Raw genomic sequence first — 144,179 nt, forward strand, 5'->3', positions numbered from 1 at the left:
CTATGCTGTCCATCTGCTCAGCTGTTGGGCTATAATTCATGAATGACAGCACAAAGAGTCACTTAAAAGAAGCACATTTTCTGTATTTACCCATTTTTAAGAATAAATACAGACAGAAAACACACTGTTTTCTGTCTGTATTTATCTGTAATAATCAGTGAAAACGGAAAGCAGGGAGCCTTAATTACAAGCAACCAGAATATAATCTGGAATCTCAAACAGCAAAAGAGGGGCCAGACCTGGTGTGTACTGGTCAGAGACAGCCAGACAAATGACTATTTGGTCTGCCCAGGACTGAGAGGAGCAGTACATTTTGTGCATTGTTTACAATCAGCAACAAAAAAGCCCATGGGGCCGCCTATGAGTGACAGATAAACTAGTTAATATATATACCCAGAAATACATCGCTCAAAAGCTAGAACTTTCTGGTGGCGGCAGATCCTCCAGAAGCTCTAACACCTCACTGCTGAAACCACAGAGAGTCCTGAAAAAAAGAAAACCTACAACTGAGCTTTCTCTTGGATTGCCCGAGAATTTGGAATGCCTTCCCCCTGAAATCAGACTGAATCTCTCAACTGCATCTTTCAAAAAAGAAGTCAAAGTACTACTTATAAACACATTTCTGCCCCAGATCCTAGGATCTCCTCCCTTCATATCTCTCATGACATGTCAATGACACCTGTTCTCCTGCTAGGTTATTGTTTTTGATCTATAGTGTGTTGTACCCTCCCTTATCTGCGTGCTGCCTTATCCTGTATTTTTCTCAATGATTATATTATTGATTTATTTTGCCTTTGCTCTCCGAACAATTGTAAAGCACTATGATACCCGCAAGGGTAATGTTCACGCTATATAAAACTTTCAAAATAAATAAATATGTGACACAGAAAAGTTTATTGTTACAAAAGTTGTATGATTGACATTACAATGCTCTTTATGGTGACACTTGAAGATTGCTTTTTGTAGGTCTTGAAAATGGTAGTTCCTTCAGTTGTTGCTGGGAATGATGTGACCTGCTGTTGCAGGAGCAAGGGTTCTGATCCAAGTTTCTTCCAGGCCCAAACAGGCGAGTTGCACCACAGAGTTGCTATTTACCTTAAACGCCCTTAAACAAAGTATGCCCGGGGAAATAGAACCCCTTGGTAAATGTGAAGAAAAAGGTTACAATACTGCCTCATGACAAACTCGGATGGGTCAGGCTAGCCAATGATAGGCTAGCCCACTGGCCATTTCAGTAAACAGCAATGCTCAGGATACCAAATGGGTGTCATCTTTGAAGAAGCAAGTTCAAAACCAAGTACATTATAGGAAGAGGTTTTTTGCAGCAGCAGAATACTTTTATAACACCACATTTGTCAACATTTAAACCCCCAAAATATCAACGTTCACACAACACACTTAGAAAAATTCATGCCCAAAATGAACTTGAGTACAAAAAAAAACTTTTTGAAGGCAAATCTGCAAATTTGATACAGATAATCGAATTTCACAATTAAAGGAAAGGATGTCTACTTTTTGGGAAGTGAATAGAGGAGGTAGGCATGGAACAGAAAAGAAAAATCTCAGCAAACGTTTGAAAGTGGAGCAGCGCAATTTAGGCTCCACCCTCATTTGTCACCATTTTGCAATTATATACTAATAACTGACATTATATTCACTTTGTACCTTAACTTTATTAATGTGTGTGAAACATTTAAACATATTAATGAACTGTGACCATTCCAGGGATTAGAGATTTATATACATGTACACTTATGTACAGTTGAAATACTTAATCATGTAATTTTATTCACGTTTTGCATTTATTTTTGAAACTATACATGTGTATGTATAACCATGTATTCGCAGTTCAAAAATAACTGTTGAATACAGGCCTCAAGTGAAGTGCATTTAGCTTTGCCGTACAAAAGGGGGTGGTGATGGACGGAGCATCTGAACCAATCAAACACTCACACCCAGTCAACAGATCTGGGTTTATTCCATCACTGTTCTTTAGCCCACTCTGCCACCCCAGTTCAGACATTGCCATATGCAAATCAGTCTGACCCTGTGCCTCATGGGAACAGTCCAGCCCGAACTGCCAAACCATGCCTTCTCTGGACCGGAAAAAAGCTTCCTAGGACCGGTTTCTGGAATTCCAGCCGTCTTCAGCCAGGCTTGCTTGAATTCAGTGGCAAAGTGAGCAAGGGACTCACGTCTGAGCCTACCCTGCCAACTTATGGCAAACAAAGCGGTACAAAAGGGGGTGGTGATGGACGGAGCATCTGAACCAATCAAACACTCACACCCAGTCAACAGATCTGGGTTTAATCCATCAACGTTCTTTAGCCCACTCTGCCACCCCAGTTCAGACATGGCTATATGCAAATCAGTCTGACCCTGTGCCTCATGGGAACAGTCCAGCCCGAACTGCCAAGCCATGCCTTTCCTGGACCAGAAACAAGCTTCCTAGGACCGGTTTCTGGCATTCCAGCCGTCTTCAGCCAGGCTTGAGTCCCTTGCTCACTTTGCCACTGGATTCAATCAAGCCTGGCTGAAGACGGCTGTAATGCCAGAAACCGGTCCTAGGAAGCTTGCCGGTCCTGGCCATGTCTGAACTGGGGTGGCAGAGTGGGCTAAAGAACGGTGATGGATTAAACCCAGATCTGTTGACTGGGTGTGAGTGTTTTTATTGGTTCAGATGCTCCGTCCATCACCATCCCCCTTTGTACCGCTATTTTCTAAAAGTGGCATTTTCAACACACAATTTAAAAAACATCTTTACTAAAAGATGTGTTATTAAATTCTGAGTTCAGAGAGCCTAAACGTTATTTCTCTATCTTGTCCCAATGGGAAGTTATACTTGTAAGATGTTACAAAGCATTTCCTATTCTATCCTATGGGGCAAGATAGCCTTTCAATAGTGAAAAACTATATTGGCAGTGTTTCACTATCAGGACATGTCACACACACCAGTACATGTCCTACCTTTCACATATGCTGCCCCCTGCGATACCTTGGGCCTACCATAGGGGTGCCTTACATGTAGGAAAAGGTAAGGTTAGGGCCTGGTAAGTGGTTGCTCTTGCCAAGTCGACATAGCAGTTAATAACTGTGCACAGACACTGCAGTGGCAGGTCTAAGTCACCTTTTCAGAGCTACTCATGTGGGTGGCACAATCAGTGCTGCAGGCCCACTAGTAGCATTTGATTTACAGGCCCTGACACACTCAGTGCACTTTACTAGGGGCTTATCAGTAAATAAAATATGCCAACCATGGAGCGTATGCACTTTAGCACTAACCAACAGTGCTAAACAACACCAGGTCAGGAAAATATAGGAGGAAGAAGTAAAACATTTGGGGATAACCCAGCAAATAGGGCCAAGTGCAACTATATATATATATATATATATATATATATATATATATATATATATATATATATATATATATATATATATATATATATATTCACTGAAAAAAACATAGGTTTCACACACGTTATAGTTCAAAATTAGCATTTAAAAAACCTTAGAAATTCACTGAAAAAAACATAGGTTTCACACATGTTATAGTTAGCTGGACGTTTCACTCATACAAAACCATTGAAATTCCCCCGTTATAGTTAGTTTAGTTAACTATAACTTGCGCGCCCGCAATGCACTGGTGATGACGTCACATATTACATCACTCATGACATGGTCAGTGACATCACTCATGACATCACTGATGACATCTCAAAGGACATCACTGATGACATCATCCAGTGAATGTGTGTCTTTCTGAAAAATATTTTTTTTTATATATGTATATCTAAAGGTTGATGGAACAATAAATGGGTAAATAAATGTCTAAATGGATTTTTTTTGTAAAATTGATTCTATAACTGACTTATTAAGTGTATCTTAGTGAATACATGTATTAACGAGTAATGTTTAAATATGTAAATATCTGTATCAGTGTCTCACTTTGTGTATAAGTGGCAGCATGGGTTGGTGAATAGCTACATGAATGTGTATATGGCTTATTAGTTGGTTTTTTGAGTATCAGTATGAGTGTCTGTATGGTTCGGTGGGGGATATTACTTAGCGTATAGATGCATGAACGACTGACTCACTGTTTGTATGTGTTTTGAAGACAGCATGTGTGCAAGACTGTATGGGTGGATTTGTTTGTGTATGGGTGTGTTAGTGAGTGAATGACTGTCCCAATAGTGTCTTTATGAGTAAGTACATATGTTTTAAACTAGTATATGTGAGTATTGATGTATATAAGTGAGTATATAAGAGAGTGAGAGATTGGAAAAGTTCCTTTATAAATAAGTATTTGTTTCTATAAGTGATTGTTTAAGAGAGTGCGTATGTGTATGTTTCTGTAGAAGTAAGTGTAGTGGTGTGTATAGCTGAATATGCAAGTAAATGGATGTTTGATAGTTTATTTGCATGTGTGGGTATGTGTGTGAATAACTCTATGTATGAGTGTCGGTGTGTAACAGGATGTATAGATGTATGAGTACATGTGATGAGTGAGTACATGTATGAGGGACTGTATAGAAATGTTGGTGAATGAGTGGATGTGTATGTAGGTGTTGGAATTACTGAATAGGTTGTTGAAACTGGTATTGGTATCCATTTTTTTTAAATTTTATTTTCTATTTTCGAATGTGTGTATCAAAGGTTATATTAGGGTGAGAGGAGGTCTGCCACTCTTTCACAAGGATGATATCATCAATGATGTCATCAGTGATGCCATTTGAGATGTCATCAGTGATGTCATGAGTGATGTCACTGACCATGTCATGAGTGATATAATATGTGACGTCATCAGCAGTGCATTGCGGGCGCGCAAGTTATAGTTAATTAAACTAACTATAACGGGGGAATTTCAATGGTTTTGTATGAGTGAAATGTCCAGCTAACTATAACATGTGTGAAACCTATGTTTTTTCAGTGAATTGCTAAGGTTTTTTAAATGCTAATTTTTAACTATAATGTGTGTGAAACCTATGGTTTTGTCAGTGAATTTCTAAGGTTTTTTAAATGCTAATTCCTAACTATAACGTGTGTGAAACCTATGGTTTTTTCAGTGAATTTGTAAGGTTTTTTAAATGCTAATTTTTAACTATAAAATGACTGAAGCTTATGGTTTTTTCAGTGAATTTCAAAGGTTTTGTAAATGATAATTTTTAAATATATTAATTGTTATATTTTTTTATACTAATTTACTACATTGTTTTAAAGTATTTATTTTTAGATATTTTATTTTTTAAATTACAGTACATATTTTTAATATAAATTGGAAAAAAATGTTTTTTAAAATATTGAAATTGTAATATAATCTTTTTATTTAATATTTTTTTAATATATATATATTTTATATAGCAGGCAATGATATCCTATGGAAGGAAATTCAAGTTACTGGTAAGTGCAGTTAAATTTACTTTTCAGGAATAGTAGTGAGCTGAAAGATGCAGCACTGCGGTATCTCCTCTGATAACAGGTGAGTAAATTGGAATTCGTAGTTCGACTGATTTTGAGGATTTTTTTTAGGTTCCAAAACTCCACACTTGGAAGCATTTCCAAGTGTATCCAGTCAATGTTAGCCTATGGAAGGAAATTCAAGTTACTGTAACTTTGATTAGAATTATTTTTCATGATCAGTTGTGGGCTGAAAGATGCAGCACTGAGGTCTCTCCTGATAACAGGTGAGTAAATCGGAATTCGTAGTTCGGCTGATTTTTGAGGACATTTTTAAATTTCCAAAACTCCACACAGATAAATTTCCATGTGAAACCAGTCAATGTTAGCCTATGGAAGGAAATTCAAGTTACTGTAAGTATGGTTAGAATTACTTCTCATGATCAGTAGTGGGCTGAAAGATGCAGCACTGAGGTCTCTCCTGATAACCTGTGAGTAAATCGGAATTCGTAGTTCTGCTGATTTTAGAGGAATTTTTTAAAGTTCCAAAATTCCACACTTAGAAGAATTTCCACATGAAACCAGTCAATGTTAGCCTATGGAAGGAAATTCAAGTTACTGTAACTACAATTAGAATTACTTTTCAGGATTAGTAGTGGGCTGAAAGATGCAGCACTGAGGTCTTTCTTGATAACCGGTGAGTAAATCGGAATTCGTAGTTTGGCTGATTTTAGAGGAATATTTGTACGTTTCAAAAATAGACAGAATTTTTTTTGGTGAAAACCACACAATAGATTCCTATGGAAGGAAATACAAGTTACTGGTAAGTACACTTAGATTTACTTTTCAGGGTCCGTACCGGGCTCAAAGATACAGCACTGACGTCTCTTGTGATAACAAGTGAGTACATCGGAATTCGTAGTTCCGCTGATTTTAGAGGAATATTGTCCTCAATAGTGAAGGAAGGGGGTGGGGCCTGAGGTGACATGTGTGCAAACACGCCCTGTGGCGCATTTTAGATTGGGTAATTAATTCCTCTTCAATCCTGAGGTCCCCTGTGAGCCAACTAGTACCTCCAGTATGCGCCAGGGGGCTGCGTTGCACAGAGGTGTAATGAGGCCCGCCCCTTTTTACACCTCTCTGCAACTCAGCCCCCTGGCGCGTTTACAGAGGGGGTACTAATTCCCCTTGCATATTGGGGGTCCCTGGGGGCCAACTAGCCCACCAGGAACCTCCAGTATGCACCAAGAAGCTGCATTGCAGAGAGGTGTAATGAGGCCCGCCCCTTTTTACACCTCTCTGCAACGCAGCCCCCTGGCGCGTTTACATAGGGGGAACTAATTCCCCTTGCATATTGGGGGTCCCTGGGGGCCAACTAGCCCACTAGGAACCTCCAGTATGCGCCATGGGGCTGCGTTGCAGAGAGGTGTAAAAAGGGACATGGCCTCTTTACACGCCTCTGCAAGGCAGCCCCCTGGCGCATACTGTAGGTTATTGGTGGGCTACTTGACCCCCAGGGACCCTCAGTATTCAAGGGGAATTAGTTCCCCCTCTGCAAACGCGCCAAGGGGCGCGTTTGCAGAGTGGTGCCTTAATTTCTTGGGGGGGATTGGCAGTGTACGCGTACCTCGCGATTTTTCAACAAAAAAAAATTATTTTGGCCTTGGGGTCCTTGTGGGACCACCTGAGCAGGCCTAGGGGGTCAGGGTGTTTCTACCCTGCCTCCTTTTCTTTGTTTTTACCTTTGTTTCCCTGTTTTCTTGTGACTCAGTTCTACCGAGGCACAAGATGGCTGCCAACACTTCCTGGTTTTGAGTGTTGACAGACAGTTGACAGCCAATCAGCATGCAGCTTGTGCTCGGAAAGGTACGCTTACTGTACTCCGTCTCTAGATATCGCTATGATTTTACTTTTGATTTTCTCAGGAACTACTGAACGGATTTGCAACATTTAACAAAAAGCCCAATCTGCGAAACGAAATCCACCTCTCTGCCAAATTTGGTGTAATTCCGTTCAGCCGTTCGGGCTGTAGCCCTGGCTAAAGGTCCCTATGGAAAATTGCATGGGGAAAACATGTTTTGGGACCCCACTTTTTTCTCGGCTCCCACTTGACGAATCACCCCCAAACTTTCAGGGAAGGAGCGGAGCGGAGCAGGCCATTTTCTTGGAGAAATTCGCGAAGATTTGTCCACCGGCGCCAAAGTTATTCCAAATAGAATGTTGTGGATTTCCTATGGAAGCTAGGTTTTAACTATAGCTACCTACTGGCGACCGCCAGTAGGTAATATATATATATATATATATATATATATATATATATATATATATATATATATGTAAATTCGAAAGGAGAAGCCCAATATGGAAGAGCCTCACAGCAGGTTTTGTAGCATAAGTTTCTTTAATGGAAGTTTGCCGTGCACAGGAAAACAAATCTTGCTGCTTTACAATAATCATCCGTTACATCCGACGCGTTTCATGCTCGTTCTGGCATTTCATCAGGGACTCTGGATTCAGCGCTTTGCTGATGGCAGTTCGTTTTAAATAACACCTGTGTAAAATTGAAGGTCCGCCTCATGGGCGTCGCCACCCCAGTGGCATTATGGTCCTTGTGGTGCTGCTTTTTTCCAAAGTGGGCCCGGTGCCATCAACAATTATTTTCAAGCATAGTATTACCACCGTGGGCTGCAGTTAAAGTCACTTCCCTGTGCCGGCGTCTTATATCTATATATATATCTATATATATATATCTATATATATATATCTATATATATATATATATATATGCAAAGCAAAACGGCGTCCCAAGCGCGCACTCAGGCACAGCAATAACCACACCAACAAATCGGGTCTGCCAACAAGTAGGGTTTATTCACGCCATAAGCCCTACGTAGGGCTTATGGCGTGAATAAACCCTACTTGTTGGCAGACCCGATTTGTTGGTGTGGTTATTGCTGTGCCTGAGTGCGCGCTTGGGACGCCGTTTTGCTTTGCATATTAAACTACCGGATACCTCACCGGCAGCGCGCCACCCCCACGAGACGATGGATGCCCCATTGAGGTAATCTTTGGACATATATATATATATATATATATATATATATATATATATATATATATATATATATATATATATATATATATATATATATATATATATATATATATATATATATATATATATATATTAGAACAGTTTTTTCTCCAAGGGAAGAAAGTTGGTCACACCTTGTAAAACTCTTTAAGAAGGCTGCTTTATTTATGGAACAACAAGCGACTGAAGGCTGAGTCCTGACATGTTTCGTTCCTCCTGGAACTTTCTCAAAGGGTAAGCCTCGCTCTTTGACCTGTTTCACGCAACTCCACAGCTCGATGTTGCAGCATCCATTTCGTTTGCCTCCAGTGGCCTTTATTCAGGAATCACTTCCGTTTCGAAATGCATTGTGGTACTTGTGGTTGCGCATCAGTTCTAGACCTTTTAAATGTGCAGTCCGGTATTGTTTCAATGTCTTCTTTCTTTAGTTACGTGTCCAACTCGGTGTTATTTAAAGGCTGTTACTGATTTCGGACACCCATCCGGAAATGCAATTTAAAAGGGCTGTTTAATTTAAAGACCCTCCAGTGGGTAGAGCGCTTTGCCGCTTTGTGTAGTGTGGGCGCTTGTTTGTTAAAAGTGCTCCTCCGTTGTGGCAGCGAGTTTCCGTGGGTCAGTTTACATTTGAAACTGACATCCTCACCAATGCCGAGATTCAGTCCTCGGTGGCGCCAATCTCCCTATGCGGTTTCCCGTTCAGCAGGCTGGTTCAGGGCGGGAGACTCACGGCGCTCTTGTGGCGGTGCTTGACCTTCGGCAGAACCACGCCGATATGTATTAGAACAGTTTTTTCTCCAAGGGAAGAAAGTTGGTCACACCTTGTAAAACTCTTTAAGAAGGCTGCTTTATTTATGGAACAACAAGCGACTGAAGGCTGAGTCCTGACATGTTTCGTTCCTCCTGGAACTTTCTCAAAGGGTAAGCCTCGCTCTTTGACCTGTTTCACGCAACTCCACAGCTCGATGTTGCAGCATCCATTTCGTTTGCCTATATATATATATATATATATATTTCCTCGAGTCCTCTAGCCCTCTGGTTTCCTCCTGGCAGAAGTCACGGCACAGCAGCAGGTACGTTTTTCAAAAAGTTTTCTTTATTTTAACACACCATGTGCAAAATTACGTGCAATAATAGGACGGCCTACGTGTTTCGGCTACTGCTAGCCTTCCACTGGATATATATATATATATATATAGAGAGAGAGAGAGATATAGAGATATATACCTACTGCCGGTTGCTAGTAGGTAGTTATAGTTAGGACCTCGTTTCTATTACAAAAGCGGTCTTTCTTTTGTCAATACCTTTGGTGTTGTTTGACGAATCTTTGTGAACTGTTCACCACTAATGGTCCATACACTTCATCTGTTGTGTTGAAAGTTTCAGGGCGATTCGTCAAGCGGGGGCCGAGAAAAAGGGAGTGTCCCAAAATGCATTTTCTCTATGTTAATTTCAAGAAGAAATTTTAGAGACGGCTACAACCCGAACTGCTGAACGGAATTACACCAAATTTGGCAAAAAGGTAGATCTTGGTTCAGAAAGCACTCTTTTTGTTAAATGGTGAAAATCCATTCAGTAGTTCCTGGCATATTAATATTTTTCTAAGATATACAACTGGTGACGTGAAGAATCCGTAAACCCTCCAGATTTCCTGCCTGCAATCTGATTGGCTGCCAACACTTCAAACCAGAAAGTATTGGCACTTTGCTCTTGCTTGTTCACAGCGAGTACACTTTGCTTTTTACCTCCTGGGAGCTGCATATCAGCAGCGCCCTGGGGGTAAAAAGCCATGTCGGCTCCCGGAGCCATCCGGGACCGCGGGGCCTTCAGGCTCCCCCCGCGGTCCCCAACCAGCTGGCCATGCCCCGGTGGATGGGGTGCCTAAGGCCGCAAATGGCCCAGGAGGGGGGCCATTCAGCCCCCTCCATTTTTTTATTTAAAAAAAATGCCTGTGTCCTTGGGAGGGGAGCCGCGCGGCCCGCCTTTAAAAATGTATATGTCAAATGAAATGGCCTGACCCTGGGGGATGGGTTATCCGGGGCTGAAAATAGCCCAGGAGGGAGGTTGCTCCCACCTGTTACCTCCATTAAGCCCCACACAGTGGTATTGCTGAGAGGTGGCCGGAGGCTAAGGCCTTTTCCCCACCACTCTGCAAACGCAACTCTCAGCGCAGTGCTGGTGGGGCGATGAGGTCCCTTTGCTTCCTGAGGGCCTCAGGACTAAAGTAGACTTCATATCCCAAACAGGAGGCGCGTTTGCTGAGTGGTGGAGATAGGGGGCAGACCACCTCTCAGCAATTCAGCTGGGTGGGGCTTAATAGAGGTAACAGTAGGGCTAGTTGGCCCCCAGGGACCTTCAAGAGGCAAGGGGATTCATGTCCCAACCATGAGAGCGCCAGGAGGCACATTTGCAGAGTGGTGGAGAAAGGAAGCGTAGCCTGTGACCACCTCACAGCAATCCCACTGTGTTGGGCTTACTGGAGGTAAAAGGTAGGTTAGTTGGCTCCTAAGGACCCCAAGCAGCTAAGGGGACGTTAATCCCCCAAACAAAGGCGCAGCAGGAGGCGCGTTTGCAGAGTGGTAAAGAAAGGGGGTGTGGCATGCATCCACTTTCAGAAAACCCACTGTTTGGGGCTTTCTGGAGGTAACAGGTATGCTAGTTGGCCCCTAAGAACCCCCAGCAGCTACGTGGACTTCATCCCCAACCAAGAGCGCACCAGGAGGTGGGTCTGCAGACTGGTGGAGAAAGGGGACATGACCTTCTATTAGAACTCAGCAATCGTGCTGGGTGGGACTTACTAGAGGTAACAGGAGGGGTAGTTGGCCCACAAGGATATCCTAAGGGCCAACTACCCCTCTTGTTACCGCCAGTAAGTCCCACACAGTGGGATTGCTAAGAGGTCTTCAGGGGCCACGGCCCCTTTCTCCACCACTCTGCAAACGCACCTCCTGGCGCACTACTGGTTGGGGGGTGAAGTTCAGTTTGCTCCTGAGGTACATTGGGTCCAAGAAGCCCTCCTGGTAGCTCTTGTGAGTCCTACGCAACAGAATTCCTCAGAGCTGGTTGGAGGCCAAGCCTATTTTCTCCATAACTCTGCAACCGTGACTGCTTGTTAAAAAACCTTCGAAATTCATTGGAAAACCCAAAGGTTATAAGGACATTATAGTTAGGAATTGGCATTTATAAAACCTTAGAAATGTACTAAAAAAAAACACAGCTTTCAGGGACGGCATAGTTAGAAATTAACATTGAAAAAAACCTTAGGAATTCCCCCCAAAAAACAGGTTACAGAAACATTATAGTTAGGCTAACATTTCACTTATACAAAACCTATGAAATTCAGCTGTTATAGTTAGCTGAGCTAACTATAATTCGCGCCCCACAATACACTGCTGATGACATCACATATTACATCACTCTTGACAAGGTCAGTGACATCACTGATGAGATAATATATATATATATATATATATATATATATATATATATATATATATATATATATATATATAGATATATAGATAGATATATATATATATATATATATATATATATATATATATATATATATATAGATATATAGATAGATATAATCTACCAACGGTCACCAGTAGGTAGTTATAGTTAGGACCATGTCTCAAAAAAAAGCATTTTTTGACTTGCCTATATCTTTGGCGCCGTTTGACGAATCTTCACAAACTTTTCCCCAAAAAGTTCCCCGGTGATTCTTGTTGTGCAGGGAAAGTTCCGGGGTGATCCATTAAGCAGGGCCTGAAAAAAAGGTGGGGTCTAATAAAGGTGCATTTCCCATGTTAACTCCTATAGGACCTTTATTCGAAGCTGCATCAAAAGCATTGGATGGAATACACCAAATGTGGCAGTAAGGCAGATTTGGTTACACCGACCGCGCTTTCAGTTATTTAGCATAAATTTGTTCAGTAAATGTTGAAGAAAAAACAAATTAATGATATCTGTGGCTGCAAAGACTTAGCGAATAAAGACAAGCTTGTGCAGGGAAATGCCGAGCTTTGATTAGCTACCAACAGTCTCCCTGGGGCTCACTTGTATGTTGGAGGGAGGCTGCATGGCCCCCCTCGCGGAGCCATGGATGGCCCTGGGGATGCGCCAGCCCCTAGGGCCGGCTTCTGCTACCTCCTGAGGTGCCCACCCTCAGGAGGTAGCTGTTTACTTTTGCTTGGTGAGAGCTGCCAGCTACCACCAAGCAAAAACAAACACAACCCAGCTTTCTGCAAGCCAGATCTGTCAAACAGCTCCGACTTGCAGAACGCGGATATTTCATCTGTTTATCTGCACGCAAATATGTGTGCAGAGAAACAGATTAAAACATTGCTCTGACAGACAGGGTGCTGCCTTTCAGCAGCCCCCTATCTGTCACAGTAATGCCAGCTCCCGCAAGAGGCAGGGACCATTAGGCCTTGAGGCTCCACCCACGGTCCCCAACATAGGTAAGGGCACCCAGAATAGAGACACAGGGCCCCTTTATTAGGGGAAGGACACCCTTCCTCTAATAAATAAAATATTTTTTAAAAGGCCAGGTCCCGGGTGATGAGGTTCCTGGGTCTGAAATTGGCCTGGGTAGGGGGCCGAACGCCCCCTCCCCTTATAAATCTATATATACTTTATAAAAAAAGGCCAGGTCCTTTGGGATGGGGTCCCTAGGGCCAAAATTGGCCTGGAGAGGGGGGGCCATGCAGCCCCCTCACCATTGCAAAAATATTTGTTTTTAAATGTAAACACTGTCCTGGGGAAGTCGCCTTAGGCCCCGTCCGCTTTCTCAACCACTCTGCAAAGGAACATCCTAGAGCACAACTTGCTGGGGATGAAGTCCCCCTGGCTGGTGAGGTTCCTTGGGGGCCAACAACCTCTCCTGTTACCTGCAGTAAGTCCCACACACCAGGATTACTGAGTGCTTGTGGGAGGCCCGACCCTTTCTCCACCATTCTGCATACGCGCCTCCTGGCGCACTACTGGTTGGGGGGATGAAGTCCCCTTAGATGCTGAGAATCCTTGGTGGCTGACAACCCCTCCTGTTATCTCCAGTAAGTCCAACACAGCTGAATTGCTGAGAGCTTGTGGGAGGCCCTGTCCCCTTTATCCACGACTATGCAAACGTATCTCCTGGCACACTATGTGTGTAAATGTATTGGCATTTATATAGCGCACTACTTACCCGTAGGGTCCCAAGGCGCTTCGACCGCTGCGAAACCCTTCCTGGCTTCCCTGAGAGATGGTCCCTTAATGGGTATCTCCAGGTGAGACCAGGCATCCCCGGCGGTCTGGTGGGGCCGTTAGTGAAGATGAGGCAAGCTAATGCCCAGAGTTGCCGAGTGTGATCGCTGATCAGAGTGGGCACCGAGGCGAGAGAATTATCGAGTCCGCTGACCCTGGTCCAGAAACCTGCCGCGCCGGGAATCAAACCCTGGTCCCGGGCTGTCCTCTGCTCTCGGGTCTGCCGCCTCTAACCAGTGAGCCACACTACTTCACTACTTATTGGGGGATAAAACCCTCTTGTATGCTGAGGGTGCTCGGGGGCCAAAAACCCCTCATATTACCTCTTGTAAGTCCCACATAGTAGGATTGATGAGAGTTTGTGGGAAGTCCCGTCCTCTTTCTCCACCACTCTGCAAACGGGCCCTACTTGTTTGGGGATGAAGTCCCCTTGGATGCTGAGGGTCCATGGGGGCTAAGAACACCTCCTGCTACCTCTAGTAATTTCACCCAGTGAGATTGCTGAGAGCTTGTGGGAGGCCCATCCCCTTTCTCCAATCATTGGGAAAAGATTTAAAAAAAACCTTAGAAACTCACTGAAAAAAACAAAGAATAGAGGGACTCTATAGTTAGGAAATACAATTAAAAACAAATTTGAAATTCACTGAAAAAAACAAAGGTTACAGGAATGCTATAGTTACGCTTACATTTCACTCATACAAAACCAGAGAAATTCAGCAGTTATAGTTAACTGAGCTAACTATGGCTTACGCACCAACAATGCACTGCTTATCACTTCACATATTACATCACTCATGACATGGTCAGTGATATATCTCATGACATTACTGAAGACATCTGAAATGACATCACTGATGATCTCATCCACAGAACCAGTTACACCCCCATACAACATGTCATAAACCCTCTCCAAAACAAACACTGACATTCCCATTTGCAGACCCATACAAAATGTGGCACACCTACTCACTGATCCATAGAGCTACTAACACATCAATTCACCCATACAGGTACTAACATAACCATTAACTCACATATACAGCCACTCATGCACCTACTCACTGACCAATACAAGCTACTTGCACATCCACTCCTACAAACACTTAGACACACATACACCCATTCAGACATTCCCATACTGAAACAGTCACCCATACAGATACTCACAGACCTACACTCATCCATCCAGTCACTCACACATCCACTCACTCACCCATACAGTTACTTACACATCCACTCACTTACTCATAGGTATACTAACACAGGGGTCTCCAACCTTTTCTGTAGTGAGATCTACTTCTGCTCAAGGAAAGTCCACCCGAGCTACTAGCAAATGGTATCCCTATAAAGTAGTGACCACATATATTAAATTGACAATCTGACTACCCTAAGTAGGATTATCACTAGTGACCATCCAAGCATTTCAGGTGAGGTTCCAAGCTGTAAAGCCTGTGAAAAGCTTATAAATATTAAATGCCTCCACTTGGCTAATGAAATCCCAGCCAAGGCACTGCCTGCTGTCTGGCACAAAGGACATAACCACAGCAATAAGTCTCCCCTACTCAGCTTCAGTTATCACTCAACTATCAACTTTAAATGTATTTTGGAACTGCAACATTTCATCTTCATCAGCATGTTAGTTTTTGAAAGTAAATTGTTTTAATCATATACCGCTTTCCACTTGAGCAAACAAGTTAAATTTTAAAGACAAAATCCCTGTTTGAAAAAAATGTTTGCCTGACATGGACCTATTCTGCTTCAAATGCCCAGGTATCACCATCATTGGTCATGCATGTTTACCACAATAACACCAAAGATGCCTGTTACATGCCAATAATGCCCACACATATATCAGGGGACCCATTGCACCAAGGTTGAACACCATCATGGCCAGCATATCCACTATATATGAGTCACTTCCATTATTATGTAATGTAAGGGGTAACCACCATCAAGTCATACTCTTAATATGTTAATGGCACTAAGTATATAAAGAATGTCTAAAATGGTTATTAATATGCCATTGCCATGACTATGCAATCAACGGATACCACTGTGTCAGAGATAAACACCATATGATGGGGGGTAGCATATCCGTTTGGTGGTCTTTGTCACCAGGCATAGTTTCCAGGGAGTGACACATTTAATTAGGGAGGAATACAATGTCACACACACACACACACACACACACACACACACACACACACACACACACACATAAATATGCACACATGCATACATGCACACAGATGAATACATATAAGGCTCTTACTTACCTGGGCTTTGGACCCATATTCTGCTCTCCTCAGTTCTTGGGTTGATTATGCACCCAACTAGTACATTTTCACTCCGTCTTCTGTGGTCCCACATTTTGTGGGTAGGAGGGGCAGTACTGGGTATTGCTCAGGCTACTGCTGCATCTCTTCTTTCATGGCCCGCTGTACACACACACATGATGTGACTGATAGGACAGGACCTACAACATGGCCAAGCTCCTTGTGATTCAGTTATATTGAGAGTGGTGATAGACGGTCATTTGCAGACCATGTAGGCTAAAACAGTGTGTGATTGAGTGTTTTCATGAGGCCCTGCCATTGATTTGGCTGGTTGCCACACTAACGAATGTGAGGTGAGAAATCCTGCCTTTATTAATATGCACAGACTCTCTAATTGAGATACTGGGCTTGGCTTCACACCTGAGTGCTACTTCGACAGTGCTGGTGACCTAACAGTAGCTCCCTAGCTACTCGTTAGAGACCCCTGTACTAACACATGTACTCACTCACCTATAGTCACTGAGACAAGCACATACTCTCCTTTACAACCTCTCTCACAGTCACTTATTCACCCATACAGTCTCTCACATACCCACTCAGTCACCCATAGAGTAACTCACTCATTCACCCATAAAGACACTTACACACCCATTTATGCACACATACAGTCACTCATGAACCCTGTTACTGACTCATACAGACACTTGTGTATCTGCTCAGTCACCCATTCAGCTACTCATGCACCCTCTCATTCACCATTTACAGCCACTGACACACCCACTCGCTCACCAATACAGAAACTCACCCAACCACTAGCTCATGTAGACATTCTCTCACCTACCCACTCACTCTTATATACACCAATTACACACCTACTCATTCACCCATACAGGCACTCCCTCAGCCACTTACCTTAGTATATATGTTTACCACTCAGTAACTTTTAAAAAACATTCAGAATTACTGGATGATGTCATTAGTAATGTAATTTGAGATGTCATGAGGATGTGATTTGAGATGTCATGAGTGATGACATGAGAGATGTGACTGACCATTTCATGAGTGATGTAATATGAGAGGTCATAAGCAATGCATTGTTGGTGCTTAAGCCATAGTTAGCTCAGTTAACTATAACTGCTGAATTTCTCTGGTTTTGTGTGAGTAAAATGTGAGCCTAACTATAACGTTTGTGTAACCTTTGAGTGTTTTTGCAGTGGGTATGTATATATACATGATGTTTGGTAAAGTTTTGTTTGCTTGATTAAACTCCCCAATATAAATATCCATATGTACATTGTAGAAGCAATATTTACATGTTCTGCTGTCCACATTTATCTTAGTATTGTTCCCTGATGAAGGGCAGTGAATTATGCCCGAAATGCATTGGATTTCACGCAAATAATGCCGCATATATAACAGTGAAATAAGGAAATGAATGAATTGAGATAAATATGAAGGAAAATATGAAAAAGACTTGAAAATACACTATGTGAATAAAAACAAGAAAAAAAACTTTTGAAACAAAAATTGTGTTTAGAACCCTCATTTCGCGCTGAGGGGCGACTGAGTGCCTACAGGGATGCAACTAATGTCTCATTAGGAGCATGTTTTTCAGTCACATTTATCTTGAGGCACATTTTTTATGGGTTAAAATAACTAATTAATTTATATATACAGAAATATGCACATGCCACTTATTGTAGATATTAGTAGCACGCATAACCATCAATATATAAATAAGTACATAGAAGCAGCAATTGTGATATCGTCTGGTACACACATGTATCTTGCGATGTAATGTATAAGTTTTCCCTTATATTAATGTATCTTGTTATAACCAGAGGCATATTTAAAAGTACAGTAGCATGCACTTGTATAACAACAGCTCTTTTCCATACTTTGAGCAGTACAGTTTGTCATGTCTGATTATACTGCTGTGGTACATGGTACATTCATATAGTGTGAGTAGGTGGGGGTTCTGGTTGGTATGCCTCAGCTACTGAATTTTACTCTGTTGATTAACATTGTTGCAGATTACCCTATCATTGTTGCTATATAGGTATTCCTGATTTAGTAATTGAATGATATTCCGCATACTAAAATTGTATACCCTGGAATGTATGGGGCCTTAATATTCCAAAAACGAACGTTTGGCACTAGCATATCTAGACAGACTGAAAATCGAGATTGCACTCTTGCAAGTAAACATCTCGACCCCAAAATGTCCGAGACCTTTGCTTCAAATTAAAGGCTTTGTAGGTATTGTACCTCCTTCAGTTATGTTGCTATCCATGTCAAGAAAACAGCAGCTTTACTTTGATAGATATAAACACTGCCCCGATAGGAGAGTACCTATGTTCATCAGCCTACTATAGGACCAACTTTGTTCTGTAGTTAATGTATATGCACCAAATGTGGAGACACCCAAGTTCTTTGATGATCTATATCACCTTCTACATCGATATCGCTCTTCCGAAGTTCTATGTGTTGGAGATTTTAATGTTACAATAGCTGTAACGTTGGATAAGACAGGCCATAGAAATCCACATCACTCTAGAACAGCCCCCCAAGCAGGTATTGGAGGATTTTTATAGACAGCCGCAGCCGGCACAGGTAAGCTTGGTGGGGTGGGGCATGGATGGGGAAGGGTGGGAGTGTGGGGAAGTCGACATAAGACGAAATAGGTATAATTAAATAAATAAAGAATACCTTTTTTGTCATCTGTCAGCTTCCTTTCCTGCTGTGCCCTGCCCCGCCCCACCACGCTTACCTGTGGCAGCCGCGGCTGGTCATAGATTGCCTCTTCATTTCACTCCTCAGTACACAATTGCTATTCAAGAATTGATTATTGGTTTCTAACCCTAACAATCATACACCGGCTATCCAGGGTCAAATATGCTCCAGGTACCTGGTCAGATATTTCCCCTGTCTTTTTGGAATTGCAGGTCCCAGGTAACTCACCTTTAAAGAAGTCAAAAAGAGGGTACGCAAGATGAATTTATTATGCTTCTGATAAAGAGCACAGTACAAGAGAACATTAGTTAAATAAAAACAATGGAACACAGTACACCTCAAAACAAACAGAGGTGCAAGGTGCAATTACAAGGGAAGAAAAACTGGTGAGGACTTCAGTTATGAAAGATAAACAAATGAACATAAATCCCCCTATTTTGTCAATCAATGCCTTACAAGGTCAACTTTTTAGAGATGAGCTATGAGAAGTAATCACTGAATATTTTGACAGCTACAATGGTCTGCGCCCCCCTTTCCTAAACAACCTGCCATAACTGCCTATATGGCAATAAAATTAACTTTTCTCAATGAAAAATCAAGACTAGTAGTTTAGCCTTGGCTGGTCACCATAACTTGCTCAGGCCGGCTTTATGTTTTTGAACAAGGCAAACGTTGGCATAGAGTTCCAAAATTACAAATATGTATGCAGTTACAGTAGGCCAAACAATGCACACCCCATTCTAAGTGGAAACAACAGGGATTCTCACAGTGTAAATCTTCTTTCCCAAAGGGAATGACAGAGCGGGTGAGCAACAGCAAAACCACTGCTTGCTATGGTAATCTGCGAGATTCTGTGTAACAAAATACCTGTGTAGAGGCTTTACCACAGTGTACTAAAAATGTGCCCTTAAAGATCATTGACATTTTTTTTGTAAAAGTTGTTTTTATTGACATTTTGAAAAAAGAAAACCACAGAAAGCGACAATCCCGCTCAACTTCCCTCGCAGGGGGTACGATATCGGGCATACAGACAGCAGTGAACCCGGCCACCTAGAAACCCGGGCCCTAGGCCCACAAGCTACACATCGAGTATAGGAGTATAGTCCAGGTTAGCCGCAGGGTGCCAAGGCCTTCAGAGGACTTCAATTTTCACCTCGAAAAATGTCTGCCATCCGTTCCATACTCAGCAGTGTCCACAGCCTTGCATGCCACAGAGAGAGCGCCGGGGCCTCCTTTTTCTTCCAGGCTGCAGCTAATGTCAGCTTGGCCGCCCCCGTACATAGCCAAAGAATACTTCTTGTCAGCTCGTGTCTGGTGTTCAAGGTCAGGGTCTCGAAGGCCCAGCAGATCATGGTCCAGTGTGTCCTTGATAGGGTAGCCCAAGATTTCTTTGATGTGGGACAGGATCTCCGCCCAATAAGGACGGATGATCGGGCAGTCCCACCATATATGGCGAAAATCGCCCAGCAGTCCACAGCCCCTCCAGCACCTATCCGAATCGTTCGGGAAAATCCTCTTCAATTTAGATGGGTACATGTACCAATCCATCGTGGTTTTAAGATGGGCCTCCCTAAGGTCCAGCGAGTGGTTGTGTTTCGCAATGTCGTGCCAGAGATGGGACCATTCCTCGTCCGATACGGAGCGGCCAAGGAGATCTTCCCAAAGGCCCATATATCGTGGTCTAGGAGAAATAGAGGTAGAGTGCAGGAGGTCGTACAAAAAAGAGATGGTTCCTCGCATGGTGGAAGTTTTGGCAAGAAATGCCTCAAAGAGAGTGGGCGGTCTGGTAGCTGCGTCTCGAACCGACGGCGATAGCGCCCAGTGAAGCAGCTGGGCGTGGTGGAAGTGCTCCAGTTGCGAGGCCGAGTAATCCTGCATACAATTGGCAAACGTGAGTGGCGCGTCCCCATGGAATAGATGTGTAAGGGCAAAACAGCCCCCAGCCCTCCAGGTGTCGAAAGGACCCTCTCACTCTGCAGGAGGAAATGCGGGGTTAAAATGACTCGGTGTATATGGGGACGGAAGGACATCCATCGTTCATCATGGGAGACCGAGTCCAACACTTTCAGGGTGGTACTCGTGGGGGTACTGATGTATGTATTTTTGAGTCTATCCCCTTTAGGCTTCCATGCTAAGTCCCAAATCGTCCTCCCCGCCACCGAATGGTCCATATGCAGCCAGTGTTTCTCGGACATAGGCTGTGACCATTCTACAAGGACACGAAGCTGTGCCGCCTTGTAATACAAGTGCATATCCGGGAGGCCCACCCCCCCTTCCTCTGCGGGCGCCGGAGGGTGACGAAGGAGAATCGAGCGCAGCCACCCTGCCATATGAAGCGGAGCATCAGGGCTTATAGGTAGGGCCTGGAAGAGGTACAACAGTTTAGGTAAGAGGGACATTTTAATCGCGTGGACCCGTCCCTGCCACGAGAGAAACATAGTTTTCCAGCGGGCTAGGTCACCCTGAATCCTCGACAGGAGTGGGGGGAAGTTGGCAGCAAATAGCTTTCCAATAGTGGGGGTCAGTTGGACCCCTAAGTACACTATGGAGGTGAGGGACCACGGGAGCGGCGACAACGGCCGCAGGCGGTCTACCTCAGCTGAGGGGAGCGTAAGGTTGAGAATATAGGATTTATTTAAGTTGATCTTAAAGCCCACTACTTTCTCGAAACCCTCCAGGACCTCCTGGACATAGGGAAGGGAGTGGGTGGGATCCGCCAGAGACAGCAGAACATCGTCCGCGAAGAGAGAGATTTTATGTTGCTCCCCCGTGAAGGGTAGTCCCCGAATGTCTGGGTTCTCCCTCACTGCCACCGCCAGAGGTTCGATACTCAGGGCGAAGAGCAGGGGCGAAAGGGGACAGCCCTGTTGCGTGCCGCGGTAGTGTGGGAAGAAGGCGGAACAGTGGCCGTTTACTGTGACTCTCGAGCGGGGGCTGCTGTAGTTTGCCCTGAGCATCGTGAGAAACTTAGCCGAAAAACCAAAATCCTCCAGGGTCCGGAACATGAAGTTCCAATCTATACGATCAAAGGCCTTCTCGGCATCGAGGCCTACTAGGACCGCCGGGATCCTAAAGCGGTTGGCTTTCTCAATAAGGTGGACCGCTCTCCTGGTATTATCATGCGTCTGACGACCCTTAATGAAGCCGGACTGATCCGGGTGAATCAGGGCCGGCATTAAATCCTGCAGTCTATGTGCTAGATAGGATGGTTACAGCTTGGCGTCCACATTGAGTAGTGCAATGGGCCTATATGAGGAGCAAGTGGCAGGATCTTTCCCTGGTTTCGGGATGATTGATATGGCCGCCTCCACCATGGAGGTTGTAGTCAAGACCCCGTCTCACCCATGGTATTGAACAACCGCACCAAGAATCCACTAATGTCCGAGGCAAAGGTTTGATAGAACAGCGCAGTGAATCCATCCGGGCCCGGTGCCTTATGTGGTTTCAGCGCTTTTATAGCCACTCTAACCTCTTCTTCTGTAATGGGGGCCGCAAGAAGATCGTTCCACTCCGCGGAGACCTGGGGGAGCGGGTGCACCCGCAGGTATTTCACTTGATCGTCCGCGGGTAGAGCCTCCTCCGAGTAGAGGACGGCATAGTAGTCCCCAAAGAGGTTCGCCTTAGCCCCGTCTTGGTGTGTCAGGGCGCCCGTCGGATCCTGGATACCTCCTATGTACTCCTTCTCCCTCTTGTCTCTGAGTTGGCGGGCCAGATGCTTCCCAACCTTGTTACCCTGGGAGTAGGAGAGACGCCTTAGTCATAACAAGGTAAACTCCGCCCGATTGTTATAATGGGCTCTAAGTTTACTCATGACGGCCGTCAGGGGGCGAAGTGTTACCCTAGAGGGATTTTGTTTGTGTGCTTGTTCATGTGACGTTAATTCCCATTCTAGGTCCTCCCTTTCAGTCCGTCGCAATTTGTTGTGCAGAGTTGAGTGCTATGCACTTACCCTGTATGGTGGCATTGAAGGCGTCCCATAAAGTGAAGATGGAAGTGTCTCCCTCCCGATTGAGTTCAAAGAAATCGCGAATGCTCTTCCACAATTCCTTACAGTATGTGTCGTCCCGGGTTAAGGATGGTAGGAAGTACCACTTGCGATGGGCCGTCGTCCTGGGGGACCATGCCAGACAGAGCGCCAGTAGGCTGTGGTCCGATACCGATAGAGGAAATATGCTGCCCTCTCGGAGATTGCCCCGTAAGGATTGACTCAGAAAGATATGATCTAATCGAGAGTAAGAGTGGTGGACATGGGAAAAAAAGGTGTAGTCCCTAGTCTGAGGGTGGAGGGCACGCCACCCGTCCAGAAGGCCTAGGTCCCCAAACATGTCCTGAGTGTCTGTGGCAAAGAGGCCGGCGTCGGACCTCAGGCGGTGGGAGCTGTCCAGGTCTCTGTCCCAGACCAGGTTAAAGTCCCCCAGGACCACGAGGTCACCCTCCACAAAATCTTCCACCTCCCGCAGAAGGTCACGCAGGAACCCGTTTTGACCAACATTTGGGGCGTAGAGAACTAGGAACGTGCACGCCCTACCAAGGAGCACCCCCCTGACCATCAGCCAATGTCCCTTCCTGTCATTCCGGACTCCCATGGGTTGAAAATGGAGGGTGGAGCGAAACATTAGGGCCACCCCTCTGTGCTTCGTAGCAGCAGAGGATCAATAAATTAGGGGGAATTGTTTATGCTTCAGCCGAGTTTCATCTTTGCGGGCAAGGTGTGTCTCCTGGAGCCCCACCACATCTAAGTGATGGTCAACTATGTACTTCCAGACCTTTTGACGTTTCTGCAGGGAATTCAGGCCTTTCGCTTTCCACGTGCCTATAATCAGAGGCATTACAGATCCGTTCTCCCCCCGCTCAACCATATGGCTCACAGTAATCCATACATGACCCTTCAAATCAGGACGGACAAGCCGCGGGTCCCCCCAAACCAAACCATGACCATCACCGCCAAGTACTACATAGGTGGCTGCAGAGGGTAGCGAACGCGCCAGATCCCGAACCTTCCCCCCCCCGCCCCGCCCCTCAGCCCTCCCTCGCCAGCCTCGAGCAGCCAGTGAAGCCCCTCGCCACCCCCACTCTCACCCTGCCCTAGAACAGCCTCCGCCATCAGCATGAGGTTCACCCCGCTGTAGCCCATAATACATCCAAGAGGCCACCTCGCGGATAGCCACATCCACAATTTGAAACGCACGCAGTCACACCAACCCCGGTTACCACCACTCCCCCCCCACCCCCCTGGCCCTCTCCCCTCCCCCCTACCCTCAAGAACCAAACTACCCCAACCAGAAATAGAAAAGGTACCAAAGGACCCAGGAAGCGTGCCACGCTAGGTTCTTCCGAAACACATGGGACAAGTCCATAGTCAACGTTCCTCCAGGACCCCTTACCGTGGTGCCCTCTCACAGAGAACATAGTGTCCCACCGTACCTGAAGGGGGAGGGGTGTCCCCCCGGCGCCAAGTCGATGCCCCTCTCAGGATCAGGCCGCCGAAGAGCTGTGTGGCGAGGGAGTCACTGTCGCCGACGCCACCGCGGCGACCGCTGCTCCGCGCTCCTGTAGGCCTGCTGTAGGGTCTAATCTCGCCATCGCCGTCGATCCCCCCACTCTCTGCCAGGACGGAGAGCGCCGCCGTGACTGAGGGCTTCTGCCTCTCGAGGAGGGAGCGGCGTCATCTAGGCCGAGGAGATCCTTGGCAGCCTGTAAGGACCTGACCTGGACCAGCCTATTTTGCCACCTGAAGATGAGCCGGAATGGGTGGCCCCAGGAGTAGGAGACATTTTGCCCACGGAGGAAGGTCGTCACCGGCCGGAATTCATGCCGCCTCTGGAGCGTAGAGGCTGCCAAATCCTGGTAATGCTGGGGACGATGATCCCGAAATTGTAGAGTGGCGATCCCTCATGCCTTCCGCAGTATTCTCTCCTTGAGTTGAAAGTCATGGATGCACACTAGGATGTCCGGGGTGGAGCCCCTGTTCCTCTCAGTAGGCCCACCCTGTGGACCCTGTCCATGCGGATTTCTCGCAGATCATCTTCCCCCAGAATTTGTAGAAATAGGGCCTCCACATAGCCCCGCAGGTCTCTGGCCTCTCCCTCGCATGGCACTGCCCGGACGCGGATGTTATTCCGGCGGGAGCGGTTCTCCAAGTCCTCAGCGTGAGCTTGGAGGTCTAGGTTCTGTTCTGTAAGCCTGAGTACATCTTGCTGCAGCTGATGCACATCGCCAGCTAGGCCCAAGTCATGCTCCCCAAGCGTCGCCACCCTTTCACCTATGCCATCCAAGTCTCTCCACACCTCGCGGAGGTCCGAGGCAAGCTGGGTGTGTAGCTCCGAGATATCCTCTTTTATTGCTGCAAAAAGTTCCATCATAAAGGCCTTGGTGGCCGGGGCATCGTCGTCCTTCTGTTTAGGCGAGGTACCAGGACCTGGTGGGGTTGACGACGAGCTCCCCCCCGACTGGCCATCCCTGCCCGGCTTGTCCTTCTCCTTTCGGACTCTGCCTGCCATTACGCAGCCTCCGGCAGGTCACCCCAGATTGTACGTGCCCCTCACCTCACAGGCTGCTCCTCCCAGGGAAGGACACCGTGGACAGGGAACTCCACAGACCTCAGTGCCGGAAGGTCAGAGCTCCGCGGAGGCCGCAACAGCCACAGGCAGCGGGAGGGGGCCCAAGGAGAGGCAGACCCCAATGGCGCAGTTAACCTCCTGTACCTCGGCGGAGCTCCACAGGCCCCTGGGGGGAGGGGGGGACCGTAGGTCGGGAGACCTCATTCTAGAGTCTTTGTCTGCAAATGTTTGGAATGGTAGGTGCCCCGCCGAAGTCCCACACCTCTTTGCCAACTCACCCCCATCTAGGCCTCCTCTCACTCTGGGTAGCTCACCCCTGGGGTCCCAGGGCCGCACACGGCTCACGCTGCGCCCGGAGGCCCGCCACAAACAGGCCGTCGCTCCCGGCTGGGGAAGCGAGGCCGCGGCACTCCAGGAGGCGGCAAATGCTCCCACTATCCGCCTCCGCGCCAGCGGCTGTACTCGGCTGTACTCGGCTGGGGGGCCAGGAGTTCCCAGCTTGGTTTCCCCTGCGCCGATCAGGCCTCACATCCCCGGCCTCAGGTGGTTCGGGCTGCCGGTCCCCACCTCTCGTCGTCGGCCGCAGGGCTCAGGGCGCCTAGGTCACGGTAGTCCCGGCTCCAGCTCTGCTCCTCAGCCACTCGTCGCCCCGGTGCAGCAACTCCACAGTCGACCCACGGGTCAAGGCTTGCGGGCGAGGGAGGCGGTACTGCGGCCTCCACTCCGCTCTCCCCACTCCGGGGCCGCCGCGCTCAGAGGCCAGCAGTAGGCCGCCTCCGCCAACTCCTCACTCCGGGCACCGAGAGGCACCGGAAAGGTGTCAATCGATTCCGCACTGCTGTGCGAGGCTCCCTCAATAGGTCCGACGGCGATTAAGGGCCCCGAGAGGACGCCAAGCAAAGCTTTAGGTGTCGTGGCGCCGGAGGGACCTGGAGGAACGTCCTACTCCGTCGCCATCTTGGACACGCCCCAAGATCATTGACTTTAACATACTTTTCTCACAATAAATAAATCAAGCTTACTGCCTTTGTTGTAACTTTTCATATTAACCCCTTGCCTGCTTCTGTCGGCCAACGGCCGTCGTGTGCACTACCTTCGTAGTGCTCTGCACGTCCGTTGGCCGACGCGGCCCGCCCTCTCCACTAAACCGCCGCACTGCCGTGGAATTGCCGTCGCGGTAAAGCGGGTAAAGATCAGACCTATGCCATCTGACAAATGGCAGTATTGGCTTGTCGCCATACCCAATTGAGGCTTACTGAATTCATGAATTCAACATATGCTTTCCAAAAAGTTAATGTGTATTTATTAGAAGCACTCTTTTTCAGCGCGACAACACAACTTCAGCCCAATCAAATGCTGTAATTAAGAAAATTATTGTGTAGCAGCCAAAGCCCTTCTCCAGGAGTGCTACTTAACCCCTTCCATGCTGATGACGAACCCCAGCCATCATGCACTACGGTGCTCGTGTGCTGATGACGGCTGGGGTTCGTCACGGCCCGCCCCTGTTCGTGTTGTTTACAGCACACCAGGGGAATCGCGGCCGCATGGAAGGGGTTAAAGCTCTTTTTCTGTTGATCACGTAAGCTTGGTGACGCCCGTTCTGTCAACCCAGATCCAAAGAGTAGGGTTGAGAGAAGAGTTCACAAGAATGGCAGACAAGAGAGTTGGAGGAAGAGCAGAAGGTAGCATGATGGACAGCTTGTGTTCTAGCAAACAGAAAACAGGAGTTCAAAGTTAAAGATTAATAGTGGATACTAACTTTCTGAAGGCTAGGGATCAACATGTTGTGAGACACAGCGTTGAAGGGTGCATTAGCAGGAAGCAGTATTTGAGCAGGCTTGCTGTTTTCTGCTTCATACCACTGACAAAGCCTCAAGTGTTTTTGGAGGGGAGTATAGGTTACTATATCTTTTCATTGTGCTTGGTTGGTAGAGTGTGTTTGTAACTTAGCTATATAGTAAGGGGCAGATTTACAAGCCCATTGCACCATAGTGCATCACTTTTCCTGATGCACCAGTGGTGCATTTCACTACCCCATATTTACAAGAACAGGAAAAGCCACCCTGTGTGACTTTTCATGTCCTTGCAAATACGACTCCTTAACACGCAACACTTTGAGTCAAGCGGGCGATCCATGGGTGTTGCTGTGGGTGTTCCCACACAACATCCATGGAACCAGACACATTTCCATACTTATGAGGAATCGTAAACCTGGAAATGCCTCAGAATGCTATGCCACCCTATGGGTGGCGTAGCCAGGCGCAACGAGGAGAAATTTTTTCATTTCTCCTCGTTTTTTTCCACTTTCAATGCATGCGGCATTCTACAGCACGCATTGAAAGAGGAAAATGCCTGTAGTGATTGTTTTTGTTGAGGAAGGTGCCCCTTCCTGCAGAAAAACAATCTCCCCATGACGCAGGCATCCTTGCACCAAGGTACAAGGGTGCCTGCGCTGGCGCATGGCAGCTGTTTGTACGCCAGCGCAGGGGAGAGCACAGGAAGGCAACATATTATTGTAAATATGTTGCATTCCTGTGCTTTGAAAGTGCTGCAGCGTGGCGCAGCCAAAGGGAATGCATAGCAACGCTGCTGCACTTTCTTGTAAATCTGGCCCTGAGAGTTTTGGTGGGTGCCACAGTCAAGAACCTCTCCGGAAGGATTTCTAGCCAGAAGAAAATGTAACTGAGAAAAATAATGGCCATCGAATCTCCTATGACAGTGGTCCCCAAATTAAAGTCCTGGCAAAATGATGACTTTTTTATACAGTTCTTCACCTGATCAATAATATACCCCCGAAGCCCCTCCCACTTATACTTGTAAAGCAATATTTGATTAATTGAGTTCAGTTCAAGGCTAGAGCAAATCCTACACCTGTAACCTCCATCACCCTTCTGCTATTTCTTGGAACCTACCAGAAACGAAAGGGAGTACAGTCACACAACGGAATTCATAACCTGCATATATAGGTCTTAGCAGGTTTTTTGTGGCAAACTATTACAAATAAGTGTTGTAACCCAATTTGACGGTATTCAATTTAACAACCTCAGAAGGATTGAAGGATGAGTCAGCCTTGCTGAGATTTGAGCTTGTGATTCACACATCTCTGCATGACTTGGCATCAAAAGTTTAACTCACTGAGCGATCCTGTTATTACAAGCCACGAAGGATGAAAGGTTAAGTTATCCTTTCCAAGTTTAGAACTCATGACCAGCAGATCACACATAGATGTCAGCAGCAAGCAGTTAACTCACTGAGCCATTTTGCTGGGAGTGTAGGGTGATCCCATTCTGACAACTCTCAATTATGTGGAGGGCCTATTATTATTATTATTATTATTATTATTATTATTATTATTATTTTTTAGACTTGTATGGCGCACAGCTACCCAAAAAGGGTTTCCCGGCCTATGTGTCCTATTTCCACAGTGAAGTAATAGTCTTTATGGTGGGTATGCCGAAAATGATCGAAATTTACATTTTGAAGATCTTTCAATACACAGCCCAAAGTATGTGCTTTAAAGTATCTGGACGTGTAGGACTGCTTGCTCCTCGCAGTGTCCACAGGTAGGTGAGGAGGGTTGGTTCAATGTCAAACTTTCTGAATAACCACAAGCTATGCAAAAGAGTTCTATTTAAAATGATTATATATAAATGTGTCATCTACACGTTATGAAAATCTGCCATGGTCCAGGATCTCATAGAGAGAAATTGGACCTCTTTGGATTACACTGCCGTGGCGCTATGAAGGAATGTTCTTTGTGTGCTCACTTTGCCACTGGAACCAAGCTACACCTGACTGATGGGCCCTAATCAGGGCTAACCTAGTCCAGGGTTGCTTGTGTCCGGGTCATTGAGGATCTGGCCTGGCAGTTCGGGCTGCACTGTTCCCAATTGAGCAGAGTCTAGACTGACTTGTATATGGCTGGGTCCAGACTGAGTTGGCATGGTGGGCAAAAGAACGATGGGTTGGAATGCTACCCCAAGTGATTGCCAGCGCTTAAACTTATTGCAAGCATCCTCCCGTCACCTTTTGTGTGCCATGCATGACAACCAGAGCGAAGCGACAGTTCTACCGGCTGGGATGTCTTGCTAAGCATCTCTGTTTCATTTTCAGGAGAGGGCTCTAAGGATCACCGATTAGCAATCACAGACACACCGGGGAAGAGGCACTTAGGCCAAAGTCCCCAAGAACCAGGGCTGCTGCACCAGTCCCTGGAGGACACAGAGGCAGACAAACATGTGCCACTCCTCTCTCCTCTGGGATCAGAGGTAACGAATCGCAATTTAAAATCTGTCTGGAGTCTGGTGTGAAGTCTCCGGAGAGTAAAGGGAAAGCCTGTTTGTATCTGAAGGTTGGTAGGTCTACCCTAACTATCGCAATCCTTCAACGCAGATATTTCAAAGACAGGCTCCTCCCTGTTTACCTCACACTGCCAGCTGGAATCTTTTTTGGTGATACAAGTGGTAGGACGGTTAAAGGCTTTTCCTGTTCTTTATCTGTAGGGTGTGCACAGCACCTGTAATATTCCCAGAATCATAAAATCTCCAAATGACAACGTGGTGTTGACACTGCAGTGGTGAATTGAGATGAGGAGATGAAGTTTTGAACTATCTGGCAAATTTAACAGAGGTTTGCGCCGGTGCAAAGTCAAAAAAAATTCTGCAAACCAGTGCCACATTTTGATAAACTATTTACATTCAAGCTTGGAAGAGTTTTATACTAGCATAGTATCTTGCTCTGAAAGGGTACAGAATGGTGCAGGGGAGTGTGTCCGGCACATGGTGCTCCAGCGCACGGAGAGAGAGGAACAACACTATATCTTAGTACATGTGGACCTGTCCTGTTTTCTCACTTTCACACAATGCAGCGCAGCAACTCTGGTTGATGTGCTGCATACGTTTTTAGTAAATGTGCCCCTATGGACCTCATTAACATGAAACTGACGAATCCCTGCGCCTGCTCCAAATGTCCTTGCGACACCATGGATGTGCTGTATTTACAATATAGGGCTCCATGGCACAATGATTTAACAGATGCGTCAGAAATTCGGACACGTCTGTTGGTGCAAATATGACGTATTGCTGGAGTTATCCGTAAAACTGCTGCAACTCCAGCAATGCGTCTGAACACATAGACGAATCCCATTGTAAAAGCCCGGCGTCATTCCTTAACCTGACCTGAGCAGACGTAAGGATTTTGATGTAGTAAAGTCACAGAGTGAGGAAGTGAAATGTAAATTTCTCTGCGCCACTTCTACATGTTTGTTTGCGTGGGAACGTCTACCCTGTGTACATTATACCTGGCAGAGGTATAATGTGACGTGGGGCTCTACAAACTGATGCATTGGATCCAATGTGTCAGTTGCAGATATGGAGCAGTGTGGCGCACTGATTGTGCTCCACTGTGTCAAACAAAATTATGCAGAGCCGACGTAAGGCCTTGTATATAAGCCCCTATATTTATAGGGTATAGCAAAATGCACTCATCTTTGATTCCGTCAATGGGGAGCCATTTGAAAAAACTTCCTTGCCTGATATTTGGGACCCGCTTTTTATCCGGGACTGCTACGTTGCCATCTGGAGTTGCGCTGTGAGCGCCTGCTGCCTGGGTTGTTGCTCCCCCCCGCCGCCGCTGTCAGTCCATCGAGCGGCCGCCGAGTGGGGGGACCTCAACCCCCAGAATCCCCGGCTTGTTTCCCGCCCCCACACACGCCCACTTCCGCGCCCGAGGGCGCTAAATACAACGAGGCTTCCTCTGTGGAGCGGGAGCCATTTGAAAAAACTTCCTTGCCTGATATTTGGGACCCGCTTTTTATCCGGGACTGCTACTTTGCCATCTGGAGTTGCGCTATGAGCGCCTGCTGCCTGGGTTGTTGCTCCCCCCGCCGCCGCTGTCAGTCCATCGAGCGGCCGCCGAGTGGGGGGACCACAACCCCCAGAATCCCTGGCTTGTTTCCCGCCCCCACACACGCCCACTTCCGCACCTGGAGGCGCTAAATACAATGAGGCTTCCTCCGCGTTGCGGGACGAGCGCGGGCGGCGCCGGGCCAAGCCCGGGCAAAGGGCGGACCGTCTGTGGCCGTCCGGGGCAGGAGGAGGCAGGGCAGGGCCACCCCCCTGACATCTGATATTGGACTCGTGGGATACATGAAGTATGTATGTATGTATGTATGTATAAATTATTTTATAGCGCGCTCCGTTACTGGAGAGTATCCTGGCGCGGGAAGTGAGACATTACTGTTCCAACTCTGACTATCCATTATTGTACAGGGTAGGACGGGACGGGTTATCCCTCCTTTCCGAGTATTAGGTGCATAGTCCTTTTTGGGTATTGGCATTGCTGATAGAAACGAAACCGTAGGTCTGGTACGGTCAGTAGTTAGTAATTAAAATATGGGTAAAAGTACACCAATACATACCCGGTCTAAATCGAGGCAGAAAGCACAAACTACTACACCACTTCCCACCCTGACCGCATTAGACAGAATGCTTCAGAGAACGATAGGGGTTGTTGTGACAGCAATTGAGAACACTGAGAGACGTCTCTCATTGCCACCAAATATGTGCCTTATCACTCAACAAATAAATACATCCATAACCACAGCATGTGACTCCATGCTTATGGACTCATATGCTGATTTTCCAGGGATAGACAGAGGATGTGACGTGGGGTTACAGCAAAAGGCTACCTCAGAGCATTCACTCCCAGCTACCAGGCTATCACTGACACCAAATTTGCAACCGCTATCGCCAAATGAGGACCCCCCCGCCCATTATCAATGTTTCGGATACTGTGGAGGGGTTGTATTCCCAGTCTAATCCTAACACTGATGCTGAATCAACAAGTAAAGGGGAAAATGAGAGTCCCCCCCAAAAAACTAGAAGCAAGCTTTAAATAGGAGAAATGCTTTCATTTCTCCAAACAACCCACAACTTGCATGAGTGCGGAAGTGCACAGCACACATTCAATGTGCAGGATGCTTCGGAGCATTTCACTGCGTGCTTGTCTAGGCATTGAAAATTGTACTGAAGGGTATGCTTAGAATCTTATGCTAGAGAGTGCATATTCACCTCTGCACAGTGTTGTAAGGCTGTGCGTCGTGTGAGGCAGCCTGTTTAGAGTGCCAGCGCAGGGAATGGTTACAGCAGCAGCAGTTCATGTTTTTAAATAAATATGGCCTTGCACTATGTTCTCACCCTTATGCAATGCAGCAACTTTGGCACCAATATCTCTTGTGTAATCACTCAGTGCAGTAAACTCGATGGACCCAGGAGCTGTGACCCCTGGACTTGTGTCATCACTGTTGAGGGGTCGTTGCACTAATACCCACTAGTCTTGAAGTCTGTGGGACTCTGGGCAGTCTGAGGCAGAGGGTGCCCATTAGCATTCTCATACTCTGATGGTGATGCAGGGAAGAGAGATACCCACAGAAAGAGGGCTCATAGTGGGGCCAGGCAGGTGCATCTTTAGCTGTGGAGACAAAAGAAAATATATATTTTTAAAACAGTAAAAAAAATCCAGCTGCACACAAGATACAACAAACCTTACAAACAAGCTGTAAACAACTCATGGTGAATGTTGGTAACTAAGAAGGGGCGTCTCTTTACACCAGCATTCCCTATAAGACGTTTGCGCTTGGAATAGCAAGATGGACCACCAGACAATTACCCAAATGTGTACTAATTATACACCAAAAAAGCTGTAAAGGGGTAGGAATCATAGTATCCCTCTCCCCTTAACAATTATCTCCAGAAGGCCAGAACTGGAAAAATACAGGAAACCTGAACTGGAGTCCAAAACTTTGGTCAGGTTATTTAGATGTGGTGTCCTACATCATAAGACACTGCACTTTCACCTACTCTAGGGTGGGCTGCTTCATCTTAGGGCCTGCTCCTCCTCACCATGTAAAATACATGGGGCATATTATCAAGGGCTGGCGATAAAATTATTGTTGCTTTAGCGTCCATTTTTGGGGGTAAAGCAGCGATAATTTTATCGCTTTATTAACCCTTTCGATGCTGATGACGAGCTGAGCTCGTCATCACCCACGGGTGTCGTGTGCTGATGACGAGCTGAGCTCGTCATGAAAAATGGCATCAAGAATTTCCCAGCACAGGGGGGCAAAACGCCCAGCAGCCATGTGGTTAACAAGGACAAGCCAGCAAGTGTTTCCTTGCCTTGGCGCCCGGTTTCCTGTCACCTTGTATTGCTAATGAGTTGCAAGGTAGACGTACCCCTTAAAACTACATTATAAAATATAGCTAACTGTGCTTCGCTGTATTCACAACGAAGCCCCGTCCGGTTTAGCCCTGATTTTTTTCGCGCTAACTGGGCCTTAACGCTGGAATTTAACGTCTGTTAAATTCCAGACTAAGGCATACCTTACATGGGTGGTGGATTGTGTGGCTAAGACCACAGGCCCTATCATCAAGGATATCGTCATTTTCCATGGAACATCGCTGGAAAAACAGCGATATCCCCGCTATCACTGGAATAATTATCGCCATAGCGCTAATCGTTGTTAATACAGCGCTGACATGGCGATAAGTTCCAGCCATAGCCAGCGATAGGAAAATGCGCGCTAAGCATGGTCAGCGATCATTATCGCTGCCACTTGATAATATGCCCTTTGTTTGGGTTGAACCCTCAGAATGAGGGAGTATTTTTAACGGGTTATCTCTTCCTGTATCCAAAGGCACACACCTACTTGTAACCTGAGGTCTACTTGCCTGAATCTTCTCACTATTCCCGTCTTTAAGAAGAAGAGTATCAGTGGCCCCACGCTTCTGGAACTCCATTCCACTTGGCATTAAAATGACCTCCTGCTAATCCAGATTTAGACAACTCCTGAAACGTTGGCTCTTCATACAAGCATATGAGCGAAATAACAAGCAGTAGGTTGTGTTCCTATACTCATCGCCAAGAAAATGGTTGGTGTTTGTGTGCTTTATAAATAGTTTTTAACATAATACGTAAGACAGTATAGTCATTACCACTAGGCTAACCCTGAAATAGTAAAGGTGCGAAGAAATATGAAAAATAAATTAAATCATCTATGGGCAGGCCTAAAGAAGTTATTGCAGCCTCCTCTTGGTAAGATTAAGATTAAACGGAGAGAAAACAGGTTTTTAATCCCTCTCTATCAGGCCAGCATTTTTCAGCCCACATTAAATGCCCTAAAAAGCAAGTCAGGTGCTTCTGTTAGAAACAATGCAATCCATCTGAATTCTGCCTGGTGGACAGGGATATTGATGCCTATAAAAATACCTATTTGACTATTTTGTCAATGATGTTACAGTTCCCCTGCCTCGTCTCTTGTACCAATTGCAGAACTACCCCTTTCCTGTTCCCCTCACATGGTTTCGACAGATCAATGCAGTACTGGGTCAGTTCTTATGAAGGGGGTGCCTCTCGGTTGGACTTACATACTTCCATACTTCCAATTCACGTATTACAGGGGCATTGCAGCTGCAGATGTTCAATCCTATCATGCGGCCACACATCTACAGGTAATTAATGAATGGTGGTATTGCCTTGGGGATGACCCAGCATACGCGATGGAGAGATGGGCGATGGGAGTTCCATCTATGATCAAGTGCCTCTTTAGCAGGTCAGACGTGGGTTCCCTTCCCCCAACAATGAGGGTGGTGATCCTGGTGTGCAGGCAGACCCTCCAACGACTGGGCTGGTGGGGGGGTCTTACGCGGTAGACTCTGCTGTGGCGGATCATGCTCCTTCCTCAGGTGGCGGAGCTGCAGGGCTTTCAGGGTTGGAATCGGATCGGCTTATCCACTCTGAGGGATGTGATGCAGGGCCTTGTTATTAAATTGTTTCAGGAGCTTCAATGTGTACTTTCCATGCCCCTTATCCAATTCTATAACTATTTACGGCTGTGCCATGCTTTGACCCAATACACATGTAACCTCTCGGCTCCGCTGGACTTTAGCCCACTGGAAGGGAAATTCCTTATGGGAGACTTGGGCGACCATAAAATATCGAAGATTTAAGAAACCCTGGTCAACGAATAGCACCACTACCTTAGAGGCTCTCAGGGTGGCATGGCAGAGACACCTAGGCAATGATGACAATTGGATGGAAGCCTTGGGGTCCCCTCACAGGGCAGTGATATCCTTGTACCTATCTTTAATCCAGTTTAAATTTCTTCATTGCATCTACTTTACTAGACATTGACTATGGCATATGGGTCTTATAACTTCCCCCAGATGCCTGCAATGCAAATCCGAAGATGCCATATTCCTCCACACAGTCTGGGAATGTAGAGCCCTTGCCCGGTTTTAGAGGGAAGTGGTGGGGAGCCTGGCTGAGGTGCTCGCTTTGGACGTCTCTCAAACCACGAAATTACTCTTGTTACATAGAACTGAAGGGACTGGCGGTAATCGCTCCAAACAGCACTTGCCATTCCTTGGCCTTTCTCTTTCTAAATGGGGCGTTGCCGCTAATGATAAATCCACCTTTGTTGGGTGTCTGGAAGAACGGCATGGACTTCTGTATGGGTCTTGAAATCGCTGTGTTCTCAGGCGAGGGGTTGACCACAAAAGCATCCCAAAATCTGGCAGCGATTGGCCGATTACTGGAACCTGGCCCTAGAGCCTGTACACACCGTAAACATGCAACTGGATGCAGAAACTCGACAATACGAACAGGATGCTTATGAAGACCCTCATGCTCCCTAATGTATTTAAGTGTCGGGCTATGGGCGGTGGGTCACCAAAAGGTTATTGTCCACACATTTACGTTTCATTATTGTATTTCTTTATTATTGTTTTTATTACTCCTTGGCATTCACAAATGTGGATGAGGCCATGCCATGTATCCGGCGATCCACTGTAATGGTACTTGGTCCTCCGGGCCATTGTCAGGCAAAAACTCCGCCGGAAATTGGTTGTGAAATAAAATGATGTTACAGTTCCCTATTTCTGCTATGACATGTAATGTAATGTAATGTATAGGCATTTATATAGCGCACTACTTACCCGGAGGGTCCCAAGGCGCTTCGACCGCTGCGAAACCCTTCCTGGCTTCCCTGAGAGATGGTCCCTTAATGGGTATCTCCAGGGTGAGACCAGGCATCCCCGGCGGTCTGGTGGGGCCGTTAGTGAAGATGAGGCAAGCTAATGCCTAGAGTTGCCGAGTGTGATCGCTGATCAGAGTGGGCACCGAGGCGAGAGAATTATCAAGTCCGCTGACCCTGGTCCAGAAATCTGCCGCGCCGGGAATCGAACCCTGGTCCCGGGCCGTCCTCTGCTCTCGGGTCTGCCGCCTCTAACCAGTGAGCCACACTACTGTGATATACCTTTCAGCAACATCTTTATAATACACTCTCAGCCATAGCTGAAAATACAATTACTTCCCTGAAAGATAGAAGCAGCCAATGTAAACAATGTATGGAATTACCTGAACTGTAATACAAATGATTTTATCTATAACTGTCTTCAATCAATTAGAAATCAAGTTTATGATCTGAATATTATGAATACACATAGCTTATCAGCTGTAAAATACTGAATACTCATTAATTATTTGGTTCCAAAAGCACTTTCTCAATGAGAAATAAATTATTACTCCTTTTATTGTGCATGGACAGAAAAAGAGGATTGATTGGGGTTTTATCTCTGAGTAAGGTGTTTATATGTTTGTGTGTGAGGCTTAGAGGTGTGAGACCAACTTGTCATGGTTGCTTGTACCAGCTTATGCCGGGAGTGTCATGCAAAGGGTGTGTGCCAGGGGTAGCTTTGTGGCAATGTATATAAATTAGTCTGTTTTAACAATCTGCAAGTTAGTTGAGTCCTGACTTTGGGAGCAGCCACATGTTCATTGTTTTTCTGAATTCTAGATGCCTCTTCTCTTTGAAGTGTGTTCCAGAGCTTGCATGTCTGAAAGAGAAAAAGTTTCAGCCAAATGCAGGTTTTACGTAAGGGCGAATGTTCAGCATCTCTAAAGGGCTAAAGTGTCTTCTTAAACGTGCAACCTGACTTTAGATTGAATACATTTTGGGCCCCTCCCTTGGATTGCTCAGTGAGCAATGCAGAGGGCTTTGAAAACGATTTTACTTGCAACATTTAACCAGTGTAGAGCCTCAATGACAGTGATAACATGGTCCTGTCTGCTTAGGTTTAGCACTTGCCTGGACACGGTACTCTGGACTGTTGTAGCCTGTAGATTAGATGTGTTGATAGTTTGCTGTAGAGCCCTTTGGCATGATCAAGATGTGACCATGCTGGAGTTGTTGGTGCCTGAATCCGGTGCAAAAGGCCTTATTAAGGTATTATGTCACCTAGTTAATGTTGGCCATACCTGGGAGATTTCCATTATCCCTCAGGACTTACAGGTATATCAACTTACCCTTTGGAGCAGGGAAAACATACAGGTGTCCTATGACCCTGTCCAAAACTTTCTAGCAAGAGATCTTTGTTAGAGACAGACAAACTTGCCAGGTACAACAGACATATTTACTGGGCTCCACTCACTCCTTTCCCAGAGAAAGCACACACGCAAGCCAACTGGACTCATATTACTAGAGGTTTTTATGAGAAGCTAAAGTAGTGCCGAACATGTGCAGAATTACAGTAGCAATGTCACGTTTACAGTTGCAATAAGGAAAGAACAGCTTTTAAGTAATATGAAAAGTGTGATTTATGACTGTAGGAAATCTAATCTGCCTTTTCTGCAGAGCAACCCTGAATTTTTTGCATTTGCTGGATCCTATTTTTGTTGCTAGTTTTCGAATTCTGTGTTCTTTACCCCTGCAAATCAGTAGTAAAGTGCCTGTGATCTCCCTTTCAACATAGTTGAATTGGCGTATTTAACTTGCTTATAAATTCCTAGTATGTGGTGCAAAGTGTACCCAAGGCCTGAAAGTTAAATGCTACTAGTGGACTGCAGAACCTATTGTCCCATCTCTACAGTGGCAGTACAAACTTTAGGCTTGCCATTGTGGCTTAAAAGTAGCAGAGTATACACTGCAATTCGGCCTGTCAAAATAAACCCGTTTGACAGGTCAAAACCTCCCTTTTAAATATCAGTGTCAGCCCTATGTTGGCCTTGTAGCCCTCAAAGAAGGATGCATGGAATTTGAAAGTACGACATGTAGAAATTCAATGTTAACATGTCCTTACCTTTTGTAGGACCCAAAAGCTATTTTCACAGTAGGAAGACAGGCTGGCCCATTGAGAAACACAGGGAAGCAACATTAAATGCTAATACTGAATCTTGGGAATGGGATAAGCTGTACAAATAATTACACTACTATTTTTATTAGTTATTATAATCCGATTCCATGGTGAAGTCAGATTTTGATAACTATTAAAGAAGGGTTATTTTTAGAAAGTTACAGTTTCCCTGCCTGAAGTTCCTGGAACCTAATTTGCATTGGTTTTCCAGCTTCTCGCATTCAGTGATTAGCTTTGAATAAATGTGAAAAATGTGTGAAATGCCGCAAAAAGCAAACAATAGGCTGACCAGAATGGGCAGAGATACCTCCTCTGAACTCCACAGAATATGCAGGGTCAGGGCTGTGGACATCCTTTTTGATAGCACAGCATCAAATCCTGCATGACAAGTCTGCTGAGCCACATGCAACGTTTGGGGCGTGTTTGGAAGGGAGAGAATAGGATGCCATAGAGTTCTTGTGTATTGTTTGGTTGCTGAAGGACCCTGATTTGTCCTACTAGACTTCTGTCTCTGGGTTTGATCTGAATGATGTATCTGCTCCAAACTGGATTTTAGTGTTAGATTGTGTGGACACAAGGATTACCTAGGTACCCTCCCCACTCTCATGCCCAGCCTCAGAGCCCAATTTGAGTGTGGCTGAAGACTTTCGCCATCTTGAAAATGCCCTGACTCATAGCATTTTGGGCCAGTTTGCAGTAACGGAAACAGGAACCACTGAAATAGGAAAACATTTTACCCCATTGGCTGGGGTGTGCCGAGGAGTTAACCCACCTCCCTAGCTGGTTCCAGGTATAAACGTGGCACCTCCAGGATGCCACTTCAGAACACTTTCTGGACCTGCAGAACACAAGAAGAGGACTAAACGTGCTGTCTGTGAACTGAGAGGAGCCCTAAAGGGCTGGACCTGCTTCCTCTTTTACCGGATTCAGTTAGGTGGCCTCCTTTGTGGCTACAGGGATTCAACAAGCTGCAAGATGCCTTTTCCTGGGATGGTGCAGTGAGCTAAAAAACGGTGTTGGATCTAGCCCTGATCTCTTGACTGGGTGAGAGCTTTCTGCTTAATTCAGAGACTCTGTCCCTCACCACCCCTTGTTGTAAATATTTTCCCGGAAGTACCCAACAGACCAGTAGCAACCAGACCTGAACTGAACTATGCTGTTGGCCTCTGCCTGATACCAGCTGAGTTTCTCAGCACTTCTCCTGAGATCCCGAGTCATTTGGAAGTATACTACTCTGGTTGATTGAGACTTACAAAACTGCATTAGAATGTATAATTTTGACCATGACGAACCAGGTTGGCATATCCGGCCCATGCTACATTGTGGTCAGGCTCAAATTGTGCCTACGTCCCGATCTATAATGTCCATTCACACTTTGTGCTTTCTGGCGCTATTTCTACTTAAAATTATAAATATTCATATCTCCCATTCCTCTTATTGGATTTTTCCTGTGTCAGTGTCATTTTGCTTGTTAACTTTTACTTTATTTTTTTTATTCAGTTTGGGATTTTTTACTGATTTGCATTCTTAATTTATCACTGTTTCTGTACTGCATAAATACTTTGCACATTGCAAGTTAAGCCTGTCTGCTCTGTGCCATAGCTATCAGGGAGTTGAGCTCAGGTTAATTTAATGGCTTTGAGGCTTCACCCTGACATGTGTTGTGATTATTCATTGAGGTGGGTAGTCACCCACCATTCACAATAATCCAATTTCTTACAATCACTATTCTACTTCTGACTGAGTTTCTGAAAATTAGGATTTACCCCATCTAGCCTACCAATTGGAGAGGCGCAGTACATCATCACATACCTGTTTGATAAGGGCAGGCTCCCCTCTGGTGGCAATGCCAGGCTCTGTCCATGAGAGCCCTGTTGGTAATGAACCAGTGCCCTTGGATGAACAAGCTCCCTGGTTGCAAGCATTTACTGCTCTTTGACTCAGAGCAGTGAAGACAACATACTTGGTACTGTTTTACAGGACAAGCACGAGGTGTCCCCGTCATTTCCGATGCAGGGTGTGAAGAATCTCGTTTGTGAATTCTTAAAGTTCTACATGTGGAAATCCTTGAAGGGAGACATTAGGCCTAAGCTACACCTGGTGCCAGATAAGAAAATATTAAAGAAAAGCACATCTCTGTAGCATGTAAATCAGAAGCAATGCATTGCTATACAACTAACAACATAATGCACACATTAGCAATGACTAATTGGTGGCTTTAAATCACAGGTGTATGGTGAGCAGAAATGCAAAATTCGTTTAAACACACAACAAAGAGAAGATGTGGCATTGCATTCTCATTACATAGAAAGAATATCTGGTCACTTATTTAACTTGTGTTTGTGGGTGAAATGTTGGTGTCCAAGATCACACTGAGGTTCTTCACTGCCTTCCATGGGGTTGGTGATCTTTTTATCCCTGGAGGCCAATCGACTATAGGGCCATTAATGTACCATGATCTTCAGGTGAATGCTTTTGGGTGACTTAAGTTTAAGATGGCTCATTAAAGGACAACCTTTTTTAGCATTTCAAGAAGATCTGGGTCTCTTAAACATAGTAAGTACGTTAAATAAGTTGACAAGATCACTAAGTGGGCGCAGCGTACATTAAACAGGCGAGGTGAAATGTTGAGCCTTGCGGACACCTATTTAGAAGTGAATGGTGCGGAGCAGAACATTGGAAATTTGTCAGTTTGGACCAATTGAAAACTGCGCTTTCAATTCTTGAGACTTAAAGTGCCTTATTTAAAGTTTGGCGGTTGGAATACTCTAGCAAAACATGGCAAATATCCTGTTCACCATATTTCGAGACCTGTAATTGTAATATACTTGTAATACGTCAGGAGAGATATTGGCCATGTTTGTGATGCAATATCCTGTCCACCAAGCTCTAAACTGAGGCCCTTAGTCTTAAGCCTATTAGATGTTGACCTTCAGTGTCAAATGTTGATGATAGATTGAGTTGAGTAGTGAGGTGTCCCTCTGAAATATATTTTGTCCCTGGGGTCATCCCAGGTGGAAATCTACAAAAGGCTGTCAGCCCAATGACTTTAACCAAGAACGACCTGTTGCTAATTGGTCCATAATTTGCCAGCACGTGCTGACCAAGTCCCTGTTCTTTAGGATGGCTTCAACATAAGATGTTTTAGGTCACTGGGGAACTTTCTAGGTGATAGAAATGAATGATCACTTTGGCAGATGTAGCAAGAGAGTTGCTAGGAGAAAGCTGTTGTATGGATGGATGTCGTTACATCGCAAACTTTTACCACGCACACCGTTACAACGCATTTTTTACAACGCAGATGCATTTACAACGAATGCCTTTACAACGCATGACATTACATAGCAGATGCTATTACGACGCATGCCATTACAACGTAAGTATAGGTAAGTATATTATTTTATTAAAAAATGTAATTAATTAAAATGTAATTAATTTAATAAATTAAATTATTTTTAAATAATTATTTTGTACGTATATATATATATATATTGTAAAGAATAGTTCCCCAAAACACAAAAAATACCCCTGTACCCCAAAATCCAAACCCAACACTGAAACCTAAAAATACCCCTGTACCCCAGAACCCAAACCCAGCCCTGAAACCTAAAAATACCCCTGTACCCCAAAACCCAAACCCAACCCTGAACCCTAAAAATACCCCTGTACCCCAAAACCCAAACTATATATATAAAATTACTTTAATTAATTTATTTTAATTATTTTTAATATGTTTAAAATTTAAAAAAAGGTTAAATAAAATGATATACTTACCTATACTTACGTTGTAATGCCATGCGTTGTAATAGCATCTGCTATGTAATATCATGCGTTGTAAAGACATGCGTTGTAAAGGATCCTGCGTTGTAATGGTGTGCGTTGTAATAGTGTGCGTTGTAATAGTTGCGTTGTAACGGTTGTTTCCAGCTGTTGTATATATTTGGAGGGCCAGGGTCTGCTTGTGAAACTGCTATGTTTGTAGGTTTGATGTGCCATTTTCAATGAGCTCAGTTTAGATTGTGTTGCGATGGTTGCAAGATTCTGTGATGTTGGCAGTGGGGGGCTATTACTGTGTTATTTTATGGGAGAGGGCGATTCCCAATGATCAGCTTTTTGATTCAGTAAACTGCCAAGGAGTTGCAGGTGAGACGTATCCTGTGTAACTAAGTTCAAAGATTATTTTCAGTAACTCTTTAGTTGACCAGGGCATCTGAAATACGATCAAAGTTGTAAGATCTCTTTGCTTTCTTGATGAATGTTTTGTATGTTCTGGCCCGTCACTGGAGCCTGTTTGTATAGTTGTGGCTGCATGTTCTTCATTCTCTTTCGAAGGTTCTGGCTTCAGTTTTCCATAGTTTTATGTCTGAGTTGAACCACCACACCTTCTGAAAAATAAATCATTTATGTTGTTTTGAGGGGAACCCAAATTTTGCTTTGAGGGGAGCCACTATGTGAAGAGATGTGTATTTATTGTGGAGGCGTTCAGGTTGCCAGAATGAGAAATGACTCCTCTTGGATAGTTACCCTTTTGCCTTAGCATATACTCATTGAAGGATAAGGGCTATTTACCAGTATGTATGGAGTCTCGTTGAATCCCACCTAGGACTGCACCGACAGCACTCCAGTACAAGGTGGTATTTGTTTGCTGGGGTGCCTGGCATGCACTCTAGTAGGTGGTATTGGATGTCATGGAGCAGTTCTCTAGCTTACGTCCCCTAATGGGTGAATGTTAAATGTCGTATACTTGTAAAGCACACAGCTGCCCCAGCAAAGGGGCGTCCCGGCGCTGTATACCGCTGGGGAACCCATCCTGGCTTTCCCTGTGAGATGGTCCCTCCTGGGCATTTCCAAGGTGAAGACAAGCATCCCCGGCGCTGAAGGGGCCGTTAGTAGAGATTAAGCAAGCTATTGCCCAGAGTTGCTGAGTGGGACCCATGGTTGGAGTAGGCACCGAGGTGAGAATTATCAAGTCTGCTGACCATGGCTCAAGACCCTGCCGTGTCGGGAATCAAACCCTGGTCCCGGGCCGACCTCTACTTCCGGGTCTGCCGCCTCTAACCAGTGAGACACACCATCCACTGAATTGCAGATGTTTCCCTTTTAGAGTGTAGTATTAGCTCTCTAGCAAGGGTAGCTCAACTACCAGAGTCGCCTGGCTCCTCAGGCATATGTAGTTCATGATGGGCTCTGAAAGTGTTTGTTACATGATGATCTGGTCTGCAGCAGCAGACGCCCAGCTGCTAGATATTGATACATTACATAGTGTACACTCCGTGGACGCTATAGTATTGCAATGATTTCGGTAATCTATGGGTGACTTTCCAAACGGTTCTGTGGATTCTATTGCTGTCCGGAGAGTGATGCAGCTTGAGAAGATGAACCTTCAGTAGGGTGAATGAGTATGTTCCCATGTTAGTTAAATGTGTCCGCTCCAAAGAGGTGTGAGTGAATCTTCTTGCTGTTTGATGGGTGCGACAGAACCTACATTGAACTGCAGGTGCATCTTCTTGGATGGCATTGGAATGCAGCGGTATATAAGTATTGGTTGTAATGATTACTATTGGGTGCTGTATTAGCCCGTTAATGGTACTTTTGGGCTATGTGGATTCAGTGGCAGGAGTGGCTTTTTAAGTCTTTTTTGTTGTATGTGATTGTTATGCAGTTTACCAAGGCTTGTGTGAAGAACTGGATACATGTTTTTTTTTGTTATTGCAGCATTAGAGTGGATGGCCATCTTTGTAGAGTTCAGTGCTTTCCATGTCTTAATCCCTACGGGTTCTTCTGTCCCAGGTCCTTTCTTAGTATTGGCTGGCCAAAGTAGATGTGGCACTTAGTGATTTGGGCTCTCTGCAAGAATGTTAAAACAGGATGCCCTGGAACGGAGGCCATATTTGAGTCATTCAACTGGGAACAGGCTTCCCAAAGTATGGCTGCCACCTTAATGAGGGAGGACAATACATCTGATGGGCAGTTTGACCAAAGTATGGAGGCCGAATCTCAGTTGTAAAGCTAGACCCATGGGCCTCATTTATGCGGCTATGCATCAGTTTTACGCCGCTGGTGCGTCACTTTTTGTGACGCACAAGTGGAGTAAAAAAATTCACCTTGTTGCGCCATATTTACAAACTGACGCATCTAGGTAGATGAGTCACTTTGTAAACCCCTGCGCAACATTATACCTGCGCCAAGTATAATGTATGCAAGGGGGGGCGTTTTGACGCAAGAAAGGGTCATGGAAGTGACGCAGTGAAATCTATAAGATTTCATGGCAGGCGTAAGACTGACGCAGGCAGTAACAACATGGGACATGCCCATGTGAAAGTACACATTGCTGGAGTTGCGTCACTTTTGTGACACACTCCAGCAATGCGTCACTTTTGCGCCTACAGATACGTCAGAAATACTGACGTATCTGTAACTCCTTGCGACATGATGAGTCATAATATAAATATGACGTATCAATCATGACGCAAGGAGTGCGCACTGAGAAGTGACGCATCGCTGCTTTCACGCAGCGATGCATCCTTTCTCATGAATGAGGCGTATAGTGTTCCATTTTCCTTTGTGCCGTCACAGGGTGGAAAGTGAGTCCCTCTTTGGCTCACAAACTATCAAGTTTGCGTTGAGGGTCCTCTGACCGTGAACACTGGTTTACGTGGAGTTTCCGTCAAATGCATTTCATGGATATACATTCAGGTGGGTCACAGTAGGGGCATGCATTTGTCTGTCACGCGGAGGCAGTGCACACATATCCATAGGTGCAACGGAGTCACCTATAGATACGGCACGAGCCTTCGACCGGCAAACACGCCCTCAGGCAGTCTTGACGCCCCCATTTACTCTACTGCATGTGCGAGTTCCCACCGACTTCAACTAATTCCCCAACACCAGGAGCGCCGCATAAATTAAACAGTTGCACGTTTTTTGCATATAACATGCCATCTCGGCTGGATCCCCAGGGACCCCTTCAACCCAGCTAACAGCTCGGAGATCACATTTTCTTTTACATTGCGTCACCACCCTCTCGTACAACCTAGTCTGGTGATTTCAGGCGTTCAGCGGTAATTTCCTGGGGGGAAAAAAATCTTTTCTTTCCGTGGCTGAGGTAAGTGACACAGGTTGAATATTTTTCCACAGCATGTTTTTAGTAGGCCATGTGGCCTGCTGGAGGTTAATGTCAGGTTAAAACCCACGCAAAACTAGGATAATTACGATAATTAGTTTGCACAATTCCACGTTTTGAAAAAATGTCAAAGTAAAGTGCAAAAAGATGTCCTGAGACCAGGATGTTTTTTGAGCCCTCATTTCGAAAGAGGAAGGTTGCCTAACTGCTAGAGCTGTCGACGTTGAAGCTGAGAAACGAGGTTCGAGTCTCGGCAGGGACGCTCAACATCCTGTGATTCTGGGCAAGTCACTTAATCTCCCCGTGCCTAACAAAAAATGAGAGTGTCCATCTGTAACCCAACAGTGGTGCTCATGTAAAACTCCCTGACCTCTTCGGGTCTAGTTCCGCTATATAAAGCTCCCCAAAATAGAAACTAGACTATGGGGCAGATTTACAAGCCCGTGCATCGTTTTTGTACCGCTGTTGCGTCACTTTTTGCGACGCAGAGGGTTGTGTCACTTTTTGTGACGCAGCGGGTTGTGTCACTTTTGGTGATGCAGCGACGACGTAAAAATGCGGCCCGTTTGCAATGTGGCGCATCTAGGGAGATGTGTCACTTTGTACATGCCTGCGTATAATGTATGCAGGGTGGGCGTTCCCACTTGAAAAAGCCTCGTAGAAGTGGCACAGTGAAATCTACAAGATTTCACTGCGCCACTTCTAGGAAGCTACTGTGTCAAATCCTTACTCCAGCTGGAAGCAAGCGTAAGGAGTGATGCAGTGTAGTGAGAATAGGCCTCCCCATGCATTGCTGGAGTTGCGTTGTGCTTGCGACACGACTCCAGCAATGCGTGAATTTTGGGTTAACAGATGCATCAGAATTTCTGATGCATCTCCTTGCGCCATGGTTCTCCGTATTGTAAATACGACGCATCCATGGTAGCGCAAGAGTTTCTCAGGGTGGCGCAGGGAAAGTGACACATCTCTACAAATGTGTAACTTTCTTGCAAATCGGCCCCTTTATGCGCAAGTGCTTCACGACGCGCTTCCGCTTTTCCACAAATTATTGCCCCCACCCCATCTGTGGGTCCATTGCAACACCAATTTGGACCTGCACACATTTTCCGCAGTGAGTGAATGTTGCTATTCCGTGACTTAACTCCAGGTGACTCCTCTTCTGCAGTTTATTTTCCAGCAGTTCCGGTTGTGATCTAGGCCTCCACTGGCCATTGGCTGTAATCCTGTTTAGTAGCAGAAGCTTGATGCCGCCTTTCATCTTCACGGTTTATTTTTGGGCAGCACTGCTGTTTCTAGTTATTACTTTGGCCTCTAAATCTTAGTGGCATGGTGTTTTTTCACGCACCTTGTTGGTGACTGTCTTTGTCACAGGGACGAAATTGCTCCAGGCATTTTTTCCTATCTATTTCGTGCATGAGTTGGTTGGTTGCCGTTGGGAGTGGAAAGGGTGAATGTCTCTCTCTCTCTCTCTCTCTCTCTCTGTCCGCTTCAATATGTTCAGGCCAATGTGCGCTCCGTTTGAAGAAGGACTTTCATCCGCAGATGAATGGGCCACAGAAACCCCTGGATCTTTCTTTTGGTCCCAGGGAGACACGGAGTTCACGATCCTCTCATTAGGTTCACGCCTTGATGTATTGCTGGTCGCCAAGGACACTGAAAATCAGGGCCCTACTACGGAACCAAAGCAATCCAGGCAAAAATGCTCAAACCAGCCTGCTGCCCTTGACTGCACTATTCTGCCCTCCCTTTCCTTCTCTCCTCCCTTCTCCTCTCCTCTCCACCCACCCCACCCCTCACCTACCTCCCCATCCCCTCCTCTCTTCTCTCTTCTTCTCTTCTCTCCTTTCCACCCCTCCCCTGCCCCCCATCGCCTCCCTTCCCCTCCTCACCTTCCACTCCACTCCCCTCCCCTCCCTTGCCCTTCCCTCCTGTTAGAAATGGGGATTTCCGGTTGGCTGAGTCTTGCGCCAAAGCCAGGCAGAAACCACCATTCTAAGTCAGGGCAAGGAAGTCACCCGCCAAGATAACCCTTGCTTACCCTCTTGGTAGCTTGGCACGAGCAGTCAGGCTTATCTCAGAGGCGATGTGTAAAGCATTTGCGCACGCACCCACCAGCAACAACATCCCAGGCCCCCCACAAAAGGAACTCCACACCAGGTTATATAAAAATAGCCTTTGTATTATCAGAACACATCAGAATCAGAATCACAGGATGTACATTGAGCCAACTGGCACGGGCAATATTTACGAGGGATTATGTACATGGGACAGGGCCACATGGACCACTGTCAGGAATAAGCACTTGGTAGAACTAGCACTTTGTAGAAATAGCACTTTGCACATATAATAACTGTAGCACCAAATAACAAATGTAGCACACAACCAGTAACCACTGGTAAAAGGTAAGTACCACCTACGCAACCCTAACCACCTTAGGAAAATATCACGCAGGGAACCATGAACTCACTAGCATAACTATACTAGGAAAAACAACCACCTAAGCATAAAATTAAATTTAGGGGTATAGGCCAGAAACTTTACACATGATGCATAAAAACACATTCAGAGGTGTCAGAACACAGAGTGCGCAAAACGTACTACACCCAGTACATTTTCTAACACCCAAAGCATTAGCGCATATATCATAATAGCACATAAATCACATTTAGCGCAGAAATCACATTTAGCGCAGAAATCATGTTTAGCACATAACTCACATCAAAGTCCAGGTTGCACCACTACGCCAATACCTAAACGTAGCAGCTGCCCACTACTTGCTGGGAAGCTGAGGGACAAGAACAGGGCCTAAAAGCTACAGCTGGCACTGAGTGCTGCGCAGCTGGGGGAGGCCAAAGTAAGGGCAAAGGAGTGCGCCTCACTCCTGAGTCCAGAGAACACATGTCCCAAGAGAGAAAACCTAAACGGAGCAGCTGCCCACTACTTGCTGGGCATCTGGGAATCAGCATAACTGCGACAGGGCCCTCACTGGCCCTTTAGAACACATCTGGGCCAAAACGTTGGAGCCATCTGGCTCTAGGAATGCATTTTTGCGCCTTTTGGAGCCCTCTAGGCTCTGAAACAATACATGGGCCCTCTGGAGCACTCTGGCTCCTCCAAGAAAGAAATGCCCCCAACGGTGGAGCCCTCTGGCCCTGAAACAACACAAGCCCATCGTTGGACCCCTTAGGCTCTGGGCACTGGTGGGGCCTGGATCTGCCCCTGGGCCACTCTGGCCCTACAAATCACTGGTCTAACGTTGGGGTGGCCCACTGTCATCCGGGGCCGCCCTCGATGCACCCCTGCCTACTGGGTAGTGCCCTGGTGCCAACACATGCCCCTACCGAGCTCCCCAGCCCGTTTACTCACTGGGCTGCTTCTTCTTTGGCAGGGCTCCTCCGGGCAGGCAGCAGGACACCTTCTGTGTTCACGGTGGGGGCAGGCACAGCAATGTGCCTCACGCCCCCTCCGCTCTTCACCTCTGCTGGCTGGTGCCCGCGGGGCTCTCCCTCAGCATTGGGGGCCCCGCACGGGCCGGCGCCATCAGCGCTCGCTCTTCACCCGGGCTCTCCTTGCAGTGCGGCACAAGGGGGCGGGATTCTCTGTTGGCGGCCCAGGGGCTCTCTCCACTTCACGGGAGCCCCGGGCCATGGGAGGACGTTCCTCTCTTCTTCCGGGGACCCGAGGAGGCAGAGTGGGCTCTCGACCTCCTCTCTCTTCTTCCGGTCGCTCGAGGAGGCGGGGTGGGCTCCCGACCTCCTCTCTCTCGGGAATGATCACTTCCGGGCCACACGTGTGACTTCCGTCCCGCAGCCCCGCCCACAGTCAGGTGGGCTGCGGCGGCAGCATCTCAGGGGCAGCACCGAGGGGTGGGCATCCTCGGTGCGAAAAAGAAACACAGAAGCGGGGTGGGCACCTGCTAAGGATGCCATAAACGGGGTGGCACACGTAATACTAATAAAATAAGCGCGGCATAACGCAGGGTAGGTTCCTGCGACTTGAGGATATACGAGTAGCGGCCATGATGCAGGGTGGGCACCTGCGAGGAGCACAAGGCCGGGGGGATCCCCAGGCAGGGGGAATCCTTCCACACACTGCAGGATTACAGTAAGGCGCTCCCAGGGCGCTAAAAGGAAAAGCAAGGTCCTGTAGTACAGCAGACATGGTTTCAGGGCAAGGAAAGGGAGCAGGCAGCTCCCAGCAAAGCAAGTCCCCAAGTCATTCAGCATTTAGGGCAACCAGGGGTTGGGCAGGGCCCAGGGAGGCAAGCCTTCCCCTGGGCCCCAGCAGCAGCACCCCCCTGGTAGATTCCAGTCAGAAATAAGAACATTTTACAAGAGGTCACAGCCTCTTTTTTATACACAAAATTCCTTTGTCTACATAGGTGCGGGCAAGATACAACTGGTTCCTGAGCACTTTGTTTTGCTCAGCCCCTCTGCCTATTCACAGGATGGGTAGGGTAATCAGTCACACCAAAGGGGGCGGAGCCAATATTGTGTGGGGGAAAGCCCAGCCCTATTCAGGTCCAAGGATCACTCCTCACCAGCCATCAACATGCAGATCTCCCATTCACCACCGGGGCAGACCCATCCTGACTCCTGGAGCCAGGCTCACCAGCCAGCTCCAGCCAATCACAAGCCAGCACATTCACTGCACAGGCACACCAACTTCTAGAAGTGGCACTTCCACACTATACACAATCATGCTGCACACATCATCATGCAGCATTTAAACACACAAGTCCACACATACCAAACTCAACATTGCACTTCACACGCATCAGGAACTACCAGGGACACACACATTCCCCATGCATCCTATGGGAGGGCAGGCCAATCTCACACACGCACTCAGAGAGCGCACGCACTTTACACTGCATCACAGTGCTAAAGTGCGCAAAGACCAGAAATCATTATAATTATGTAACACTAAAAGGCAAAAAGTTCAGGGGTGAACCTGCCAGAAGGGCCAAGTCCAACACCTCCCCTCCCCTCTCCATCCCTCCCCTCCCTTTCCCTCATCAGCTCTCCCATCGACTCCACTCCCCTCTCCTCCCTTCCCCTCCCCTCTACTCTCCTCTCTGGTCGCTTTCTCTCTATCTTCCCCTTCCTCCTTTGTTTTCTCTCTCTTGAAGCTTTCCCTGCCTGCTGTAGTTTGTCTCGGAGAGCTGTTGAAAGTGGTACAGGCCCCAGGAGTGGTCTTGGGCCTTAGAAACATGGCTCCAAGGGCCCCAGCCCAGCCAGTAAATGCCTGGTAGACTAACAGGCATGCCCAGCCCTTATCCCGATATCCCTGAGAAAGAGGTCGGTGATAATGTCCTCCTTATAGAGCAGTGGTCTTCAAACTTCTTAATGCTGCGACCCACTGTAAAAAAAAAAAAAATCCTCAGGACCCCCCACTCAATTTTGAAATATCTCTAAACATATTTAAGCATTGCAGTTAAGCTCTGTTACCCCTTTTACACATACTCCCAGTCACACATAAATGACAAAAGTTATTAGTGATGGGTCATTACAAGGTGGCTTACTGGCGCTCATGTTTTTAACACTTAAAACAAAGCACAATGCTTCTCTTGGTCAGAGACTAGCACCCCCCCTCACCCTCCAAGATCACCTAAAGCCCTCTCAGGGGGACCACCCCCAGTTCGGAGACCTCTGTTTTAGAGCAATTTTACCCAGCCCACTTCCATTAGGTCTAGAATTCAGGTCCCACATTCGCTAAAGCTTTGTGCCGGTGTCAACAGCCTTTTCCTCCAACGGATGGATAAAAAGAGTTGTGTCTGGGGTTTGTATACCCTGGGTTGGTTTGCGCTCAGCAAGCACATTATGGTGCATCACTGGATGATTGCTTCTCTAACAAAATCATTTGGGGGGCTACTGTCATTAAGGTGATTTCATTTTGTTTTTTCGCCATCATGGGTTCCTTCACCCAGTGGCATTGCTGTCCCTTTTGATAGCCCTGTGTTGGCCAGCATCCAAGAAATCAAGGCTGATTATTATAGCTCATTAAAGCTGCATATCCATCTCAAGTAGTGCCATCACATCCATTGTGGTTTTTATCTTTTTCTCTAATTACGTCATTAAGGAGCAGATTTGTGATGAAATTATTTATAGTTGGAGATGGTCATATGCTTTGTTTTGACTTTTTAGATGAATCTTTGAGAAGATTTTCTCTCCATCTTGAGTTAGTAAATCAGACTCCATTTTGTTCTTTTACAGATGTTTTGTCAATAATAATAGTTATTGGAAACCTGCACCCATAGTATCATATTGAGTGTGTGTAAGTAAAACAGACACTCCATGACAAAACAAAAGCAGGGGTATTAAACCCAATCCTAATTCAGGATGTTCGGGATGTGAGATCTTTGAGAAACTTTTTGAGTAGCAGTGTAACTGCTACTACACTCCATTTAGGGGGTCAGAACCTTTGCTTCTGAATCTCTATGCAAAAGCAACAAACGGTAGAAGGAATTCTGAACAGTGTCAACATTCACCCCTAGTCACAAAGATCTGGGATTAATCACCCTAAGTGGGAAATGTATGCCCAGGCGTGGGTCTCTTTGCTCTCCATGCCATTGGACTCAAGCTAGCCTGGCTATTGAGGGGTGATGCCCCGAAACCGGTCCCAGTGTGGTTGTTTCCAGTCCAGGGAGGACCTGGCTTGGCAGTTCGGGCTGGACTGTTCCCATGAGGAACAGGGTCAAGACTGATTTTCATATGGCTGGGTCCAAAATGGGGTGAAATGGTGAGCAAAAGAACAATAGAGTAAACCCAGATCTGACTGAGGTGAATGTTTGCATTGTTCAGCATTCCTTCCTTCATTTGTTCCTTTTGCCTGAATCTCTATGAGCACTGTCCAATGACTGTCTGTATATCATTGATGAAAGAATTTGAAAGCAAGTGACCGCCGTGTAAGAAATAGGATATGGTGAAGGAAGAAGGGGCTCATAGGTTTTGGGGACAACAGTAAATATCCCCTCGAATATAGGTAATCTCTGAGAAAATTGAGAATGATATTTGCTAAAACAAACATATTTAAGAACAAAGCCGTTCCAAGGTAGCTGGCAGTATATAGTTGTGTCCACCTAAACTCTGCTTTAAGTCTATGCCAATGAGATAGCATGTCTGGTTCTCAAAATGGAAAAACAGAAATCTGACATATGTTTTTTAGCGGAAAGGGGGGTTGAATAGAGTGTGAGTTGAATGATGAGTGAACTGGGGAGAATGAATCTAAGAGATGAGATGTCCATATAATACATTTTACATGCAAGATCTTTTGTAATACATTTTTTACATAAAGGAACAAGTCTGTTTTTACAATGTATATGCGAGTATTGGAGTTAATGGAAATGCGGCTAAAGAAGGCGTCATAGTGACCCACTTGAATACATAGGTATTGGTGAAAGTTTGGGGACTTCATTTGTTTTAACCATTTGAGGAAAGAGGGTATTTCGAACATCGGGCAATTGTAATGCCTGCCGGATAAACAGATATGTTGTACTATTTAACCTGCTATAGGGATCTCTAACCACCCTTGTTCCAATTTCGACAACTCTTTGTGTCATATTACAAGTAAGCTGTTTTCCATTTCTTTTCAGTTACACACTCTGGAAAATAAGGGTGTTCCAGATATATAGGACTTTGCTCAAACTAGACAGAATTCCTTTTGTATTGTGTGTGATTCCCTTGTTTATGTTTGTGAGAAGCTTCTGGTAATGGTGAGTTGCATCTTGCATGAATTTTGAGAAACTCTCAATTTGTCTCTGGGATATCCCCTTGAAAATCCCATAACAGAGTCTAATAAATTGATCATTCCTTGTCGATGCCCGTGTTAAACAGGAGTTCACACCTCAGACATGGTCTTTGCCGTTGACATCAAGCCAACCTGTGCTAAATGCATGGGTATTTTTTCCAGAAATGCTGAGACTTGTACGTCTTGGCTGCTACATATGCTCGGATTTTCTAGCGTCTGGGGGGAAAGTGGGTCCAGTTGGATGATGCCTTTAAGTAATGCTGTGTGTGTCCATGGCAGTGAACTGAATGGAATATGCTTATAATTATTACCAGTGGTGCTAAAGGATTCAAGCACTTCCATACATCACTTTTTTTTTTAATCTAACTAAACTTTTCCTATGTGGTGTGTTGATATACAATGAAGCTCTGACAGAATCTATTGTTCAGGTGTTTCTCAGGGGTTGTGGTATCGGTTATGGCTGCCGTTTGACTCATCAGAGGGAATCTCTTTACTTGTCGTTCTGGTGCACAGTGTGGGCCTTGCTTCCTCAGCTGGTAGAGGCACTACTTAACCCTTTTTCATTTACGTGCTTTGTACAGTCTTGTAGATCCAAGTCTTTCCAAACTAGGAGAATGTTTTACATTTTTTTTTTTCATTCACGTGGAAGAATCTACTTCCAAAAGAGATGGGGTTACATTTTTCATTTTTTACATTTGTGATCTTTGACATGGAACCTACCCACACATTGTGCGATCATGGTATGTTTGATTTTCACGCCATCTATAAAGGATGAGGTTGGTTTGCAAACCAGTCTTCCTCTTGTTAAGAACGAACCTGCCAGCCTTAGTAGCCTATGTTACATTTATTTATTAAGTACCTTTCCCAAATGGTTTCATAGCACTATATGTGACAGAAACAAAGCAGCAAAGCACAGCCTCTGGGGTTTAACTTTGAACAGCCAGGTACTAAGCTGGTTCCTAAGGAAATTGACCTCCTGAATGGGCATGTCAAGGGTTTCAGATAAGATGGGCCTACGCGGAAACGGAGCTGGCACGCTCTTTTCTTATCCTGGGAATGTTTCATATAAGGGGGTAAGGATCTCAAAATCCTCACCAGTGCCTGGTGCAAGAGCATGGTATTAGTAAGAGGACCCTTGAATATTCATGCACACAAATTCCACTCAGTGGTCTAATGGGAGCCAATGTGATGAAAATCGCATAAGACATACCAGTGCTTAAGTCTCACAGGAAGACAGGCTGCTAGTTGTAGAGTCTTTGAGATGCAGTAGAAAACAATATTTGGGCAGATCAAAATAAATTCAACTAGCAAAGTCCAGGCATGTGAGGTTCACAGGTCATGTGATTTTTGACCTGGTCCAGGCAGCTTCAATTTATTAGAAGATTAAAAAGTGGGTGAGGTTGAACTGGGCCAAGCTTAATGGTACTAAAATGGAAGTTCTTCTGTCTTCCTCCGGTCAGCAGCTGTCAACCTGGTCCACCATGCATCGCTGTTTCCGGTTATATAGCTTTGACCTTCTGCCCTCTTCTACATGAACGTCTCGTTTCCTAGTTCCATTCTCTCTGCTTTACTCGTCATTCAACTCACACTCCATTCACTCTCCCATTCTATATAAAACATTTCCTATATCTCTTTTCCATATCAAGATTGAACCAGGAGAAGCAACCATAACGTTCGAACTGAATAAGAAAACTGTAGCGATGCAATGCATCTTAGACAGAAGAATGGAAACAAATGCAAGAACGAGAGTTCTTAGTGAAAATCATTGGTTATGTTTTGGGATCATAAACAGTGGAAACAGATATGCATAATAATGCAAAACTATAACTAATAGGAGACAAACAAAGACACTGAAATGTACAGATATGTACATTGTCTGAAGGCTGCAGGAGAAGGAATCACTCTTTTCCTTCCTTTGACATCCGCGTAAAAACATTAGAGTGCTCTTGGAATCTTCTATGACCATGAAAGCACATGCAGCGGTCAGTCATAGTTCATATCTGAAAGTGCCCCACCGATCAGCCCTGAATCATTTCAGGATCACTTAGCTGTGCCTAGTTGGGCAAAAGTGCTAGTGAAAGTAAATGATTGTGGTGCCTCACATGCTAATCTATGAAAACTTGAATGCGGCCTGGACCGTAGCTAACCCAGAATAATGTTTAGCAGTAACCAGGATTTGGAGCAACGTATCTATAGCGAGGGATGGGGCCTACTCTTAGCCATGGCTACGTGGGCAAAAGTTGGTGTGAACCTTCATTACTGTAATGCATTGCCAGATTGGGTGTGGAAACCTTTTTTTTTTAAGAGTTTTTTATAGTGCAAACTTGACCCGGTATCAGAGTGCTTTACATAGCACCAGCTGCGTTACATGAGTACACACAGGTTTTTTTTAGGCACAGGGAGATTAAGTGATTTGCCCAGAATCACAGGATGTTCAGCGTCATTGCCGAGACTCGAACCTGGTTCCCCAGATTCGAGACCTATGCATATGGCATGAACCTTAGGCGAACCAGAATCTCTTTTAGTGGTTACCAGGTTTGGGAGACCCACTGCAGGAGGTTGGGGTCATGGGACTTAATCTTCATAGAAAGCAAAATACTGAAACAGACAGCGGAGGAGACTAGTACAACAGAAGGCCATATGAGTTGTCACAGGGAGGTGACATTTTTCCTTGTTGAGGGCCTTCGTCTCTGCCAAGGAGCTCTGTTCAGCACAGAAAGTCCATTATTGAAGTGCATTGCATGGGCCACAGTGATGACCAGGTGAAGGCAAGGTAGGGGGAAAGTGCACATAGGGGCCAGAGATGGAACATGGTGGCCTGAACCACTGCCAGTTACTGCGCGTTCTCAATCATAACTCCAAGGTTTCTTACAAGACTGAAGAGACAGGTTTTACCCTGGAACAGAAGACCAAAGTCAATAGCTTCACACAACACAATCCCTTTGAAAGGGGTCTTTCCCAGGCCTCTTCAGGTTTGCAGGCGCAGCGCTCCTTCATCTGACTGAATAAAGACTTCTGAGCGCACATTGTTCCCCTGCTCCCGGCAGCTGCGAGGGAGATACATTGGTAGGACTTTAACCCTTCGCTCCTGACTCCGTTTTCTTTTCTGTTTGTTTTCACTACGACGTTCCTGCTTGGCTGCATTTCGCGTAGGTATGATCTCCTGCTTTACAAAGGTGACCTCACTCGCTGGGAGGGAGTGAGGCAATTATGTGCGTCGCGTCGGACGCGCCTGGAGTGGTTGGAGGCCGACTAGGAGCTTCACGACAGGATTGGAGGCTGACGAGCCCATTGTGTGAATTGTAGTGCGGTTAGCCATCCCCGCACAACATGAATCAACATGCGGCGCACTGAGTGCGCGTGCCTGCCGCCGCCCGGTCTCGCGAGCATGCACGCGCTTCCGTGCGTTTTATTGCCGCTTTACTTCCGCGAATGTGCTTGTTTTTTGTCAGCACATTTAGCTCTCACAAGCTGTACCTACGGGTTGCAAGCCCTGGAACTTGCATACTTTATTAATGCTGGCATCCTTTGCTCCGAACCAGTGCATATTGTGCCTGTTTTTTGATTCGCTGTGCAGTGTTCTTTTCTGCTTCCCTTGGCTGCCCTCCCTACAGATTTCACGCTCCTGTGCGTTTCCTCTTCGGTGGTGTAGTGTTTGTTCCCGACCAAGGGAGTGGGCGGCCATCTTTTACCGAGGCCTTCACGGATGTGCACTGTGCAGTCCTTGAAATGGAGCACAGCTGGGTCTGCAAGCAGTCTGCTCGAATGAGATTCCCCTGAAGACTTTCAACTCATGTAAATGAGTGCAGGGCAGTGGTCGAAGTGGGAAATAAAAAGTAGGGGAACTGTGGGTGGAGAATCAAAGGGCAGGAATAACCAAAGATTGAAACAGTGGGCGGAGTCAGGGGTGTGGCTAGAAATAGCAAAACATACCAATTTTTAGTACGTTTAGCATTTCACTGACCAGTTACAGCTTATACCGTTATTTAATTAAAACAATGGATAAACATGTTTATTTGAGGTTTAATTCAGGAAAAAGCAAACACTTACAGGTTTATGTAAAGCGTGTGAAATATAAGCAGGAACAACATGTTACCTTAACCCTTTCATTGCTGCCGTCGGCACACAAGGTGCTCCATGCATAGCCCGGTTCAAACCAGTTACTGGGGCACTCCAGCCCTAGCTCTGGTGCGAAACTGGACAAAGGGAAAGGGGTGTAACCAGGGCCGGTTCTAGGATTTGCGAGGCCCTGGGCTAAAATGGAATGTGCGAGGCCCCTCAAATGTAGATAAGTGGCCCCTTTAGGAGACCATTCACAGACACTGTGGAGGCGCATTGTCCAGCATTTTGGTCCCCCCACAGTTTTAACTTTCAGACCATAAGCATTTCTAACACCTTCAGTCCGACAGCGGTGAGCATTGCTTGTGGGCTAAAAGTTAAAACTATGGGGGTGCCAAAATGCTGGACAATGGGCCTCCCATGGTGTCTTTGAATGGGTCTCCTTGCAATTGAAGGGAGCGTCTTCCTCCCCTATGCCTCAAGACACCATCCCTGAGGGGCCTGGGGAGGGGGGCCCCTCAGAAGGACCTTAATTGCAAGGCGACACCTTTCTCTGAAATGGATCGCCAGGGAAACAACAGGACACACCACCAGTGCGTGGCCCCATGCTGGTGGGCTGAGTGTGAGGCCCTGGGCAGCTGCCCACGCTGCCCATGCCTAGCGCCGGCCCTGGGTGTAACACCCCCTTCCCAGGTTCCACCCATAAGAGGGACCTAGCAGGTAATCCAGCCCCTTAGTTTAGTATAAAGTTAGGAGCTGTGTATAGAGACTTTAGATTTATCCTGGAAAGAAACTCTGAAACTAAACTCTTGGACCTTCGACGTTCCATATCGACTGGAAGACTGAAGACATCTCCCTTGTGGTCAAGGAGTGACCACCCTGTGCAAACAGGCACCAACAGTAACTTGCCGGTTTGCTTTGTCGACGCTCCCGCTGGAACCCGAAGACTTAGCGATGCAGGAACTGGACTTCCAGACTTTTGACTCCGACCCACATCCACAGCAAAGCTGAGACCCGTGGTGGACACGAGAGACGTGGGACCGGACATCCTGGACTACCTGATTTTTGCTACCTGTGCAGCTTCTGAGGTACCCATGAAGTTGTGCATTGGGGTTTGAGAAGCCCCAGACCCGAGCAGCATTTGCACCGAAGCTCAGCCCTCCACAATCCAAGAGTGCCGCGTGGGGCCTGCGCCTGCATTTCAGCTCAATACGTCTTTACGGTTGCTAGCTCGTTTGCTAATAGGCCCTCTGAAGACATCTTTGTAAAACTACACCGTTTTCCTGGTTGCTCCGCGCTTGCTCCAGCTTCTCTATGCAGGAGAAGCTCCCCAGACTTGCTGGTCTGAACTAAAGCCAATCTTCCCATCCTGCGTGGATTGCATTTGCCAAGGTTTGTTGGGTTCAATCCGGATACCGACACCGCCCACAGCTAGATCCGTCATGGGACAGCTTGACTTCAGCACCTGGTCATCGTCGACGCCTCCTGGTCCTCGTGGCTGAAGAGACAAGCTTCACCTGATAGCATTTCGACATCGCCTGGTTCCTTCCTCGTCACTGGATAGTGACCCAGACTCTGTCCCCTCTGCTTTCAGGTTCTTCTCGATTGCGATCCAGCCTTGGATCCACCAGGACACTTTTCTCCTGGTCGCCTGCAGCACTTTCTTGTAGCTCTCCATAGGAGACAGGGACGAAACCCGACACGAAAGAACACCTATGCACCCGACATCCTCCCTGGGTGAGGTAACTCGAGTACTCCGGTTCTCCCGTGGGTATTAACTATCCAAGTGTCCTAGTTTAACATGATTTTCCCGTAGTCCTTCCGGAAGTGTCCAAAATCTACTACTTCGTAACTTTTACGTTCCCATTGAAACTCTATGGTAACCTGCGTGTGTGTTTAGAGACTGCACACGCTTCCTGTGGACCTCCTACTTCCAATCCCTTGGTTGCTCAGTGTAGGCCCAGCAATTTCCTAGGCCCTAGGCCTACTCACCTTTCCTGAAGTGGTTCTTATACCACCTATTTAGTATATGGTTTGTGAGGCCATCTAGGGCAGAATTGTATTTGTGCAACTTATAGTATGCATATTGAGTAACTTGTGCTGTATCTCGAACTGTGACCTCATAAAGAGTGCAGAGGGGTTGTGTTAGTAATAAATACATATATATTTGATATATACCTTGTGTGGTGTCCTTTCATTTGGTATTGTATATGGTAAAACAGCTGGCTTCACATGCTCTCTGAAATTTAAGCCTAAGACTGCTTTGTCCATGCTTCCACTAGGATAGCTTGTCTATAAGGTTGACTTTACAACCATCACCATAAGGATTGTTTGGACTGGTGCAAGGTGCCCACTAGAATAGTGGACATCATATACCAGCCCAACTTCTCACACTGCCCTGTTCACTACTCCTGCCCCGTTCACTGCTCCTGCCCCGTCCACTGCTCCTGCCCCGTCCACTGCTCCTGCCCCGTCCACTGATCCTGTGCTATCACCGTTCCTGCCCCGTCACCTCTCCTGCTGATCAACTCTCCTGCCACTTCACCTCTCCTGCCATTTCACCTCTCCTGCCCTGTCATCTCTCCTACCCTGTCACCTCTCCTGCCCCTGCCCCGTCCACTGCTCCTGCCCCATCCACTGCTCCTGCTCCGTCCACTGCTCCTGTCCTATCACTGTTCCTGCCCCGTCACCTCTCCTGCTGATCAACTCTCCTGCACTTCACCTCTCCTGCCACTTCACCTCTCCTGCCCTGTCATCTCTCCTACCCTGTCACCTCTCCTGCCCCGTCACTTCTCCTGCCCAGTCACCTCTCCTGCCCAGTCACCTCTCCTGCCCAGTCACCTCTCCTTTCCTGTTGCCTCTTGTGCCCCGTGACTGCTCCTGGCCCATCACTTTTCCTGCCTCGTCTCATTTCCTGCCCCGTCACCGCTCCTGCCCGATAACCGCTCCAGCCCCATCACTTCTCTTGTCTCATCACTTCTCCTGCCCCATTCACTGCTCTTGTCCGTTCACTGCCCCTGTCCGTTCACTACTCCTGCCCATTCCTAATCACCGCTCCTGCCCCTTCACCACTCCTGCCCCTTCACTTCTCCTGCCCCATCATTTCTCCTGCCCCATCATTTCTCCTGCCCGTCACTTCTCCTTTCCTGTCACCTCTCCTGTCCCATCACTGCTCCTGAACACGTCACCTCTCCTGCCCCACCACTTCTCCTGCCCGTCACTTCTCCTGCCTGTCACTTCTCCTGCCCTGTCACTTCTCCTGCCCGTTACTTCTCCTGCCCAGTCACCTCTCCTGCCCTGTCACCTCTCCTGCCCTATTACCTCTCCTTTCCTGTCGCCTCTTCTGTCCCGTCACTGCTCCTGCCCCGTTCACTCTGTGTACAACATTGACAAGATACACAAGGTGGCAAATTCCCCACAGTACTCTGTTTGGGGAAAGCTCCTCTGTAATTACTAACTCCAATCTCACTGGCACATGACATGCTAAAGGCAGACGGCGGGTGGATAGTCATTCGAAAGGGGGTAATCAGCCTCAATCGGAGACTAAAGCATTTTCAATCGGAAACTAAAGCGTTTTCAATATTATATAGAATAAAGTCATAGTTGTATGAATATGGTATATTTGGGCCATATGTATAAATCAAATTCGCATTCGCAAAGGCCGAAATTCGCAGAATTTCGGCCTTTGCGAATGCGAATTTGCTAAATGGTATGTATTAAGCAAAATCTGGTGCAAAATAAAGATTCGCAAAATTTGCGATTCCTTATTTTGCAATTGCATTTAAGGAATCGCAAATTTAGCGATTCCTTAAATGCAATGCATGAAGCCAAAAAAATTTGCAAAATGTCCTTAAGGAATCACAAATTACCACCAATTTCTAGTTGGTGGTAAGTTGCGAATTCCTTGAAAAATGCACATTTATGCATTTTTCAAAGTGCCATGTGACGCACATACATGCCCTTAGGGCATGTATGTGCGCCACATGTGCACCCATGAATATTTCAGGGGTGAAACAGGGTGTCCTTTGGACACCCCTGTACACTTGAAATTATTCTCAATTTGCAATTAGCAAATTGCGAATCGCAAATTGAGAATAACTTCCAATTCATTCCTATTGGCCTCCTGGCCCATAGAAATGAATGGGAAAGTATTCCTTAATTGCGATTCTCAATTTGCTAATCGCAATTAAGGAATTTTAAGAAATCGCAAAAAAATGCGTTTTTGTACATACATACCTATTTGCGATTCTCAAATACCGATTTCTTAAAAATCGCTAATTGAGAATCGCAAATGGGTATCTTGATACATATGGCCCCTTATCTTTTCCAACCAACAACCTTTGACAAAGCCAATAGTCCAGGCTTGTTGTAGGTGTAATGTTAATTGTTGTATTATATATGTGGAGGCAATAACAAAAGCAGCAAAATACAAGTCGGGCAGCACATTACGCTGGGCACATATTTTTAGCATAAATGTTTTCAGCCACATCCTTAATTATACCGGCCACGTCCCTTTGAGAGCCCCACAGTTTTTTCATCCCACTTAAAGACCTGCCCCAATTGTGCTGTGAGTAATGGAAGGTCATGAAAAGTTGGTCGTATGGGTGTCATGGGGGATCATATTGTCAGAGCCACTGTAGCATCACAACAAGAGATTCGTCAGCACACAGGCCCTTTATGAGGAGATACAAAGCTATACTGATCTGCGCTGCTTAACAATTTCAATCAGATCTGCAGCCATTGCAGTCTCACACAAACAAAGTCAGCATAGAGGGAATTAAGACAAATAGTTTTTCTCAGTCTCTTTTGATTGTACTGGGTTGCCTTCCTGAGGAACAGTGCAAAAAATTTCAGTGCTTCAGTGAAAAAAAAATGGATTAACCCTATACACAGAAAAGGCATTTCTTTCAGGCCTTCTCACATAACATGATACAATCATTGTATTGTATTGTAATTGCATTTATATGGTACTTACTACCCCCAACGAGGCGTCGAAGCACTCTTTCAGGGAAAGCTCCTCTGCAATCACTAACTCCAATCTCAGTGGCACATGACGTGCTAATGGCAGACGGCGGGCGCATTGTCATTCAAAAGGGGGTCATCAGCCTTAATCGGAATGGCAATGGGCTTGCCCTCAGCCTGTGCGAGCTCAGGCAGGGGCTGCTGCAGCCTCTGGAGTTTAACAGAGAAGTGCGAGCAGCCCCTGAAAGCTGAAAGAAAATAGTTAGTTTTTTTATTATTTATTAAGTAGAACTATTCTTGCCGTCCCGGGATGCGTTTTCGAAAGTAAGAAGTAGGGGAACGGACTGGAATAATTTCTAGAAGTAGGGGCACGCCGTGCCCTTCCGTCCCCGCCCACTTCTACCACTGGTGCAGGGCTTTGGGTTGGAAAAACTGGGGGGTCTCTCAAGGGGCATAGCCAGTGTAATTAAGGGCGTGGATTAAAAACATGTAAACTAAAGTTCTGCGATTAGCATAGAGTGCCGCTCGACTTGTATTTTACTGTTTCTGTCATTGCATCCAGATATATGATACAAGTAGTATCATCATGCCTACCACAAGTCAGACCTATTGGCTTTGTCAATGGTTGTTAGTTGCATCGATGACACACGTTAGTAACACCATATAGATAAACTCCTTGCACACCTATTTTGTTTTTTCCTTCTCTTTTCTTTTGATATTATATTTTAGTGTTTCAACATTTCTTTCAAAACTGTGCTAGTTGTTAAGATGTATTGAATATCGTACTATCCGAATCCTGCTCTACGCATATAAGCATCCGTCAACGGTACTGCCGGGGAAGTTACGTCCTGCGTCCATTTTCCAATAGGGGCAGAAGGTGACACACAGCTAGGAAATCATACCCCTCTGTCATGTATCCATAAAAACCAAGAAGTGCAACTATTAGGACCATGCAGCTGCGCACTCTCTAAAGTCATTTCTACCACACAATCCTTCTCCAATTGTTCAGGTTACACCCTGGGCCTTATTGCATTTTCCCAGCTCCCAAAACACTCTCCTTATTCAAAATGCACCTATCGCTTTTGGGATATGTGATTTATCTTTGCAAAGGCAGTGCCCATGAGAATGTTGTTGCTTTATGTGATATGATACGTGAACGATGTCCTGTGGCAATTTATTGCTCTTTTCTGAATAACTTTGTATGATTACAGGATGTCAGGTTGAATTCCCCTGTTTAACATCATGATATGTATTGTGAATGTACAGCGAAAACCAATAAAAGATATTCAAACAAAAAAATGGTTGTGAGTTGCATAAGATAAATAAGCAGCAACTATGGCTTGTATATAATATTGAAAAAGCTTCCACTTTAAGCCCTGGTGACAATGTTGCTGCTCCTGAGTTTCAAAAAGAGAAGGGATATCCAGAGAGAAAATGACTCTTTTTAAAAGATTTCCCTTCCCCTACAACGCTCACCTGGCATGAGGTCATGCTGTAACTTCTTCGCTTAGTGAGAAGTGAGCAGTGTGAGCACGTGCACATCAATGTGCCTGCTGTCACTGCAATCCGAAAAAAAACGGACCGCCTATGCCAGGGCACAAAACAGAGCCTGATACAGACCTGTTTCGAGGCCTCCTTTAAAAAACTGCTGGTGCCCAGACCCGGTGAGACCCGACCCACTTAAAACCCTGTATGAGTGTATATGAACATTTACCATTGAATAACATTTGATTCAAATATTCCCTAAATTGGTATCCATTTGCTCCATTACTTTATGGGGCAAAATACCAACATCCTGTCCAGCCCATTTGAAATAGTTGTAATTATTCAGCGGCATCTCTGCCCTACCACGATTGACATATGGATTTTACTGGGTCTTATCTGATTACCTCCTTTTTACATACGACACGCAACAGCATCCAGCTGCATCTATGGTTAAATTAGTTCTAAGATTCTAGGGGCCTTATTTATAAAGGCTTGCAACCCATTTACACCGCAGTTGCGTCACTTTTTGTGACACAGTGGTGGCATAAATAATGGGCCACGTAGTGCCACATTTGCAAAGTGACCTATCGAAGCAGATGCGTCACTTTGTAAATGCCTGCACTATATTATACCTGGGTCAGGAATATGTATGCAGAGTGGGCGTCCCCACGTGAAAAAGCCTTGTAGAAGTGGTGTAGTGAAATGATCAAATTTCACCCCCGTGCATTGCTGCAATTGCGTCATGCTTACGACACAACTCCAGCAATGCGTGGGTTTTGCGCCAACTAATACACCAGGATTCCTGACGTATCTGTCATGCCTTGCTACATGGTGCGCCATACAGTTAATACAGTGCATCCATCATGTCGCAGGGAGGGCGCACTAAAAAGTGTTGCATCACTGATTTGACGCAGCGATGCAACACTTTTTATAAATGAGGCCCTAGAAGTTTTAGACCCCCTCCCTCCTCACCCAGGCAAACTGGGCTAACTACATACACTGGTAACACAGACCATGCAGATAGATCTATTCCTCTGTCCTTTGTTCTCCCTCCACCTGTCCTCCTCTCAGACTCACAAAACTTTGCAGAGTGTTTATTGTGATAGCAATGTCTCCAGCATAGCTTTGTAAGCATGTACTCTGCCCTATGTAACCCATCGGCGAGTTTCCACGGTAATCCTGATTCTCCTGCCCCAGCGTACACATTACTCATGCAAGCACACTGAGGCCTGGGGTTTTGTGGTCTAACCAAGCTCGTCCTCCTTACTACATGGTACTATACTTTACTGTCCAGGAACAACAGACATTGGGGGTTGGTGGCAGTAGCATAATTATTTAGAATTATTCGTTTTTTTAGTTATTAGTGCCAGGACCCTTTTCCTTGCTCTTGGTTGCCTACTGGTCTCTCTCTATAAGCGTCTGCTGAAGTGCTGTAATCGGGTCCTCGGCCTAACATACTATATGTGTGGTATGCGCGTGCTGTGAGCGTTAGGTGATTGGTAATTTGGAGCTGTATTGCAGATGAATGAGTAGTAGGAGACCAGTGGGATCCTTTTTCTACTCCCCCTGATATAGCATGGCAAAAGATTTCGCCTGAGTCACAGCCTGCTAGATATAGGGCCTGATTTACAAAGTTATACTTACACTTTTGTGTAAGATTATGATTGTTTGCTATTCACAAAGGAATTTACGAGTAGTATCTTTTCGAGAGTGGAATCTCCACACATAAAAACGTAGGACTGTCCTACCTTTTTTATGTGCGGAGACCTGTGCTTCTAAAGATACCACACATAGTGAACAGCCCTCCCTTTGTGAATCGAACATAATCGCAAATTTACACAAAAGTGTAATTTTACCTTTGTGAACAAGGCTCGTAGTGTTTTGCTGGCATTCTTGAGGCTTTTGGGGTGTACTAGGCATTAAGGTGTGCTAGGATGGAGACAGGACCACCTTTAGAAATGGATCAGAGGTAACATGAACCCTACAATGCCTCATGACCATCTAACCCACAGCAAGTAATGAAGTCAATGTTGGAGACCAGTTGGACCCAAGGAAGGTATAGCAGGTAGAAACAACAATGAACTAAAATAAAAAATGCAAAGAAAACACATTACGTGTTCAAGTGCAGGAAAATAACTGGGTAACTTATCCAGCCAAATTATTCTATAAATATGATGTTAATGTCCATTACATATTCCTAAAACCTACCTGTGGAGAAGAAGCAATTGCTAAGTTTGTGTGAGGAGCACCAAAATGAAATAGAGAATAACAACACAAACACATTACATGATAGCCTAAAGACTTGTTATCATAAGCACTGTATTAATAGGAAATCCTTTACCTAAAATGGGTGGGGGGGAGGGGGGGCACTGTCATGTTTCTTCTAAAAACCAAGTAATTTAGGCAATATTTCCCTAGGACAAGTTACTGATTCAACATTCACACCCCAATAATGTTCTACATTGCTCATGTTGATGGATTTTGCTCTTACAATAAAGCAATCGGGGCAGATTTACAAGAAGGTGCCACAGCATGGCACCGCAAGCCTTTTGGCTGAGCCAAGCTGCAGCACCTTCAGAGCACAGGAATGTGACATATTTACAATAATATGTTGCATTCCTGTGCTCACCCCTGTGCTAGCGCACAAACAGCTGCCATGCGCTGGCGCAGGCACCCTTGCACCATGGAGCAAGGATGCCTGTGTCATGGGGAGATTGTTTTTGTGCTGGAAAGGGCACCTTCCTCCTCAAAAACAATCACTACAGGCATTTTCCTCTTTCGATGTGTGCTGTAGAATGCGGCACGCATTGAAGGAGGAAAAAAACAATGAAAACATTACGCCAATACTGATGCATGGTATGGAAATGTGGAAATGTGTCTGGTTCCATGGGTGCTGCTGGTGGGTGCTGCGTGGGAACACCCACAGCAACACCCATGGAGCGCCCCTTTCACGCAAAGTGCGTCATGTAAAGGGACCGTATTTTCAAGGACAGGAAAAGCCATGCAGGGTGGCTTTTCCTGTCCTTGTAAATATGGGGCAGAGAAATGCGCCACCATTGTGTCACAAAAAGTGACCTCCTGGCAGCGCAAGGGGCTTGTAAATCTGCCCCATTGTTTTTAGATTTTTTTTCTGTTCAATTCATCATAAACTAGTTTAGGGCCCAATTAAAGATTGGCGGACACAGTACACCATTGAATGGCGGTGGAGTACTTGTCCACCAAATTCGCAGTCCGCCTGCCCTAATTTGAGTCATACAAACCACCAGATTTACACCGATAAAGTAAAATTCACTCCGTCAGTGTAAACCTTCCTCGGACAGCCCGAGAAAGTACAGGTTGTTAGAGGTAAACCATCTGACCGTCCACCCTACTTAGAGCGCAGTGACAGCAGCCCATACAGGGCGTTGACCCGCTACTTCACTCTGCCACCATTGCTCGAATGTTATAGTTTTTACATGATAACAAACAATCTCACTGATCATTTGTTTGTATATGAAAGCGGTAATATTACCTTACCAGCAAAAGAGGGCTCCACTAGCTATTTTGCACATGTGTCAGGCAGGGTCTGTTACAGCATGGCTTCATACAAACACAATACGTATCTGGACATGATGCACTGGAGTCAGGCAGGGCAGCATTTCAGATAGTGGAGCTTCAGGGCTTGTCAATCACAAGCCCTCTTGTCCTATCAGAAACTGGAATAGAGAAAAAGAATCTAACTCGATACGTTCAACCATATTCCGGCTTCTTATTGGTTGGAAGCTCGCGGACATGCTTCTGGTGTGCTGCAGATTGACGGGAAGTCAAAAATCATGGACCTGCCAAGCAGACAAATAGCATGTGTGCGTTTGATGTGTGCTGGGGAGTGCATGTATATGTCTGTATGATTGTCTTTGTGTGCATGCCTATGACTGTGTGTGTATGTATGTTTGTATCCTTGTATGCCTGAGCACGTGTTTAAGTGTATGTGTGTGCGTGTGCAATTTTTAAGTTTGAAAGTTTGTGATCTGAAAATTTGTGTACATGCGATTTGTGAAATGATGGTTTGTGAAATAAAAAGGCAAGGCTTGAGGCCAGGTGCTGGACAGTGCTTTTAGGCTTTTAGGCATTTGCTGCTATACACCTAACTCCACCACTTCCAAAATCCACCAGCTGCCATTGGGAGTGGGTAGGTGGATGGCTTCCTTTTTTCAGTCATTGCCAGGAATATCCTGGAAGGCAATGAGAGTAAAAATAAAAATATTACCCCCACAACATGGGAGAAATATCCCATGGTGTTGGGGCCATTAATTGTTACTTTTTCAAAAGCATACTCCCTCCCATTTGTTTTTTGGAAAAGAAAATTGTTTAAAGGTTTAGTGTATACGTCTGTCATCATTGTACTAACCACCATGATGGCGGTTCATACAAACTCGCAGAGCTTACTGCGTGGCTGTCGGTGAACTCTAAATTTGACAGGCAGAGTAAAAGCAGGGTAGCAGACATAAAGTCCTCTGCCACCCTAACTACCTTTACTTTATCTGTAAAACCCAAAATCAGGCCCTTAGTCTCTTTACACACAACCACAATTCAGAAGTTTGAAATCCCCAAATGTTCCTCTGAGTCACATAAAGAAAATTGTCTTCAAAGTTTTGCACAGCACATAAACCTTTCTGATGAATCGAAAATAAAATGGCTGGCAGTGTAACGACACAGAGAGAATGTGCAATTAGGTTTAACTGCTGCCCTTAGAAAATGATCCAAATCCTGCAGGGTACTGCAGTTGTCCATAGAAATGGGTCCAACTGCCCCTAACTGATGGTAGATTGATGAGTCTCTATGCGTCTCTCTGTAGTAAGATGCACTTCTTCCCAAAATAAGACAGAAACTGTAAAACCGTGATCACAACCCCTTCAGATTGAAGTCTTGACGCAACATTGAAACTGAGTAGGGCGTGGTTTTATGCTCGCAATCCTTAGACGATGACCGAGAATTTCAGACCTCGTAGGACCGCAGTTCTCGCCTCATCCCGCTTCAGGAGGCTTGATGGCACAGCTCTGGTACAAGAATAGTACCCTGGCTACTTACATGTAGTCTTCATTACTCTTAGTCTAACTTGTCCTCATCATAGACATTAGTATATATGGTGAGTCCTACATCCAAGAGAGAAATAAAAGAGGAGTGCTCAAATGCAAGCCCCGCTCACCCTACTGACTGCCATTAAGGGAGTGGCATTTGTAGCTCCCTCCTGATCTTTCCAAATCAAGCAGAGAACTAAAAGATGGAAGGAGGGGGAGCGGTGTTTAATGACTGTGTCGAGGATGATTTGGATTAAAAGTCGTGAAGATTAACAGAAACTAATCATAGCAATAACCTCTACCCTCTTCTTCAACCGGGTCATTAGTATATGAGGTATACCAAAGCCACAGATCTTTGATAAATGAAAACCATATACACTTAAATAAGCAAGCACACAAATTTGAATGCATATCTGTGACCAAATCTCTAGCTTTGCAAACAATTCAAAGCAATGAATGAAACCAGGCAGATCTAGGAACCCCAACGCCAACGTTGGTTTCTGAATCAATCATGTTCTGCACATGATAATGTCTCACAAGAGTGGTATCTAACAACCAAGTTCCAGCTCCATAGATCTCCTGAATAGAAATGCTTTGCAATTCTGCACAAGAAACCTCAACCCCTCATGATCTTCCCTGAAGTGTTCCTGTTGGGTGTGTAGCCAGAGAGAATGGTGGATTTTATCCATCTGCTCATTGTCATTTTTGTTGCTCTCTAACCTTTTTCCGACTGCCTAAAGGCCACAAAACAAATGAACGGCCTTTTGGTACTCACACGACTTGTTGTGATGAATTGCTAGAGCACATTTAGCATCCAATGTACTCAGAACATTGTTCTTCCATAGAAGAAGGAGAAGAATAGAAAGAAGGGAGTACCACATCTTGTGAAACATGAAGGGAAGATTTAACTTTAGGGATACAAGCGTGCACAACAAGGCTGTGATCTCTTCAATCCCATGAATCGAAGTGTTACTAAAAAAGAAATTTTATAGGGAACAATCTACAGGTCCAAAGACTCGAGAGGTTTGAAAGGGTGATACTGAAAGACTGCCAGAACTGTCCGAAGAGCCCAAACAGGAGAAACATAACGAGAAGGTTAAGGGATAGAAAACATTTTGAAGAATCTGAAAACTGGAGAATCAAAATCCTCAACAGATTCTGAAAATTCTCTAAAGACTTTCATGGTTAACCACTGAGACTTGAAAGTTGAGATGGCTAGATTAAAATTAAGGGTGAGTAGAATGTTTCATTCCGCCAGCTGAATTGGCGGAATTTGGCAACTCAGTTTTACTCTTGTAACGCAGAGTTCCGGCCAAATTGACCAATCGCTGCATAGTGGAATTTTTTCCTCCGAGGCTCCAAAATGCGAGTGATATTTGGAGTCCCTTAGTCTCATTTCCTTAAGCATGCGATCACGAGCAGTTGCGATCAGAGGGCTGCTTCATGAGTTGATATGCTGCCGCTTGAGTAGATTTCCTATTTCAATGACAGCAAAATCAACTCAAATGGCTGTGCGCTCTTGCACATCGCAAAATGCCGCTCACACTGATTTTTCAGCACTGCTCGCACTACTGGTGCTAAGTAGCAGTGCAAGCAGAGAGACAGGCATGGTTTGTGCCCATTGGCGGAGCTTCGTGGAATCTCACTGAGTGTTTATGTAACTTAACAGAATTCGGTAGGTTCCACCCCCCCTTATTTAAATTGAACCCATCTAGAATAAATTGCATCATAGAATTCTTAATGGTGTCTGCAATATGCCCAGATTTAACCTCTCAATCTCTAAACTAACAAAGTCAACTTGAAGGGTGAAGACAGAATTCAAGGAATAAGAGGTAAGGACATAGAGAAAGAATCCAAGAAAGATGAGAAGCCTTAGCCCTCAGCAGTGGAAAACATGATGTCAGTGGCCAGTAAGGATCAAGTGTTATCTCCTCTGTCCAGCCTTCCAGAATCTCGAGACTGGCACAAACAGCAGAAAAGCATAAAGCAGCCTCTTGGGCCTCCTTATCAGAAGAGCATCCACTTTCCAAGCTCGTTCTTCTGGAAACCTAGCACAAAATCAATTTAGCAGTGCATTGTCCTTCGAAGCAGATCAATCTAATTTAATGTAAACCTCTTTGGAATTTTCTGGACAGTCATTCTGGTTAGAGCAAGGTTCTAAGAAGACAGAAACTTTCTGCTCTGCTTGTCTGCTTCAATATTACCCTTCCCGTGATGCGACTCACTGACAACCCCAATAAGTTCTTCTCTGCCCAGGAATTCAGTCGGGTTGCATCAGATTGAGTGACTTGGTATTGGTGCTTTTCCGACGGTGGATGAGGATGACAGTCACCGTATTGTCTGATGAACTAGTGAAAGAAATTAATAAGAGCTTCAAACACAATTGTGATCGCCAGCCAATTCAAAGATCTTTGACTGTGGACCACATGAACTGATATGATTTGTGAACCTGCATTGCTCTCCATACCACATGGCTGTGTGGTAAGCACTGATGGCAGAGCTGGATGCCCGCTCACTCCTTGAGACAGATTCTTCAGGTCTTCTTTGACCCCCTGAGAGACTGGAACTATTTTCTCCAAACATAAATTAATTGTCTGAGAGCAGAATCTCTGCAGGTGCCAACACAATGGGTGAAGATGTAATTTTGTCCACTATAGAGGGAAGACACATGCTGCTGTATGAATGCAAAAAGAACAATTGATGGAGAGAATGTAGAACAATGTCATACATTCACCCCAGTACAGAGATCTGGGCTTAAATCCATCGTTTTTTTGCTCACCATGCCATTCCAGTTTGGACCAAGCCATATGCAAATCAGTCTTGACCCTGCGCCCAATGCGAACAGTCCAGCCTGCCCTGCCAGGGCAGGTCCTCCCTGCCGCATGATCTTGAACTTCTAGCCACTTCCTAGCTGGTGTTTCATTCTTGCTCAGCAAGTTGGATATCAATGATTGGAGTGTTCTGTCAAAGAAACACTTTCACTAGGTTACTTCAGAATTTTGGGCCAATTATTGTTATGACTTTCGAAGGGTGAAGTTGACATTTGGGAATACAGCGGATGAATCTTTGAAAAATCAAGGTAGATTTTTTCTGATCCTAGTTCTGAATGGTTTCCTCAACTGTTACTGCATGAAGCGACCAATCATCCAGGTATGGAAACACTGGAATCCCCTACAGGTGTAAATCAACTACCAATGGAGCCACCATTTTTGTAAACACTCTGGGTGCGGAAGTCCGAAAAGCAGCACTCTGAATTGTCAATGCACTACTACTATGAACTTCTTATATGCAAAATCTTCGATATTTCTGGTGCCATCTTGCTATAGGAACATGCAGATAGCCATCCAGGAGGTTGATAGTTATCAGTAAATAATTCAGCAGAATTAAAAGAATGATTCTCTGAAGTATTCTTATTTTGAATTTCGTATTTTTAATTCCTACTTATGTTGAAAAAATGAGGACCTGAAAACACTTTTCTCAGTACCGAATCTACATTCTGGTCTGCAGGTTATTTCAAAATAGTTTCCTCAGCTGTGGGAGACCTTTCTACGAAACCCGTCACCAGAGAGTCCACTTGAACAGTATTGAGTAACTCAGAATCCATGTTCACCGAAGAATACAACTTTGCCATGAACCATGGAACAGATATTTTATCTGGATCCTTCCATTACTGCTTCAGAATCAGAAAGAGTGTCTCCCATTCTCCATTCACACCCCCCAACCCCAGCTCTCACAGTGTCCTTATTATACAAAGACAGTACTAAAGGACAATCCCTCTCATTCTTTCCTCTTCTCTATTCCTCCCTTGTCTGTTCGGGGATGAAAAGGCTGCCGGCGAACCATGAGAAGCATGCGAAGAGGGTGACAAAGAAGGAGAACAATGCCTCCATTTTATAGTAGGTTTACTCATTCCAAAATACAACCAACAAGAAAAATATAATGTATAGGGATATAAATGCTATGAAAAGCACACGCCCAAGTCGCTGCAAAATGAAACTAGGCGCATGCACAGAGCATCCATGTTAAAAATGCAGATGCTCTCTTCCTCAGCACCTGAAGGCTTGCCCCACAGATTCTTGAGCTCAATGGGATGGGAACCCTACCCATCGAAGGTCAGCAAGTCCTGAATGGGAGTAATACCGCATGAACGTCGCCGCATACATGCGGTGAGTAGCTGGGATCTATTTGACTGGAGGCTAAACATGGCTGCGTCCTTCTCCTGCTCCCAGGTTGGAACAGTGTTCCCTCCAAGCCTATCAAGGAAAGAAACAACTCCTTGAAACTTGTGAAAAGCTTGCCAGAGACCATAGTCCCTCATTCCTGGTACCAGAAAGACATGAAACAAATCAGGAAGATGCTGGGAATGCCAGCTCCTCCACGCTGCCGCCCGTCCGGGTAGGTTGACTTTTGCTCCACACGACGGGACAAGGCCATAACCATTATACTACAGATCCACGACTGGAGGAGACTGCTGAAGCTACACACAATTTACATTAGGGTTCCACTAAGAAGTGGTAGGACCACCAGCCTACCATCTGACCCCTTGTGGAGAGTAGGTATACGTTCCACCATCCACACTGTGTAGATAGTGCGCTTTTATTATTGTTTAGGTCCTGAAGAATTGCGCTGTATCCTTATGAACTAAAGCATGAAACATGTCGACCAACCACTAATTGATCACTTGGTAGAGCACACTGCCCTGGATCATTGAACCAGGGAGTTTACCTCTCCATATTGTTTTTAGTAAGGTAGATAACCACGCCAATAAAAATCATTGTGAATTACCTAACCTTTGTTTTTAACTCCACGCCGCTATCACTCACACACGTCTACACCCTTTCGCACTAGGCCCTCATACCCGCATGCACTAACTGGCAGGGACAAAAGATCTCCGACAAAGAGCCCCATCTGGGTGCCCATCAGGCATTGCACCGCTAGCTTTACGAGGAGCAAAAACCCATATGATGACGCATGACACCTAGCTCGCTGGGTGTGTGAGGGTTTTAAGTCCCGAAAGGGAGGATCCCCATCCCCCTTTCATCTGTCCTTTCTTAGTTTGTTACCTGGGTCCCATTAGTTTAGTTTGTTATCTCGGAGGACACTCGCCCTTCCTCAGGGAACTGCATACCTTTCTTTGTTGTTATTTCCCCGGGCATGTACACTGGACTATTCCAAAATAGCCCTACTTGTCCCTCTCCTTTGTTAAAACTCATTCATGGCACCCATTAGTGTGGGTAAGGCTTGCATCTCAGCACTTGTGTTTTGTTCCTATCTTGGAGGTGGGATTCACCTCATGTAGTAATGACTGGGATGAAGACGGTGGATATAGAAGTAAGGAATGTTTACAGGTAATCACAGCATAACTATAATAACGAGGCAACCAAGCAATATTAATGCACATCCCCAAAGTGTATACTCTAAGAAGCTCATGAGATGCAAGACATACCAGTATATTCTTATTTATGCATTCAGTTGCAAAGTGTTATCCTTCCCAAATGATTGTTTCTTTCAATCAACATTCGCCTGTCTGTCAGGAGTACCATATTTTACAACACTCACCATGTGTTGCCAATACCTGACAATGACGATGACATATTACTTACCCTCTTGAGGCCAAATGACTCCATACCCTCTCTAAAGAGCCTGGTATCTGGATTTTCACCCTTTGCTGGAAATAAAATTAACTAAGCAGAGAGGGAGATCTTACAGCTGTGATGCCTAGCTAAAATTAACAAAGTCAATAGCACAACACCCATTTAGCTGGGTTACCAAAATTACACATAGGGATTCTTCTTAGCACAAGATTGTCTCACGCGGTATAGGATAATCTGAATCCATTATTTCTAAGACCTCTGGAGATCTCTCCAAATAGAAATCATCCTAGAGGACAGAGTCCAGTCTATTAAAATGGTAGTGGCAACTTGATTCAATTACTTGTTTGGAGTGCTACCTCTAAACTTTCCTTGACATCTACTGGTCAAATTGAGAACCTTACAAACATTATACAATTTTCCATATGGCACTATGCCAGAGCCAAGCTACAAATGTCCAAGTTATATGCAAATACAAGGGAAGACAGAGTAAGATTTATTTATTTATTTGTTTATTTGAAAGGTTTTATATATCGCTGGCTAGACCCGAAGGTATCAGAGCGCTTTACATGAAATAGGACATTGCATCAGAACATTGTTACATCAGTTACAGTTACAGTTGCAGTTACCAGTAAATGCTTGGGAGAAAAACGTGAGATTACGCAATAGTACAAGAAATTAGTGCATAGCATATCCAAGACACACGTCATATGGGGCATGGAAGGTAGTGGGGGAAAGGTAAACGGGGAAGAGGAAAGCACACAGAGTCAGATAGATCTGAAAGGGGAAAGTACTCCAGGGGGAATAAAGCAGTCAAAGTAGTCAAAGAGAGAGACATATAAAACCATGGAGAACCGTGAAAAAGAATGTCCGATGTCCAGCTGGGTAGGTGACGGCCGATGGGGTGACCCAGAGCCAGACTCCGCTATAGCTGCATATGACAGCTCCACTGGTCATCGACCAAAGGTATTCGGGCTCCGTGGTAAGTACAAACAGTTTTAGTTTCAGCCTGTGGGGCATCGTTATAGTTCCATAGAAGGCATCAGTCCCGGTGTTCCTAGGCGGCGCCGTTCCTCTTGTCCTCCATCTCATGTTGCATTGTTTGCGGGAGAAAACGGAGGTTGGCGGCATCACGGTGCACTTCTTTCGGAAACGGGCGTGTTCTCAGCTCCCCGGGTGCCATCTTAGCATATTCATTGGCAGGGACGTCACAGCTCATTTCTGAGCGATGTGAGATCGGAGCAGGGCAATATTGATCTTCAGGTGATCTGCCTGCAATCCGGTTGCGGGATCTTTGTTCTGGGTGAGATAACAGTGCAGCTGAATGTCGCTCAGGAAGCTGGTAAGAGGGTTCATCAAGGAGCATTAACTCCGAGCTGCAATGCTGGGGGCTGGCTCCTCCTCCATTCCTATGTATAGGCTTTCATGCCACATGTTGCAAATATCATGCATTTCATATCCCTCATCTGAGGCCGGGACGAGTGCTGATTGAGAAGAATCTGTTTGATTCCAGATCCTCTGGATTAGAAATTCTAAATATTAGAAGCAAACCACCACAGGATCTGGACATCCCATTTGTACAATCAATGTTTATAAGAATGGCAGTCCGTACATACATCTCTAAAATTCCTTGCATTGACACAACAGAACGCACCCTTATGACATAATTCAGGCCTCCTCGGTTGGGGCGGGAGGCACACATTCTATTGGCCCGTATCTAAGACACAGAGGATTACTTTGTTGGGCCTGGTCATTTAAAAATAAAAGGTCCTATCATAATCTGGGAATGCCACACAAGACCAACTGAAATAGAACAGCTTCTGGCTTCCCATGACAAGCTACAGATCTGGTTTCTTGCGGTTGACTGGTTTGATTTGTTTTCATTCCACGATCGGGACCTACAAGAATCTTGGCTAAAACTCAATTTCTCAAGTAAGTGCATGCCCTATAAATATATAAGAAATCAACCAACCTTTAAAAAATTTGCAGGAGGTTTGTTTACAAAGATCTTACACCAAATCACACAATACAAAAGCTTGATAACCAGAGAATGATTTTACCTTGGTTGCAGAGTAGCAGAATGGGGTCTTCACTTGTCGTGAGCCAAGCTTCGGTAGGTCTCAAAGCTTGGTGAGCAACGCAGAGTGCCAGTGAGCTCATGCAACACATCTTTGAGATCTAACCTGTTAAATTAAAACAGGTCTTGTACCCAAGGTTTCCACTCAATAGAGATCACTATCCACACAATGTGTTACTAAATGACCCTAGAACTCACTTCTTTGTGGAGGAGTGATGACAGGGGGGTCTCAGAATTGGTCTCTGTTTCTCATGTAAGTTCTCCCTTCTTGTCTTACCTTCTTTCCCTATCACTGTCCTGAAAGGGTTTAGATTCCATACATAGGGCTACAGAATTCTTTTTTTGATGAAAGATGGGCTTGTCCTATTATGTTGATGGTTTCTGTTATCTGTTGTCTGAAAACGTAATAAACAAAAATGTTAAAGATGGACTTGTCCTTATCTTATAGTCCAGTCAAGATGCACAGAGGGGGACGATTACTAGTTGTGGCTACTATATCGCACTTTGGGTTTTGCAACAGTGCACAATTTGTGTTTGGACTCAATCTCTTGCAATGATGGTGATGCAGAGAAAGTGCTTTGAAAAGACTATGGGGCAGATTTACAAGCCCCTTGCGACATTTTTGCGCTGCTGTTGCGTCCCTCTTTGTGATGCTGCGGCGGCGTAAACAATGCACCGCGTTGCAGCCCATTTACAACATGATGCATCTTGTATAGCCCTGCGCCAGGTTATACCTGCATCAGGTATAATGTATGCAGGGTGGGCGTTCCCACGCTGGAAAGCCTCATAGAAGTAATGCAGTGAAATCTACAAGATTTCACTTCGCCACTTCTAGGACGCCACTGCATCAAAACCCTACTCCTGCTTGGAGCAGGCGTAAGGAGAGACGCCGTGTATTGGGAGTAGGCCTCCCTGTGCATTGCTGGAGTTGCATCGTGCTTGCAACACGACTCCAGCAATGTGTGACTTTTGCGCCAAAAGATGCGTCAGAATTTCTGACGCATCTGTCAATCCTTGCGCCATGGTGTGCCATATTGTAAATACGGTGCATCCATGGTAAAGCAAGGGTTTCGCGTGGAGGCGCAGGGAAACTGACGCATCTGTAGAGATGTGGCAGTTTCTTGTAAATCTGCCCCTATGGGTCTGAATTAGAGCTTGGCAAAGAGAGAGGATCATTATACAGAAGCAGTTTTACCGCCTGTTGGAAAGTGGGTTACTGGTAGGGGCAAATGTAGGTCTGCCACTTGCAATAAGGCCACTAACACATGATAGGACTCAGCATAGGTCTTAGAAAATTATTCCTTTTCTCAACCCTTGGTAACGTGGCTGCGAGCAGACAGGCTTAACTTCGAAGACAGGTATGTAAATAATTAACAAAAAATACAAAAAGTGTCAAAGGGTCTAAAGGGTCTATGTGTGGTTCATTGAACTAACAAAGATCTGTGCCTACTCATCTAGCAGTTTTGGAGGAACATTGATGGATATCAGCGATCACTAGCAGGATACCCATCAGTCACCATTTGGAACCGCCCTTCATAATTTGGCATTCCTGTTGACCACAAAATTGGTACACCACTGGCTCAGATGGAAGGTCAGATGGTATAAACTCTTATGAGCCTAGTGGTGGCCAAAGGTGGCGGAGTGTCACAAACTACCCATCAATGGAAAAGATGAGGGTGACTAATTTGCAGTGCTGTGAAAAAGTGTGAAAAGTGAGTGAGAAAACATAAAATTGGGTGAGGGAGCAGAAATAAGACTAACTTTATTCTGTTCTATGCTCGCTCCACCAATATTAAAAAGAGCAGCATAGGTAGATTTACATAATATCTACCTGAATGTAAAAATGTTTTTTTTTTAATGTAAATAATTAAGACACAACACACAATAAAACTCCAACACCAATTTATACAATTAGGTAATATTTATTATCTTTTAAATGACACCAAAACAAAAATAAACTACTTTAGGGAACCAGAGATATGAATTTTTAAAGATTAGTCACTTTCTAGTGCTTAGAAACCAACAGTGCCCCTTTAAGTCATTTTGTTTTCTCTGTCAGGGACACACCTTTATAAATTGTTCTGAAGATTTTTCTCACCACTGTAGTGGGCCGCCTTCTTCAGCAAGCGGGGTCCAGTTAGAACACCTTCCAGGCGTTCTGCTTGCGGGTCCCAAAGTATCCAACACACAATCCAAGGTTCTGGAATATCCAAGAGGGTCCTTGAAAGTGTGAAAATTCAATTCCGCAATCCATGCGAAAAAAACTCTTACAAATCCACTTGTACTCCAGGCTTTGAATTCTTTGTGGGGCTGTGCAGGTGAGCTCTGTTAACCTGTAGCTTGCAGGGAGTTCAACTCTTGAGTCCTTTAGCAGCAAGGTAATCCACAGGGCTGTAGTTTTACTTGGTGCAGTCTTCAGAGGTCAGGTCTTAGAGTTCCTTGAACAGCAAAATCTTTTTCAGCAGGGCACTTCTTGCTTCATTCAGTTTCAAGCAGCAGATCTGGAGGGCTCTGCCCCTCTCAGATACGTATTCAAAATTCTCTGGGTCAAGCACCAGGTCACTGCTGACCAAGGAGAGCAGGGCAGCTCCTCATAGTTATGACCACATCCTGTAGAGTGTGGCATTAGTTTGTCCCAGAGTGCATCATTCTTCCAAATCCATAATGGCTGATTTTCCAGCAAGGAGGTAAGAGCTGGCCAAACACACCCCCTGGGATGGCTTATTTCCATGGACTATCCCCCTACCATCTGCACATACCTTCCTTAAGCCTAGCCCTGACTCTGGGTCAAGACTGTCAGAGTGGACTGAAACCCAGGCCTCCCCTCTGCCTTTGAAGAGCATAGTTTACGATGCCACCTCCTGGCCTGGCATTCCTATAGACCAGCATACTGCCCTCCCAGCAATCCACTTAACTCTGACCAATCAGGGCAGACCATTGAAAGGCTGAATATGGACTTACAAACAAGAAAGTCTCATAACTTCTTGTATGTACACTTTAGGAGAAATTCAACAATATAATATTGTTGGATTTACTACTACCATTCTGGGAAGTTCTTGAATGGTCCGGCTAGTCCTCTCCTATCAATATTTATTAATCAATAACTTCCTACCATGTTAACCTATGGGCCATAGGGTTTACAATGGGGAAAATGATTTGGGCCACTTTTCAAGAACCAAGGCTTATAAAAACATATTTAATAAGTATTTCCCTAATTTCTACAGGACCCCCACCCCCTGTACAACTAGAGGAGACTTCAGGGGTTCTGAATCTGCAGAAATATTGCAGAGCATCCTTACCCAATTCTTCTAGCATCAAAGTCGAATTTGAGCAGCTCTTTAATACTATGTGGGGAGTAAAATGTAAAATTTCACCTTACCCAGGCATATAACAACTCATTTTATAAGGGCGCTCCTTACAGATAACTGAAGCCCACCCCTGGAATACCTAGGGGTCCCAAATATGCAAAAACATGGTAGATTTTTCATTTTTAAGGGCCCCTACCACCAAAGTCGAGTTTGGGCACAATTTAAGGTTTAAAAGCTGTCCTGGCCACCAGTGCTGCTTTTAAACTGACCTCAGGCTTCAGCACTGCACACATGCTGGTGCAGAGAATCTGCTGGCCTCTAAACTGCCATGCCCCAGGATACTGGAGACTTCTAGGTAGTTTCAAGGTAACGAGACACTACTCAAAAGTGGGAGATGCGGCCTCAGGTTACGCAATCTTTGAAACAGACGGTTGAGTCCCCGTTTCTTTACGTTCTTCACTTTCACTCATCATATTTCTGCCCCTCATTACACCGCATTTGCTCTCATGTTAGTATAGTCGTGCCCACAGACTTCCAGAGAATTGAGTCAACGCGACTTCTCACTTTTTTTAAGATTGCGTAACCTGAGGCCGCATCTCCCATTTTTTAGTAGTGTCTCGTTACCTTGTAAGCAATTTTCCCTATCCTTTCGCCATTTAACTTGTTCTTTTCTTTGCATGTATCATACCATCACAATGCTAAGCACTTTTCTAGGTTTTTCCATTTGCCATCCAACCTGCTCTTTTTTCTGTATGCATTTTTCCAGCACAATGCTAAGTACTTTTCTAGGTCTTTCCAAGCAAGCCTTTCCGGTTTCTCTTTTTCCTCTCTTACTGGTTTCTGGTGGTTTGGCACCTATTAGTCACGTGAAATATAAATATTAAGAAATGTCACCGCCCCACAATCTATGTATTCCTCCTGGCTGAAATTTGTGAACCCTTGGAATTTCCTTGTATTTTCCGATTTTAATGTTGTGTAATTATTATTTATAGATTCCCCTAATGAAGGGCGCTTCGTGAAGCCCGAAATGCATTGGGACTTTTAACTGAAAGATGATGCCATTGTTTCGGATCTTGTGACATTTTCAACAATTTCCATGAACATTGAATAAATAAGCATTCAATCTGACAGCTCTGGCAGGGACCGAGTCCCTCCCTCAGAGGCCAGATCCTCCCCATCAGGGTTAGATTCTTCCTACACCTCTGGAGTTCCCTGGGCTCACCAGGCCCAGTGCCCTTGTCCTTGGATGCTTGGCCCTTTGTTACAGGGTCCAAGTGTCCAGCCCCACCTTTATGGCTAGTCTGTGACCTAGTCACAGCACATACCCACTCAGGGAGCTCCAATATTTTCATATGGAGTCCTCTCGCCACCTCTGACCATGCAGAGGCTTCCTGGTCATTGCCCAGTAAACACTTGACTGGGAGCACCCCTGACACAGCTACCTTCATAGGGCCTGTAGGAGAGTAGGGTCTGCAATCCTATGATCACCCAGATTTTTTGCTTTCGTTTCACTGGTTTACGACTTTCTCTGGCTGTGGGCCTGCCAATCAGACCCACAGCCTAGCTGTTCTCTCACTAAATTGACATGTGTACCTTAGGTGCATTATCCAATTGGAACTGGGCCACCTTATCAGACCCTGTAACTCAGGGCATAGGTGTACCCAGGGCCTACCAGGGGCTGAAGCGTGTATTATGCCACCCCTGGATGGCCATCTAAATCTGACACAACTGGCTGCACGACAGCTGGGGCAAAGTGGTGTAATCACCCTTTGCTTTAGGTATAGTATACCTATATCTAACCCTAACAATGGACACGCAGATTCCTATCAGTCACTCCTATGGCAGGCCTTGACAATCCTGAAGGCAGAGTGCATGGAATCGTATGAAATGGTGCTCTGGCATGAGCTGAGCCCGTTTGCAGCTTGCGGAACCAAGTCCTAATAGCTGTTCCATGATAACACATACCATATACTCTTAAGTGCATTATAATCCTCGCGGTTAAATGCTATCTTTGGTATTGCTTTATCAAAACATGTCGAGTAAGGTGTCATACGAATTGGAATACTAACCCCTCACCAATTCTGGTGACGGGGTTAGCATTCCACCCTTCTAGGGGGACACGACATGTATGTAACTGTGAACTCCGGTTAAAGTTAACTGAAGCCTCAGCTCCACAAAATGGATGCTGCCACCACAGACACGAGTCTGACCTCCTGCTGCTGGGAGTCCTTCCAGCGAGGAGAGCTTGGACAAAAGGTTTCCTGTCAGGGGCGGTGCTAGCACCATCCCAGACAGGGTTTTGTGTATCCTGGGTAGGCAGGGCTTTACAGGAAGGTCACTACGCATCTTCCGGCTAGAACCAGTTCCAGGGGCACACCAGCCCCTGGCCTGGGGAAAGTCCGGCATGGGAGAGGGGTGTAACCACCCCCCTTCCTGGTCCCACCCCTAGGGCAGGACCTAGTCGCGTACCCACCCCTTTCTTTAGGATAAAGGCAGGAGCGGGGACCCTTCCAAATTAGATCATCTTTGAATCAAGAAACTACTTTCTACGAAAGGAACTCTCAACTTCTTCTCAAGATTTCTCCCTTGTGGCTAAGGAGTAGTCACCCTGCATCCGCAGGCACCATTTAAGAACTCTGCGGTTTGCTGCATGTCCTTCCTCAGGAATCTGACTGACCAGCATGACGAGACCCGGCTTCCCTGGCACCTCTGACCTCTACCTACCTCTACAGCTAAGCTGAGAACCGTAGGTGCGACGAGACCTCGAGGGACCGGCCATCATCAGAACTGCACGACTTCTATCCAGCACGACTGCCGAGGGATCCTCTGGTGAGTGCTTTGGGGTCCGAGAAGCCCCAACCCTGAGCAGCTCCAGCACCGAAGTCCAGCCTCCCAGCATCTCCACGATCTGCGTGGGGCCCTTCTGCATTTTGCTGCTCACCGCGTTGTTTGGCTACTAGCCCGCTGGCTTGTGCCCTTCTAAACGACGCCCGACGACATCACTGCTGCTGGTCTGGTTGCTACAGACTGGCTCTTGCTCCCTTCCAAAAGAGGAGCACCCCGGACCCTCCTGGTCCACTCCAGACGCCATTTTAGGTCCACTGCGTGGGCTTGAATTTGCCAAGACTTGTTGCCCCAATCCTGGGCCCAGCGACGTCGACAGCATCATCCATCGTGGGACAGCTCGCACCTCCATCCTGGTTGCCGACAACGCCTCCTGGTCCGTGAGACTGCAGAGCCCAGCGTCGCCCACTCACCTAGTCGAGGTGACTACCATCCGGTGCCCTCCTGGTGCCACCTGACTACTGGCTAGTAGTCACGAACTTGGTCCCCTCTGCTTCCAGGTGTCATCCATCTTCGATCCAGGCTTGGATCACTCGAACTATCTTCACTGGTCGCCTGCCAGCAACTTCTTTCTTCAGGCTCCTGGTTCGTCTACGAGGATTCCCGACGTCTTTTGAGACCTATGCAGCTACAGCCCCTGGGCTAGGTAACTTCGGCATTTCGGTGCCCCAGCATAGCCTCACTATCCAAGGGTCAGGATCCACTGTCGTTTTCGATCTACCTTATCGGGTTCGCCCGAGAACACTAACTTTGTCTTTACTAGCTCCCATAGACTTTGTCCCGCATCCCGCGTGAGAGTGCACACTCTGCACCTGAGTCCCCTAGGCCTCCTACTAGTAATCTGAAGGTTCAGTAACGTAGTTCTAGCGATTCCAAAGCCTATTAGTCCAGTACTTACCTGCTAGTAATTTCGCATTCCACTTTCAGAGTATATGGTTTTTCGTGCCCCTCGGGCATTTGTGTAAATTGTGCAACTTAAAGTATTTTCGTAAGAGTTTTGTTGTGTGCTTAGTACCCTGTCCTTTATAAAGAGTACAGGGCTGTTGTGATCTAAATACGAACACTGTTTATTTTCATAACACTTGTGTGGTGTCCTTTCACTTGGTGTTCAAGGGGTATATGTGATGGTATAACAGCTGGCTTAACGCGCCCTCTAGAGTTTAGCCCGAAGACTGCTCGTATCCACGCTACTAGGATAGCTGGTCTATAAGGTTGACTTACAACCAATCACCATAAGGGTTGTTTGGACTGATACAAAATGCTCACTAGAATAGTGAACATTGTATATCAGGCCAACTTCTCACAGGGCCTGTCACACCTCCCCATTCCAAATCCACCACAGCCATGGGATGGAGTTTGGTAGTGCTGTCTGCATATGTCACCTGGTGAAACTAACCAGGTAACAACCTCTCTGGCAGCACCAATTCATCGAGGACCATAGTTACACTAGCCCAGTGTCTCTGAAAGCCTCAACCTCAGTCCCATTCACTTCACCATAAGGGTTGTTTGGACTGATACAAAGTGCTCACTAGAATAGTGAACATTGTATATCAGGCCAACTTCTCACATTGGTGAGCAGCGGTTGGGATTTGAGCTTGCTGTTGTTTTACCATACGTATCATAAGAATATCTTGTGAAAGATCACATAAGTACTTCAGGTACATATAATTTAGCTTAGAATACTCTGAGTTCTACGGAACCAGCTGTTGTAGCTCCTCAAGGCTTAGCACACCTTGGCTACAACTCTTAGCAAGGGATCAGTAGGCAAACATATAGTGTAGGTAGGTGCATCACTTACACCACACTAGAATCAGCATGTCAGACAAAGGAGGAAACTCTGAGTCTCCCCTTGTGTCAGTGGACCCTCCACAGGTCGCTTCCAGATATGCTGCTCTTAGCTTCAAGGAGATGAGACAAGTGTGTACCTCCAGGAAACTAAAACAGGGGTCTAACCCCACAATCCCATTTCTGATTGGTCTCTTAGAGACTTATGATGTTAGGAGGGCTGGTAACAGAGAACCTTCTCATCCAGATGGGAACATGCCCCCCCCTAGAGGGAACCTCAGGTGACCCTGACCTTATCCATCTCTCTGCAGAAGGTGAAGAGGAGGATGAGGATTTAGAGCCATCTGAGGACGAGGCAGACAAAGGTCCAGAAGTAGTTAGCCAGCTAACTAGGGACAACTTAAGCAGGCATGAGAATGGTACTAGGAGACCCCTGGGGCCCCTCTCAGGCCAGCTTAACATTGGGAATGGACGAGTTAGGTCTCTATCCAGAGGCTCTAACAGATCCATTCGAACCAATGGCTCTCAGGGCTCTTCTCAAAGAGGGATGACATCCCCTCAGAGGAGAGTATATGAAGCCAAAGTAAGGGAAGTCAATCTGAGGATTGAAAGGGAAGAACTTGCCCTGGCCAAAGAAAGACTTGCCTTTGCTAGAGAGCAAAAGTTAAGTGGACAAGATTCCACTGGTGGCAGCATTCCCCCAAGGGAAAACAGGAGTTTAGATACTAGGCACCTGAGTAAGATAGTGCCCCCCTTTAAGCAAGGGGATGATATCCACAAATAGATAACTGCTTTGGAGAGGGCTTGCACTGTACAGTGTGTTCCCCAGAGTCAGTGGGCAGCTATCTTGTGGCTCTCCTTTGAAGGTAAAGGTAGAGACAAGCTCCTCACTACTAGAGCTGAGGATGCTAATGATTACCAAGTCCTGAAAAATACACTGATAGATGGGTTTGGCCTAACCACTGAGCAGTACAGGTTGCTGTTCAGGGATACCCAGAAAACTCAGTCTCAGGATTGGTCTGACTTTGTAGATTGTGCCACTAAGGCTTTGGAGGGCTGGTTGCTGGGCAGTAAGGTTACTGATTACACAGGATTGTATAATCTGATCATGAGGGAACAGATTTTAAACAATTGTCAGAACCAGTTGTTGCATCAGCATCTTGTTGACTCAGATCTGACCTCTCCCCAATAATTGGGAAAGAAGGCAGACAGATGGGTCAGAACAAGAGTTAAGCAGAACCAGGGCCAGAACCAGGGTGGTCAGAAGAAAGCAGACCAGAAGGGTAAAGAAACTAAAGGTGAACAAAATGACCTGAAGTCTTCGACAGGTCCCCAACAATCCAAAGAGGGTGGGGGTCAGGCTTCCCAGAAGAAGAAGACTCAAGAAGGCCAGTCTAAAAGGTGGTGCCAGTACTGTAAAAGTAAAACTCACTGGTTTAGTGAGTGCACCAAGAAATGAGAGCAGACTCCTACTACTGCAGCCCCTAAGGCACCTGTGCCCCCTAGTACAGCCAGCAGTAGTAGTGCACCTCCCAAGGGTTTAGTTGGGTTAACCTTGGGTTCTGAGGGGTATGACAACTTAGTTGGCACACTCACTCAGGCTGTCCTTGTCTGTACAGGGGATGTGGATATATCCCCTGATGTCAGTCCCAATACTTTGGGCAAATACAGACAGACACCTTTTATCAATGGCAAAATGGCTCAGGCCTATAGGGACACTTGTGCCAGTGTCACAATGGTGACACCTAACTTTGTGGACCCTGGACAGATCATGCCAGGTACAGATTTCCTGGTGACCAATGCAAGCAATGTCACTACCAGTCATAGTATGGCAATTGTTGCTTTCTCCTGGGGAGGGGCAATTGGCCAAAAGAAGGTTGTAGTTAGTTCAGACCTCCCAGTGGATTGTTTGTTGGGCAATGATTTGGAGTCATCACAATGGTCAGAAGTGGAGCATAGGACTCACATGGATATGTTAGGCTTGCCAGCACATGTGCTTGCTGTGACTAAGTCACAGGCCAGAAGATGCCCCACTGAACAGGTGCTGGATCCTGGAACAATGGACCAGCCACCTTCCAAGAAGAAGAGCAGTAGGGTTAAGGCATTGCCTTCCCCCTTGCCCCAGGTTGAGGATCAAGTCTCAGAGGAGGCTGACCTACAGGAACTGAGGGAAACTGAGCCTAAAGAGTTTGAACTTGATCAAGTTGAATTCCTGGGCTCAGGGGGACCCTCAAGAGAAGACCTGGGGAAGGAACAATTAGACTGCCCTTCCCTTGAACCCCTCAGACAGCAGGCTGCTGGGAACGCCACAGGTACCCACAAGGTATACTGGGAGGATGGACTCCTGTACACTGAGGCAAGAGACCCCAAGCCTGGCATGACCAGGAGGCTGGTTATCCCCTTGTATCAGAGAGGTTTCCTTCTTACCTTGGCCCATGAGATTCCCTTAGCAGGTCACTTAGGCCAGACAAAGACTTGGGACAGGCTTGTCTCACACTTTCACTGGCCTCACATGAATGAGGATACCAAGGAGTTTTGTCGCTCCTGTGTCACTTGCCAAGCCAGTGGTAAGTCAGGTGGCACAACAAAGGCCCCCCTTATACCAATGCCTGTGGTGGGGGTGCCCTTTGAAAGAGTGGGGATTGACATTGTTGGTCCAATGGAACCCCAGACAGCATCAGGGCACACGTTTATACTGGTGGTAGTGGATCATGCCACCAGGTATCCTGAAGCTATTCCCCTTAGGACCACTACAGCACCTGTTGTGGCAAGAGCCCTAGTTGGAGTGTTCTCCAGAGTGGGCTTCCCTAAGGAGGTTGTCTCTGACAGAGGTGCAAACTTCATGTCAAGCTACTTAACTGCTATGTGGAAGGAATGTGGTGTCAACTACAAGTTCACTACACCCTATCATCCACAATGCAATGGGCTTGTTGAAAGGTTCAACAGGACCCTAAAAGGGATGATTCATGGACTACCTGAAAAGCTCAGGCGTAGATGGGATGTCCTGATTCCCTGCCTTTTGTTTGCTTACAGAGAGGTCCCACAGAAGGGGGTTGGCTTCAGCCCTTTTGAACTTCTGTATGGGCATCCTGTGAGAGGACCCCTGTGTTTGGTTAAGGAAGGATGGGAGAGACCTCTCAAAAAGCCTGCAACCAACATAGTGGACTATGTACTTGGTCTCCGCTCCAGGATGGCTGAGTATATGGAAAAGGCATCTGAACACCTTAAAGCCAGTCAAGAACTCCAAAAAGCTTGGCATGACCAAAAGGCTGTCCTGACTGTTTATCAGCCTGGACAGAAGGTGTGGGTGTTGGAGCCAGTGGCCCCAGCAGCACTCAAAGACAAATGGTCTGGGCCCCACACAATTCTTGAGCAAAAGGGAGAGGTCACCTACCTGGTGGACCTTGGAACTCCCAGGAGCCCCCACAGGGTGCTCCATGTAAACAGGCTCAAAGCATATGTCGACAGGAAGGACATGAGCTTGCTCATGGCCATAGATGAGGGACAGGAGGAAGAGAGTGACCCTCTCCCAGACCTGCTCACTCAGAATCCTGATGATGGGTCAGTAGATGGTGTTGTCTTTTGTGGCAGCCTCTCTGAACATCAACAGAAGGATTGCAAACAAGTTCTTCAATCCTTCCGACATATGTTCTCTCTAACACCCAGTCAAACCAATTGGTGTACCCATGAGGTTGACACTGGTGACAGCTTGCCAGACAAGAGTAAAATCTACAGGCAGCCTGATCATGTTAGAGACTGCATCAAAACAGAAGTGCAGAAAATGTTGGAGTTGGGAGTCATTGAACCCTCAGATAGCCCTTGGGCTAGTCCAGTAGTTCTAGTGCCAAAGCCTCACACCCAGGGTGGTAAGAAAGAGATGAGGTTTTGCGTAGACTACAGAGGTCTCAATGCAGTCACTAAGACTGATGCCCACCCAATACCAAGGGCAGATGAGCTTATAGATAGATTGGCTTCTGCCAACTACTTAAGTACATTTGACCTGAAAGCTGGGTATTGGCAAATCAGGTTAGCTGAGGATGCCAAGCCCAAGACAGCATTTCCAACCCCTGGTGGGCATTATCAATTTGTGGTAATGCCCTTTGGTCTGAAAAATGCACCTGCCACCTTCCAAAGGTTGGTGAATCATGTTCTCACTGGGCTGGATGACTTCTGTGCAGCATATCTTGATGATATTGCTGTCTTTAGCTCCACCTGGGAGGATCACCTGGTCCACCTGAGGAAAGTGTTAGAGGCACTGCAAGCAGCAGGTCTCACTATCAACGCCACCAAGTGCCAGATAGGGCAGACACAGGTTGTATACTTGGGCCACCTTGTAGGTGGAGGCCAAGTTCAGCCACTGGAGAGCAAGATACAGTCAATCAGGGACTGGGCTCCTCCAACCACCCAGACTCAGGTTCGAGCTTTCTTGGGCCTGACTGGTTACTACAGAAAGTTTGTCAGAAATTATGGATCAATTGTGACTCCACTTAATGAACTGACAAGTAAGAAAATGCCCAAAAAGGTTCAGTGGACAGCAGGCTGTCAAAAAGCATTTGATGACCTAAAACAGGCCATGTGCACAGCACCTATCCTCAAGAGTCCAGACTACTCCAAACCATTCATTGTCCACACAGATGCTTCTGAGTTGGGTGTGGGAGCTGTTCTATCTCAACTGAATTTTGATGGTCAAGACCAGCCCATTGCTTTTATAAGCAGAAGGCTGACCCCCAGAGAGAAAAATTGGTCAGCTATTGAGAGGGAGGCCTTTGCTGTGGTTTGGGCCCTGAAGAAACTGAGGCCATACTTGTTTGACACTCATTTCAAGATTCAGACCGAACATAAGCCCCTCTTGTGGCTAAACCAGATGAAGGGTGAAAACCCCAAACTGCTTAGGTGGTCCATTTCCCTACAGGGGATGGATTTTACAGTGGAGCATAGACCTGGCACTGATCATGGCAATGCAGATGGGCTCTCCAGGTATTTCCACTTAGAGCAAGAAGACTCACCTGGTCAAGGTTAGTTTATTGTCCCAAAGTTTGGGGGGGGTCATGTAGGAGAGTAGGGTCTGCAATCCTATGATCACCCAGATTTTTTGCTTTCGTTTCACTGGTTTACGACTTTCTCTGGCTGTGGGCCAATCAGACCCACAGACTAGCTGTTCTCTCACTAAATTGACATGTGTACCTTAGGTGCATTATCCAATTGGAACTGGGCCACCTTATCAGACCCTGTAACTCAGGGCATAGGTGTACCCAGGGCCTACCAGGGGCTGAAGCATGTATTATGCCACCCCTGGATGGCCATCTAAATCTGACACAACTGGCTGCACGACAGCTGGGGCAAGGTGGTGTAATCACCCTTTGCTTTAGGTATAGTATACCTATATCTAACCCTAACAATGGACACACAGATTCCTATCAGTCACTCCTATGGCAGGCCTTGACAATCCTGAAGGCAGAGTGCATGGAATCATGTGAAATGGTGCTCTGGCATGAGCTGAGCCCGTTTGCAGCTTGCGGAACCAAGTCCTAATAGCTGTTCCATGATAACACATACCATATACTCTTAAGTGCATTATAATCCTCGCGGTTAAATGCTATCTTTGGTATTGCTTTATCAAAACATGTCGAGTAAGGTGTCATACGAATTGGAATACTAACCCCTCACCAATTCTGGCGACGGGGTTAGCATTCCACCCTTCTAGGGGGACACAACATGTATGTAACTGTGAACCCCGGTTAAAGTTAACTGAAGCCTCAGCTCCACAAAATGGATCCTGCCACCACAGACACGAGTCTGACCTCCTGCTGCTGGGAGTCCTTCCAGCGAGGAGAGCTTGGACAAAGGGTTTCCTGTCAGGGGCGGTGCTAGCACCATCCCAGACAGGGTTTTGTGTATCCTGGGTAGGCAGGGCTTTACAGGAAGGTGACTGCAAGTGGCACTCACTACGCATCTGCCGGCTAGAACCAGTTCCAGGGGCACACCAGCACCTGGCCTGGGGAAAGTCCGGCATGGGAGAGGGGTGTAACCACCCCCCTTCCTGGTCCCACCCCTAGGGCAGGACCTAGTCGCGTACCCACCCCTTTCTTTAGGATAAAGGCAGGAGCGGGGACCCTTCCAAATTAGATCATCTTTGAATCAAGAAACTACTTTCTACGAAAGGAACTCTCGACTTCTTCTCAAGATTTCTCCCTTGTGGCTAAGGAGTAGTCACCCTGCATCCGCAGGCACCATCTAAGAACTCTGCGGTTTGCTGCACGTCCTTCCTCAGGAATCCGACCGACCAGCACGACGAGACCCGGCTGCCCTGGCACCTCTGACCTCTACCTACCTCTACAGCTAAGCTGAGAACCGTAGGTGCGACGAGACCTCGAGGGACCGGCCATCATCAGAACTGCACGACTTCTATCCAGCACAACCGCCGAGGGATCCTCTGGTGAGTGCTTTGGGGTCCGAGAAGCCCCGACCCTGAGCAGCTTCAGCACCGAAGTCCAGCCTCCCAGCATCTCCACGCTCTGCGTGGGGCCCATCTGCTTTTTGCTGCTCACCGCGTTGTTTGGCTACTAGCCCGCTGGCTTGTGGCCTTCTGAACGACGCCCGACGACATCACTGCTGCTGGTCTGGTTGCTCCAGACTGGCCCTTGCTCCCTTCCAAAAGAGGAGCACCCCGGACCCTCCTGGTCCACTCCAGACGCCATTTTAGGTCCACCGCGTGGGCTTGAATTTGCCAAGACTTGTTGCCCCAATCCTGGGCCCAGCGACGTCGACAGCATCATCCATCGTGGGACAGCTCGCACCTCCATCCTGGTTGCCGACAACGCCTCCTGGTCCGTGAGACTGCAGAGCCCAGCGTCGCCCACTCACCTAGTCGAGGTGACTACCATCCGGTGCCCTCCTGGTGCCACCTGACTACTGGCTAGTAGTCACGAACTTGGTCCCCTCTGCTTTCAGGTGTCATCCATCTTCGATCCAGGCTTGGATCACTCTCTTGAACTATCTTCACTGGTCGCCTGCCAGCAACTTCTTTCTTCAGGCTCCTGGTTCGTCTACGAGGATTCCCGACGTCTTTTGAGACCTATGCAGCTGCAGCCCCTGGGCTAGGTAACTTCGGCATTTCGGTGCCCCAGCATAGCCTCACTATCCAAGGGTCAGGATCCACTGTCGTTTTCGATCTACCTTATCGGGTTCGCCCGAGAACACTAACTTTGTCTTTACTAGCTCCCATAGACTTTGTCCCGCATCCCGCGTGAGAGTGCACACTCTGCACCTGAGTCCCCTAGGCCTCCTACTAGTAATCTGAAGGTTCAGTAACGTAGTCCTAGCGATTCCAAAGCCTATTAGTCCAGTACTTACCTGCTAGTAATTTCGCATTCCACTTTCAGAGTATATGGTTTTTCGTGCCCCTCGGGCATTTGTGTAAATTGTGCAACTTAAAGTATTTTCGTAAGAGTTTTGTTGTGTGCTTAGTACCCTGTCCTCATAAAGAGTACAGGGCTGTTGTGATCTAAATAAATACACTGTTTATTTTCATAACACTTGTGTGGTGTCCTTTCACTTGGTGTTCAAGGGGTATATGTGATGGTATAACAGCTGGCTTAACGCGCCCTCTAGAGTTTAGCCCGAAGACTGCTCGTATCCACGCTACTAGGATAGCTGGTCTATAAGGTTGACTTACAACCAATCACCATAAGGGTTGTTTGGACTGATACAAAATGCTCACTAGAATAGTGAACATTGTATATCAGGCCAACTTCTCACAGGGCCTGTCACGCCTCCCCATTCCAAATCCACCACAGCCATGGGATGGAGTTTGGTAGTGCTGTCTGCATATGTCACCTGGTGAAACTAACCAGGTAACAACCTCTCTGGCAGCACCAATTCATCGAGGACCATAGTTACACTAGCCCAGTGTCTCTGAAAGCCTCAACCTCAGTCCCATTCACTTCAGGCCTCTGCCTGTACTTGTCCATGTTTGGAGGTGAGGCAGCAAGGGTGGCAATACTCACCCCACCCAGGGACAATAAGGTTGCTTCCACCACCTGCTTGTTCTGTACACCACCCTCCACCCCAACACTGACACTGGCAATCCCTGGGGATGGCCCCTTAGGGCCATCCACAAGGCCCTCCCTTAAACCCCCTCCCTTTGAATTTAGGTTGGCTCGCCCCCCCCCTCCTTGTGCAGGTTTTTGTGGGTCTTTGGAGGACTCCTTAGGTTTTTGACCTTCATTTCCCTGGGCTTTCCCCTGGGGAGGGACCTGTCCTCCTTTCTTCTGGTCACCCCCTGGTGCTGAATGGAAACCCAGGTTCTCAAACACTCGTCAGCTGATTCCCACAGCTCTCTGGGGTCTGTTGCTTAGAGTCCACTAGATACTGGTGTAACTTCTCTTCTGCAGAATGAGTCAAAATGTGTTCTTTCAAAAACAAACTATACAATCCCTCATATGTGTCAACCTTGTTACCAACAATCCAGCCTTCCAGTGCCTTTACTGAAACGTCCACAAAGTCTACCCAAGACTTTGAACTCAATTTCTGCGTGCCTCTAAACTTCTCCCTGTACTGTTCTGGAGTCAGACCAAATCTCTTGACTAAGCATGTCTTCATCTGCTGGTATGATTCTGCATACCCTCCCTTCAGGGTCAGGAGCCTATCCCTCCCAGCTACTGGAATCAACTCCCACAGGAGTGCACCCCAATATCTAGAGTGGACCCTACTCATTTTAAGAGCCCTCTCAAAAGCTGCTAGCCACTTGTCAATGTCATCCCCCTCAGTGTACTTAGGTACTACGCCCTTGGGAAGTTTAGGTTGAAATCTACCACCCTTGGACATTTCAGCATCTTCTTCACTTTCGCTGCCACCATTCCTTTTTTCCTCCTCCCTATCCCATTTTCCCTTAGACAATTCGAATTACTCCTTCTCCAAGGCAATCAACTCTAATTGACCCTGAAGCTGTCTCTCTGCAAGGGACAGTAGTTGTACCTGAGTAAGGCACCCTTCCCCTCTCCCACCACCACCTTGATTCACCTGGCTAACACTAGTCACAATGGGAAGGGTCTCATCCTCACCCCTCTCTCGGGTGAGGTTGGGGGGAACATCTTCCCACCCCCTTGGGTTCTCCTCCGCTACCCTGGCCCAGGACTTTAGGGACTCAAGCAACTCTGCCTTCCTCATCTTCTTGGCAGAATGCAGCCCCCTAAGCCTACACTGTTCTCTAAGATCCGCCATCTTAAACTGGGACAGTTTAGCCAGGTCCAGCTCCATGGTTCCCTAGTTTTGGGTCACAAAAAACTAGGCACAATAGACTTAGAACAATTTGGAAAAATCAAAACAATGGATTAAAAACAGTTTAGTCCAAATTCGAAAAATCAAACTCAAACGTTTTGCTCTAAGGCAATTTAGAGGATTTTTATAATCTTAAATTATTCACTGAAAGGTGTACTTTTTAAACACAAGTCCTCATCCACACCGCTGAACACCAAATTTTGGAAAGTTGGTTATTGGTAGGGGCAAATGTAGGTCTGCCACTGGCAATAAGGCCACTAACACATGATAGGACTCAGCATAAGTCTTAGAAAATGATTCCTTTGCTCAACCCTTGGTAACGTGGCTGCGAGCAGACAGGCTTAACTTCAAAGACAGGTATATAAAGCATTCAAAAACACCATTTCAGTAAATAATTAAGACACAACACAAAATAAAAATCCAACACCAATTTAAAAAAAATAGGTAACATTTTTTAATCTTTTAAATGACACCAAAACGAAAATAATCCAATGTAGGGAACCAGAGATATGATTTTTTAAAGATTAGTCACTTTCTATTGCTTAGAAACCAACAGTGCCCCTTTAAGTCATTTCATTTTCTCTGTCAGGGACACACCTTTATAAATTGTTCTGAAGAATTTTCTCACCACTGTAGTGGGCCGCCTTCTTCAGCAAGCGGGGTCCAGTTAGAACACCTTCCTGGCGTTCTGCTTGCGGGTCCCAAAAGTATCTAACACACAATACAAGGTTCTGGAATCTCCAAGAAGGTCCTTGAAAGTGTGAAACTTCAATTCCGCAATCCACTTGAACAAAACCCTTACAAATCCACTGGTACTACAGGCTTTGAATTCTTTGTGGGGCTGTCCAGGTGAGCTCTGTTAACCTGTAGCTTGCAGGGAGTTCAACTCTTGAGTCCTTTGGCAGCAAGGTAATCCACAGGGCTGCAGTTTTACTTGGTTCAGTCTTCAGAGGTCAGGCCTTAGAGTTCCTTGCACAGCAAAATCTTTTTCAGCAGGGCACTTCTTGCTTCAGTAAGTTTCAAGCAGCAGATCTGGAAGGCTCTGCCCCTCTCAGATACGTATTCAAAATTCTCTGGGTCAAGCACCAGGTCACTACTGACAAATGAGAGCAGGGCAACTCCTCATAGTTATGACCACATCCTGTAGAGTGTGGCATTAGTTTGTCCCAGAGTGCATCATTCTTCCAAATCCATAATGGCTGATTTTCCAGCAAAGAGGTAAGAGCTGGCTAAACACACCCCCTGGGATGGCTTATTTCCATGGACTCTCCCCCTACCATCTGCACATACCTTCCTTAAGCCTAGCCCTGACTTTGGGTCAAGACTGTCAGAGTGGACTGAAACCCAGGCCTCCCCTCTGCCTTTGAAGAGCATAGTTTACGATGCCACCTCCTGGCCTGGCATTCCTATAGACCAGCATACTGCCCTCCCAGCAGCCTGGCTAATCCACTTAACTCTGACCAATCAGGGCAGACCACTGAAAGGCTGAATTTGGACTTACAAACAAGAAAGTCTCATGTATGTACACTTTAGGAGAAATTCAACAATATTATATTGTTGGATTTACTACTACCATTCTGGGAAGTCTTTGAATGGTCCGGCTAGTCCTCTCCTATCAATATTTATTAATCAATAACTTCCTGCCATGGGGTTTGCAATGGGGAAAATGACTTGGGCCACTTTTCAAGAACCAGGGCTTATAAAATCATATTTAATAAGTATTTCCCTAATTTCTACAGGACCCCCACCCCCTGAGTAACTAGGGGGGACTTCAGGGGTTCTGAATCTGTAGAAATATTGCAGATCATCCTTACCCAATTCTTCTAGCATCAAAGTCCAATTTGAGCAGTTCTTTAATACAATGTGGGGAGTGAAATGTAAAATTTCCCTTTACCCAGGCATATAAAAACTCATTTTATAAGGGCGCTCCTTTTAGATAACTGATCCCCCACCCCTGGGATACCTAGAGGTGATCCTGGGGGTCCCTAATATGCAAACATATGGTAGATTTTTCATTTTAAATGGCCCCTACCCCCAAAGTCGAGTTTGGGCACAATTCAAGGTTTAAAAGCTGTCCTGGCCACCTGTGCTGCTTTTTTTGTTAAAGATATTTTTATTGAGAGAATAGAAAGATAGAAACAACAGAAGAGAAAGGGGATGAAAGCACACGAAGTGCAAATCAAAGAAGTGCCCACGCAGGGGCCAATGCAAAAGGCCGAGCAGCAGTAACAGTTATGAAGGGCTGAGCAGCGTCATCACTCAGGGCAGGACATAAGAGTTCAAAAAAAAAAAAAAGGTTCAAAAGTCTGCCCAAGACACTGTCAAGTCCCCCGTGAAATCCGGAGGAGAAAGCCCGCCTTGGTATCGGGCAAGTCTATCCAAGTCAGAGGCTTAGTCGACCAAGTCCATGTACGCCTCCAAGCAGTTCGGCCATAAGAAAAACAACGCGGCAAGGAAGATCATAAAAATCAAATCGTCCACATCCCCCTTCAGAAAAGAAAAACAAACCAACCCCCCCCCCCCCCCCAGAGGCTCCAACCTCCTCAGTGCACCCATCCCCCCGATGGTGGTAGCCTGACAACAACCATTCACACAAGCACAGTTCACACCTGAAACAGATGTAAGGCACGTATAGTGGGTGGGCAAACCGCTGACGGCAACCCCCGAGAGAGAAATCTGACCAGCGGGCCCCATCTGAAAGTAAAGTTCTTAAAGTTATTTCTGAAAATGTCCGCCATACGCTCCACACTCAGCAGCCTCCATAACCTAGCAAACCAAAGGGAAAGAGCTGGGGCCTCCCTCTTTTTCCATGCAGCAGCCAGAGTCAGTTTGGCTGCTCCCAAACAGAGCCAAAGGATGTGCTTGTCAGCCCTGGTTTGGTGCTCCAGAAGCGGGTCCCGAAGGCCCAGGAGCACGAACCCAATGGAATCTGGAATCGGGTAGCCCAGGATCTCACTAATATGAGACAGAATCTCCTCCCAATAAGGGCGTATGATGGGGCAATCCCACCAGATATGGCGAAAGTCCCCCAGGAGACCACAGCCCCGCCAACACCTGTCAGACGCTGAGGGAAAAATCTTTTTCAACCGGGCCGGATACAGATACCAATCTAGCATGGTCTTCATATGTGCTTCTCTCAGATCGATCTAATGATTGAATGTGTGTAGATCTCGCCAAAGATGGGACCACTCTTCGTCGGAGATGTCCCGCCCCAGGTGCTCCTCCCACAAACCCATGTATCTAGGGCGAGGTGAGATAGCCGTGGTTAACAGTAAATCATAGAGGAAGGAAATCACCCCCTTCATAGATGATGTGCGAGTAATGTAAGATTCGAAATCCGTGGGAGGCCTCGTCGCAGCTTCCCGCACCTCAGGAGACAATGCCCAATGTAGCAGCTGGGCGTGCCGGTAGCGCTCAGTAGGTGGCACACCATAATCGCGCATGCAGTTTTGGAAGGTGAGCGGCTCATAGCCATGAAACAAATGTGTAAGTGCGTGGCAGCCCCCGCCTTCCACCCATCAAAGGGCCCCTCAACAAGAGCCGGCGGAAACGCTGGATTAAAGTGAATAGGTGTGAAGGGGGAAGGAAAGGAGGTCCATCTTTCATCATTAGAGACCGAGTCCCAGACCTTCAGAGTGGTGCTCGTAGGGGTGCTAATGTATGCGTTGCGAGGCCGATCCCCCTTCGCCTTCCAAACCAGGTCCCAAATAGAGCGCCCCGCCACACTCCTGTCCATATGCAGCCAATGCTTCTCTGACTCCATTTGGGTCCATTCAGCCAACACCCGGAGTTGTGCCGCCTTGTAGTAAAGAAGCATGTCTGGAAGGCCAGCCCCGCCCTTCCTCAAAGGCCGGCGAAGTGTAAGAAAGGAGAGTCTAGCTCGGCCCCCTTGCCAGATGTAACGCAGAACCATAGTCTTCAGACGTCGAAAAAAAAGTGAATGGGGAGGGCTTGGAACAGATATAGAAGCTTGGGGAGCAGCGTCATCTTGACAGCATGCACGCGTCCAAGCCAAGAGATAAACATAGGCTTCCAGCGATTCAGCTCAGCCTGTATCTGAGTCAGCAGAGGAGGGAAGTTAGCTGCATACAAGGTGGCGATGGAGGAGGTCAGCTTGACCCCGAGATATTGAATGGAGGAGCCAGACCAGGCCAGGGGCGTGAGCGGTCGAATGCGCTCTACCTCAGAGGGCGGAAGCGTGAGATTGAGTATGTATGGTTTGCCGGGGTTCACCCGGAATCCCGCCACTGCTTCGAACTGGGACAGCACGTCCTGCACCCGCGGAAGGGAAGTCCCGGGGTCAGCTAGCGACAAGAGGACATCATCAGCAAACAAAGATATTTTGTGCTGTTCCCCAGAAAAGGGGAGGCCCACAATATCTGGGTCCTCTCTCACCCTAATGGCAAGAGGCTCAATGCTAAGCGCAAAAAGTAAGGGAGATAGGGGGCAGCCCTGCCTTGTGCCTCGGGAATGAGCAAAAAATGGCGAGACATGACCATTCACCATAACTCTCGAACGCGGGCCATGATAGTTGGCCCGAAGCATATCTATAAATTTGGGAGAAAAGCCAAAAGCATGAAGAGTACCAAAGAGAAAGTTCCAGTCCACCCGATCAAACGCCTTTTCAGCGTCAAGGCCTAGCAGAACAGCCGGAATCCTAAAGCGCTCGGCTTTCTCAATCAGATGAATCAGCCGTCTGGTGTTATCATGGGTCTGACGACCCTTTATAAAGCCCGATTGATCCGGATGGATGAGAGGAGGCATAAGGTCCTTGAGCCGGGTGGCTAAGATAGAAGAATACAATTTGGCATCAACATTCAGGAGGGCTATGGGCCGGTACGATTCACATTTGGAGGAGTCTTTCCCCGCCTTGGGAATAATCGAAATCATAGCCTCCGCCATAGTGCTCGAAGTGTGGCCCGCCTCCCTCATGTTGTTGAAAAGGAGCACCAAGTGGTCTCCCAACTCAGACGCGAACGTCTGATAAAAGGAGGCCGTATAGCCGTCCGGGCCCGGGGCCTTTTGCGGTTTGAGGGACCGAATGGCTGAAAGCACCTCCTCCCTAGTAAACGGGGCCTCCAAGAGCTCGTTCCATTCCTTGGAGACCTGCGGTAGCGACAGGGCCTCCAAGTATGCCTGTTGAGCGGCCGGCACCAGGCGGTCCGCCGAGTATAGTGCGGCATAGAAGTCGCCGAAGAGCCCTGCCTTAACCGCATCCCTGTGTTCCACTACCCCGGAGGGGGTCCGAACGCCACCCACATATTTCCTCTCACGTTTATCACGGAGCTGCCGTGCTAAGTGCTTCCCCACTTTGTTGCCCTGAGCGTAGGAGAGGCGCCGTAGGCGCAGGAGGGTATATTCAGCTCGATTATTATAGTGCGCCCTGAGCTTCCCTCGCACCGCAGCAAAAGGGCGAAGGGTCTTTCTAGAAGGATTCTGCTTATGCGCAGTTTCCAACGTCGTCAGTTCCGCCTCCAGCGCCTCTCTCTCCTCACGACGAAGCCTGTTCAGGGCGGAGTTCAATGCAATGCACGTGCCCCGTGTCGTCGCCTTGAAGGCGTCCCATTGGGTAAAGACCGAGATGTCACCAATCTTATTCAGCTCAAAGAACTCACCAATGGCCGCCCTAAGCTTCTTGCAGGATTCCTCATCTCGCTAAGGGATGCCGGGAAATACCATTTGCGATGAGGGGACGACTCTGGGGCCCAGATCAAGCACGTCGCCAAAAGGCTATGATCCGAAACTGAAAGTGGAAAAATGTTGCTATCGCGCAGGTCGCCCTGTAAAGATTGATGCACAAAAATATGGTCAAGACGGGAATATGTGTGGTGAACATGTGAATAGAACGTGTAGTCCCTAGTGCGGGGGTAGAGGGAGCGCCAGCTATCAATAAGGCCCAGACTTAACAAATTATTGCGCAGCTCCGGAGAAAAGAGACCCGTCTCCGTCCTCTGTTGATGTGAACAGTCAAGACTTTTATCCCAAACCAAATTGAAATCCCCCATCACAATCAACGATCCCTCCCCAAAGTCCCCAATCACACTCAGAAGAGTCTCAAGGAACCCATGTTGCCCTGTATTTGGAGCATAAACCACCACCCAGGTGCAAAGCTTACCCATGAGCATTCCCTTCACCATCAACCACCGCCCCTCCTTGTCCCCCCGCACCCCCACAGGCTGAAACTGAAGGGCAGATCGGAACAAAAGCGCAACCCCACGGTGCTTAGTAGTGGCTGAGGATTTATAAATCAGGGGATACTGCCTGTGCTTAAGCCTGGATTCATCTTTGAGGGCCAAATGAGTCTCCTGCAGGCCCACCACATCTAGCTGATGATCTAAAATATACTTCCAAACTTTCTGGCGCTTTTGAGGAGAATTAACCCTTTCGATGCTGATGACGAGCTCAGCTCGTCATCACCCACGGGTGTCGTGTGCTGATGACGAGCTCAGCTCGTCATGGTGCCACTAAAATGGCATTTTCCAGCACAGGGGGGGAAAACGCCCAGCAGCCATGTGGTTAAGGCCTTTAACGTTCCAGGAGCCTATCGTAACAGGCAACATCGAGACCAACTTCCCCTCCCAGCGCTCCAATCAATGCAGCCCACCGCTAAACACAAACCAGACACACCACAGCCATACCAGGTCCCCATCCACCACCACCGGGATCCATCCCCAACAAGCCTACCCAAACCCACAGGAGCCTCAGAAACAAACCATAAAAAAGGGAAAGCAAAAAGTAGAAAGAGAACAATGAAAGCCGGACATGACCGTAAGGGTCGGGGGTAGAAGACCCTGGTAATGCCCCCCCCCGAGTCCAGGGTCGCGGTAACCCTCCATCGGAGAACTGTCCCACAGAGTACCTGAGGTGGTAGAGCCCCCCGGCTCCCACGGGCCGCTGTTGAGGGGGCCTAAGCCGCCGAGGAGCTGTCCACTCGGCTTGATTCAGTCACCTGGGCCACCGAGGCCAAAGCATCTCCCCTTTCACTTTGGCTCGCCGATGGGGATGGCCCCTCTGCTGCGCCATGTCGGCCCACTCTCTGCCAAGCTGGGGATCGGGAACGGCGACGTCTTCTTGGTGAGGTGCTGGCGTCCGCCGACGCAGATGTTTCCTCCATTCCGAGCAAGTCCCTGGCGGCTGCTACTGTTCGCACTTGCACCAGTCTATTTTGCCACCGGAAGATAAGCCGAAAGGGGTGACCCCAGGAGTAGGACACCCCGTGCTCCCTCAGGAAGGCCGTGATCGGGCGGAAGTCCCGTCGCTTTTGCAGGGTGGAGGCCGCCAGGTCTTGGAAAAGTTGAGGGCCGTGCCCACGAAAAAGCAAATTGTTAGTGTCTCTCGCCTTCCGCAGGATCGTCTCCTTCAGCTGAAAGTCGTGGACACAAACCAAGATGTCGGGAGGCGGCGAGCACGCGCCACGCGGCAGGCCCACCCGATGTACTCTGTCCATCTTGACTTCATTGCGATCGTCCTCCGCCAAAATGTGCAAAAAGAGAGCCTCCACATAGTCCCGCAGGTTTCCACCGTCTCCATCCCACGGCACCGCTCATATTCGGATGTTATTGCGACGGGACCGGTTTTCCAAGTCCTCGCAGTGGGTCTGGAGGTCCAGATTCTGCTCGCGAAGCTGGAGCAAGTCTTGCTGTAGCTGATGGACATCCCCACTGAGGCCCAAGTCGTGGTCCTCCAAGGTCGCTACACGCTCGCCGATGCCGTCTACATCACGGCGGACCTCACGGAGGTCGGAGGCTAGTTGTGCTTTCAGCTCCGTGATATCCTCCTTGATGGAGGAAAAAAGCTCAATCAGGAAGGCCTTCGTGACCGGGCCATCAGCGTCGTCTTTGGTCGGCGACTTGCTAGGACCGGGGGGCGATCCAGATGCCCCCTTACCGGGACCATCCTTCCCCGGTTTATTCAGGCGATTCCTCGTCGACATGATGCGACGCCTCAGCTCAGATGGTGAGAGGCAAGATGGCACCACCTCTCCGCCCGTTCGTCGTCTGCGCTGTCCAGCAAAGCTCCAGACTGGCTGGCGCCTCCTCGTCACCTCTGCTCGGCGACAACCGCCAGCTAGGACGCCGGAATCACAGGCAGACTCGTCACAATCCCAGTTGGGGGACTCGCACAGAAGCGCTTCACTCGATCACTTGCCAGAGTCCCGAGTCCCCTCTTGCGAAGAGTCGATGCCGCCCAGACAAAGCCCCGTAGGCCGCTCCGGTGCTCGTGCGTCACCAAAGTAACACCTCGGCTAAGTCCGCCGTCCCTTGTCGTAGCTCGACAGGAGAAGGGACAAACCAATGCAGGACGCATCAGCGAACCCAGGAGAGTCAAAAGCCGAAGCTGAAATCGCCCCAATGCCGCTAAACAAAGCTATGAAGGGCTCGGGGTGCCGGAGGAGCTCGCAGGCACGTCTTACTCCGTTGCCATCTTGGCCACGCCCCCCAGTGCTGCTTTTAAACTGACCTCAGGCTTCAGCACTGCACACATGCTGGTGCAGAGAATCTGCTGGCCTCTAAACTGCCATGCCCCAGGATACTGGAGACTTCTAGGTAGTTTCAATCCCCTGCCATATTACATATTAGGGGCTTATGGGGTAGGTCATGCCAATTACAGTGGTACCCCACCATACCATAGTGTACCCTAGTGTATGTTGGGTGTCTTAAATGTTTTCTAATGTGTTCCTTTTAGCTTGGCACTGGTCCTGGGCCTCGTTAAACAGAGCCCAGGATCAGTCAGAATAAGTTACCACCAATTCCAGTCAGCAAAAAGTTGGGGGGATGTCCAGGGCACAGGATGACTTTGCAACGTCGCCTCATCAAATTCATGGATTCACTGCTTAATTTTGAGTCTGGGAAAGGGCCAGGTTTCCACCAGCAGAACCTTTGCTGGCTATACAATTGTAAACTTGTGACTTAGTGACCTATCTGCCACAGGGCCCCCAGGCCACAGTGACGGTAGTGACGTCCTATGTTAGGGGAGGATTGTCATCTCTCATTTTCTCTGCCCGTGTCCACCATGTGAGGCGGGCAGGGATCTTTCAGTAGGGCAAACAGTCCTCCGCCATGGTGGTGGAAGCCATACCTGTTCCTTATTTGCAAGCCATCAGGCAATCCACCTAAATTTAAGTGACACCTGGCGAACCTTAAAATTAAAGGCTGTGGTTGAAATCACAAAAAGGTAAAAGGTAAATCGATGTTGCATTTATGCTTTAGGCATATGGTCGATGAGTGGATGCTTTCCAGGCAGTGGGTGATAACTAAATCTTGCACAAGAGTACCTGTTTACTTGAGACTCGAAGAAGCTCAGCAGGTTAACTTACTTTTGCTGAAGCCAGACAAAAAGACCACGTGGGCCCCATGCTTGGGAAAGTCAGATTTGTTTGGGGAGGTGGGGTGATGTTAACAGAAATTGATGGAGTGGATAATCTGAAACATCTCCATTAGCTTCCCTTGGCTCTCAAAAATTGAGTGGGAACATGCTCCTTGTGAAAGAGCAGAATGCTGTCACTCACAGTGGAGTGAATTCTTGGCATGGTCTGACCTGATGCCACATGGTAATAGAGGGAGAAATAAAACGTGGATGACATGAAGGGCGATGATTGAAAGCCCCTATAAGTAACTATATTACATAATCAATCAATCAATAAGGCATTTATTGAGCACGGCTACTCACCTGTGGGGGTTTCAAGGCGCTGGGAGGGGGGTTCGTCGAAGAGCCAGGGTTTGAGGTTTCGTACGAAGGTGGGAACTGCTGCTGTCTGTCTGAGCAGGAGCAGAAAAAAAGTCAAATCAAAAGGTGTTGGCTATAACGCCAGACATTAAGAACTCCTGTGTAAGTCTACCCAGGGTATTGCTCTCTCCTTTGGCTGGACAGAACTCTGCCTGGCAACACATCCGATCTGCCATCTGGGTAGTCTCTGAATTGGTGACCAGTTGGTAAAACTGTTGTAAACTGAGAAACTTGTGTGTGTGTGTGTGTGTGTGTCGAGGGGTTGGAAGCAAAAACTGCAGAACAATAGAACTGTGACGGAATGTTCTGGGTTTTATACATACATGCGCTCACTTTCACCAGTGGGGTACCGAAACTTGAAGACCCCCCCCCCCCACCCCCACCCTCTGCGGGGGGCTTTTCTCACGCCACGGACTTTCACTCTTCCATTAATGGCGAGCCTATTATCAGTACGAGACTTTTTGACAGGGGCGAGACGGGGTGCCCCATACCGCCAGTAATGTCCCTTAGAGTCCGTAATCCCCCAACACCCCCACCCCCCTTCTGAAAAGTTCTGTGGCAGCGAGGCCAATGCCGGCAGATGGTGGGGGGTATCGACCTCCGCGATATCGATTTGCACTTCTTTGTCAAGGTAAGTGCGCGTGGAGTTAGAGCTGTAAATGTATACTCCTGCCCGCGTCTGTGTGCGCACGCGCGCAAGAGATATACCATGGCTGTATTTGCAGGTGATATAGTGGATTTAAGGTCCGTGATACTGCTATATATAACAACCCTTCAGCTCTGTTTCAGCGCCCAATGGCTGCTGTAGGTACCAGGAAATAAAGATGCAGGGCAATATATGGGAACACACGGGGGAGGGGGATGGGGGGGGGAGGGGGCAGTGGGGTGCACCGCCCCAGTGTGTGTGGTGATGGGGGCGAGGGGTTCTGAGCTGAAGTTTTCTTAAATAAATAATCGAGTGGCGTGTAATCAATTCAAATTTCTTTATAGACGTGCGTGATTGGCAGCGCTTGCATTCCAGGTCCAGCCTCTGGGAGCCACGTCTGCCTTTTTTAAGGCACTGAAGCTTGCAGGAACCAGGTCCAACTGACCTTTGCATAGGACAAAAGGGAAGTTGAGGTAATGTTCCTTTGTAATGTTACTTTCCTGTCTTTAGAAGACCCCTCAGGTGCTACCTTGAATGCTCCTGCTCGCTTATTATTGCTTCATGTTATTGCATCCTTATGTTTTATTGTGTGAAGTTCAATCGACCTGCATCGATTCCAGTCAGACTTCCCGCTGCCAATAAACTGTTCCGTCTTGTGTGCTCGCCATCTAGTGGCCGTGTTCCAATACTGCACCTCTACATTTTTTTTCTGTAGAAGGAAATATAAACTCCCTGCAAGGATTTATCCGTCTATTCACGTTTTTAGGCCAGGCTTGACAGCGCAGCTGTCTACAGGCGCATTGTTACCGATGCTTTCAAATATACATAGAGTGGGCTTTGGCTCCACCCAGTGGACAATTACTCTCTCACCTCATGTTGTTGGCTTTTTTGACTACCATGCTGCCTTTTAGGGAGTGCTTACCTTGGAATGCACGGGGGAGCAGTTCACATCTTAAAAGTACAGTTAAATATTTTATCACGTTCACTTCGTTATCTCCTCTATGCATTCTACACTTACATTTTTGCTATTTTTCCCAGCAGTGGCAAAGTCAATAGGGCTCGCATTAATACGATAAACATCCATCCCACGTAAATAGCATTTGTGAATGTATATGATTACATGCGTTTACACGTTAAAGCCACACCTATTGGCTTTTATCAATGCTTGATTAGTTAGTGACCATACAGCTGCACAGTTTGGTGCACAGCATGTTTGGCATCATGAACGCTGGCCCGGAGTCGTATCTTTCTAATGATATATGAGATTAAAAAAAAAATACTTGCTGCTGTACATTATAAAATTATTACAAGTCATCAAGAAGCTCTTTTACAAAGTCATGCAGCCTTATAATTAGAACACACAATTTTATAGAATTTTTTTTTTAGCTTTTCAATCTGTATTTATCCATTTGTTTCTTTCAGTTTTACCAGTGTTTATCCATTTATCTCAGGCGTTGAGAAGAAACAGAACTTCAACTAGTATAATTCCATATAAGTTTAATCAATGAAGTTACAGCAGCACACAAACGCATGACAGATTTTAATGATGTACCCATATATAACACATCACTCCACTCATCTGAAAACATGAGCACCTATGCACATTGCACTTGTTTTGTTTAAGCACCATTAGCAAAGGTTCCCCCTGTTTTTAACTGCCCAACCTATCAAATTAAGCTATTGGCCAAGTGCCGAAATAAACTCTGTGGAGGTCCCTAGGCAGTCGAAATTTCTTGTCCCCCCTCGCAAATTTTCTCCTAATACCCAATGCACCAGATTTTTTTTACAAACTGGCAGCTGCCAGAAGATGAGCTTTTAAGAGACAAACTGTTATGTGTGGTCTCTCCCTCTAAGGTCCTTCACATGGGTCTCTCCCTCTAAGGTCCTTCACAAAGGCTTGGGTAGGTGGATTGGAGACAGGGGCGTGCCCGGCATGTGCCTATAAATTGGAGAATGACGTACACGTGGTCCTGTTCTGTGGAGCATATACCAGAATCAGGAGACATTGGCTGGTCCCTCATCTAAAAAACTTGGGCTTCAGAACATATGCTCCGGCCTATAGAGTATTAAAGTCGGATTTATCTCCGCCAACAGTGTTTGCTATGGCAAAATTCCTGACTGCAATGTGGCTGGCACGCACTCGAATAATCAAGGGCACCACAACATTGTGAGCACCTCTTCTTCCTCCCTTGCATTTGGGCTCACCCATTTTAGACTTGCATTGTATTAGTACATTCACTTACTGTTCTTATTGGGTTTTTACTGGTATTTTAATGATTTTTGTATTCTGTGTATATCTTTTATGATCTTTTTATGATCGAAATAAAGATTTGAAATTGCTGTTATGTGAATCTGATGTCTCTCATTTATGTATTTTTAGTTGTATTGTGATCCATTGTCGCAGGCCCCTAAAAGGAGTGGGGTCCATAGGCCGGTGACTACTTTGACTATTTGGTCATCTGGAACTAATTGGCCTAGCAATGATGACTGTCAGTTTTGAGAAATAAATAATAAATGTACATAGCGTTGCCCTTCCTCCAAAATGCTAAAACACTTTGGGCTCTTGCAGCTTTACATTAAAGAGTTAAGTTGCAGCAATGCTCAGTAAATGTGAAATCTCTAGTGTGAAAAAAAATAGGAAGGTGGTCATGTGTTGCAAAAACAAATTATAAGCAGTTAAGGCAAGTCACATTTGAAATTGGTTGTAGGTCAGAATATGTAGTAACATTCAGAGACATTCCTGATACTCTTTTAAGAACTATTAGCATGCAAAAAATATGCTGCCATTAATATCTTCTTTCTGCTGTTGATTTTTCTTTATTTCGAGGAACAGATCAGAAGAGCTAAAAGCATAGTTATTGTGTTTTTGTCCTTGTACCTCTTGAGTACTGGCTCTGGCAGCAAGGTTTTTGCCATCACAACTCAACTGTAATAAGTTATTACAGTTGAGCTGCTGGGCCATTTTCTTATTACTATAGAAACAAAGAGACAGGAGTAAACCCGTTAATCCATTTGAGACCCGGGTACAATATGCACAAAAATAACAATGTCTCAACTGGAAATTATTTCATGTGGCAAATTCAGAAAGAGTTTTAATCAAAAGGAAGAAAAGAAAAAAAAATGGGAGACCCAAAGACAATCGTAGCAAAGCAAAAGGTTCTTATTTGCAAGTAGTTATGACAGCACTACAATATATTGTATGTAAAAGTAACCATACGTGGGTTGTGCACTGAATGTGCTAGTGACAGTGAACGTCGCAGTGACACAAACCGCTGCTCGTTCACTTTTTTGTGTCACTGTGCCGTTCACTGTCACTAGCACTTTCAGTGCGCTTAAAATACCTGTAGCAGACTAGAACGATTTAATAGTTTCAATTGCTTTGATCTGTTTCTTGAATTGATCGAATCCAGGTATATCATTTGGTTATCAGATGCTTCCTCTTGAATGGAGGGACTTGTTTTTTGTCTAATAGTCCTCATTAACAGGCATTATCTGTCTGAACAATTGCCCCCCCCCCCCCCGCCTCCCTTTTTTCTCCTCCTGGATTAGCTAAAGCGGAGCACTCTTGCTGAAAGTATTGTTGTTGGGATACCGGAGATATATCCTGGGTGAAATTAATTATTAGATCTGGCCACGTACCTCCTGCCACTTGATGACTATGTTCACCCTTAGGTACCCTTCTCAAGGATTTTTCAACATGGCCTGTTTTTCCCATCTATTTTTAAATTTCTCAGTTTTCATCGTTGAACCTAATTGCTTGATGCTAACTTCCTTTACCAATTAAGGCTTGCTTTTCTTCATGGTTTTTCCTTTTTTTCTTAGAACTCCATTGGCCTAAGTAACAATGCATATATTGAATTCAATCGCCACCCCTTTTAATCACCATTGACTTAAGAAAGACAAATACTGAAAGACATTGTGAGCTACTGAACCTTACTGGTGTATCTACATTCTCTGGTATTGAAGGGGGAGTTACCTGTGAGGGGGTCTCACTAGAGTCAAGTCAAGTCAAGTCATGGAATTTGTATAGCGCACTACATACCCAGAGGGTTTCAAGGCGCTTAGGAAGGGGAGGAGGATTACTTGTCAAATATCCATGTTTTGAGTTGCTTTCTGAATGCTAGGTGGTTCTGGGTAAGGCGAAGGTAAGCGGGGAGAGAGTTCCATGTTTTAGCAGCCAGGTATGAAAAGGATCTGCCTCCCATGGTGGTCTTGTTGATGCGAGGTACAGTGGCGAGGGCTTGGCTGGCAGAACGTAGTTGGCGGGAGGGGGTGTAGAAGGACAGTCGTGAGTTGAGGCAATCTGGTCCGATGTCGTAGAGTGATTTGTGTGCGTGGGTAAGCAGACAGAAAGTGATCCTCTTATTGACGGGTAGCCAGTGGAGGTCTTTAAGGTGACCAGAGATGTGTTCGTTGCGTGGGATGTCTAATATGAGCCTGGCTGAGGCGTTTTGGATTCGTTGGAGTTTCTTCTGGAGTTTTGCGGTAGTACCTGCGTAGAGGGTGTTTCCGTAGTCCAGTCGGCTCGTGACCAGAGCGTGGGTGACTGTTTTCCTTGTTTCGGTGGGGATCCAGCGAAATGTTTTTCTGAGCATGCGAAGAATGTTGAAGCAGGAAGAGGATACGGCGCTGACTTGTCTGTTCATTGAGAGTGAAGAATCCATGATGACGCCTAGGTTCCGTGCGTGGTCTGTCGGGATGGGTGCTTTTCCGAGGGCTTCTGGCCACCAGGAGTCGTCCCATGCAGAGGGGGATGTACCTAAGATGAGGACTTCTGTTTTGTCCGAGTTCAGTTTCAGACGGCTTTGTTTCATCCATTCGGCAACTTCTTTCATTCCTTCGTGTAGGTTAGTTTTGGCGGTGCTGGGGTCATTGGTGAGGGAAAGGATCAGTTGAGTGTCGTCCGCGTAAGGGATGATGTTGAGGTTGTGTTGGCGTGCGATGGCCGCGAGGGGGCTCATGTATACGTTGAAGAGGGTGGGACTGAGTGAGGATCCTTGTGGTACGCCGCAGATGACTTCAGAGGCCTCGGACTTGAATGGAGGAAGGCGGACTCTCTGGGTTCTTCCGGTGAGGAACGAGGTGATCCATTCAAGTGCTTTTCCTTGGATTCCGATGTTATTGAGGCGTTGTAAAAGGGTGCTGTGGCAGACTGTGTCTAAAGCTGCAGAGAGGTCAAGGAGGATGAGGGCGGCTGTGTCTCCATTGTCCAGAAGAGTTCGAATGTCGTCTGTTGCTGCGATGAGGGCGGTCTCAGTGCTGTGTTTTGCTCGGAAGCCAGATTGTGAGGGGTCGAGGGATTTGTTGGCTTCGAGGAAGGCGGCGAGCTGGTTGTTGACAGCTTTCTCGATGACTTTGGCCGGGAATGGAAGAAGCGAGATGGGGCGGTAATTTTTGAGTTCGGTGGGGTCTGCTGTTGGTTTTTTCAGAAGGGCGGTGAGTTCAGTGTGTTTCCAGTCTTCCGGGAAGGTGGCCGAGTTGAGGGAGCAGTTGATGACGTCTCGGAGGTGCGGTGCTATGATGGAGTCTGCTTTGTTGAAGATGTGGTGAGGACATGGGTCTGTGGGGGATACTGAGTGGATGGAATTCATCAGGCGGATGGTGTCCTCAGTGGAGATTGGGTTCCAGTCGTTAAGGGTGTTCACGGGGGGAAGATGATCAGCAAATGGTAGGGTGGGTTGGTTTCCGGGTTGGTTGTCAAAGCTGTTGTGGATGTCTGCAATCTTGTTGTGGAAAAATGAGGCTAGGGAGTCGCAGAGGATTTGAGAGGGGGTGATGTCGTTGGAGTTGGCCGAGGGATTGGAAAATTCCTTGACAATGTTGAAAAGTTCCTTGCTGTTGTGGGCGTTGTTGTCAAGTCGATCCTTGAATGCTGTTTTCTTGGCTTTTCGGATCAATTGGTGGTGAGTGCGGGTGGCGCTTTTGAAGGCGTCCTTGGTGCTGGTGGTTGGGTCTTTTTTCCAGGCCTTTTCAAGGGAGCGGCAGAGTTTCTTGGACTTTTTGAGATCATCGTTGAACCATGAGGCCTTCTTGCTGCCAGGTTTGCTTTGACGCTTTTTCAGTGGTGCTAAGGTGTCGGCGGTGTTGGATAACCATAGGGTGAGGTTGGCGGCGGCTTTGTTGGTGTTAGAAGAGAGGGCTGGGGAGTTTCGAAGGAGCGATGCGGAGATTTGGTCCGTGGTGATTTTGTTCCAGTTTCTTTGCAGAGTTGGTTGGAGGTGGATGTTGGGTTTTGGTTTGTTGTAGGTGAAGTGAACGCAGCTGTGGTCAGTCCAGAGGAGGTCCGTGGTGTGGCTGAAGGAGACATGGTTGCTGGAGGTGAAGATTGGGTCGAGTGTGTGACCTGCGATGTGGGTGGGGGAAGTGACTAGTTGTTTAAGTCCGAGGTTGGCGAGGTTGTCCACGAGGGTGGCGGTGTTGCGGTCGTTTATCTTTTCAAGGTGAAAGTTGAGGTCTCCCAGAAGGATGTAGTCTTTGGAGGGGAGCGCGTGTGGAGTGATGAAGTCCGTGATGTCTTCACTGAATTTAGCTCGGGGTCCTGGTGGTCTCTCGTAACTCTAACACTATCCAATTTAAATATCCTGATTGAGATATCAGAGCATTGATGCTTAGGAGCAGAGTGTTCTGAATATCCCAGCGAGCTTATTTGGCATTAATAGCAGGATAACCAACATGGAAGAAGATAGTGAAGCTGAGGTGTCCATTTTTAAGATCATAGATAAGTTTCCATTTTTTGGATTGCCCTTGTCTGTTAAAAAGAAACTACCCCCCAAGTTGGAGACACGCCTACTCTTGTGACAAGTTCCTTCACCAAATTAGGCTGCTGAAGGACCATCTATTAAAGATTTGTCAGGTATGTTAGATATAAATAAAACTCAGAGAAGAGGAAAGATGTGGTTCCAGAATGTTTACCACTGAGTAATGTCAAATGAGTCAAAAGATGTGATGGGCATTTTTCATCCTCCTTTATACTTGCTGACTTTAAATGGGTTGGGGAATTTACTATCTGTTTTGATTTAAAATATGTGCCTGCTAACTCATGTATAACAGCAGTCAAAGGTGATGATATGGTTGTTAGCTTTCCATGTTCTGCTTCCCCCAAGACACGGGTCTACTGGAACTCCCCTCCTCTGGGCATGACTAGTTCATCTCCTCAACCAGTAATTTGTTGGATTCTTGTAAATGCTATTAAGGAATTTGCCTGAATCTCAAACCTTTTAATAGGCCTCTTGTTGGTGTATGTCATTTTTGGGTCAACACCAATTTCACAACCTAGTTCTTGTGTCAAAAGGTAGACTACCCAGATGGAACAAGTAAAGATTTTCAACACCAATTTCACAACCTAGTTCTTAGGCCAAAAGGTTGACTACCCAGATGGAACAAATAAAGATGATGTAACAGTGTTATTGATATTTTTACAAGTAACTGTGCCAGTTGAACTGACTGACAACAGAGAGGCAATAAAAAGGGCAAACAAAGATGTGTTGCTTACCTCCTCCCTAGAATCCTTCACAAAGGCTCACGTGAATCAGCTGCCAACTTCATACAGAGTATAATTTTTTACAGGTTATTCTATTCTGTATCACAGATTTGTAGGTTGAGCTGCCTGAATAAAGTTCCAGCACATCGTTGTATACGTATCCATTGTTCCTGGTAGCTGGGAATTGGTATACAGTTTAATCGCTTCATGCTGTCTCGACTAACTTCGATGGCTTTATTGAGGTAGAGGCCCTGGAAAGATTGCCAAACGCACAAGAGCACAGACGAGCAGGATGCGCTCAACCACCCTACTGCATTGCTCAACCCACCAGCTCCACAAGGGACGAGAGCTCAGTGACAGCAGCGCAGACCCACTGTGCCAGAGTGCTGTGACAAGGGAGCTACCACTAAACGGAAAAGTGCAAAATGCCAGGATGCCTGTGGTGCAGCAGTAACTCACTGCCAGCCCCAAGTCGGAACGAAAAAAAATAATTAAACAATACGTTTGTGTCAATGTGCAAGTCGATAATTCACCCTGAGCCACAACATCGACCACAGCACTGACCACATTCAGGCTATAAGGACCAGGTAAGCAGAACAAAGCAAAGCACAGTACCGATTGAGAAGGTAAGGGTGGGAAGACACAAGCAAGGTTTCAGGGGAGGAGGCTCTAGAATTCAATCACTATTTGTTTTAGTTTTGCTCTCCTGAATACTCTTTGAACCAATAACAGTTAATGAACAAATGCAATTCTCTGCATTTCTGTTTCAAGACCTTCAGCCCTTCTAGCAGTGGGTTAACTCCAAAGGAGGGTGCTGCTTTGGGTGATTCTGTCTTGTGGCCCTCAGACTTAACTCACATTTGTGGGTTTGAGCTTGTAACACTGGTTTAATGTTGCTGTCTGGTTCTAAAAGCATCTGCTCCTATTAATTTAGTGTTTACTTCTCACTCCTGTTCTTTGAAGCACTGTATGTGCCACTTTTTCTTTCTCCCCGATGCTGATGACCTTAGAATTGTGGGTTACCACCATAGAAGCTTACAACCATCTCATGTTATTGTGGTGTACTGAAGTATTTGTGCTATGCCGTGTTTGTCATTGAGATGCCGCTGTGTGTCAGCATGTTCACATTTTTTATCTTACTTTAACTGATGGTGTCTGAGGTTGAATTTGGATGCACTTGTATCTAAGTAATGTTGAGAGTTCCGCAATCGAGGTCCTAAAAGACTGACCCAGTGACATTGCTCCGCCCTCTGGCCCAGTTCGTGGAGCAAGAGTACTGGCCAGACGAGTGACCTTCGTCTCACTCCACCACCTACCCAGCTCTCCCCACTGCAGATGGTACCGGCTAGGTTGTCAGCAATTCTGACCCTGTAGCACAAATAACTATGAGCGGCCCAAGTCAGTGCCTACTGGGGCCTGCTCCACCCCCCATCTATTGTTAAATGCCCTCTCCACTGCTTCCTGAATCCAGCCATGGTTCTCAATCTCATGCAGTCAGCCACAAAAGAACACCCTTTCCAAGCTTGCAGTGCCAGAATTCGGATCCATACTGTCTCAGCACGAAGTACAAATCAGGCTACAAGGTAAGCAGACACCACCCTCACCGTTAAGCCACAGAGAGGCCACCGCGGCTGCTCATATCGCATTTTCTGCCTTCTTCAGTAAATATACCAGCCTATGGCTACCACTTGAACACTTCTGGACCTACCGTGCACATGAGGCCGACCAAACCCAAATCTCCTGCCTGCACACAGCCTCGGGTTACCAACAGTCATGCTACACTAGTGCCCAACTCAGACTGACACACGAAGCAGTTACAACAGATTCTACACTCTTTTACCCCACAGGAGAAAGAACTTTGCTCTCCAGACAGCCCTACACATGAGAAAGGTCCCGAACAACACAAGAGATTGCATGGTGCCGCTGTGCCAGTCCCCTGATCAGAGGTCAGCCCTGGGCTCTGCCTTCAGCTGTGCCTGGCATGAAGTACCACGCATCAGCTTTGCACATCCAAGCCCCGGATTCTTAGAAAGCCCACACTGTTTCCGCTCCCCCTCACAACAACTTCCTGCCGAGGCAGCACCTAAAACGTCTTCACAGTCCGCGAGCCCCCCGGCAGGAACTGCACAAGCCGGATGCAGCATCGGTTGAGAAGACATAATAAACGCCAAAGTCAAAAAAGTGCTAAAGTGTGCTTGTGCTAAAGAACAATACTCTGAAAATACTTTCCAGAATAACTGAAATGCCTCACTAATATACCTGACGCCTATAATGAGCCATCCACCTTTAAAAAGTGCTCCACGCATCAACTACCCGTCCCAATATTCCATTACATGACTATCAGTTATCTCTGCAAATTGACAGTTTACCCCAGGCCTCCTCTAGCTCAACAGCCTCCTCTGTTCAAGGTCAAAACGAATCTTTTGACAAACACTCCACCCTAGTTAAAACACAACTACTAACTTGTGCGAGCTTGTCCCGCCAGCAGCAAGCCCGACACCATTCCACTTTACTCGACTGTACTCTACTCCACAACACTATTCTATTCCACGACACCCCACTCTATCCCAAGACAGTACACTCTACGACACTCCACTGTATGAGACTCCACTCTGCAAACCTGCATGACACTCCTCTCCAATCTGAGCCACTCGATAACCCTCCACTCCACACTACGCCACAACACTCTATCTATGCCATCCAACTCTATGGCACTCATCTCCAAGCCACTCTCCTCCGCACCACTAACTTTTAGCCATGCTGTATAATAGCAGCAACTGTGGCGTACAATATAGCTAAAACACATTGGCAAATGCCAATAGCTCTTACATAGCCGGGACCTATTGGTTTTGCCAATTCTTGTTTCTCTCTTGCTCTGGGTCAGTTTCTGACATTAAAAATAAATCACGGTCCCTAAAGAAATAGAGCCTCTGGCTACCATCTGGAACCACTGGCACAAATTAAGCGCTGCCTGTCGCGTGGCAACTGGATCTGCATGCACATTTGGAGATTGCTATAAGAGGTGGTATGAGGGCCCGCTGTCTGTCTATAAGCCCATAGGGAGCTTCGTTCTTCTTCTGCAGCGTGTGACTTCACAAGACTTGAAGAAGAGTGCGATAGTCATATTCTGCTGGGAGAAATCCCAAGGCTGTCGGTCGAGTCAGCTTGGAACACCATTATAGACACAGCGATCCTTAAGAAAAGCTGTTGCGACACCGATGTGCAAGCATTGGCAACATTTGTAAACGTGAATCTTTAGTACGTAAGGCTGGTGGTCTGCGTTGGTCCATGAGAACCTCCAGCTTTCTGGAGCAGCTCGTGTTTATGCCGGTGGGTCATGTTTTTCTTTAATCATACATCATTTCTGTGATTGCAGGACATGGTGGGGGTGTGGAAGGGGGCGGCCACCGTGGTAACCCTCCTATCCACAGTTTCTGCCTGTGAGTCAGGGAGAACAAAGATTAGTTGGGAAGGGCTGGCTTTTGGCATGGGCAAGCTGGGCGCAGGCCCAGGGCGCCATTCTTCTGAGAGGCGCCTTGAGCTGTGTGCATTAAGGTTATGCAAACAGTAGAGTCCCTCTCAGCTTGCTCCAGCTCTGTCTGTGTCCCTACGAGCTAGTTTCTCTGTCATATTGGCCAGTTTCAAGTGGTTTTTGATTATCATACATAGGTGATGTTTCCACACCCTATTAGCCCCCTTCCTAGCCCTTCCTTCACTTTCTCATCCCCACTGACACACACCAACAACACCCTCATCAGCATGAGGCAGCTAAGCTATGGGCGATTTAGGCGTGGTGGGGGAGATATGGAGAGATTTGTGCTCAAGGACCATTCACTGCTCACCCAGTGACTTGCCAGTGATCACAAAAAGGACCCCCTGCTGCCTCATTGCATTCACTAAGATCAGCAAGGGGGCAATATTTCTCTCCACCCCGGATGCTATCTTAGCAAGGGTCAGCTCTTTCTATGGGGAGAAGGGAGTGAGCACATGTATAACTATCTTTAAGATCTGGCACTTGTGGGGAGACTGTCTTACACCCGAGGAATCTGGAGTTTTGTCTTCATCCACCCTTTCTTCTTGCAAGGAATGGGCTTTGAGAGTGCAACAGTGAGCACTGAAGTCAGAGTAAGAAAAGCAAACACCAAGCTCCCTCAGACGACAGAGCCTTACATTTGACTTCTGTCTTTGAATGGACAGGAAATGCGATAAGAACAGAATTCAATGGTCTATTTACAGAAATTCAGCACTTATGGAATAATACAAGGAATGATGGTGAACAAGCTATTCTCCACAAAAGGGACAGAGATATGCTGGACAGCCTAAAACAAATAAAGCCAGCAAATTCGAAGCAAGCAAATATGAGTTACAAATCACAAAGCCAATGGTAAGAAGAGGGTGAAATGCATTCCTTGGACAGCTTTCCGAATGTTCCCAAGATGTCTTTAACAAACCAGACAGCTGTGTTGTCTGGTAGGCTTCGACCTAAAAAGGCAGAAAAATGAGGCAAAGAAAGGTAGGAAAACAGTGACAACAAGGAAAAGCAGGCATGCAATAGAAACTGCTAGAGTGATATAACGAGACGGGATGCTCAGGGTGGTGGAAGAAAGAAGCTTGAGGATAAATGAATCCTGGCATTTGGCAGTGGGCTACTCATTAAAAACTATGGGCCCTTGTAAAAAAAAATGTTTACTTAAGCCCATGTGGCAAATGGATTGCACAGGAACCCTCCTCAAAGTGGGAGATCTGAAGTGTTTCTTACAGACTCAAATGGATATATGGACCTGCAATGTCAAAAAAACCATCACCTAAGAATCTCACCTCAAGAAGCCCTGACAAACATAACTCTTTTTCACAACCATGACCGCTAGAAAGACCTGAAGCTGCTTCCAGCTTGATCTCATGCACACGACTGACCTAGCCACATCTATCCTGGTCCAGCCAGGGAAAACAGGTATAAGCCCCATTACTTTGTGGAACCGACTCACCAAAATGAGGTGGCCTGCCTCCAAAAACCTCTGCATGCCGTCCATCATCTGTGTGTCTTTTCTGTCTTGCCCTAAGTGCGCCGGGTATGCCCAAACGTGGGTCCCGGGCTCAGTGAGTCACTGGATTCGAGCTAGCATGGCTGATGAGTGATGCCTCAAAAACGGTCCCAGGATGCTTGTTTTCGGTCCAGGGAGGACCTGGCTTGGCAGTTCGGGCTGGACTGTTCCCATGAGACACAGGGTCAAGACTGATTTGCATATGGCTGGGTCCAAACTGGGGTGGCATGGTGAGCAAAAGAACAATGGATTTAAACCAGATCTCTTGACTGGGGGTGAATGTTTAATTTGCTCTGCAATCCATCCATCTTCTGTGTGCCTTTTGCTTCCAAAAACCGGGGTCCAGGTGTATCACTTAAACAAGAAAGGAATCCATTGCTGCCCAAGAAAGAATAAAGGACACCCACATCCCCAAAGAAATGAGAAAGACTGTTGCAGTAGAGTTCTAAGGCTTGCTTTGGCCACTGGAAAAAATAAGCACATAATGGGAGCAGGCCCAAGGACACGAAAAACCACTGCAAACATGTATCGTGTGGCAGAAGCAACACTATGAAAAAAGCCCCTACATAGACAAAATAATATATTGAGCTGACGAAGTCAGAAAAAAACAAAAAAGACCGATACTGGCAAGTAAAACTTGACAAAGGAGATGAAGTGGCCCAAATGAAGGGAAAAACACAGAAATCTGGGCTGGGTGGCTCAGTGGACTAATGCATCCACTGCAGGGGCCTGTATTTGACCTCATGGTCACAGATTCAAATCCCGGCGAGTCCACTCAGGCATTCATCCTTTCTGAGGTCGATAAATTGACAACCATTGAGCTGGGTAACAATAAATATATGTTATTCAGTGCCAAGATACCCCTCTGGGGGTGAATATGTGCTTTACAAATGCCTATGTTAAATGGTTTGCAAGTGTCTCAGAATATGACCCAGTCTCACAAAGCCCGAGACAGATGCGGTCTATGCTCAAACAAACATACAAATGAGCTACTGTATGTACATGCCAAGATTCGGATCTCCAGCACAACCCCACATGGTCTGTGATAGAAAGTCCCACATGGACCATGAAGGGAAAAAATGAAATGCCCTTTAATACAACACAGAAAACAAAGAATTGCCAAACCTTGTGACAAGGCCACAAAACACTATGCACAGCACCTGAAGTTTAAAAGAATCTTGACTTGTGTTTAGAAGGAAATAACCCTTTCAAGTACCGAAAAAGACTAACATGAGACACTCAGGTCAGACAGCAAAACGTAATCCTGTCCTTCACCGCCTCCCCAACACACTGCAGACTCAGAATTGACCGACGAGGTGAATTCACAAACCACCATTCCACCCATTCATAGGCTTTACCAGAACTCAGCCACCATTGAAGCACAGAGAACTCTGTAGTGGAAGCGACAAAATGACGGCCTACACCATGCTCAAAGGTTCTATCTGAAATGGTCAATCTGAGGAGAGCACCGAGAGGCCTGACAAAGCTACCCCTGGATGACAACAAGTGCCCCAGTATCTACAGGATGACAGAACTGTGACAGACGAACCAAATAAACTGAGTAAAACATTTGCTCACAAATGCTGAGGATTTTAGGCAGCTATGGTTCCTTGGTGAGAGATGAGGAAAATGTGCAACCCTCATGACACCCTTCTGCTAATTTTGAATAAAAGGGTGGGCTGTGACCTTCCAGGCACTCTAGAGTGGCCAACAGACCAATTCGCGTGTTCCTCAATAGCACATCTATCATACTTGGCTCACAGAAACAATGGCCGTCATTCTCTTGATCTGGGAAGACAAGAAAAGAGGGCAGGGACCACTGCCTTAGCTAGAAGGCCAGCAAAGACCCGCAAACAGACAAACTGGGCAGCCAATGATGCTTCAAAACCGACAACGCAAGCAGTTTCAAGCAGAATGATGTGCGCCTGATTGAAAAAATTCGACTTTTGCCCAGTCCAGGTCGAAAAGAGGAGTCAGGTATATGGTTTTGGGATACCAACTGTACTCCTTGGTACTATCCTCCAGTTAGACCACAGCTGGTGGGAAGATGTGCGGTATTGTAGATAACTGATTACCGCTAGAGAAGTGATGGGTCAGGCTATGATGTCAGGATGCTAAGGTCCCCAGCCCTGCTGGGGGGCGTAACTACACAAATGATTACCGATACAGAGTGACCAGAGACTGGAAATAAAAAACTGGCCTGCACACATTTAACCAGAAACTAGAGACATGATCTGCCAGTGGTGTGACTTGAAAGAAGCAGATACTGAGAGACATTTTCTACTACTTTGCCATGCACACAAAGACATTCCGAACATTTCTTACCCCCACATTGTGCACGGAAAATTAGGAATTAAGCAGAAAGCACAGGAGGTGAAACAGTGCCACACACTTGGGGCCATAGCATAAACAACAAAAGGGGAAGCAACAGTGGTCTGGGAAGAGCTGAAATGCCCTGGCCTTTCTCCGGGCTCTCTAGTTGAGTAGTGCAAACAAATGTGAACTTCACAATTGATTAGACAGGAGGATATTGGCTATCAGGCTAATAAAACATTTTATTGGAGGGTCGCAGGTACATTGCTCAAGGTACATAGAGATGGAATTAAGGTTACTCAACCTATACTAACCCAAATATACTTACCTTGTCAATAATTTGGACATCGCCACTTTTACTACAATTTAATGGTAGAACAATATTAACAACTTAATATTCTAACATACAAACGAAAAAAAGAGGAAGCTACGCTACAGCCAAGTACCTTGGCAATGCATATAGTCAAGGTGCACAGATGTAGATTTAAGCATAGTAAACCTATACTGACCAATATATACTTAAACATATAACGCAGTATTTTGGTCGTCAATATTTCTGCTACGATATTATGGTAGCACAATATGAAAGATTTAGCATTTCGGTACCTTTCCTTTTTCTGTCTTTCTCTTAGCATTCGGAAGCTGAGGTTCGTGCTCAACCAGGCTCGCTTTAAATTACTTGTGATTTTTGAAATAAAAGAATGGGTTTATTGTAGCTATCTTTTTTTGGATAATGTTACTTTGACGTGCAGTTTAAAGTAATGTTGAGTTTTTATGTTTGTAAATATTTACAGCTGGAGCGATGGGCCAGTCGTGCGTGATTTGGCACTAACGGTGGTAGGTACATTTATGTGAGCTCGGGGGGAGTTGTCAGGTTTGGGAGTTATAGAAGGACTTTAACCTATTGAAATTGTCAATATTTTATTGGGGGATGAGTGGAAGAGATAACAAAAAATATATGAAAACCTCAGCATTTTTGGCACAAAAACAGTCTTTCTTCTCACAAAGGTGAAGTTGGCCTGCCAGCTCGTAGTCACCCCGCAACCCCGAACCCCCGCTACGCAGACAGGTATTTCCAAACCTTCCCTGCCCCAGCGGTGCAATCAGGAATCTCGCCTCCCTTTCCGTGCCAGTGCCCCCTCCCCCAGCGGAGGACGTGGCCGGTAATTGGCGCGGGCCCCGCGGGCGCTCATTAGCCTCTCCGTGAGTCACTCGGTGCCGGGGGGGCCGGGGCTTTGGAGGCTGCCAGGTAGAAAAGGAGCTGCCAGGCCTGGGGGGGCTGCAGCCGAGCCGTTGCCTGGCAACCGCACAGCTGTCTGTTGACCCAGCAGAATCCGCTCACTCCTGACACAGCTGGTGTTTACAGGAAGCGGGGAGTGCTGGGAGCAGGCCTCGTGTCTGAGAAGCAAGGGCCTGTCTGCGAGGTGGTGCAGCGCTCGTGTCGGAGGAGCCAGGGCCTGTCTGCACCACTCGAGGTGGCGCAGCGCTCGTGTCGGAGGAGCCAGGGCCCCTCGGAGGAGCCAGGGCCTGTCTGCACCACTCGAGGTGGCAGAGCGCTCGTGTCGGAGGAGCCAGGTCCTTGGTGCAAGGCTCGTCTGAGAAGCAAGTGCCTGTCTGCACTACTCGACAGTGCTTAATTGGAGCAAGTGGTTGCAGGGGATGCCCACCTGCTCAGATTTTTTTGGGGACTGGCACTTATTTTCCTCGTCAAACTTCGACCCAGGGCGTGGCCAAGTGGCAACAAAGATGGACGCAAAGTAAATCAGCTCCGCTAGTTCCCATGGCCCACCGCTAATTAATCCGTCCCAGGCTTCCTTTTAGCCCTAATAACTACTGCCCGAGACGGGCAACAGCTGGGGACCCCATCAGTCGAAACTCTGCTGCCCTGGAGTGCATCTGAGCGCCATGCCGGCAGCTGGGCCCAGAACTATCGTCGAGCTGCAGGCTTGCGTGGCCGGCTGGCTGCGCAGCGGCAGTGTGACCTGGGGAGATTGGCGACTTAAAGAGAGCACCACTTTTTCCCCAGCTTCCAGCCCACTGCAATTAATTTGTTGTGCACCGGTCCTTGGTAGGAATTGATGGGGCCGGCAAAGAGAAAGGACCCGCCCGACCAAGGGGCGCAGAAAAGGGCAAAATGGCAGACTTACACCACTTCACATTGTGTCCTGCGTAACCAGAGTGGTGCCGCACTGTGAGCAGCGGCCCGCTTTCCAAGGAGTTCCATCTGTGGGGGGTGCTGCGTGCAGTGTCCCCGTGCGTGGGGGCTGCAGCTGTGTGGGCCCTCTGCACGGGTGATTCTCGAGCCCCCCCTCTCTAAAGTATCACAGTGACAGCTCCTAGTGCAGTGTGAACTGGGAGAGCGTTGGCGCTTGGGGAAGGGTGATTGGGGCATCTGGATAGTACTGGCATAACATCCTAGAAGTTCATGTGCTGGGAAAATGAAAACAGGCACGATCTTGCGCCCCTCCCTCCAGCAGTCACAATATAGTGCCATGTGATGTCCAGTTGGGGTCCACAGAGTTTCAGAACACAACAAGTGGAGAGGAACAAGCAGGGATCTGAACCTGCCCCGGTCGCCCCCGAGCTTGGAGCCATCAAGACCAAGGACAGAGTTGATACTACCACTGAGAGGAGAAACCAAACCTCATAATTGATTGGTGCGGGACACGCTCGCTACGGCCTAGAGTTAAGACGGCAAAGAGAGAACAGACATATATCTTAATTTCACAAACAAAATTGGTTCCTCCCAATCCCTAGGTGAACCCTGAAAGGCTGCAGGGGGCGCACAGCGATTGCGCCCCACGGGCAGGCAGTAAGCAGTAGCCTGGGGGACCGAGGTGCCAATTGGGAAAATACAAGGTGCCTTTCTCTCGCCTCCCATCCTTCAAGGCTGCACCTAATAATGTCTGGAAATAGAGGCAAGAAAAATACTCACCAGACCAAACTAGATAGCTACGCAATGTCCAAAAACGCAAACCCGGAAGGACAGCCTGGGACGGAGATAAAAACGGGAGTGCGCACATCACTCGAGACCAGGTTGGACACCATAACTACTGAAATCACGCTTATCCGAGCAGACCTCCATAAAATGAATGACCAGGTCAAAATGGTGGAGGTCACTATAGCTACCCAAGATTCGAAAACAATGCAACAGCAGATCAAACAACTGCAGGAAGTAAGCAAATTACTAGAAAGTAAACTTGGCGACTATGAAGGCAGGTCTAGCCAAAACAATATCAGAATTATTGGAATGCCAGAGCTGGCAGAGGGACCCACCCCCAGACAACTTTTTGGAAGAACTTACCACCAAATATCTCCAGCCTAAAAATCTTCCCAAATTCTTCTCGGTGGGAAGGGCCCACTGAGTCCCAGGAGGAAGGCCAATACCAGTCAATCAATCAATCATAGCATTTGTATACCGCGCTACTCACCCGGAAGGGTCTCAAGGCGCTTGGGGGAAGGGGGCCGCTACTGCTCGAACAGCCAGGTCTTGAGTTGTCTCCTGAAGGCGAGGTGGTCCTGGGTCAGCCGAAGGTGGATGGGGAGGGAGTTCCATGTCTTGGCCGCCAGGTAGGAGAAGGATCTGCCTCCGGCGGTGGCTCTTCGGATGCGTATTACGGCGGCGAGGGCGAGGCTAGCGGATCGTAGCTGGTGGGTGGGCGTGTGGAAGGTCAGGCGGTCGTTGAGGTACTTGGGGCCCAGGTTGTGGAGAGACTTGTGTGCGTGGGTGAGGAGCCTGAACGTGATCCTCTTGTTGACGGGGAGCCAGTGCAGGTTCCTCAGGTGGCCGGAGATGTGGCTGCGTCGAGGGATGTCCAGGATGAGTCGGGCGGAGGCGTTCTGGATGCGTTGTAGTCTTTTCTGTAGCTTGGCTGTGGTTCCGGCGTAGAGGGTGTTTCCGTAGTCCAGCCGGCTGGTGACGAGGGCCTGGGTGACCGTCTTCCTGGTTTCGATCGGGATCCATCGGAAGATCTTATGGAGCATGGGGAGGGTGTGAAAGCATGAAGAGGAGACGGCGTTGACTTGTCTGGTCATCGAGAGGGAGGAGTCCAGGATGAAGCCCAGGTTGTGTGCGTGGTCTGTCGGCTTGGGGGGGGGTAGTGCCCAGGGCTGGGGGCCACAAGGAGTCGTCCCAGGCGGTGTGTGATGGCCCAAGGATGAGGACTTCCGTCTTGTCTGAGTTCAGTTTCAAGCGGCTGTTCTTCATCCACTCGGCGACGTCTTTCATCCTTTCGTGGAGGCTGGTTCTGGCGGTGTCGGGGTCTCTGGTCAGGGAGAGGATCAGCTGGGTGTCGTTGGTGTAGGAGATGATGTTGAGGTTGTGTTGGTGTGCAATGGCTGCGAGAGGTCTCATGTAGACGTTGAAGAGGGTGGGGCTGAGTGATGATCCTTGCGGGACGCCGCAGATGACTTCGGTGGCCTCGGAACGAAAAGGGAGGAGGCGGACTCTCCGTGTTCTTCCAGCGAGGAACGAGATGATCCACTTCAATGCCTTCTCTTGGATGCCGGTGTTGCTGAGGCGTTGGACTAGGGTGCGGTGGCAGACAATGTCGAACGCGGCGGAGAGGTCCAGGAGGATGAGTTCCGCTGTTTCCCCGTTGTCGAGAAGGGCTCGGATGCCGTCGGTGTCTGCGATGAGGGCGGTCTCGGTGCTGTGGTTGGCTCTGAAACCGGACTGCGAGGGGTCGAGGGATCCATTCGTCTCGAGGAAGGCGGCAAGCTGTCTGTTGGCGATCTTCTCGATGACTTTGGCTGGAAAAGGGAGGAGAGAGATGCGGCGGAAGTTCTTGAGGTCGGTGGGGTCCGCTGTTGGCTTCTTCAGTAGGGCGCTGAGCTCGGCATGCTTCCAGCTCTCCGGGAAGGTGGCGGTGTCGAAGGAGGTGTTGATGACGTCTCGGAGTTGGGGTGCGATGGTGGAGTCGGCCTTGTTGAAGACGTGGTGGGGGCAGGGGGCAGTCGGAGATCCGGAGTGGATGGTGTTCATCGTGCGGGCTGTGTCTTCGGTGGTCACTGCGGTCCAGGTGCGGAGGGTGGCGGTGGGGTGCGTTGGTTCGACGGTTGGGTGCGAGGATGGTGTGCCGAAGCTGTTGTGGATGTTGGCAATCTTGCGTGGAAGAACGAGGCGAGGGAGTCGCAGAGATCTTGTGAAGGGGTGATGTCGTTGTTGCCGGTGCTGGGGTTGGAGAACTCCTTGACGATGCTGAAGAGTTCCTTGCTGTCGTGGGCGTTGTTGTCCAGTCGATCCTTCAGTGATTTCTTCTTGGTGGTGCGGATGAGCTGGTGGTGCTTGCGGGTCGCGTGTTTGAGGGCGGTCATGTTGTCAGTGGTCCGGTCGAGGAGCCAGGCTTTCTCGAGGGTGCGCCCCGAGACCACTACTGGAGACTCTCTTCAACTTCAGGGATCGGAATGTGGTCCTGGAGGCGGCCTGCACGGCTCCACAGACCAGATTCGAAAACAGCATTGTAACCTTTTTCCCTGACTACACCGTGAACGTGCAGAGGTTACGATGATTGCTCCTGGATGCTAAAACCAGACTCGGAGAAAGAGGCCTGAAATATTCAATGTTATTTCCCGCCAAACTCCGAGTGGAGGCAGAAGGTAAAATATGGTTCTTCGACATTCCAGAGTCGGTACAAGACTGGCTAGATGGGTGGAGACCCGCCAACAAAAAAGGTACGCAATCCGGATGGGAGTCCCCCAGACGGCGCACAGGATCAAAGCAGTCCCAAAGTAAATCAGTCAACAACAAAGATCCGGACAGAGAATAGCCCCGGGAGAACAGTGGCAAATCACCTATCAATCAAACTGAGTAAAAGGACCTAAATGAAAGATGATGCCTCTAGTATATCCTTACTAAGGCTAAGTGACTTTTTGTTGTGATTATCAATCATTGCATAAATATGTTATTTACTTTTGTAATATAGTGGCCAGATAGGACGCAAAGCAGGCACTCTGTCGTTCTTAGTTTAGTTTCAAATGGGCGATAGGTGCTCTACATAGTTGTGGAAAGGGACAGTGTTGAGCCCAGAATGCATGGAAGCAGGAAGGGGGGTTTGGGGAAATATGCAGGGCTCGAGTCGGGGTACCACGTGAGTGGACGGCGTCCCCCCACTTATTTTACATGGGGGACGCCATCCCCCCTGCCGAACAGCTGGACTTCACTCTTTGGGCTCTCTGGGACGAGGAGCTCGGGAACTGTCATGAAGTCACTTCCTGTCGTGACATCACTTCCGGTGACAGCGTCCCCCCCACTTCTTTTTTTACGACTTGTGCCCTGGAAATATGTTTAGCTTTAGGAGTAGTATAGATGACAGCAATACAGAGCAGCAATGGGTACATCAAGTTTGCACACCCTTGTGTGAGGACGGGCGCATATCTCCCCCCTTAGAGGGTCACCGCACATGGGGAGGGATGAGGGTTATCCTTGCCCTACCGTATAGATCCAAGTTCCAAAGTAGTAACAGGAAATCATCATGTCTAACGAAACAGGGAAGTAAACGGATGTCTTGGAACGTAAATGGTTTGGGTGATAAGCTTCAAAGGGGGTTAGTACTCCAGTATATAAAACGGCACGCACCAGATGTAGTCCTCCTGCAGGAGATGCATTTAGTTGGGAACACATGCTGGGCCTTGTCAAGATGGGGATACAAGTTCACCACCGTCTCCCGCAGAGTCGGAATCCTCATACGAGAGAATTTCCTGATGAATATAGACTAAATATGGATTGATAAGCAAGAAAGGTACGTAGCAGCTACAGGGAATTGGGAGGGCAAGTCACTCACATTAGCGTCAGTGTATGTCCCACCGGGCCTCCGTGCCTCAGCATTTCAAGACTTAGGCGAACTACTCCTCGACTTTCCCGAGGGGAGGCTAGTGATGGGAGGAGACTTTAATTCAATGTTTCTGGGCAACTTGATTGTTTCCCTCCAAGGGAGAGACCCCCATCACGTACAAGACTTCACAGGTTTTTGGGAGCCATGGGGCTGGCTGATACTTGGCGCATACTGAACCCTACTGAGAGACAGTTGACTTTCTACTCCGGAGCCCACAACTCGCTATCAAGAATTTACTATATTATAGTACTGGCAGGTCAGATGGGACAAGTGAAAGAGGTGTGCCACCTTGCGAGAGACATCGCTGACCATTCCCCAGTCTGGGCTGTAATCGGAGGGAGGGAAACACAAGCGGGAAGAATTGCTCTTATAAACCCTTGTTACCTGAAAAATCCTGCAATTAGAATTAAACTTTCAACAGCAATAGAACAGTACTTCCAAGAAAACGAAGGCTCTGTGGACTCCGCACTGACGCTCTAGGAGGCTTTCAAAACAGTAGCTACGGTACAGGCGATCTCTTTGATCGCAGGGTCCCGGAAAGAAACATATGCAAAGTTAATCAGATTGGAAACTGACATCCTGGAGTTGGAAAGACGGGCTGGAAAGGAAAGTTCAGAGAACGACAAGCACTCACTCAAACTTAAACGTAAAGAATACAAAGTCCTATCCACAGATGCAGCTCAGGCTCAACACAGAGCTACGCTCTGTATAATCTATGAAGCTGGGGACAAAGCGGGGAAATTGTTAGCCTGGTTGGATCGTAGCGCGCAAGCTAGCAGATTGGTGGTCGAACTGGCGGCTGACTTCGATAGGTAGCTAAGGGATCGCCAGGAAATTGCAGACGAGTTTGCAGGACACTTTACAAATGACTGTAGGTCCCGCACGACCTCCACGGAAGAAGAGTTTAAGCTATCAGACATGCCAATACCAACCCTATCACCCGACGATTTTGAGACGCTAGGAAGTGAACTTACCGCCACAGAGGTTGAGAGAGCCCTAAGAGACCTACAAATAGGGAAGGCAATGGGTCCTAATGGCCTACCCATCGAACTACATAAACTTGCCCCCAGTAAAATAGCGCCCCACCTCACTAAGATGTTTCTTGAAAGTCAAGATCAGGGGAAACTCCCCGCAGATCCGATCCTCTAATCGGCTTATCTCATTACTTAATGCTGAGGTCAAGATACTGGCAAAACTATTGGCCACAGGGCTGCTCTGGGTGATTATTACCAAACTTGTGCACCTGGATCAGTCGGGTTTCATGCCTGCAAGAAACACCTCACTTAACCTCCGGTGTCTACACGGTGTGCTGAGAAGAACATATACTCTCAGACAAGACGCGGTGCTGGTGTGCTTGGATGCTACTATGGCGTTCAATACCATCGAATGGACCTACATGGTCCTCAAGAGAATGGGCTTTGGCCCCGAATTCTTAAGCTGGGTTCAACTCCTATACACCCAGCTGCTCACACAGATGGTGGTAAATAACAGAAAATCTTCAACATTTGCCCTCGAGAAGGGAACTCGGCAGGGTTGTCCCTTGTCACTACTCCTCTTTGCTTTGAAACTCGAGCCACTAGCATGGTGGATTCGGAAGGATCCCATCATCAGAGGGCTACGACGGTCGGAGGATTGGGAGGATCGCATCTCATTGTATGCTGAAGACATACTTCTATAAATGGCCTCACCAAAAGCCTCACTAAACAGAGCGCTCCATATCTTCACCAACTTCAGGAAATATTCCTGATATACCATAAATTGGGGGTAAATCGGTTATATAAGTGCTTGCGGGGGGTTCTCTTCCATTCGTCAAAATGTTCTCATTGGGGAGGCTTGGTTGGGATTCAAATACCTAGGAATTTTTTTCACTAAAAACCCAGCACAATATTACAAACGTAATTTATTGCTTTCACTGCAACAGCTTCAAAATGACACCAAGCATTGGAAATCTCTCCCTCTGTCCCTACTGGGCCGAGCTGCATTGTTTAAAATGATGTCCCTGCCGCAATTCCTATATATATTGCAAAATTCACCAAACCTGATTCACTCAGTCTACTTTAAAGCCATTGAGAGGGAACAGAGAGAGCTTCTTTGGGAGGGGAAGCTGCCCCGTATAGTAACACATAAGCTAATAAAGGGATGGTATGACGATGGTATTGGACTGCCAGACGTACGTAGATATTATTGGGCAGCACATCTAGTGGCGATAAATCAAGGCATATACAGTCACCGTGATGACCTGGGTCATAACATGGACCAATGGCTTCTTTCCAATGCAGCTATGTGAAAGCGATATATATACCAACCTAACAAAACAGCAATTGACAGGCCCCACCGATCTCGCATACTGCAAACGAGCTTGGGAGGGGCAGGGATGACTACACAGATGATACCGTTATGGGACTCAGATAGATTTGGCAACCTGAGAAGCACCAAGGGTTTTGATAAATGGGACATGATAGGGATCTCAAGGGTGGGAGATCTGTGGAAAAGAGAAGTGGTCCCCTTTGCTCAATTGCAGAAAGAGTTTGAGCTTGCACACACAGAACACTTCAGGTACTTACAAATACTCCATGCGCTACTAGCAGTTATCCCTAGGGAAGAAATTCTTGCAGAGTCCACCCTTTTGGAAGATCTAATTCTTGTTGGGAATATGCCCCGGGAAATCCTTTTCACTGACTTACCAAAAGCTAATTAACAACATGCCTGATACCCTTTTACGATTGCGCGAACACTGGACTATGGATATAGAGGGGATGGATGACGAAGACTGGCAGGTGGCCCTGGCATCGCCTAGGGAAGTGGTGATTTCAACAAGATTTAGACTTGTGCAGCTCAGGGTTCTGCACAGAGTGTACTTATCAAGTCCAGTGCTTGTAAAAATGGGATATAGAGAAGACCCTGGCTCTGTGAGAGATTGAGGACAGGAGGGTACATTTATTCACATCATTTGGGAATGCGTATACATTCAACGCTACTTGTCGGCGGTGACTCAATGTATGGCTTAGGTCCTGGGAGCCCGGATTGAGCATAAGACAGGACTGTGCCTCCTGAATATTTGGGATCCCACCGACCTTAGCAGTAAGGAACTGTTAGACCTGGCACCATTGGCGTGGGTCTCCCTTCCATTTTTTGCTGTTGCCTCATGTGTTTTTGCTGGTGCTAGATGCTTTTGGCACTGTGCCACTGCTATTCAATGCCACACTGCAAGTGTTCCCAATTGTAAATTGATGTATGGATTAGTGATTCCATGTTTGGCTATTTTGGTTTACTTGTCAGACCCTAGTCTAGTGCACTGAGTGTGCCAGGGCGTGTAATCCAAATACTGCTGGTGGGTCTGCAGCAATGGTTGTGCCACCCACAGAAGCAGCCTTGTAAAATGTGTCTAAGGTCTGCTATTGCAGAGCATGCATGCAGTCTGGTACTGCCATGCTGACTGGGAAAGTGCACCCACTTGCCAGTCCCTAAACCTTTCCTTTTCTTAACATCAGTCACCCCTATGGTAGGCCCAAGGGCAGGGTGCATTGCAAGTATAAGGTAATACAAGTCCTGATGTGTGTGGCTTGTCCTATTAGTGAATTACAGCCATTTTCATTTTTCACTATTGCAAGGCTACCTGTTCTCCATAGGCCAGAATGGGCTGTTAGAATTTTTACATTTTATAATCCTAACATGCTCAGAGAAAATGGTAGAAATTCGAGTTTAGTATGCCTGAACTCAGAATAATAAAATACATCTTTTAGTAAAGTTTATTTTAATATTCTGTGTTTGCAATTACTACTTTAAGAAAGTAGGTATTTGCTTGTCTAACCATTCAAACCTGCCTCTGCTAGTATGTGTATTCCTATGTCTGGGTTCTGTGAGTGACAGGGCTGGGGAATTCCAGGAGACAGGCTGAGTCACCCAGTTGTGAATAGAGAGATCTGCATCTTGATGGGAGGGAGGAGTGCACCTGAACCTTGAATAGGGCTGTGCCTGCCTTCCTCAATGCTGGCTCCACCCCCTGGGGAGGGGCTGATGTCTCTGCCCTGTACACTGAAAGAAGAGAAGGAATCCTGTCAACAGAGTGCTCCAGGACTGTACTTGCATTCCACAATGCTGGCTCCACCTCCTGTGGGGCGTCTGATGTGCATGCCTTGCACTGTGGAAGGAAAGGAGAAGTCTGGTAAACAGAGTGCTTCAGAACTGGTTTGGACTGGGCAAAGGCCCCTCTCCCCTCAGAGAACAAAGGATTTCTGGGTATAAATATTGGGACCCTGATCCCATGAATTTAGATCACTCTTGGACTACAAGAAAAAACCTTTACTGAGGAGAGGAACCTGAAGAAACTGAGGGGAGACTATTCCCAAGCTTGGGGGATTTGCCTGCAGTGGTTGCCTTACTGCCAAAGGAAGGAGAAAGGAACTTTGTAACTTGGCTTTCAACTTGTGAAGGATCTCCAAGGGCTTGGAAAAGAGCTTGCCCCCTGCTGAAGTCTCAGGGACAACAGACCTCACCCCCCAGCTACCAGAGTTCTTTGGAAGTACCTGCTGCTGTTTTGGGCCTTCTGAGGAACTGCGTGTCGCAAGGAGCTGGAAGCACGACTCAACGAGAAGAAGCGTGTCGCTGTCACTGTGCCTGCCGTCGCAACTCCAGAGAAAGGAGGGTGTAGTCGCTGGAACTGTCGCACTGCACCGCATCGGAGAGAAGCGTGCCGCAACGAAGAGGAAGCATGTCGCCATCGTTGCTGCTGCCGTCGCAACTCCGAAGAAGGAGGGTGTCGCCGCTGGAGCTGTCGCACTGCACCGCATCTGGAGAAGAATCTCGCAATGAAGTATGAGCGTGTCGCCGTCGCTGTGCCTGCGTCGCAACTCCGGAGAAGGAGGGTGTCACATTGCACCGCATCGAACTAGAGCTCCTCGCATCCCCGAGAAGCGCGCCGCCGTCGGAGCTGCTGTCGCATCTTGAATGTCGCCGCTGTAGTTGTCGCATTGAGCGGAAGCTTCGCACATCGTAGGAGAAGAGCGCCGCCGCTGGAGCTGCTGCCGTCGCATCTTGGATGTCGCCGCTGTAGTCCAAGCATCAGACCGAGAACTTCTCGCATCCCCGAGAAGCGTGCCGCATCTGGAAGATCTTCACGTCTTTATTTCTTTGTTTCTGAACTTTGCCGCATTTCCCATCACTGCGACATTGCTTGTTGTGGAAGCGCAACGCAACTTAAGGTACATTGACGCAGAGTGTCGCATCTAAGAACTGAGCTGAACTAAGCTTAAATCTATCATCTTAAAGTAATCATAGTGTGTATTTTTGTCGTTTATGGTCTTGTGGTAACTCTATATAAAGACTACTTATTTTTTATATTAAACCTGTGTGGTGTCCATTTGTAGGGTTGTCACTGGGTTACTGTATGTGGGCACAACTGCTTAACTTACAACGCCTCTGAAATAAGCCTTGACTGATCGCACCAAGCAACCTAGAGGGTGAGCAGGGGTTATTTTAGGTGTGTAATCCCCTTTCCCTGACTAGAGGAGAGGGTCCCTATATGTCACAAGTACCTACCTGTGCTAACCAGCGAACCCGAAATCTAACCGGAACGGACCTGGGTGACACTAGGAATGACAGTAGCGAAACGTAACGTAGCCAGGCTATGGGGCACAAAAGAGGCACCAACACTGCGAACCCGAAATCTAACCGGAACGGACCTGGGTGACACTAGGAATGACAGTAGCGAAACGTAACGTAGCCAGGCTATGGGGCACAAAAGAGGCACCAACACTCATAGCATGAAAAAAAGACCCAGATTGGTGTATGTTGACGGAGAAAACAGTATATGAATCATGGGGCTGTCCAAAGAAGTGGACACAAATATAGGGTAAATGAAATGAATACAGGGGAAACATTTGCGAACCACCGCAAGCGACCCGCCATGTTTCCACTGCCACAAACTGAGTAGATTATCTCTAAATCATGTTAGAAACAGGTTAGACAGTATTGGGAAGGAGGTGTGATATACATATTAATCAATGTATGCTTTGCTCAAACAAATGTGCTCAGAATTGTATTATGGTTATATAGTCATTAAAATAAAAAAATAAAAAAAGCATTTGCGATGCAATAGGTCTCGCATTAATTAAGTTTGAGCAATTGGCATTGCTAAATATTGCAACACCAATTGCAACAAAAGTCTATAAATTGTAGGCCAAGAAAATGTGTTTTTATTTTTTTAGCAATGATGGCATGCTGCGCTTTAAATGAATATGTTTAAAAGTAAAGTGCGGCTTACTGCGATTGCTACAATAGTTAATTATTGATGCATTAACAATTGATGTGTGCACTGATGGCTGGTGGTGTGTGTGCTTGTAGAAATTGTGCACTGATGGCTGGTGGTGTGTGTGCCTGGTGGAAGTGTGCACTGCTGGCTGGTGGTGTGTGTGCTTGGTGGAAGCGTGCACTGACGGCTGGTGGTGTGTGTGCCTGGTAAAAGCGTGCACTGACAGCTGGTGGTGTGTGCCTGGTGAAAGCGTGCACTGGCGGCTGGTGGTGTGTGTGTGCCTAGTGAAAGTGTGCACGGACGGCTGGTGGTGTGTGTGTGCCTGGTGAAAGTGTGCACTGACATCTGGTGGTGTTTGCCTGGTGGAAGCGTGCACTGACGTCTGGTGGTGTTTGTGCCCGGTGAAAGCGTGCACTGACGGCTGGTGGTGTTTGTGCCCATTAAAAGCGTGCACTGATGGCTGGTGGTGTGTGTGCCTGGTAAAAGCGTGCACTGACGGATGGTGGTGTGTGCTGGTGAAAGTGTGCACTGACGGCTGGTGGTGTTTGTGCCCAGTGAAAGTGTGCACTGACGGCTGGCGGTGTTTGTGCCTGGTGAAAGTGTGCACTGACGGTGTGGTTGTTTGTGTGGTTGTGTGTGTGGTTGTATGTGTGGTTGTATGTGTGGTTGTGTGTGTGTGTGGTTGTGGCTGTGTGGTTGTGGTAGTGTGTGTGGTGTTTATGGTTTTGTGGTTGAGTGTGGTTGTGTGTATGTGTGTGTGGTTGGGTGTGTGGATGGGTGTATGTGTGGTTGTGTGTGGTTGTATGTGTGTGATTGTGTGTGGTTGTATGTGTGTGTGTGTGTGTGGTTGTGTGTGTGTGTGGTTGTGTGAGGTTGTGTGGTTGTGTGTGGTTGTGTGTGGTTGTGTGTGGTTGTGGCCCGTAAGCGTCCCGGCGCTTGCTTAGGGAATCCGTCCTGGTATTCCCCTATGAGAAACCACGGCAGGGTGTCCACAAGGTGAAAGCCAGGCATCCCGCCGCGAGGGGCCGTAGTGGAGATTAAGCAAGCTATTGCCCAGAGTCGCAGAGTGTGACCCCGTGAGTTGAGTAGGCACCAGAGCGAGAATTGTCGAGTCCGTGGAATTTTGAGCCCGAGACCCGCCGAGGCGGGGAATCGAACCCTGGTCCACGGTCGATCTCAGCTTCCGGGTCTGCCGCCTCTAACCACTGAGCCACGTGTGGTTGTATGTGTGTGATTGTGTGTGTGTGGTTGTGTGTGTGGCTGTGTGTGGGTGTGTGTGTGTGTGGTTGTGTGTGTGGTTGTGTGTGTTTGTGTGTGTATTCGTGTGTGTGTGTGTGTGGTTGTGGTTGTGTGTGTGGTTGTGGTTTTGTGTGTGTGTGGTTGTGTGTGGGGTGGTTGTGTGTGTTGTGTTTGTGGTTGTGTGTGTGGTTGTGTAGTTGTGTTTGGTTGTGTGTGTGTGTGTGTGATTATGTGTGGGGTGGGGCTCTATATGTACTTTTTCTGTCTGCAACTTGGCAGATAAACTGGCAACATTAACGCAATAAAGAATAATAATGTGGAAAAACTTTGTGTTTAGTGGGACAAATACAGATGTGAAGTGCAGGACAGAGAGGGCCTACAAGCCTGGCTCTACATAAGAAACATAATCAGGAAATCAAAACTCGGGCGTTGGTGTTACATGCTGGAACAATGCTTAATAATATCAACGGAGAGTACACTTAATGAGCAACTGTGTAATATGGTCCAGTATTGCCATTTAAGAGTTCTGCTGTCACCATAACCCAGAGAAGGCAATACAGGGCGATATTACATGAACTATAAAGTGTGCACTGACGGTGTGGTTGTGTGTGTGGTTGTGTGTGAGGTTGTCTGTGTGTGATTGTGTGTGTGGTTGTATGTGTGGTTGTGTGTGTGTGTGTGGTTGTGTGTGTGTGTGGTTGTGTGTGTGTGTGGTTGTGTGTGTGTGGTTGTATGTGTGGTTGTGTGTGTGGTTGTGTGTGGTTGTGTGTGTGGTTGTCTGTGTGGTTGTGGCAGTGGTTGTGTGTGGTTGTTTGTGTGGTGTGTGTGTGGTTGTGTGTGGTTGTGGTAGTGTGTGTGGTGTTTATGGTTGTGTGGTTGAGTGTGGTTGTGTGTATGTGTGGTTGTGTGTGTGTGTGTGGTTGTGTGTGAGGTTGTGTGTGGTTGCGTGTGTGGTTTTGTGGTTGTGTGTGGTTGTGTGTATGTGTGGTTGTGTGTGGTTGTATGTGTGTGATTGTGTGTGTGTGGTTGTGTGTGTGTGTGTGTGTGTGTGGTTGTGTGTGTTTGTGTGTGTATTCGTGTGTGTGTGTGGTTGTGTGTGTGGTTGTGGTTTTGTGTGTGTGTGTGGTTGTGTGTGGTGTGGTTGTGTGTCATGTTTGTGGTTGTGTGGGTGGCTGTGTAGTTGTGTGTGGCTGTGTGTGTGTGATTATGTGTGTGGTGGGACTCTATATGTACCTTTTCTGTCTGCAACTTGACAGATAAACTGGCAACATTAACGCAATAAAGAATAATAATGTGGAAACACTTTGTGTTTAGTGTGACAACTACAGATGTGAAGTGCAGGACAGTGAGGGCATACAAGCCTGGCTCTACATAAGAAACATAATCAGGAAATCAAAACTCGGGCGTTGGTGTTACATGCTGGAACAATGCTTAATAATATCAACGGAGAGTACACTTAATGAGCAACTGTGTAATATGGTCCAGTATTGCCTTTTAAGTGTTCTGCTGTCACCATAACCCAGAGAAGGCAATACAGGGCCATATTACATGAACTAGAATGTCAGTGGTATGGACGGGTGATTACATTATTTCTTTATTGAAGGACGCACTGCTTATCACGCACCAGATAAGGGGTGATATATAAGAGACAGGAACCACATGAGCACCGCATTCAGCAGCACTTTGGCTCTAAGAAAAACTTTCAGCTAACGCCCTTGTTTTTTGCAAATTAAGTACTGTAACAAGGGTCTTTCTGTTACTCTGATTTGGCAAAAACACGCCTGTCACCAGACACAGCCCATGGGTGCAAAATATTGCACAGGGACTCACAGAAAATAATGAATGAATGGATGTTGGAATATCTAGGAAGACTCTTGGGTGGAGTTCTAGTGGAAGCTGAGCCAGTGTGCAGCAAGTCACAGACAAGGCACACCGAAGTACCTGGGAGCAAGCCTGCACATGCGCAGAGCACTTCGGATTTAGGCAATCGTAGAGTCCGTTCAGTGACCATGTGGAAAGGCACAGAATGGGCACACAGAAGTACCTCGGAGAAAGCCTGCGCATGTGAAGAGAACCACAGAGTGAGGCACTCCCGGAGGCCGGGCCAATGGCCATGTGGCAAGGCACAGAATGGCCACACAGAAGTACCTGGGAGCGAGCCTGCACATGCGCATTGAGGCCCTCCTTCCTGAACTTATTTACTGATTTTTTTTTGTTTGAATATCTTTTATTGCATCTTTACATTTATATTGTATAACATAGTATTAAACGTACACTGTCTACATCGTGAAAAGAGGCAGGAGAAAAGAACTCATGATTGCACAAAATGACATTCGCTGGCAACAACAGTTTGTCACATTGTCATACCTTGCCGTTCAACAGTCGTCGATCAGTTATACAGTTGTAAACATATACATCAGGAAAAAGAAGGAGGCGCAAGCGGCCTAGCAAGGGGCATGATTACATGTAAATAATAAGGAAAGCATCATACAATTGAAACCAGCACCCCTGCGACAATCGTGCCAGTTGGCTACTGAGTACTCTTTTAAATCAAAGGGTGAACAATACTCACAATATCTCGGTCTCCCCTGCCGCATAGTCCACTCTAGCCAATAATATCCGCACAGGGGAGTACCTTCTTCGTCACATTTCTTAAGGAAAAAATCAAGCAACTATTCGCCAAGTCAGGGCATCGATACAAGTGGGCCTGCACATCCTACCAGCGTAGCAGGCCTTAAATATAGGCAAATTTGCTGTTTGATATTCAAAGCATTTTACTTGCTAATTCAAGAACTGTAAAACAGGAACATTATAAACCAAAACTATGTGAAAATGTAAAAGGAAAGGAAAAAAAAACAGAGACCAGATAACGAAAAAAAAAAAAAGGAAACAGAAGATGGTCGATTGTGTGTGTTGCGCTATTGTGCGTGTGGAACGTCTGGGTGGGAAAGAAAGGGGGAAGGGGGAGGGCTCCCCCGTTATGTCCAGTGTTAGTGTCACCTGCTAAAGCACCACTAAGAGAGGTGTATCTAAGTGACTCCGTGTTGGAGGCATGCTCGGTGGAAAGCAGTCAGGGTGTCGTCCCAGGCCTGGGATATGGGGTACGCGCGAAGCCCCGCCATCTCCTACCTGTGTAGGACCACGCTTTCAGCTCTCGCCCAATTATCGAAGGAGGCGCGCCATTGTGTCACGTGGGGAGGATCACTGCCCTTCCAGCGCTTGGTGATAAGTGGTTTTCGCTGTTATGAAACCAAATCCGCAGAACCTATTAGGGACTCGGGTCAGCTTTGTCCGTTTGCAGAGGCCTAATAAGCATGCTTCCCATGTGCATTGTAAATCCCCACCTACACTCGCAGCCAGTAAGGCTGATACCTCACGCAGTAAGCATGTAGCGAGGGACAGGACCAGAGCATGTGTAAAAAGCCAGCGGCAACTAGTCCGCATCTCGGGCATCCCGACGTGACGACTCCAAAATACCGGTTAATCTTGTCCGGGGATAAATATGCGCGGTACACAATGTAATGTTGGATGATCTTAAAGCGGGTATTGCGTGGGATGTTAACGGCGCTAGCCAGCACCATTTCCCATTCCTTATCTGTCCAGACCCGGCCCCTGTCTGCCGCCCATCTGTCTCTCAAGCGCTGGGTGGGAGGTTGAGTGTGGATTAGTAGTGCCTGCGCCAGCCAATGTACCACATGAGACCCTCTCCCCATCACATGCATGTATTGTACTAGCAAGTGGATTGGCGGTTGATCTGAAAGGTCGCCCCAGGCCTGTGTCAGTGTGCGTATGATTGCTGCGTGTGTCAAAAATTGTCCTGCAGGAAGGCCCGTGACGGCGACCAGCGCCGCGAACGGGCTTAGTGTCCCCTCCGTGAACAGGTCTTCAACAGTATCTACCTCAGCCTGTACCCAACTAGTCAGCGTCACCTCTGTGAACGCTCCACCATCCCTGGGCGTCCCCAGCAGGTGCAGATTCGGAGCATACGGTTTCATGGAATTGGTTAGCTTCAGACTCCTCACATAACACCTCCGTGCTACTGCCAGGTGTAGCTGGTCTGGGCAGCGGACCTTAACTAAAGGGCGAAACATTACTTGCACCTGTGCAAGTGTCTGCATCGTGGCGTCTGTGGCCGTGTGGCCCAGATTCTTCCCGCTCAACCAGTAGGTCACCCATTGCAGCTGCGCAGCTAGGTAGTAGTGCTCCTGGTTGGGAACTGCCAGGCCCCCAGCCTCCGGGGACGCATTAAAGTGTCCTCAGAGAAACTCTGGGTCGTCCCACGCTCCAAATCAAGCTCCGAGTTAAGGTCTCTAACTCGCGAAACATATATGTGGGGACATAGACCGGGAGGTTAGCGTAAAAGTACAACAATTTGAGTAGCGCTATCATTTTCGTTAACGTGATTCGACTGGGCACATTCAGAGGGAGTGTCTGCCAGAACGTCATCTGCGCCCGGAGGGAGGAAATCGCTCTTATCAGGTTGCCCTCTAGAACATTAGTGTCATCTCGGTACACCCGTATTCCCAGGTAACGGAACATGGTTGAGTACCAAACAAGCTGTTCGTCTTGGACTTTGATGACACATTCGGGTGTGGCATAATTGAATGCATATATGCCGGATTTATTCCAGTTGACCCTGAGTCCCGACATTTCCCCAAAGGTGCGGAAGATGGCAGTGAGTGTCGGCGGAAAGTGAGTCACATCCCTGATGTATAGCAATAGGTCGTCAGCGTATAGCGACACCGCATGCATGCCAACAGCTAAGGGGATGCCCCACTCCTCGCCAGAGGCCCGCAGTAGCGCCGCCAAGGGTTCCATCATCAGTGAAAAAATTAAAGAGGACAAGGGGCATCCTTGTCGGGTTCCCCTGTGCACCCTGATAGGGTCAGAAAACAACTTGCCCGTGCAGACCCGGACAGTGGGTCGCTGATACCGAAGATCCACCATGTTGATGTAATCGTCCCCTAAACCGTATTTCTGCAGCACCGACACTTGGTAAGGCCACTCTACAGAGTCAAATGCCTTCTCCAGGTCAAGCACTAGACACTCAGAGTGAGGCCATTGGTTTATGGCAACGCTCTTCACCCTAAATAACCGGCGGATCTTATACGAGGTTTTGCGGGTTGGGACGAAGCCATTCTGGTCCGAGTGGACAAGGGCGGTCACAAGGAGGGCCAAGCGCTGCGCTAAAGCGGAGGCCAGGATCTTGTAGTCCGTGTTGAGGAGAGCTAAAGGGCGATACGATCCCAGCTGGGTTTCGTCTCTGTCAGGCTTCGGGAGGGAGACCAAGTGGGCATCGTTCAGTGTAGGTGGTAAGGCAGCATCGCCAGTTGCCGCCTCATATATCCGTAACAGTTCTGGAATCAGAATGATGGAATAAGCTTTATAAAATTCAGCAGGCAACCCATCTGGCCCTAGGGATTTTCCATTAGAGAGAGAGAAAATGGCCACCCGCAACTCCTCCACCGTCAACGGCGCACCAAGCTCATCTCGTTGCACATCATCTACCTCTGGCAAAGGCAAAACAGCGAGATATTCTGCCAAATCAGCAGGCGAGGCCTGCAATCGGGACCGATAAAGATCAGTGTAATGATCTACAAAGGCGTCCTGGAAGTCCTTCTGGGTGTATACTATGGTACCTTGCTTGGTGCAGAGTGACGTCACCGGGGTGGTCTGGGCATCCTGTCTAATTAACCAAGCCAACAGCTTGCCTGGTTTGTCCCCAGAGTGATGGGTGCGCGCCGAGTGGGCCATATAGTTCAGGTTCTTAAGCCTATCAAGCAGGCGGGCATGCGCCTCTCTGGCCGCCAATAACGGTCCCTCATCTCCATCCACCGCCCCCTGCTCCTCTCTCGACAGCCTAGCCTCAATGCGCTTCAGCTCTCCTTCTATATGCTTCTGCATGCCAGCCTGCGTGCCCAGGCAGTGGCCTCTGGCGACAACCTTAAAGGCATCCCATTCAAATTGTGGTGTAGAGGCAGTGCCGCTATTCTCCTCGAAATACTGCAAAATGCGAGCTGAAAGTGCCTCAAGGAAAGGGGCATCTAAGAGCAGATCAGGCTGTAGCCTCCAAGTAGGTATCGGAGGATGAGGGCATTCCCATCTTAATTCCAGGACGTGCGGATTATGATCCGAGTAAGTACGACCCATGTAATATGTATCTGTGACGTGGGGAAGTAGGTCGCTGGTCAGCATAAACCTGTCTAGTCTGACATGTAGTGTGTGCGCACCTGAATAATAGGAGTAAACCTTGGTGTGTGGGTTCCGGTTTCGCCAGGCATCATGCAGATCCCATTGTGTTGCCCAGCTCGTGAGTGCTCTCGTGGCCACTGTTACCGGCGGTCTAGCTAAAGGCGGGAAGGAGCGGTCAAGGGTTATATCCAAAACACAGTTATAGTCTCCTCCTAGCAACAGGGGCATTCCATGCCAGGGTGCCACACTGTCGACTGCCGTGTAAAAAAGGCACCCTGTTCAGTATTAGGGGCGTAAAGGGATGCAAGGACAACCAGGCGGCCGTCAAGTCTTCCGTGCACCACCACATATCTGCCCTCCGGGTCCACCCTGCAATGTAATAGTGCGAATGGGATGCCGGGATGTACCCAGACCAGCGCGCCTCTCGCATAAGCTGAATACCCTGTAGCGTACAACTGCCCTCTCCACCTACGACGTAGCTTCTGTGTCTTAGGGCCGGTCAAATGGGTTTCCTGCAATAGGGCTATGTGCATGTGATGTCTTTTAAGGTATGAATAGATTTGATAGCACCGTGACGGTGTGTGCATCCAGCGCACGTTCCACGTGCATACTCTGATCTCAGCCATGACACCTCCAAGAACTCCCCACCCCCTGCCCCCGCCAACCCCACACCAGCAGCCCACACATCGCCCCACCAAATGATACATCCACTATCGTCATCGGAAGGCAAGCACGCACAGTATAATCGAGTAAAGGAACAGCAAATACTGAGAAAATATCAACCATCACTGTTAACAAACTTAATAATATTACAATACCAAAAGGTCAACAGCGGAACATGTTGTCGTCCAAACACATTGATGTGCTAATACAGTCTGTAGTCCAGGGGGAGGTCACTAAGCACTTGGCGTGACCGTTACTGTCGTGGTACGTGAACCGTTGAAGGGTGCCCCTCCTCTACGGGTGTCCCATGTCAGCTAGACCCAACTCAGCTAGTTCTCGTGTAGGCAAAGGGCCGAAGCTCACCTGGGACGGTGTCATATTAACGGACACTGCCCGCCCAGGGGCGAGGTAATTCACATCCTGCACCCCGAAGGGCAGAGCCCCTCCCAGTGTCGGAGCGCCCCAAACATCTAACAGGACCAAGACATGTCCATCGTCTCTACTCCTATCTTACTCACTGCGCCAGCATGGTGGGAAACAGAAGTTCAGTCCGGACACGAAGCTCCACTATCAGCGCCTCGCGAGTGTCCCTCGATGGTTAGATCACACAGGGTAGTGCTGGTCGACGGGGTCAGTTAGGGCATATCTGACAGCTCACTCCCACATCAGTGGATCAGGTCAGCAGTTTGTGGGGTGACATCTGGCAGATCCATCGATACCTGCGAGTCCGTTATGCCATATAGACACTCATCGTCACTGGGCATCTCCCGTGTGCTATCCTCCAAGGCGGCATCCGCGTCCAGGGAGCCGCTGATCTACGCCAACATCCGGAGGGCCTCCTGCTGCTCATTACGGACAAGGTCGACTGGGGGGCTCACCTCCGCTCCTCCGTTTCGTCGCCCCGTCAATGTGGATCTGCGCCACGGGCAGCCGCGCCGGGAAGAGCAAGGAATATTTCAAGTTCAGCTGGCGGAGCCGTTGTTTCACCGCCAGGAAGGAATGTCGCTGGCGCTGCACGTGGACCGTGTAGTCCGGGAAGAGCATGATTTTTGCATTCTCAACCCGTATCTCTGGCAATTTCCTGGATTTCCGCAATATGGCATCACTGTCCCGGTAGTTCAGTATGCGAATGAGCATTGGCCTGGGGTTAGATCCCGCCGGTGGCGGTCGGGTCGGCACTCGATGAGCTCGCTCTACCACAAAGTATGGAGAAAGTGCGTCCTCCGGGAGCAGGCTCCGCAGCCAGGTCACCATGTGAAGTTCGGGTTCTCTGCCTTCCCATCTCTCTGGTAGGCCCACGATGCGAACGTTATTTCTTCGCGCCCTCGCCTTCCGCATCCTCCACGCGATCTTCTAGGAATTCTACACGATTAAGGAGGTCCTGCACATGCTTGTCTGTTTGCGTGACCTTAGGCGTAATGTCCTGCACGGTAGCTTCCAGAGCGGAGGTGCCGTCCACCAGCTTCCTGTGGTCGGCTCGCAGGTGCGTTAGGTCTATGGCGACACTGTCGATTTTCATCTCCAGGGAGGTGCGGGTCAGCTGCATCGACTCCTCTTGGGTGCCGCAGCGTAGAGGTGTTGGGACAGTGTTTTTATTACCTGCTCTCATGGACACTAGCAGAGCACTTAAAGCTGCCTGACAAAGACCGCAGCTTACCGAGGGGACGTGATTCTCAGCTCTTTTGGACTCGAAGTCCCAGGATCGTCTCGACTGCCCTCGCCTGCACCAGGGGCTTGGAGCACCGCCCTTGCTGACGCCTTTATTACACCTCGCCGCACCCACTTCGCGGGTGCCGCAGCGTAAAGGTGTTGGGGCAGTGTTTGTATTCCCTGCTCTCATGGACACTAGCGGAGCACTTAAAGCTGCCTGACAAAGACCGCAGCTTACCGAGGGGACGTGATTCTCAGCTCTTCTGGACTCGAAGTCCCAGGATCCTCTCGACCGCCCTCACCTGCACCAGGGGCTAGGAGCACCGCCCCTGCTGACGATATTTAATCTTCAGAATCCCCCCTGCGCGGGAGCGTCCCGGGAGAAGCCCGGGACAAGGGTGGGACCGTTTGTGGCCGTTAGTAGCCGGATGAGGTCGGGTCGAGCCACCTCTCTTCGATTTATATCTTATTACGGGGGGAGGTTGTCTTCTCTGAGCTACTTGGAGTAAGTGCTGATTTTATTATTGGCTACTATCGTCGGTTAGTTACCATTCACTGTGTGTAATACATATTAACGTGTTAATTCACACCAACATTTTATTGTGCCCATGCGCATTTTGGTAACTATTTGAATTCCTACAGAAGGGGACACAACGGGGTAATACAAAATACAATCTTGCGATGCCCGCCACAGCGCCTAAGCAAATCCCAGCCCCAAAACCTCCATTACCTAGCCTGACGGCTATAGACCGCATGCTCCAGAAAACCATTGGGGTGGAGGCTAATGCGATAGAACATACAGAACGCCGTCTTTCACTCCCCGAAAGGTCTTTTCCACCCTTGCAAGTGTGAGAAAATACCCAGGCAAATTTCCTGAACCAACTAACACATGAAAAAATAAATCAGTACATTTTTAAAAAATGATACTACACCATTGCATGTACATATAAAGATACAAATTTAATAACATGATATTTAATAAAATTGATGCATAATTATACACAAAAGATAAAATGATTAGTGGCATATAACTATATCATATTTTCAATCAAGTGAATAGTTCATTGGATATAAAAGATAGATGGTTTCCTGTTTTTTGTCAACTCATTTCGACACTTGTGTGCCTTCCTCAGGACTGTACCATCACACTGTAAAAGATTTTAAAAATGATTTTACAATATTGTATTACTATGTACATAACAATTAGTGCCAAGACTTTTCTAACATGTGCTCATAGTTGGTTATTTTCATAGTTGATAATACCGCTTTTTTACATATCCTAAACAGTTATATATATAGCATTGCTATGAAGAGAGCGTTTATAACTAAGTATATCAAGGGAACTATCCGAGCTATTTATCTGAATATTCTATCAATTCTGAGCACCGGTCTATAATCAGGTAAATGCTCTCACCACCTTAAGGTGTTCCTTCTGACTTTGCTTAGTTATAAACGCTCTCTAAAGACATAATGTTTTCACTATGCAGGCTCTCTATCAATCCTCAAACTGACCTAGATGGCAATCTGATCATTATCCTCTACGCATCAAATCTGTTCTTTTGCTTATAATAGGTAAGCTTTTCCCCAAAATTATAAATGTCATAACTATGGCCAGATTATAATATGAATAGATATATAGGTGAAGCATATTATAACCTTACCTTCATAGCGATGCTATATATTGTCATGCCACACGTTAATGAGGTATAAACAACATTCTCGATATAGAGCAGCGTGCAACATCTATAGTTAGATCCTTATAATTATATCTAATAGGGGCCATATATCCATACCCTCCGTGTTTTCTCTACTCAAGTAGGCCATACATCTATGTTATCTGTGCATCTTTTTCTCCTTTTTACTTTTATCTGCTCTTATCTGCTCTTATTGATTAGAGTGAGGCATCAGTATCAGATGCACGATACTGTGAATAGATAGAAATGGACTGTATGTTGTTTTCAGTAAGATAACATTAATTAAAACAAGTCTCTAATGATGTATTGTACTCAGCTTTTGGGCAGCTGTATCTAACTGTTTAGGATATGTAAAAAAGCGGTATTATCAACTATGAAAATAACCAACTATGAGCACATGTTAGAAAAGTCTTGGCACTAATTGTTATGTACATAGTAATACAATATTGTAAAATCATTTTAAAAATCTTTTACAGTGTGATGGTACAGTCCTGAGGAAGGCACACAAGTGTCGAAACGCGTTGACAAAAAACAGGAAACCATCTATCTTTTATATCCAATGAACTATTCACTTGATTGAAAATATGCATATAGTTATATGCCACTAATCTTTTTATCTTTTGTGTATAATTATG

This window comes from Lissotriton vulgaris, chromosome 2_1 (genome assembly GCF_964263255.1).
Source record: "Lissotriton vulgaris chromosome 2_1, aLisVul1.2, whole genome shotgun sequence".
In the NCBI taxonomy this organism is placed as follows: Eukaryota; Metazoa; Chordata; class Amphibia; order Caudata; family Salamandridae; genus Lissotriton; species Lissotriton vulgaris.